Source organism: Homo sapiens, chromosome 5 (assembly GCF_000001405.40).
Source record: "Homo sapiens chromosome 5, GRCh38.p14 Primary Assembly".
Classification (NCBI taxonomy): domain Eukaryota; kingdom Metazoa; phylum Chordata; class Mammalia; order Primates; family Hominidae; genus Homo; species Homo sapiens.
Window position 1 is genome coordinate 153,172,329 of NC_000005.10, and position 144,179 is coordinate 153,316,507.

Here is a 144,179-nt window from a genome sequence, read left to right on the forward strand (position 1 = left end):
ATCTATTCATTGATTGATGGGCATTTGGGCTGGTTCCATATTTTTGCAATTGCAATTGTGCTGCTATGAATATGCATGTGCAAGTGTCTTTTTCATATGGCTTCTTTTCCTCTGAGTAGATACTTAGGAGTGAGATTGCTGGATCAAATGTTAGATCTACTTTTAGTTATTTAAGGAATCTCCACACTGTTTTCTATAGTGGTTGTCCTAGTTTACATTCCCACCAACAGTGTAAAAGTGTTCCCTTTTCACCACATCCATGCCAACATCTATTATTTTTTATTTTTTTGAGTATGGTCATTCTTGCAGGAGTAACGTGGTATTACATTGTGGTTTTGATATGCATTTCCCTGATAATCAGTGATGTTGAGCTTTTTTTTTTTAAAAAGTGTGTTTGTTGATGGCCGACATTCTGAATTGAGGAGACAGAACTGAGAAGAATTCGGGAAACAAAACAATCAGAGTTCATAGGGCTATGAGAATGGAGAGAACTGCACAGAGAGATCTACAGAGGACCCCCTTGAATGTTTAGCAGATAATTAAGGAGGAAAGGGAGAGAGGGAGAGAGAGACAAACAAGAACTACTTATGGCTACAGAGGAAACCTCTAAAGGAATTAGTGGAAACATTAACTGACTATCACACTGGCCTTGGGATAGATCTGGTTCCTACAAGTCAGAAAGGAAAACTTCATTCATGGGGCACTGGGTTGAATACTAAGGAAGACTTTGCCTCCTTAGTGGAGAATAATTAGTCCTGTTCAAGGTATATACAACATAAGGTTTTTTGCTTGCTTGTTCGTTTGTTTGTTTTTTGAGATGGAGTCTCCCTCTGTCACCAGGCTGGAGTATAGCGGTGTGATCTCGGCTCACTGCAACCTCCACCTCCTGGGTTCAAGCGATTCTTCTGCCTCAGCCTCCCAAGTAGCTGGGACTACAGGTGCATGCCACCACACCCAGCTAATTTTTGTATTTTTAGTAGAGACAGGGCTTCACCATATTGGCCAGGATGGTCTCGATCTCTTGACCTAGTGATCCACCCACCTCAGCCTCCCAAAGTGCTGGGATTACAGGGGTGAGCCACCGTGCCTGGCCAACTCGAGGTTTTTATATATGTATGGATTGTGAAATTATTACCGAGTCAAGCTAATTATTATGTCTATCACTTCATATAGTTATCGTGTGTGAGAGTGTGTGTGTATGTGTGTGTTCAGAATACTTAAGATCTACTTTCTTAGGAAATATCAAGTACACAATATATTATCATTAACTAATTAGGTCTCCAGAACTTATTCATCTTTAACTAAAATTCTATATCCTTTGGCTAACATATCTCCTTTCCCCCAATCCCCATCCTCTGGTGACTACTATTCTACTTTTTGTTTCTACAAGTCATATTTTTTAAGATTGTACATATAAGTGAGATTATGCAGTATTTCTCTTTGTGTCAGGTTTATTTTACCTAGCATAACGTCCTCCAAGTTTTATGTTGTCATAAAATGGTAGTATTGCCTTCTTTTATAATGCTGAATAATATTTCATTGTGTGGTGAAATAATATTTATACATGAAATATAATATCCCAATATCCCATATATGTATATGTATGTGTACTACATTTTCTTTATCCATTCATCTGTCAATGGATACTTAGGTTTTTTCCATATCTTGGCTGCTGTAAATGATACAGCAATAAACATGGGAGTATAGATTACTGGCTTCATTTTCTTTGGATGTATATCCAGAAGTGGCATTGATTGATCATATTGTAGTTTTATTTTTAACTTTTTGAGGAATCTTCATATTATTTTCCAAAATGGCAGTACCAATTTACATTCCCACCAATGTTCAAGGGTTCTCTTTTTTCCACATTCTTACTAACACTTGTTATCTTTTGACATTTGGTAATAGCCACCCTAACAGATATGAGGAGAGATCTCATAACAGGCTTGATTTGCCCTTCCTTCATGGTTAGTGGTGTTGAGCACCTTTTCATACACCTGTTGGCCATTGTATGTCTTATTTGGAAAAATATCTATTTAGGTTCTTTACCCTTTAAAAAATTGTGTTATTTATTTATTTATTTATTTGCTATTAAATTGTAGGTGTTCCTTATACATTTTGAATATTAGTCCCTTACTGAATGTATGGTTTACAAATATTTTCTCCCATTGTGTGGGTTGTCCTTTCATCTTGTTGATTGTTTCCTTAGCTGTGCAGAAGCTTTTTGAGTTTGGTGTAGCTATAGTCATTTATTTTTTTTCTCTTTTTGCCTGTCCAATTTCTTTCTTTTCTCTTCTTTTTTTATTTTTTTATTTTTTGCATGTAAATATCCAGCTTCCCAACACCATGTACTGAAAAGATGAAGTTTTCCGTCTTATGTATCATTGGCATCTTTGTCAGGTTGGTTGACCATATATGCATAGGTTTATTTCATGGATTTCTATTCCGTTCCATTGGTCTATGTGTCTTTTGTTATGCCAATGTCATACTATTTTCATTAGTATAGTTTTGTAAAATAAAACCAGAAAGTCTAATGCCACTTACTTATGTATTTTTGCTCAAGATAGTTGTAGCTATTTGGGGTCTTTTGTGCTTTCATATGAATTGTAGAATTGTTTTTCTATTTCTGTGGAAAATACTATTGACATTTTAATAGAAGTTTTATTGAACATGTAGCTAGCACTAGGTAGCATGGACACCTTGACAATATATTTTTTCCAATCCTTGAACACAGGGTATTTTCATATTTATTTGTGTCTTCAGTTTCTGTTATTAATGTTTTACAGTTTTAATTGAACAGATATTCACCTCCTAGGTTATATTTATTCCTAAAATATTTATTCTTTTCAATACTACTGTAAAAAGTTTTTTTAACATTAATTTTTATGGCCAGGCCCAGTGGTTCACACCTGTAATCCTAGCACTTTAGGAGGCCAAGACAGGTGGATCACTTGAGACCAGGGGTTTGAGACCAGCCTGGACAACATGGCAAAACTTTGTCTCTACTAAAAATACAAAAAAAAATTAGCTGGGTGCAGTGTCTCAAGCATGTAATCTCAGCTACTCGGGAAGCTGAGGTGGGAGAATTGCTTGAACCCAGGAGGTGGAGGTTGCAGTGAGCTGAGGTTGCACAACTACACTCTAGCCTAGGCAACAGAGCGAGATACTGCCTCAAAAATAAATAAATAAATAAATAAATACATAAATAAATAAATAAAATTTAAAAAATAAATTTTACAGATGTTTGTTGTTACTTTATACAAAAAAAGTCTGATTTTTGTATAGAGATTCTCTATCCTGCAAATTTACTGAATTCATTTTTTAATTCTAATAGTTTTTTGGGTGGAATCTTTAAGATTTTTTCTATGTAAGATCATATCATATACAAAGAGAGACAATTTTATTTTTTTCTTTCTGATCTGGGTGTCTTTTATTTCCTTCTCTTGCCTAATTGTTCTGGCTAGAACTTCCAGTACTATGTTGAATAGAAGTGGTAAAAGTGGGAATTTTTGTCTTGCTCTGGATCTTAGAGAAAAAGCATTCAGCCTTTCATCATTGTATATGATGTTAGCCAAGGGATTGTCATATATTCTTTATTGTGTTGAAGTACATCCTTTCTAAACCTAATTTATTGAGAGTTTTTATCATGAAAGGATATTGAATTTTGTCAAATGCTTTTTCTGCATTTATTTAGATGATTCCATGATTTATATCTTTCATTTTGTTAATGTCAAGTATCACATTCATTGATGTGCATATATTGAACCATCCTTGCATCCCAGGGATAAATCTCACTTAATTATGGTGTGTGATCTTTTCAATGTGTTGTTGAACTCAGTTTGCTAATATTTTGTTGAGTGTTTTTGCCTGGATATTTATCAGAGATATTGGCCTGTTTTCTTTTTTCGTACTGACTTTTCCTGACTTTCATGTCAAGGTAATGTTAGTCTCATGAGTTTGGAAGCCTTCCTTCCTGAGACTGAGAAGGATTGCTATGAAATTAAAAAAAAAAAGTTTAGTAAAATTCAGCAGTGAAGCCATCAGGTTCTGGGCTTTTCTTTCTTGAGAGGTTTTTAATAACTGATTCAATCTCCCTATTTGTTATTGGTTTGCTTAGATTTTGCATTTCTTCATGATTCAGTCTTGGTGTATTGAAAGTGTTCAGGAATTCATCCATTTGTCTAAGGTAATCAAACTTTTTGGTGCATAATTGTTCATAGTAGTCTCTTATGGTTTTTCGCATTTCTGTGGTATCTGATGTAATATCTCCTCTTTTATTTCTAATTTTATTTTGGTCATCTTTCTGTATATCTTAGTCTAGCTAAAAGTTTATTGATTTTGACATAGACCAATGAAACAGGTTAGATAAACCAGAAATAAAGCTGCACACCTACAATCATATGATCTTCAACAAAATCCACAAAAACAAGCAATGGAGAAAGGACACCCTGTTTAATAATTAGTACTGTGATTACTGGCTAGCCACATGCAGAAGATTGAAACTGAACCTCTTTCTCTCACCATATACAAAAATCTATTCAAGGGATTAAAGATTTAAATATAAAACCTAATGCTAAAAAACCCTAGAAGAAGACTTAGTAACACCATTCTAGACATTAGCTTTTGCAAACATTTCATGTTGAAGACCTCCAAAGCAACTGCAACAACAACAAAAATTTGACAAGTCAGACCTAATTAAACTAAAGAGCCTCTACACAGAAAAGGAAATTATCAACAGAGTAAACAAACAATCTACAAAATGGAAGAAAATATTTGAAAACTATGCATCTGACAAAGGTTTAATATCTAGGATCTATAAGAAACCTTAACAAGTCAACAAGAAAAAAACACCATTAAAAATGGGCAAAGGACATGAACAGACATTTCTCAAAACATTCTGACATCCAACACAAATGAAAAAATGCTCCACATCATTAGTCAGTCATTATAGAAATGTAAATCAAAACCATGATGAGATACCGTCTCAAGCCTGTCAGAATAACTATTATTAAAAAGTGAAGAAACAACAGACCCTGGTAATGGTTTAGAGAAAAGAAAATGCTTACACACTGTTGGTGGGAATGTAAATTAGTTCAGCCTCTATGGAAAGCAGTTCAGAGATTTCTCAAAGAACTTAAAACAGAACTACCATTTGACCCAGCAATCCCATTATTGGGTATACACCCAAAGAAATATAAATTGTTCTATCATAAAGACACAGGCATGCGTATGCTCATCACTGTAGCACTATTCACAATAGCAAAGGCATGGAATCAACCTACATGCCCATCAGCAGTGGACTGGATAAAGAAAATGTGGTACATATACACTATGGAATACTATGCAGCCATAAAAAAGAATTATATAATGTCCTTTGCAGCAACATGGATGGAGCTGGAGGCCATTATCCTAAGTGAATTAACATAGGAGCACAAAACCAAATACTGCATCTTCTCACTTACAAGTGGGAGCTAAACATTGAGTATACACGGGCACAAAGTGGTGAACAATAGATACTGGGGCCTACCTGAGGGTGGAGGGTAGGAGGAGGGTGAGAATTGAAAAATTACCTATCGGATACTGTACTCATTACCTAAGTGACAAAATAATCTGTACACCAAACCCCCATAGCATGCCATTTACCCATGTAACAAACCTGCACGTATACCCCAAACCTAAAATAGAAAAAAAAAATTATTGAATTTGCTTATCCTTTGAAAATTCCAACTATGAGTTTAATTGGTCTTTTTATTTTTCTATATTTCATTTATTTTTGTCCTTCTTTATTTTCATCCTTCTGTGGACTTTGAGCTTAGTTTGTTCTTTGGTTGTTTATTTGAGATCTTTCTTTTTACTTAATGTATAACTTCTGCTTTAGAATTGGTTTTGCTTCATCCTATAAGTTTTGGTATATTGTGTTTCCATTTTTGTTTAAAAGTATTTTTTTTTTTCCAATTTTCTTAGAGATTTCTCCTTTGACCCATCTGTCGTTCAGGAATATGGTGTTTAATTTCTATATATTTGTAAAGTTTTTAGTTTTTCTCCTATTATTGATTTCTAGTTTCATGCCATTGTGTCCAGAAAAGATATTTGATATTATTTTAATATTCTTAATTTTGTTAAGTTTTTTTTGTGGCCTAACATATGACCTATTTTGTAAAATGTTCTATGTGCACTTGAGAAAATGTATATTCTCAGTTGCTGTGAGATGGGATGTTCTGTATATATCTGTGAGGTCCATTGGGTATAAAACATAGTTCAAATTTAATGGTTTTTATTGATTTTTTTCTGGATGATATATCTGTTTTTAAGAGTAGGTTATTAAATCCCCCATTACTATTATATTGCTGCTACTGGGACCATTGAATTTCTCAGTGGCAAAGGCTGCCAGAGTCATCTGCCAAGCAGGCCACTGGGGACCACAGTTGTACCTGCTGCATGGCTGATACTGGTAACTGCCACCCTTCTTTGTTTTTAGTTATATCTATATGTCTGTGGTACACCAATCACCCCAAAAATCCTTTTTGTGCGGTTATTTTCCCTCCACTGTGTTGCTGTAGGTTCTGAACTGGACTCTAGAGACTGCCCAAGTCTACTTTTGCATATGGATAGCTGAATAATTTTTGTCTTTTGTGGGTGGATAAAGGTTGGTATCTACTACTCTGCCATCTGGATGTTGTTACTCTCTAAACTGATAAATTAAAAATGTAGATGATAAACCCTAAAGCAACAAATAAATAATTAAACAATAAAAGATAGCTATAGGTATAGCTAAACAAAAAGTATAGTCAATAAGGGACATGCAATAAAATAATACCTACTCAATTCTAGAAAAAAAGGAGAAAAAGAGGAAAAGAAACAAAAGAGCTAATGGGATTACTAGAAAACAAATAGTAAGACAATAGATTTAACCTAACCACATCAATAATCATATTAAATAGAAATGTACTAAACACTCCTATTAAATACTAGAGATTGTCCAATTGGATAATAAAAATGTAACATCCAAATATATGCTACCCATAAGAAACACACTTTAGATATAAAGACACATTTGGTCAAAAGTAAAAGGATGCAATAAGATATACCATGCTAATACTAATCTTTTCCAAAAGGAAGCTAGAATGGCTATAGTAATATCAAAGGAAATTTCAGAGCAAATAATATTTTCAAAGATAAAGAAAGTCATTTTATGGAGATAAACAGGTCAATTCATCAAGAATACATAGCAATCGTGAAAATTTATATACCAATAACAGAGTTTCAAAGCTGATAAAGCAAAAACTGATAATTTCAAGACAAATAGATAAATTTATAATTATAGTTGATGATTTTAATACCCTTTTCCAATAACTGAAAGATCAACAAGTCAGAAAAATTAGTCAAGATGTAAAAGTCTGAACAACACTCTCAAACAGCTTGACCTAATTGACATTTACAGAACATTCTACTCAACATCAGCCAAATATAATTATGTTCAAGTATTTATTGAGGTTGAATTTATTTTGGGCATAAAACAAGTCTCAATAAATTTAAAAGAATTCCATTTATTCAAATTTTTTTTTTATCAAATTGTGCTTTAAAATGAACTTATCAGTTGACCTAGGAAATCTACCTCTCTGAATTTATCCTAAGATAATGGAACATTGTCCAACACATATATACTGTGTTACTTTGCCATATCACCCTTTAAAGGCACTCATTTTCCCTTATGTTAATAGTGTTTCCTTGGGAGAGTGTATGTGTCCAGGAATTTATCCATTTCTTCTAGATTTTCTAATTTATTTGCATAGAGGTGTTTATAGTATTCTCTGATGGCAGTTTGTATTTCTGTGGGATTGGTGGTGATACCCCTTTGTCATTTTTTATTGCGTCTATTTGATTCTTCTCTCTTTTCTTCTTTATTAGTCTTGCTAGTGGTCTATCAATTTTGTTGATCCTTTCAAAAAACCAGCTTCTGGATTCATTGATTTTTTTAAAGGGATTTTTGTGTCTCTATTTCCTTCAGTTCTGCTCTGATTTTAGTTATTTCTTGCCTTCTGCTAGCTTTTGAATGTGTTTGCTCTTGCTTCTCTAGTTCTTTTAATTGTGATGTTAGGGTGTCAATTTTAGATCTTTCCTGCTTTCTCGTGTGGGCATTTAGTCCTGTACATTTCCCTCTAGACACTACTTTGAATGTGTCCCAGAGATTCTGGTATGTTGTGTCTTTGTTCTCGTTGGTTTCAAAGAACATCTTTATTTCTGCCTTCATTTCGTGATGTTCCCAGTAGTCATTCAGGAGCAGGTTGTTCAGTTTCCATGTATTTGAGTGGTTTTGAGTGAGTTTCTTAATCCTGAGTTCTAGTTTGATTGCACTATGGTCTGAGAGACGGTTTGTTATAAGTTCTGTTCTTTTACATTTGCTGAGGAGTGCTTTACTTCCAACTATGTGGTCAGTTTTGGAATAGGTGTGGTGTGGTGCTGAAAAGAATGTATATTCTGTTGATTTGGGGTGGAGAGTTCTGTAGATGTCTATTAGGTCCGTTTGGTGCAGAGCTGAGTTCAATTCCTGGATGTCTTTGTTAACTTTCTGTCTCGTTGATCTGTCTAATGTTGACAGTGGAGTGTTAAAGTCTCCCATTATTATTGTGTGGGAGTCTGTCTTTGTAGGTCACTAAGGACTTGCTTTATGAATCTGGGTGCTCCTGTATTGGGTGCATATATATTTAGGTTAGTTAGTTCTTCTTGTTGAGTTGATCCGTTTACCATTATGTAATGGCCTTCTTTGTCTCTTTTGATCTTTATTGGTTTAAAGTCTGTTTTATCCTCGACACATACACTCTCCCAAGACAAAACCAGGAAGTTGAATCTCTGAATAGACCAATAACAGGCTCTGAAATGGAGGCAATAATTAATAGCTTACCAACCAAAAAAAGTCCAGGACCAGATGGATTCACAGCTGACTTCTACCAGGGGTACAAGGAGGAGCTGGTACCATTCCTTCTGAAATTATTCCAATCAATAGAAAAAGAGGGAATCCTCCCTAACTCATTTTATGAGGCCAGCATCATCCTGATACCAAAGCCGGGCAGAGACACAACAAAAAAAGAGAATTTTAGACCAACATCCTTGATGAACACTGATGCAAAAACCCTCAATAAAATACTGGCAAACTGAATCCAGCAACATATCAAAAGGCTTATCCACCATGATCAAGTGGGCTTCATCCCTGGGATGCAAGGCTGGTTCAACATATGAAAATCAATAAATGTAATCCAGCATATAAACAGAACCAACGACAAAAACCACATGATTATCTCAATAGATGCAGAAAAGGCCTTTGACAAAATTCAACAGCCCTTCATGCTACAAACTCTCAATAAATTAAGTATTGATGGGACATATCTCAAAATAATAAGAGCTATCTATGACAAACCCACAGCCAATATCATACTGAATGGACAAAAGCTGGAAACATTCCCTTTGAAAACTGAAACAAGACAGGGATGCCCTCTCTCACCACTCCTATTCAACATAGTGTTGGAAGTTCTGGCCAGGGCAATTAAGCAAGAGAAGGAAATAAAGGGCATTCAATTAGGAAAAGAGGAAGTCAAATTGTCCCTGTTTGCAGATGACATGATTGTATATCTAGAAAACCCCATCATCTCAGCCCAAAATCTCCTTAAGCTGATAAGCAACTTCAGCAAAGTATCAGGATACAAAATCAATGTGCAAAAATCACAAGCATTCTTATACACCAATAACAGACAAACGGAGAGCCAAATCATGAGTGAACTCCCATTCACAATTGCTTCAAAGAGAATAAAATACCTAGGAATCCAACTTACAAAGGATGTGAAGGACCTCTTCAAGGAGAACTACAAACCACTGCTCAATGAAATAAAAGAGGATACAAAGAAATGGAAGAACATTCCATGCTCATGGGTAGGAAGGATCAATATCGTGAACATGGCCATACTGCCCAAGGTAATTTACAGATTCAATGCCATCCCCATCAAGCTACCAATGCCTTTCTTCACAGAATTGGAAAAAACTACTTTAACGTTCATATGGAACGGAAAATGAGCCCGCATCGCCAAGTCAATCCTAAGCCAAAAGAACAAAGCTGGAGGCATCATGCTACCTGACTTCAAACTATACTACAAGGCTACAGTAACCAAAACAGCATGGTACTGATACCAAAACAGAGATATAGACAAATGGAATAGAACAGAGCCCTTAGAAATAATGCCGCATTTCTACAACTATCTGATCTTTGACAAACCTGACAAAAACAAGAAATGGGGAAAGGATTCACTATTTAATAAATGGTGCTGGGAAAACTGGCTAGCCACATGTAGAAAGCTGAAACTGGATCTCTTCCTTACACCTTATACAAAAATTGATTGAAGATGGATTAAAGACTTACATGTTAGACCTAAAACCATAAAAACCCTAGAAGAAAACCTAGGCAATACCATTCAGGACATAGGCATGGGCAAGGACTTCATGTCTAAAACACCAAAAGCAATGGCAACAAAAGCCAAAATTGACAAATGGGATCTAATTAAACTAAAGAGCTTCTGCACAGCAAAAGAAACTACCATCAGAGTGAACAGGAAACCTACAGAATGGGAGAAAATTTTCACAACCTACTCATCTGACAAAGGGCTAATATCCAGAATCTACAATGAACTCAAACAAATTTACAAGAAAAAAACACAACCCCATCAAAAAGTGGGAGAAGGATATCAACAGACACTTCTCAAAAGAAGACATTTATGCAGCCAACAGACACGTGAAAAAATGCTCATCATCACTGGCCATCAGAGAAATGCAAATCAAAACCACAATGAGATATTGTCTCACACCAGTTAGAATGGTGATCATTAAAAAGTCAGGAAACAACAGGTGCTGGAGAGGATGTGGAGAAATAGGAACACTTTTACACTGTTGGTGGAACTGTAAACTAGTTCAACCATTGTGGAAGGCAGTGTGGCAATTCCTCAGGGATCTAGAACTAGAAATACCAATTGACCCAGCCATCCCATTACTGGGTATATACCCAAAGGATTATAAATCATGCTGCTATAAAGACACATGAACATGTATGTTTATTGCGGCACCATTCACAATAGCAAAGACTTGGAACCAACCCAAATGCCCAACAATGATAGACTGGATTAAGAAAACGTGGCACACATACACCATGCAATACTATGCAGTCATAAAAAAGGATGAGTTCATGTCCTTTGTAGGGACATGGATGAAGCTGGAAACCATCATTCTCAGCAAACTATCGCAAGAACAAAAAACCAAACACCGCATGTTCTCACTCATACGTGGGAATTGAACAATGAGAATACATGGACACAGGAAGGGGAACATCGCACTCTGGGGACTGTTGTGGGGTGGGGGGAGGGGGGAGGGATAGCATTAGGAGATATACCTAATGTTAAATGACGAGTTAATGGGTGCAGCACACCAACATGGCACATGTATACATATGTAACAAACCTGCACGTTGTGCACATGTACCCTAAAACTTAAAGTATAAAAATTTTTTTAAAAAATAGTGTTTCCTGCTAGCGAATTATGCTGTGCTCTTCCCCAGGAACTGCCCTCAACAAACGTGAGCTGCTTCACCCAAGTTATGTTCTTCCCCCAGGGGTATCCCATACCCAGTGACTAGTGCGTGGAGGAATACATACTCTTGGCCATCCAAGGTTCATAGGTTTTTGCAATTGGCTGAAGCCTCTGTAGTGACTGCATTAAGTTCCTCACTTCCTTACAGGTATTATTCCCAAGAGTACTCTCAATAAACCATCTGAATAAAAATCTCTCTTGGTTTTTCTCCCAGAAATAGAACCCAAGACAAATATGCAAAGATCTACATACACAAGTTTTTATTGCAATATTGTTTACAATTGCACTAAATTGAAAGCAACCTAAACCCATTAATGATTAACTAATTAAATAAAATGTTATGCAACATTTACGAGATGACAGTGATGGACTTTTTGAAATTAAAATGGTTGAAACAAAAATACCAGATAAGGAAGACAGAAAAATGAAAAAAAAAATGTAAACATGTAAACAAGGATCATAGTCATAGTGAGAAAGACATGCCCCTGCACCCCCACCCTAGTTAGAGGGCTGATACTACAAATTCCAGAGCCAGGTAGAGAGATATGGGTCTATTTTTTTTTATCAAGGTCCTAACAGTATTAGAAATATATCTGGAAAAAAGATAATGTGAGCAGTGGAGGGAATGGTGGACTTGAAGTATCTGGTTGAAACTGGGGCTACCACTGCAAGTTCTGGTAGGGGTGGAGTAAGAGTGGAGCTTGAACAGGATCAGTATGGGGGTAGCCGAGGGACTCCAAAGCTGGAGGAAGGCTAGGGCTGAAACTGAGAATAAGGAAACGTGGTGCTGAAAAGATAGGAGCAGCGGGATGGTAGGGAGGGTCTAAGTAGAAGTTCTAGTTCAGTGGGAGCATTGGGAAGTGAAGAGAAAGGGGGCTAAGAAAGTTACAGAATGAGAGATGAGTAGAGGTTGAGAAGGGTGCTGTCCCCTCACATTATAAACCAATAGACCAAGAGAGAAGAAAAAACTATGAGAAGTGACCTTAAAAAAACTTCTCTCAATTCTACATTCTAGTTTAAATGAGTTTCCAAAATGCAAAATGTTCTCAACAGCAAGAGCTGGTATAGAGCTCCTGTTCTGTCTGTAAGTGATTGCATTTCTAAAGTAGTCCACACCTATATCTACCATCCCACATGTTCTTAAAATGTGGTCTTGAGATTTCTTCATCAAGAGTTGGAAACTATTCTCTCCTCTTAAATCTGGGTGGGCTTGTGGTGCGAATGAAAGTGATGTTGCATGACTTCTGAGGCTAGCCCATAAAGGGGATTAGAGGATCCACCTAGCTCATTCTCTTAGGATATGTACCTTGGGGGCACTGAGACTACAGGTAAGAAATATGAGTGTCCTGAAGCTTCCATGACAGAGTGATCATGTGGTGAGACTACATAATACTACACAGCAATAGAGAAGCCCCAAGTGTTACAGCCCCCAAAATCGTGACTCTTCTTAGCTTAGGCACCAGATATGAGAGTGAACAAGCTTTCAGTTCCTTCCACCTTCTAAAGTTTGAACTTTCCCAGCTGACTCCCAGAGCAGTCTCCAAGTCCAGCCCATAATAATGGTTTGGGGGTGAATAAATGTTGTTTTAAGCCACTAAGTTTTATGTTGGTTTGTTAAGTAACTGCAACACTATTGCACTTGTTTTTTGTTTGGGAAAACAGCTATAGAAAAGCTCAAGGATCTTTTGCGTGTGGGAGTGATAATCAGGATGATTGGATAGCCATTGTGACATCTCCTACTTACCATCAAGACCATGGAATAAAATATATTACAAGGTCAAAACATTGTATCTTAAGTGCTTTTCAAAGGCTATTGAAATCGGTGATTCAAACTGGCCCTATGAGGCAAAAATTAAACAGAACAGAAAGTAATCCTGTCAGGCACTGTGGGAGTAAAGAAATTACTTGACCTGTTCCTGGATGCAATGGCATGGTTTTAAAGATGTGTATTATTTTTAAAATCAATAAATCATTTAAAATAAGGCAAAGGTGGAGATGATTACACGAATTTCAGTATACTTGTAGCATATTGTGATCCCATGCCTTTTCTTTCTGTGGGATAATATTACCTAAAATAAATTCATTTGCTGTCACAAGGGATCATTTACAAAGCAACTCAAAACACTTTCAGGCAAAACATTAAAGTATAAAAAGCCATGTTATCTGACATTTCATTAATTAGAAATTTCTGAAAACCAAAACTTCTTATATTCCCCCAATTCAATTTTTCAAGCTAGGAATTTTTGCCAATTTTTAGGGTTTATGTGAATAATCAGATGAGTTTCTTAGAGTTAGAAGGAGACCTAATAAGAAATTGTTATGTATTATTCCTCTCACAGTTAGAGGGAAAATAAATTAATTTTGACCTCACAGGCCTTTTGCTACAAATTTTCACTTTTGCATACACTTAGCATAATTCAGAATGGAAATAACATGGGTTAATATTTAATAGACTATCAATTAAAATCCTGACATAGACAGAAGAATTATGAATTTTTTAGCTTGGACATAAACGATGGACCATGAGAACTCTCACTCTCTAAAAGACTGTTAAGTGAAAAAGGCAGTATATATGACCTGGTATGACTGAGTATACCACGAGGACAAAGAAAGGGATGCTGTAAGAAAGCTTATTTCAGATTAATAATAACTTCTCTAATGATTACATCTATTCAACCCAGAAATGTCCTCCCCATTGCTAGCTGTATTAAAGAAAAAGCTAATTAATGGCATGTCAAGACCAAGCAGAAATTAAACAAAAGCTGTGTCCCCCATTAGAATGTAAGGACCATCAGGTCAGGGATCATGAGCAACCATTCTGTCTTGTCAAAAATCTTAACTCCACTCCCTGGCACAATGTCAGGCCCATATTAGAGCCCTCGGTATACACTTTTGTATCAAAAAATAATCATATAATGCAGAGTTGTACTAAGTGACCCATTCTAAAGGGCAAATACTCTAATTCTATCTTTCCCTTCATGAATTCCTGAGGACAAGACTATTTGAGCAAATAATCCAACTCACTCAACCACATGCAAACAGCTGATGTGATACACAAGCTGACACAGCAGAAGTTATTCTTTGGATTCCAACTTGAGACATTTTTTTTTTTTTTTGCGTACATTTTGAAGCACCAATCTAGCTGTCCAAAATGCTTTTGTTCCAATAGAATAATGGTCAATTTTTAGTTCAACAGCTGTGTGCAATGCATATGTAAAAAGAATATTTTTTAAAATTTCTCCCCATTTCCATTTTTCTGTGCTACTCAGTTTTTCAGTGTTGATGCTATTAAAACCATAGTTGAAAGAAGTGAAAATGAAAAAGAAAGCAGCAAAGTGAATACTCACTAATCTTTCAGTGGATATTGATTGGATGTGAGAGCTTTTCTCTTAAGTGTTACTAAAAGAGTTGTCTCAATTCTAGATTGTGGATCAGTAAACCTTTAATGTAAAGACCCAGATAGTAAATATTTAGGAATTGTAGACCATATGGTTTATGCTGAAACTCCTCATTTTAGCACAGAAGCAGCCATTGACAATAATTTTAAAATTGAGCATGGCTTTATTTCAATAATATTTTATTTACAACAACAAGTGGCAGACCAGATTTGGCTTCCGGGCTGTAGTTTGATGACCCCTGTCATTGACAATGTGTTTTGCTTGTATGGTATTATATCTTTACATAGGGATATGACATGTATTGTCTCTTTTGAGCCTCAATTGGCAGTTTGACATAACAGGTGTTATGAACCCAATTTCAGAAATGAAAGTGCTAAGTTTCAGAAAGGTGAAGTTTCTTAAACAGGCTCACAAGATGAAGTTGTTTGTAGAATTAGCACTAGAACTCTTGTCCCTGATCATCCTTTCCACCAGTTAGTAAGCCACAATACCTTATTTTTTTCATATCTACTTATGGACATGTATTTGGTCACATATATAATGTGATTTAAAGGACTTAAATATACTTCTCATGCTGGTATGACCTGGTGCTTAGATTTTCACCAATAGAGGTTTATTTTTCTGAGTAAGGATACAGTCTACTTTGACAGAGAAAATGTCCTTGAGATAGTTTATTATTCAGGTATTGTTAGTGGAAGGAGTGTATTAGTCCATTTTCATGCTGCTGATAAAGACATACCCAAAACTGGGCAATTTACAAAAGAAAGAGGACTTACAGTTCCACATGGCTGGGGAGGGCTCACAATCATGGAGGAAGGCAAGGAGGATTAAGTCACATCTTACGTGGATGGTAGCAGGCAAAGAGAGAGCTTGTACAGAGAAACTCCCATTTTTAAAACCATCAAATCTCATGAGACCCATTCACTATCACAAGAATAGCACAGGAAAGACACATCCCCATGATTCAATCATCTCCCACTGGGTCCCTCCCACAACACATGGGAATTATGGGAGATACAAGATGAGATTTGGGTGGGGACACAGAGCCAAGCACATCAAAGCGATAGAAACTTAAACTGGATTAAGCAAAAATAAAAAAGATGAGGTTGGTTGACATAACTGTATAGTTTATTTATTGGTTGACGTAACTGTGAAGTTAGAGATACACTGGTATCAAACATGGCTGGATCCAGGGGCTCAAAAATATACCATCAGAGTGTAGTCTTTCTTTCCACATCTTTCTGTTCTGCTTTCCGACAGGTTGGTGCCATGTTTAGGAAGACTCTCTCTATGTAGTGTTCCCCAGTATTTTTGACTTTAGATAAGTACAGCTCTAGGATAATAGAAAAGGTAGTTTCCCTTCCTCAGCAGTACCAACCAGAGTCTGAGGTTCATCTCCCATTAGCCCAAATTAGGTCACATGCCAGCTAATGTGAGAAATCAATCAACCTAATCAATCCAAGAGAAAGCCGTGTGCTGATTGACTTTTTCATGACTCACTGGTTCCTGCAGAAATGGATTAAGCCCCATGTCAACCATGTGGAATAAGGTGTGAGTGGTTTGGCTCCCCAAATAAATATTTGATTTTCTCTTGCCAGAAGAAGCAGGAATGTATTCTGGTAGCAAAATAGATAGATGTTTACTATGGAGGGGCAAAACATAAAGTCTATATTAATGACTATTGACTTAGTATAAAATCTCACAGATATTAGTCACTTAGTTATTTTGCAGACTTTGATACAGGTTAATTTTGAGGGGATACTTGGCAAAACCATCTAGCACTTATGCACAGAAAATAATGAGAATGTTTAGATTGACATATATTGGTGGTGTACCTAAAACTTTATGCAACTTTGGTTTCCAAGTTGAGCTTCCTATGGAATGAACTATGAATTGGCTATCCAATATTATCTGCAACAAACTTCTCTCTCACCTTTCTGCACTACAGAATATGGAATGCTAAAATTCTTGATTACTTGCTCTTACTTACACACACTGTTAGCCCTGTTACACATGAATAGACAATGAGATTAGGAAAAAGTCCTTTGACAGGGCTTTTTTTTTTCTGGATACAAAGATAAATCTCACTGGAAATAGACATTTACTTCCTTTTTTCTGCGTACAGGGTGGAAATGAGGCTTGGTTGTACAGCCATTTTGTAACCAAGAGACAACATACGTGAAGACAAAAAGTTATAAAACTGCTATAGTAGCCCTGGATTGCCTACCTTCTAACTTCTTGTAGAATGAGATAATTAAACTTCTATTTTTTCAAGCCATTGAAATAGCGCTTTCTGTTTCCTGCAACTGAATATACTCCTATGTGATAGAATTTCCAAATAAATCTAAGGTCATTTAGGGATGCTAGGAAACTGGGGCCTTCGACACCCAAGGTATATCCCTACATGCTAGGTGCTAACAAATCACTCATAATCTTGGAAATATTGGCTTACAGTTTTTGAAAGAGATGACTAACAAATTCTGTCTTCATCTTCAATTTTAGGAGAGCCCTCTGGGAACTCTCACAGCCATATGAACCAAGACCTAGAAGGAGATAAACCAATTCTCGGTTTATATTTACATTGGGACATAGTATTTACTCAGCCATTTTCCTTGGCAAGTGATGCTGTAAAATTGCAAAATCCTTTCTAAAAGCGATCTATTGGCTTTTCTGTTTTGGTCCAGGATTTTACCTAAATGATACTTGGGAAGTGTTGAGAGGCATAAAAGATAAACATTTTAATCTTCATGAAGTTTCTTAGCCCCCCCCAAAAAATGGATATAAAAGTTTCAAGACAACATAGGCAAGGATTTGCATACAGAAAAATTTCCATATTTTTGATAGGTATAGAGGACAAGGGAAAAATATCTTTCTAAATTGAAAGCAAACAAGACAAGGTATAACTATGTAAGAAGTTTTTACTGTAATCATAACATACCCTTCATCAGCAGGCAAGAAAAAGATCAAAATGTGCTGCTTCTTCCTGGGCAGACTATTTCACCTCTTTTTGGGCAGTCTGAATCCTTCCTCTTTTGGTCCAATCCAACACTTCTCCATATGCTATTATATATTAGAGATTTTGGTTAAAATGTGGTCCAAAATATAACTAATTATTTAAAAGAAAAGACTTACAAATTTGTTTGTTCATCTTAACTCATTATTTCACACTTCACACACTGCAATGCATTTTCTGTTATGGGGTTTTAGCTTGTGTTTTTTTGTTTCCTTTATTAAAAATTGTATTTTACATACATGACTCAGTTCCCTTTCTGTATCTATAGGGAAACAGTTTGAACTCTCTGCAGGACCTCAGATACAGTGATTTTCCCTCAATTTACTCCTCTGTTAATAAAATAAATTTGAATTGTCATTAGGTGGATTTCAAATTTTCTTTTAGTCAAGAGAACTTTATTCAAAAAATATTTCCAGGAAGACTAATATTCAATAGAAAAAACACATAGGTTGTCTTACTGAACGTGTGTCACCTGGAGAGCCTTTCCTACCTATATGATGGTCCACAGACTTTTAAGATTCCGTAGAACACAAAACACCACTGGCTTATGATTTGTAGGTTTCTTCCCAGGTCCAGCGTTTTTGATTATATGGTCCTATTACATTGCTCTGCCCTTCTCATTCTTCTTAATCTTGACAAGATTCATCGTCCTTACCAACGTAATTATTCATCTCTCAGTTGTGTTTATCTCACTATTTGGAAAACATTTTCAGAGCAGAGACAATATCTCTTATTTTTTAATCTCCCACATTCATTCAACAATCATTTTCTGACATCCCCTCCCTACTCTTACCCAAGCACTATAGTGGGGGTGAATAATAAGCTAGGAATATAAGCTAGATGACAAAATCTGGGACAGTGCCTGCAAGCCCCTCGTTTTGTGATGGTCTCATCTAATGCACTCATCAAATTATTTCAAAGATCTAAGGCATCCATCAAGTTACTTCACAAGATTTTATTTTCACCTACAAACCTCCATGTGTTTGTATTGTATTCAAATATTCATTTTTCTTCAGTGGACTTCTGGAAATTTGAGATGCATTCACCACAGAAAAATAACACAGGAACAGAAAACCAAACTCCGCATGATCTCACTCATAAGTGGGAGTTGAACAATAAGAACACATGGACAAAGGGAAGGGAACATCACCCACCGGTGCCTGTCATGGGGTGGGGCTAGGGGAGGGATAGCATTAGGAGAAATACCTAATGTAGATGCTGGGTTGATGGGTGCAGCAAACCACCATGGCTCGTGTATACTTATGTAACAAATCTGCATGTTCGGCACATGTATCCCAGAACTTAAAGTATTAAAAAAAAAGGCTGAGTATACACAGGCAGTGTTCCGTGAATGAGTTTCAGATGCAAGACTCTACTTGATCCTCATGGTAGTGCTGAAGAGACAGGTCCAGTAGCTATCACTATTGCATTGACCTGATAGGGAGAGGGAGTTCTAGAGAGATGTATAGTGTGTGGCTCCTACATGATGGTGGAATCAAGCCTCGAAGCTGGTTTCCTGGTACTGAGACACCTAGATGAGCTCTTTCTATTAAACTACACTGACATCTAGGGGGAAAATAAAAGTGTATATCACCTCGTATTCCTCCAGTCTCAATGTGTAGAAGGTCAGATTGTCAAAACCCAAATGAGAGAATATATAAAGATACATGAGTTTATTAATTTTCACACAAATTTTAGAGAATTAGTACATTGGCATCAGCAGGCTGTATTTATGGTAGTTAAGGATACAGGCTCAAAAGCCAGACTGCCTGGGCTCCAGTCAGCTCTGCCATTGACCAGCTGCATGACCTTGGCAGGTGGATTATCTGTCTGCCTTAGTTTCTTCATTATAATTTGAGGATGATAATAGTACATAGTTCAGGGTGGTTGTGAGAATCATGACTTGATACATCTAAGGTGTTCAGAAGAGTGTTTAGCCCATAGCACATGCTAAACAAATGTTTGTTTGTTTGTTTTTTATCTCTTGTGATGGCTAACATTAAGTGTCAACTTGATTGGATTGAAGGATGCAAAGTGTTGTTCCTGGGTGTATCTCTGAGGGTGTTGCCAAAGAGATTAACATTTGAATCAGTAAACTAAGAGAGGCAGACCCAACCTCAATGTGGGTGGGCACCATCTAATCAACTGTCAGAGTGGCTAGAATAAAGCATGAAGAAGGTGGGAGAAGCCGACTTGCTGAGTCTTCCAGTCACCATCTTTCTGCTGTGCTGGATGCTTCATGCCCTTGAACATCAGACTCCAAGTTCTTCAGCTTTTGGACTCTTGGACTTACACCAGTGGTTTGCCAGGGGCTCTCAGGCCTTCAACCACAGACTGAAGGCTGCACTGTCAGCTTCCCTACTTTTGAGGTTTTGGGACTCAGACTGGTTTCCTTGCTCCTCAGCTTGCAGATGGCCTATTGTAGGACTTCACCTTGTGTCATGTGAGTCAATTCTCCTAATAAACTCCCCTTCATATATACATGTCTCCTATTAGTTCTGTCCCTCTAGAGAACACTGACTAATACATCCCTCTACTCAAAAACTACAGTGCAAAACAAGAAAGCTGTACTGTCCACCTCCACTATTCACCTGTGCCCACAGGTAATTCAGTCAACTCTTTTATGCATGTCCTTCTAATACTCTTTCCTTACATTCTCATAGGTGTATATGTAAGTCTATGTGTATTTATTTACAAAAACATATCCTACATATTGAGTCTTGTGCTTTCGTTCCTATTTAGCAGTATGTTTAGAGATAGTTTAACATATAGTGTTTTGATTTTTTTCTCTTAAATGGTTGCCTTGTATTTCACAATATGAATGAAACATAATTCATTTAATCAAGTGCCTATTGATGAAACTTTAGATGATTTCTTTCTCGATTATATACAGTGTGATGAAGAACTTACTCTTAGCATTCACCATTTAAGATACAGTCTTTTATGGGTTGAATTCTGTCTCCTTTAAATTTGTATGTTGAAGCCCTAATCCTTATTAACTCAGAAAGTGACTATATTTGAAGATTTTAAATAGGTCATTAAGTTGAAATGAGGTTATTAGAATGGGCTCTAATACAACATTAATGGTGTCTTTATAAGAAGAGGAAATTAGACTGTACAGACGCCCATAAGGAAGACCATATGAAGACAGGGAGAAGGTAGCCAAATACAAGCCAAGGAAAGAGTCCTCAGAGGAAACCAACCTTATAGACACTTGGATCTTGAACTTCTAGCCTCTAATGAAATAAAACATATTTGTTTTACCACGAAAAGATAAATTTCTGCTGTTTAAGCCACCCAGTTTGTGGTACTTTGTTATGGTAGCCCTAGTAAATTTAATATAGACTTCAATAAATGAAATTTTGGGGGCAAAAGTCCACCAATTTGCTTTTCAGGTGTTTTCACCAATTTTCACTCCCACCAGCAATGTAAATGGCTGTTCATTTCACTATGTGTATATTCACCATCACTTTAACATATCACAAATGTTACTGCTGGTAATACTTTCAAACACTCAGACTTCGTTCTAGCACTCAGGATATAGTTTATTGTAAAATAATACTAAAGGGTCAATAAAAAGGTATTAGTATTTTTATTATAACTATCTTTTTGTTTTTTGTTTTTGAGACAGGGTCTCACTCTGTAGCCGAGGCTGGAGTGCAGTGGTGCGATCTCGTCTCACTGCAATCTCCACCTCCTGGATTAAAGCAATTCTGCCTCACCCTCCTGAGTAGCTGGGATTACAGGTGCTGGCCATTACCCCAGGCTAATTTGTGTATTTTTAGTACAGACAGGGTTTCACCATATTGGAGAGGCTGGTCTCGAACTCTTAACCTTAGGTGATCCTCCAGCCTTGGCCTCCCAAAGTGCTGGCATTACAGGTATGAGCCACCATGCCCAGCCTATTTTTACTATAACTATCTTATTATTCATTATTGTTATTATTTTAGTAGAGAATCTGTATTTAACAACACCTCCATTCTTCATCTTCTAAACAAACACTTATCAAGATTGTAAGTGCAAGGTGCTAGGAGGGATGTTGAATCAGATGTGCTCCTAATCCTTCATTTTATTCCCTTTCACCTGAATTCCCATAATAATCTTTTAATTAATTTCATCACCTCTGATCTCCCTCCATACCAATTCATCTGGCACATCACCATCAGATATTTTAATACTTTTGGTAGTATAACAATAAATTTCATATAGCCTAAAATCAAATGATCACACATTCAAATTAGTTGGTGCTAAGATAGTCACTTTGTCCTGAAACTGGGGACTAAATTTATTCTTTCATCAGTAACCCACAGGCTGTCCTATCTTTCATCACTTGTTTCTCAAGTCAAATTTTCTAACCAGTATGCCTAGGTCTTGATCCCTTAGCCCTAGGGTAGAAACTATCGCCTTGGGCCAATTAACTTTTTCCAATTACCTCACTATGTATATAAATATGTTCATATTTTATGTGTTACAACATGGAAGAGATTGGAGAGCACTGGCTTGAGTCATTCCCACTTGATATTTTATAAACGAGCTAAAAGTAAAATCTTACATTTGTTTTATATTCCTAGTATATTTTTCAGAAATTCAGTAGATAGTAAGAAGAAATGGTTTGAAAAGATCTGCTGATGATATGTGTGTGCTTCTTTTTAATTACCAGAATGAAAAGATTAAAAAAAATGTGCCCGTTTCTTGTAATGGTCTCAGATCTTTTTGTCAGACAGGCAACTCTAGGTGTTCTTATTCCTTATGATAGAACTCATGTTGCTTCAGGTCTTGCCATTCCATGTGTACAAATGAGGTGACACTACATTGATAAACTGATTTTCAGGCTCTTTCAAACCCATATGCCTGTGGGAACCTCCATAGTATTCATCTCTCCTCTTGAACTGACAGTGTAGATGCCATGTTCTCTTCTCCTTTCCTCTCTCTTGACCCATCACCTCCTTGTTCAGGTTTAGACGTATTCTGGTGATTCCTCATCTAAGGATGTCCACATGAAGGGTACCATCCCCTGCTGTTCCTCAAACCACCTGCCATAGAGGAGCTCATGCAGGTTGAATGGAAACAATCTCCCTTTAACCTAGAGATTGTTCCAGGTCCCCTCAGCAACACCATTTGAACTCAGAGTCTCACAAAGTTCAACTTTAAAACAATTCTTGATTTCCTCAATTCACCATCTTTGCTGAGAAGTTTACACCTGGTCTAAGAGGCCAGTATGCAGCAGCTCATACTGTATTATTTCCATATTTCTTGCTCCTTGGATCTATAGATAGATTTATACACAATACTTGTTTCACACAGAAAAGCAGAGTCTCCATATATAAGAACATCTTCAATACATATCCAAAGGTATTGGAGGCTAACTCATTCCCTAGCTAAACTCTTGCCTCCAGAAAAACACCCTGCTATATTTGCATTATTAGTTCTTGATTGGAGTTAAACACCTCTTTTGAAAGAAAATGTGTTTGAGAATCAAGGGCTCCACGGTCTCATCTCAAATTTTTCCCTGTCCACTATTGTATCTCTGGGCAAGTTGTATCATGTTTTTAGCATCAGTTTTTTCATCCATAAAGTTAGAAGGAATGATGAGATGACCACTAAGATTTCTTTCAAAGTTCATATTCTGGGATTCTTGCATGGACACCCCTTTAATCAGACAAGTATTAAATAAATATGCATGTGTGTGACAGAGAGAAAAATAGTGGCTGGGTACAAAAAAAAGTAGTAGTTAAAAGTGTTTATTTTGTCCTAGGCCAGCAATTTGCTAGAGATTTGACCTAGAGCCTATGATTTAACCTCTTTATCCTCTATTTTATATTCTCTAATATTGAGATGATAGAAGCTATTTAAAAGCGTTAGTGTCAGCATTAAACAAGATCATACATGGAAAGCAATCTGACCTCATCAGTGTTCAATAAATTAACTATTATTTCTATTATTACTTAACTGACACATATAAACTAGGAACAGATAGGTAGGATCTTCTAAACGGTGGCTTTGATAGTAAGTGCTGCAGAAGGTCAGAAGATGTAAAGATTGTGTTTGTCTTAATTTGAGTCATAGAATAGCTGTTTATGTTTGTGGGATAATCTGCCTAAAAATGTGTTGCAAATATTTATATCATCCTGGTGTATTCTGAAAGGAGCATCTAAAACTAAAGCTTAAAAGCAAGTTGTTCACTAAGAGACAAGACCATGAACAGGGAAAGGATAAACCAGTAAGAGAAAGTTATTGAGCAGGCCACCAGTGAAAGAGACTGGTTATGGGATCAGACCTTATGAACTGCTCCCAGAACCATTTGCCTGATAAATAAAAGGGAAAGCATTTATATCTACACATTGTTCCTGTACTCCCATCAATCAGAGGTGACGTCTTATGGTTATCAGCACTGTACTTCTGGGTTGCACATGTGTGTGTGGCAAGTAGGGGCCTAGGGATTCAGCGGCATCAGAGAAGCCCCAGCACAAGATGTGAGAGACACAGCACAAACTTAAGGAGCGGTGCTGTCAGCTGAAAGTGAATCAAAGCTGCATAGAACTGTTTGTGGTAGGACTGGTATCAGAGGTAAGTCAGAGAGGATGTAAGGTGTCCACCAGAGGTGTCCAATTCAACAAACAGAGTTCCTTCAGATGAGAGCAAGCCAGATTGATGAAGGCACTCTCAAAACCACATCATATGAGCAATGGAGAAGGGAATATCATAAGAACAATGACGGCCACTACATATTAAGCACTCACGATGTGCCATTCAGCTGTTTAAGTGCTTTGTTTGCATCGTCTCATCAAATCCTCCCAATAGCAAAGAGCCTGGGCTTTCAGGACCTAGAGTTATTAAGGAGATGCTCAAAGTAGATTATATCTATAAAGTGGGGTCAAACTTGGGATTATTTACATATTTGACTCTCTGAAGCTGTTAACCTCTCTGCTATACTGGAGCTTTTTAAAATGAAGAAGACCCAAAGGAGAATGATCACTCTCTTCCAATGTTTAAAGCACTGTCATTCACTATGAGTACATTTTAATTCATAATTTACAGGCTGCCTTTTATTAACCCAACTTTCCAACCATCCACAGTTTGAAGACGTATATTGACAGCTCTAAGCTAGCTTTGGAGTGCCAAATCTAGACTTCATATTTCAGACAGTGGTTGCTGTACAATGAATAACATTTCAAGCTAATGCGGTCTTTGGTGAAGCTTTTTACAAACATACTGTGTGCACACACATATACACATTTGTAAAGAAATCTGCCATTGGCCATTTGGAAAGCCACCTTGCCCTTTATTCTAGTTGATTGGGAATCAAGACTATTAAATTCATTCATTAGAGATGTAGAGGAGATGTTGAAATTATATCAACTTTAAAATTGCAGGAAAATTGAAATTTTATTAATTTTAGCTCTGAAGAATGAAATTATGCATATACCATTTGTGTGCATTATTTGATATTTAGGTACACATATTTTAAATAGTTATCAAAGTAGAAGTCTACTTAAAAGTATCAGATACACAAAATACTTTAAAGTGGATTATGATAAAAGGTACTAATAAAAGATGTTTATAAAATGGAAAATAAATTGGTAAAGACCCTATATATAAAGATATATTTCAAAAATCTTAATTAATATAGTTGTTGAGCTTCCTAGCAGCCAATGCAGAAAGGAGCACATAACATTCTTACAGAATAGAAAAAAGAAAAGTTAGTAATCCCTTCCTTTTAGCCTCTTCACTTCCTAAACTCTTTACTCCCTGTTGGCTCAACCAGTCCCTAGACTAGAAGTTACTTAATATTATTGCATAAGATTGAAAGGGATGCCTAAGTTTAAAGTGATGAGCATAAAAGGCCTACATAGCCAACTACATTCTCTCATAATCCAATTCTAATGCTTAAAATGTCCATAATTAAGAAAAACTAATGACGGTATGTTTGGGTGGATTTTTAACCGGGTAAATCACCATAATTAGAGTGTGGATTAGAGCACTGATGTCAAACAGGAAGGCATTTTCTAGTATCTGGCCGCACAGCCTTGTCCTCAATTGAGTCCCAGTAAATATTTTTACGTTTGAGTTGGATATGGGCATTGATTGTATTTGAATCAAATTTGCAGATGCTGCAAAGCTGGGATAAGCAATCAACATTTTGTATGATTATTTTAGAATCCTAAACATTCTCAATGTGTTGCAATAATGGAAATAATTCTAAAAGTTGAAATTTACTAGGAATAAATATAGAGTCCTGGGGAATTGGCTAAATAGTTACTCAGATGCATTTCAAACCTTGAAATACTATTGTTTGATTCTAAAGGGGAATGAACCTCCTCATATACAAAAGAGTTATGTTTCAGGAGGTGCTATCTATCCTACCCCAATTGTGTAGCACAGCAGCCCTTTAATATGCCAATTAATCCATATCTCTCTGTCTACACTGTTATTACCTGGTCTAGGTCACCATCAGCTCTAGCCTGGGACGTTGCAGCATAAAAGATCTTCTGACTCCAATATTGCAACTTTCTTAAGTTTATCCTCCATATTCTCCATGCATAAACCAGAATGAACTTTTAAAATACAAAAATGTGTGTATCACCCTTCTGCTTAAAACTCACTCAATGTTTTCGCAATATTACTCTCAAAAAAAAAAATTCCTGATAATAGCCCTCACAGTCTTGCAAGATCAGGCCTTGTCTTTACCTGCAGGCCCACCTAGTGGCAATCGTTCTCCTCAAACCACCCACATCCCCAGGTTCACTCCGCTCTAGCCACACTGGCCTTATTTGTTTTCCACAAATATACCAAGCTGGGTTCTAGCAAAAGGTCTTTGACTTTGCTGGTCTCTCTGAATGAAACACCCTTCTCTCATATCTTGCTATGATCAGCTTAGCCTTGTCATTTTTCTTTATTTTGTTAAAACTATACTGTTTTAATATTTCATTTATTTCATTATGTCCTTATTTTATTTCTCTCATTAGAATTTAACTTCTGGGCTGAGATGATGCAGCCATACTATGCAGCTATAAAAAGGAACAAGATCATATCTTTTGCAGGGATATGGATGGAGCTGGCAGCCATTATTCTCAGCAAACTACTACAGAAACAGAACACAAAATACTGCATATTCTCACTTATAAGTGGGAGGGAAATGATGAGAACACATGAACACGTGTGGGAAACAACACACACTGGGACCTGTCAGAGGTTGAAGTGGGTAGGAGGCAGAGCATCAAAAAGAATAGCTAATGGATGCTGGGCTTAATACCTAGGTGAAGGAATGATCTTCACAGAAAACCACCATAGCACATGTTTGCCTATGTAACAAATCTGCACATCTTGCACATGTATCCTACAACTTAAAATAAAAGTTGGAAAAAAAAAAAAAAGAATTTAACTTCTATGAGTTCTAGGAATTTGTATGTAATTCTCTCCTGAATCTCCAGGGTCTGGATAGAACAGTGTCTGGTCCAGAGTAGAGAGTCAATGTGTATTTGTAGGAAGGATGGAAGAAAGAAAAAAGAGAGAGAGGGAGGGAGGAAAGGAAAAATGAAATTGCCTGTATAGAATGTCTTTAGAACTGGCCCTATGCCTAGTTCCATAAGAATAATAATTCTATAATGTAAAACTTACAATTGTAAAGGTACACTCATTCTTCAAAAACAGAGAACAGAGAATTGAGCTATTTGTTATCTTTTATAGAACTGAACAAAAGTTGCCTTCAAATAAGGTATTTTTCAGGTGTAATTTGTCATTTAGAGCTAAAGTCCAATTAATCAAGTTCCTAGTAATGAGACTTGAATTTTCACAAGAGTGAAATTAAAGATCAGTAGAGACAATTACAAACACACACAAATGAAACTATAGTGGACTACTTCTTTGCCTCCCAGTAAATAAATAGATACATGCACACATACATACACATATTTTCTGCATACTACCCAGGGGATTTGGTATGTGGGGTGTCAGCAAATTTCAGGTAAGGGTGTTACCAATTTATCTTTGTTAAGTGGTGGCAAATTTAGTCTTGAAATAGGAAAGTTATTCAAAAGAAAGGCTAGGAATTAGTAGCAGCAAAAAAGTAAAAGTTTAAAGGAGATTTGACCTTCTCATAGAGAAAATATGGGAAGTTCTTGTTCTTTCGTTAAAAATGATATTTTAGTGGTTTGCTGCTTTGCAGGAGAATGTTCTGTACCTTGTCTGTATCTTCTCCTGTTCAAGTATAAAGAATTGTATGATACTGTCTATATTCTACATGGCTGGAAAGTTCATAATCAGCAAATAGTGCTTATTTTAACAAGCCAAGCTGAAGGGAGAGGAAAAGCTTTGTTCAGGATATTATAGCTTATAGTATGGTCCTTCAGAGATGTTCACCATTAATTATCCAAATCTTTCATCTGCCTGAATTCTTCATTTACCTAGTATTCCTTGTCCTTGGATGAGAAACTTCTGTTGTTACTCTCATTCCTACCCATGCCACACACATTTTGAGATGTGGGACCATGCCATGGGTGGGGAATTAAGCATATTTCTTGTTCTGCTCTGTGTCCTACACAGTCCAGGACTGTGTTTATTTTTTGGTTAATTCAACAAACATTTATTGAATATTTCTTGTTCTACTCTGTGTCCTACATAGTCCAGGACTGTGTTTATTTTTTGGTTAATTCAACAAATATTTATTGAGCTCCTACTAATTCCTGAGGATGGCACTGACCTAGACAGAAACAGTCACCATCTACATAAAGTTGACAGTTCATCAAGGAAGATAGATATTAATCTAATAATTACAAGTATGAGAAGCATTAGGAAGGAGAAAATACAGAGTAGTATGTTAAGACTTAGTCCTCTCTGAGGAAGTGATGTTTAAGCTGGAATCTGAAGGATCAAGAGGCATTATTAGGATGAAAAGAATGAGAAATGTAGGATGGGGCCAAAGCTAAGTTTACAGGCAAAGAAATAGGTGCTCTATAACCTAGAGGAAAAGAAGAGGAGCACTTTAAAGGAAATGAAAGACAGAGAGGAAGACAGAGGGAAAAGATTTGAGGCACAAAAGATCATGCCAGGTCCTCTAGTTCGGACAGTGGAAAGACTTTGGGGAGCTTTATGCATCAAGTGATTTGGTCAGATTTACTTTTTTTGTGAGAACTTCTCCAGCTGTTCTCCAGAAGTTCTCTAGAGCTTCCTAATGGGGACTCAACGTGGAAGAAGACAGGCCTAATGAGAGATCATTGTAATACTCCAGGTAGAAGACAAAGGCAGCTCCGTGGACTGCTGAAGTTAGATCTGGAGATGGGCAGGAAGATGAAAGATTTTTAAGGAAACACTGGAAATGGGTCAGTTTGGAGGGAATGATGAGTCTGCTTTGAGGAACTAGGTGATGGTTCACGTGAGATGTCAAGCCTGGAAGGCCACTTGGGCCTTTTCAGTCCTATAGTCAAGGACTCACTACCCAAAGAAATAAGTCCAGACTCTTCAAGCTATCTATGCTGTTTCTCAGCACTATTGATATATAGGGGCAAATAATTTTTTGTTGTGGGTTGTGCCTTGTGCATTATATAATGATGAGCAGAATCCCTGGTCTTTATCCACAAATGCCAGAAACAGCCCTTGCTCCAAGTTGTAACAACCATAAATATCTCCAGAAATTGCCATATTTCTGGGGGACAAAATTGCCCCTGGTTGAGAACCACTAACCTATGCTAACTCCATCTTACCCATCCACCCCCTTATCACTCTTCCCCCAGACCATCATATTCTTCTCATTATTTCCTATATGTTTCTAAACAGATTAGGGAGCTTTGTTTAATAACATTGGCTTTGGTATCATAGAGACCTATGTTCAAATGTGAGTTCCATAATTCATCAATTATATGGTCTCACACAAGTTACTTAACTACTTATGGTTCTTCACTTGTGAAATATGGATAATATCAGTTCCTCCTCATAAGGTCACACTGTCAAGTGATAAATACAAAGCCTAACCCACTTTAGGTGCTCAACTCATTTTAGTTACTATGAAAATATGCTTGTTAACATATGTAATGTCTTTGTCTGTATCATACCCACATTCAGAAATGACACCTACTTCCCTTGACCACTATCCACCCATACAATTCAAATTTAACTTTACCTTTCAAGACGCTCATTGACATTTGCTCCCCATGGAAGACTTCTACCATTTACTCTAATATATACTGATTAGTGCCATTTTCAAGCTCCATTAACAGTTAGAGCTCACATTACATAATTTAATGTAATTAAATTACATAGGCCAGGTGCAGTGGCTCATGCTTGTAATCCCAGCACTTTGGGAGAACGAGGAGGGTGGGTTACCTGAGATCAGGAATTCAAGACCAGACTAGCCAACATGGTGAAACCCCTCCTGTACTAAAAATACAAACAAACAAGAAATTAGCCGAGCGTGGTGGTGGGCACCTGTAGTCCCAGCTACTCGAGAGGCTGAGGCAGGAGAATCACTTGAGCCTAGGAGGTGGAGGTTGCAGTGAGCCAATATCGCACCACTGCACTCCAGCCTGGAGGACAGAATGAGACTCTGTCTAAAAAAAAAAAAAAAAGGAAAGAAAAGAAAAAAGAAAAAAATGCTTTGTTACATAGTAATAGCATCTTCCACTTATTTTGTCTGTGAACATTTTCTAACCCCCTAACAGCATATGCATTTCTCAGTGATATGGCGATGATATTCTATTGTTGTGGGCAACAATAGATGCTGAGTGGATGCCCATGGATTGAAGTCATCCACATGTGTGGGGAAAGTCAACTTATTACACCTAAGCAGCCACATGACCACCCAATGCTGGGGCAGCTGGATTAATATTACCTTATCCTTTGTAATTTTTTTTATGCAATGAATCCCAATTTGCATGAAATAGAAATGAATTTCCAGCAGAAGGAGTGAGAGAGTGAGCTCATCTAAGAAACCGACATTTTCTCCTGTGTTTGATGAGAGTGAGAGTTATAGGAATTCAAGGTACACAAACAGAGCTGCCACACACCTTCACAAGAGGCTCTGACTGTGAACTAGGACCTAACATGGCTTTGAACTCAGTTAAATTTAACTTTTAGATCCACTGTGGAAACCAAGACTTTAACCATTTATTATTATTTAGAAATGGACATGAATGAAATGGAAGACTTGGCTATTGTAAACAAAAAATGTGACTTTTTTTTCTACCTATATTAAGAGGCTTGCTATAACATTTTTGTTAGCCAAACTCATACATAATAGATGCTCAATAAATATTTACTGAAATAGATTCTCCAGCTACATGTCTGTGTGGCTTTGGATATGACACAATCTTTCTAGCTTTAGTTTTCCTATCTGTAATATGAAAAGTTGATTCAATAACCAGAAGTTTTAAACCAAATATCTAGCACTTCATAGAGGTATCTGGAGGCCTACTCTTGGGACTAGAAACTGATTAAGAGATGTTAAGTGACCAGGACTCTGGACTTCAATTAGAGAAGCAGATTTTTTTGTTGTCTTTGCTGTTTTATGATTTTATGCTCTGTTCAAAGTTTTGTTTAAATAAAGGAATCAACTTCTCAAAATAAAAAGTTTCATATCACTGACCTAGATAATCTTTAAAGTTTTTCCAACTGTATTATGTGATCTATGATCTTCATTATGGACAAACAAGAGAAAATGAGCAAAAGGCACTTTGTGAGGAATTTAGGTTACATTCAGAAAAGAATTTAACTGGAAAAACTATAACTTACTATAAAATAAGAAAATTAGGCAATTATTTCCCTTAAATAATTCAAAGATTGGCTAAAAGCTGCCTTTGTAAATACACATTCTGGGGTAACAAGATCAATTTCACTTAGCCACCAGACATTAGGACCACCTTGAGCATAGCCCTGAGTCTCTTTTGTGACTCAACCACTGTTTCTGCCCTCAAGATGCTCCCAATCTAATATGAGAGAAAATGCATCTCAAATAACTGAGACACAATTAGAAAATTATAAATGCTATACAAGATAGAGAATGTACAGAAGAGTGGTATGTGAGATCTGAGAAGGGGCAACTAATTTTTTGAGAGAAAAAATCACAAAATACTGAGAAACTGGCTTTTGAGCTTGACCCTGCAGCACTGAAGTGTTATAATTTGGAAATAGGGACATACAGGAAAGGTCATTCAGGTTGAGGAAATACAGTGAATCAATGATCTGAGGAGAGTGCTCTATTCAGAATGCAGCAGAAAGGCATTTATTAAGGAATTCATCTCTCATTTCTATTCTTTACCAAATATGTCCAATTTTCTGTTAAAGCATAAGGCAGAATCACGCTTCCTTGACTCTCAGAGATGATTATGTCATTTGTTTTCACCACAGAGATTTGAGTGGAAGCGAGATTGCATTTTTCTTACCTTGGCAACAGTGAAGTTGGCATTGGAGCCTTCCTCAAATTGGTTCTCTGCCTGATGATGCAGAGCTAAAGCCCTTCCTCAGCTAACCCATGACAGATATAAGCCGTTGTTGTTTTAGAGGGGTGTCCAGCCTTTTGGCTTTTCTGGGCCACATCGAAAGAAGAATTGTCTTGGGCCACACATAAAATACACTAACACTAACGAAAGCTGATGAGCTAAAGAAGAAAATTGCAAAAAACCTCATAATGTTTTTTTTTATTATACTTTAAGTTTTAGGGTACATGTGCACAATATGCAGGTTAGTTACATATGTATACATGTGCCATGCTGGTGCGCTGCACCCACTAACTCATCATCTAGCATTAGGTATATCTCCCAATGCTATCCCTCCCCCCTCCCCCCACCCCACAACAGTCCCCAGAGTGTGATGTTCCCCTTCCTGTGTCCATGTGTTCTCATTGTTCAATTCCCACCTATGAGTGAGAATATAAAACCTCATAATGTTTTAAGAAAGTTTACAAATTTGTGCTAGGCTGCATTCAAAGCCATCCTGGGCCAAGTGTTAGACAAGCTTGTTTTAAGGCGTGAAATTTAGGGGTTGTTTGTTACCATAGGAGGGTAGTGAGAATTCTAAGATGGCACCCATCATTCTTGCCCCGTGGCATCCACACTGTTGTGTAATTTCCTCCCCTTTAGTAACAACCTACTTGTAACCAACTGAATATGTCAAAGCTGAAATCACTACTGTGATTATATTATAGGATACAAGATTCCATCTTAACAGACTAAAGTAAGAATTCTCCTACTGGCTTTGAAAAAGTAGGCTTCCATGTTATGATAAGGCCTGCGAGTGAGCCAGAGGTAGAGGAATTGTAGGGGTCCATTGGGAGCTAAAAGCAACCTGCGGCTGATAGCCACAGAAAAGAATGTCCCTCACCTACAATGGCAAGCAATTGAATTTTGCTTACAGCCATTATGTAAGTTTGGAAGACAGCCCTGAATTTCAGAAAGGAAGGCAGTTCCCTACATCTAGATCCTAGTCTGTGAGACCCTGAACAGAGGACCCACTTAAATTATGCCCATAATCTCAACCCACAGAAGCTGCAAGATAATAAATATATGTTATTTTAAGCTGATAAGTTGGTGGTCATTTGTTACACATCAACAGAAAGCTAAGGGACTTAACATAACGTGGCCTCTCCTGATTCAGACAAAAAAGATGGGAATGAAGTCTAGAAAAGTATTCCAGATCTTTTTTTCAGAAGGCCTTAAATGCCCAGCTAGTGAGCCAGAGCTTTCTTGTGGGGAATGAGAGACTTTGAAGGTATTTGAGTAGAGAGACAGTTTGGTTGGAACAGTGCATTTAAGGGAATGATTTGCAGGCATATGAATGAAAAGATAATGTAAAAAGAGATTGCCACAGAGATATATAAGAATCAAGTAAATAGAGAATATTAACTTCTCTTATCAAATTACTCACATGTAGAAAGTAATCTATTCAGAGAAATTTTGCTGACATTCTTTTTTTTTTAATCAAATATAATGCTGTTTCTACCTGTAATTCTACTTTACATGATTAAAATACCCATGTCTGCCCCTGGAGTTAAAATGACAAATGTACCCAGTTGCACGCCTCCATGTTTTCACCAGGGGACTGTTCCATTTGTTAATAGGCATTGCTTTTTGCCAGGAATTTCGTTTTCAGCCCAGAGTAAATTGCCTTTCATCTATACCAAAATTTGAAGCATGTACAAAAGTGGTTTATGTTTTATTTACCACTTGTTCTGGCAGGGAGATGGTTTTAAGAGAGCTTAGATTCACTTTCTCATGTCACGTGGGCTGCCATATGAAACTGCACTGCAATCTTTTATTTGCCATGCTATAATGCTCATGAGAAAAAAAATATTTGGCTTGTGTGAATCTCAATACAAAAAGTACATTTAGAGATGCATCCAAAGTAGCACATTATAATGTTTCTTTGTTTCTTTCTTTCTTTCTTTCTTTCTTTTTTTCCAGGCTGGAGTACAGTGGTATGATCTCAGCTCATTGCAACCTCCGCCTCCTGGGCTCAATCTATCCTCCCACCTCAGCTTCCCAAGTAGCTGGGACTACAGGCTATTTTTTCTTTTTCTTTTTCTTTTTTGGTAGTTAGGGGATTTTGCCATGTTGGCCAGGCTGGGCTCAAACTCCTGGGCTCAAGCAATCCACCTGCTTCAGCCTTTCAAAGTGTTGGGATTACAGGCATGAGCCACAGTGCCTGGCTGAGAATTTTTCTTCTGCTGGTAAAGTTCCTTTTCACAGAAGAATAACCTGGCTTATCATAAGTTTTCTGGACTTTGAGGTCACTCTTTTCTTTTAAGCACTATAGCAGACATCTGTTGTGCTGAAGCCCATTGCTTATTCCTCCTACATCTTCATATTTCTTTTAGCAAGTCACCTTCAACCACATTTCTATCTACATAGTTTGGGTGGAACACCATTATAACGTGAAAGTGACTCTGGTGTAAGGTAATCAAAGTATTCCTTTCTCTAGGTCTACGTAAACTGGCCAAAGAGGGCCTTTTGAAGAAGCTAGTAAAACAACAGGCTCCTTCTCCCTACCTTACTTGAACTTACATGTATGTAACACCAGAGCTGCTGCCACCATCTTGCCATCATACAGATCTGAAAAAATTGCCAGTATAGGGAAGATGAGGAATACAGGTCCTGATGAAAGTGTGTGAGCCTTTAACTCCAACAAAGTCTGATAACAGTTATATCCCTATGTTCAGTTATTTTTATTTATTTGAGCCAATAAATGCTCTTTTACTATAATCAACAGCTGACTGTGTTTTCTTATACTTGCAACTAAGCCACCATTTTATTTTTCTACCAGAATCTTCCTTCTCCCAAGTGATTTCTGCCAATCTCTGAAGAATACATTCTGAGCACTTTCCCCTTCTATTGATGAACTTTATTTTTGCCTATAGTTGTTTCAGGATTGTGTGTATCAGATCTCACCCTATCAGAAGAAAATGTCTATTGCCAGTTGCCCTATCTCCATAATTCTGCTCCAAATGTGCACACAGATCTATTCCTTAATTCCCAAAGGACAATAATCCACACAAAGCAATTGCAATAGTCAATGTGTTTCCCATGGAAGAATGAATTTACAGACCACATATGGGCAATGTGTTACAGTAGGGCAGATTTCAGACTAGCATTTTATACTCTGCTTCATTGAATGAAATTACAAATTTACTGCCAGTTCACTTTGTTCTCCACTAGCACAACCTCAAGATTAAAAAAAAAAAAACCTCATTAACTGGCTGGTTTCTTTCACTAATAGGAAGCCAACCAGTTATATATAAAAGGAAAGTAAGCTAAATTAATCATTCGCCTCTATCTCTCTCTCTCTATCTACCAAATCTGTTTGTCTGTGTGTGTGTGCTAATGATGGCAAGAGGTGCTGGGGAGAAAGGTTGTTGGTAGCCTATTCCAAAACCATTCCTACTCTTTTCTTGCTGTCAGAAAACCCCCACACACAAACATACACACACACAAAGTTATAAATGCCAAGTTCCCAATTTCTCAGTCTCCTTGCAGCTTGGGCATAGTTCATAACTAACCTTCAATTAGTATATAATGGAGTAAAAAAAAATTGCCTAAAGTTGTTGAATCAAGAAATGTTGTGTTGGCATATTATTTAGATATATGAGGAACCACTGGAAAAAAGAAAAATAGAAATAGTTAAGAGAGATTTCCTTTGAGCAGTTCAATAAGGAATAGAAAAAGGCAAGCAGAGGACTGCAGCTTTTCATTATTAACTCCTGTATATTATTTGATTATTTGCCTTATACATGTACCCCTATGTATACACACACACACACACACACACACACACACACACGCACGCAGGCAGCAGCCAGCAGCCATTTCTTGTGGAAGTGACTGCAGTATATCTCTTAATCAGTCTATGCAAAAATGATAGTTGAGCTTTTGAGTGTTAGGTCCTGAATTAAAAGCTTTACACAGATAGTCTGACTTAATCCTCAGAGATACACTATGAATTAGTTACTATTATTATTCTTATATTAAAGGCTGGGAGACAGGCTCGTAAAGGTTAAATAACCTTTTCAAGGTCATGAAGCTAGTTGTTTAGGATAGAAATGAGATTCAAACTGAAAATCCATACCTTAAGTGCTGAGCAATACTGGCTTCCAGATCATTAAAGATGTCCTACCCTGTCCTCAGGAAAGGCCTTCTTTGAAGCAAGTATCACTTGAACCTCTCCAGATTCTGCCTAATGATTTTATCTGCAGTGGTGTTGCTCATTTCTTGAGCTATAATAATGAAAATAGAAGGAGTTTAAGATAGCTCACATGCACCCAAATGTCAGCACACAAACACTTTCCTGTGTTTGAATTTATACAATATGAATGAGTATTCTGGTTGAATTGAATGCCTTGCTATTTTCGATTAGTCACTGAATTTCTTGCTTTTCAGCTCTGTTACACAACTTCAGTAAGCCTGCATATATACTATTGAGTAGTTTCATGTAAGCATCAGACAACACTCTTGAAATTTTTTAATCATCGTATGTTAGTAATAGTGGCATACATACTGCAAGTTGTCCAGTTAGTACCCGTGTGTATATTAAAAAGAGAAAATGGTGTGTCAAATTGAATCCTCCTAAAAGGTTTTTTTTTTCTTTAGAAAAAAAGATAGGAATACTCTTTATACTCAAAAATAAATAAACAAATTTTATCTTTTATTTTGTACATTCATTTTCTTTTTCTTTAGCTGAGATGCCATAAAAACCATCCAGCTCAACACTGGAAATGAAAATGGATGTTAGAGTGTGATAATGGCTAAGAATAAAAAGAGACTATCCAGAAGTCACAGATATTTCTTACAAAAAACCGAAAGTAAAAAAAAAAAAATAGTAATAATGTACTGCTCCAAGAAGCCCCACGGCTGACTTAGTTGAGGCATTTTTTCACTTTGCTCAGGGGAAAATAAACAACTGATCATCTGCATATTCTCCAGCCCCCTTGCTGGGAGAATCTGGAGATGGTCCTCTTCACTACCCACTGAAAAGTAGCTCTGACCATGAGGTTCCATGGGGCAAGCCAGCGGCACTCTGCACAAGCAGCAGCAGGAACACCCATCTCAAGCAGGCAAGACACTCAGTGGTCTGGCCTTATCTTTCAGCCTCACCTCAGCTCCTACCTCTTCTCCTGTCCACTGGGTTCCAGCCAGGCACAGTCTTTCTTTTCCTCTGACCCCCAAGGTGTCTCTTTTGTAATCACTTTCTTCAACTTAGAGAGCTTCTTTCCAGGTTCTTTGCATATTCTGGTCACATCTCAAATGTCACCTCCTCAGAGAGACCTTCCAGGACCCCTCTCTGAGGTGCCAGACTTCTCCCACACACATATTCTCTATCTCATTTCTATCTCTTATTTTCTTCCCCTAATCTTTCAAAAAAAGATTAAAATAAGACTACGAGGGAAGTTTTTGTTTTCAAGGCCAAGGATGGTCCTTATTCATTTGGCTTGGGTAATAGATTCTTGGGTCATGAAATGCCAGAGGGTGGGGAATTCAGGACCTGGCTCCAGTTTATCTTCTGCCGTTCGAGGGCTGTGTGGCTTGCAGTGAGGTTTGATTTATATGTTTGGAGGTGGGGATGGGCAGATGGACTCTGAGAATCTAAACTATCTACCTTTACACAGCTTACTGACTATAGTGATATTGCCTTCACCAGCCTCCTGTCTTCGTCAGCATAGCTTCACTATTCCAGGAAATTTTGCCCAGAAAGAAAAAAAAAACACAAATAACTTTTTCACTGTAAGAATTTTCTGAAAGACCCATGAACTCTTCAGTAGAAAACATAAGCCAACTCTTTATACCCCAAGATGCTTCTAATCTCTTACCATAAAATCCTTGCCTTGCTGTGTCTACCAATTCTAAACTATTACATCATGATCCTTACCTAATCCTAATAAAAAAGACCCTAACCCATTGAAGGACACACTTTAAACCAGACTTCAGAGTCTCAATAAATATTACGAATTTGCTCTTCCCATTCTGAGATGCAATCAAAACTGTCAAGATAATGTGCTATAACAACAGTAAGTGATGAACTCAGCTTTTACTTATTAACAAGTTGTTCTAATATTTGAGGCAGCCAGCAATGAGCTATATGGCTTAGATTAAATCCTTCCTGTCTTTGGGGCTTATTTATAAATTAAGGAGGTTGGACTCAATAATTATTAAGGTACCTTCCAGCTTTGATATTAAGACCCTTTGGGAAGGTAATTCCTTTCCCTCTTGGTGGTCTCTTTCCAAGCTGACAGCTTCTTAAAGAAAAGGACAATTGCCTCCTGTCGTTATTAGAAAGTGGACACAGGTCAGGTTCCTGGGGTGACAGGGAGTTCAATGGTTGAGTTTTCAATAGCTAGCTTTATACTTTCCTGCTGCTTGTCAACTCCAGGAGAGAAAGGGTGGCCATTGTTTGTTTTGTCTTGCTACACAAAAGCTAGACCAGTATTGGAGGGAAGAAAGAGGCGCTGCCTTCTTGGCCAAGAGCCACACTGGTTACCTGAATGGAGTTTCATCTTGAGGATGCCTCTTCTTATCCCCATAGGGAGACCTTTGCCTGCAGCCACAGCAGTGAATCGCTAATTGTCTCCTGTGCTCATTTGGCTGCACAAACAGAAGCACACAGCCTCATCAAGGTGAGAGCTAAGCCGACCCCATGTCTATTTGAACAATGCTAAGATGGATGATGAATGGGTATTTTGGAAACACAGCAAATGCAATGATTTATATTCATGATGGACTAAACCCAAAGGGACTTCTGGAATGGGCACATAGCATAGTGCTTTGATCTTTCAGAGTGTGAACTAAGTGAAAAAGGATTTGGAAAGCTGTTCCTTGTGACATCCAGAGAAAAGGGGGTTGGGCTTTTTATACAGACAATTTACTTTTAAACCAAGCTGCAGATTTGGAAGGTCAAAACGGGCAAAAAAAAAAAAGTACTCGAATGTGATGAGACCAATTGGGAAATTTTTAAAACTTTGAATTTGAAAATATAAGTTTCTATTGCCATTGTTGCCATTATGATTGAAAGTTTGAATTAGGTAATCAAATATATTTTAAATTGAATAAATATTTGTTTGATTATCTTGCTTACTCATTATCAAATCTAGTTTGAGAACATAGGTACTTGGGTTCTTTGATGCTAATATGACATAATCCCATCTCCACATCCTCCATCACTATCCCCATTTCTGTTTTCTATTCTTTTTATATATCTTTATGTCCCCTTGGTATACTCCTAGCTGTGAGAATTGAGTCTTTTAACTATTCTCTCAGTTCCAGTAACAGGAGGAATCAAGTCAACGTCTCTTGTCATGAAAATGGGAGTACACATGGCTGCCCTTAGGAGTTTTCTGAAGACCCAGTCAAAGAATGAGCAAGAGAGAGACAGACACCATGTCTTACAGAGTCACACTCATTGAATATGTTTCCTATATCCCTCCCTCCTTCCTTTCTTTCTTACCCAATGGAAGACAGACCGATAAGCACCCACATGGAGGAAGTTCCTTTTGCCATATTTGTGGTGATCAGCCTCTCTATGCCTACCCAGTGATCATATACCTTTACCTATTTATAAAGAGTATGGGTTTTTAAAATGAGAGGAGAAAGGCAGTGCATCAAAATCAAATTACTCACTGTGATTATCTTTTCTCCCACTCTGAAAAAAAATAGAGTTTTCATTTAGCTTATTTTCATTCAGCCGGCATCTTATGCATCGTTGCAAATTAACACTATTCACAATAGGAAAGAAGTGTGCAGCCAAGGCTCTGAATAATCTCATTACATATCTCTCAACAATTAAGTGCATTAACTAAGTCCTTGTATCGGAGGGGATGTTGCTGAAATGGCTCACATTTAGTCACATCCTTCTGTGCTTCCTGTTCACATAAGGTTTTGTCTAATCTTCATTATACCTCAAAGGGTTTGGGATTATTACCAAAACATGACCCTGGATTATTCTGCATGAATAACTTCCAGTATCCCAAATGTTCTTCCACTTCTTTTTGTACTAAGAGAGACTACATGATAGTAGTTTGTAGTTTGATTTCAGAGATCAGAAAAACCTCAGCTCATATTTCAGATTACCTACTTATTAGCTCTATGACACCTTCATGCCTCGGTTTCTTCAACTGTCAAAAGAAAACAGTAAAAGTCCCAATCCCATTGGGTTGTTGTGAAGATTAACTTATATAATTAGAGGAGGCACATAGTACAGTTCCTGGTTTGTAGCAAATGCTCAATCAATGACAGGGGTAGTAGCAGTAGCAGCACTGCAATTGTAACAACAGAGGCCACATGGAGCTCTGGCTGTAAACAGAAAATCTGGGCTCTGGTCCTGGCTCCTATTAGCTGTTTGACCTCTTTGTCTCAAGTGTCCTTTACTGTGCAAGATTATTGTGAGAATTAACTGTGATAATCGATGTAAATGTACTTGTAAACTATAGGGATGTAAATGATTAATGTCATTATGAAGTCACTGTTGAAGGTTATTTTTTTCAAGTTTCTCAATAAGGTGATTGCAAAAGCATTTACAAAGTATAAATTTTTGCTTGGCACTATGATTGTCAGAGTCAAAGTTCTTTGATTTCAAGAAACAAAAATCAAATCAAGTTGCTCACATAAAAGTGAGGTTTGTGGAGAGAATAAGATAAAATAAGTTGTGGGAAACCATTCATTCATTAAACATGTATTTATTGAACACTATTCTAGCTCTAGAAACTGTGCTAAGTGCTCAATATGTCAAAATGAGTCAAATCATTTACTTAAGAAGTTAATAGCATATTGGAGAGAAGAAACTGAAAATCAGTGTAGGGCACAGGTATATGGTAAACAAAGAGGTTCATGCATATCTACAAAATAAGAAAATAAACTGAGGCTATGCATGTAATAAATAGAATATAATTACAGAAAGTACCTGGGAAATGTGGGATATCACAAAAGAGAAAGTTTTGGGTCCTGAGAAAGCTTTGCAGGAAGGGGGAGTGCCTATTTTCAAGTCTCTAAGACAGGAAAGTGGTTGGCAAATCAGAGAAACTGAAAGGCATCCAGTGTGGCAGGAGCTTGTAGCCACAGGGGAGTGGCTCACATCTGGGCAGGAGACACAAATTCAGTTAATTAATTAATTCATTCATTCAACATATTTATCGAATGCCTACTCTGTGTCAGGCACGGCTGTTAGCCAGAAAGATGAAGTTTTCCCAAAATGACCAACCCCCAACCCTACATTCTAATAAGTAATGAGATAATTTTTAAAAATAAAATTATATTAAAAACCTAAAGGTATGTCAGCATATAATTAGTTTTAAACTGAGATGGTCTAAGGAGTAAGTGTGAATAGAGAGGAAAAGGGAACTTAGAGTCCAGGAAACAAGTATAGGAGAAGAAGTCAACAAAGGAGACTGAGAGGAATATTCTGAGAGGTAGGAGAATAACAGGAGAGGATGATATCATATAAATAAAAAAGGTTGGGGTGGGACCAAGATGGCCTTCTAGAAGCAGGATTAATGGGAGGCTCCCATCAAAAAGAACCATAACAGCACGTGACTCCTGCACCGGCAACTGAGGTATCCAGGTTCTGTCACCAGAACTGACCAGGAAGCTGGCATGGAGAGGAAGGAAGAGCAGTGTGGTGCAGCAGCCCACCTGAGAGCCACATAGGGTAGGGGAGCCCCCACCCTCAGCCAAGGGAGGCAGTAAGTAAGCATGCTACCCAGCCTAGAAAAACATACTTTTTCCATGGAACTGTGCATTCCATGGATTGGAAGCTCCCACTTGTGAGCCCACACCACCAGGGCCTAGGGTCCCAACCACAGAGCTGTGCAGATTCTCAACAGCCACTGAGCTAGAATCTTCTTAAGCCTGCTGAGTTCCTGGGAGGAGGGGTGACCAGCACCACAGCTGTGGCTGTCTACTGTCTAAGCGCTTTGAGCTCATTGGGAGAGGGGCGACAGCCAATAACATGCTAAGCACCCAGAGTGGGGGAAGGGTGGCAGCCATCTTTATAGCTCCAGGTGGTGCTTTTCACCTGCTGGAGCCAGAGAGGCTGGAGGACTTTGTTCCAAGAGGTATCCCCCACAGCCCAACACACCGGCTGTGGCAGACTGCGGACAGAATGCCTCTTCAGGCCTGACCCTGACCCATCCTTCCTCACTAGGTGGGACCTCCCGAAACTCCAGTCAGAGGCTGAACTTCCGCAACTCTAGCCAGAGGCTCAAGGACAGAACTCTGATCCCCCGGGGTCTAAGCCCCTAAGGACTGGGGTGACTAGTCTCCATGGACCAGCAGACTTAGTCTTTCCTTCTGCTAGTTCTGAGGAATCCAAGCAGACCACATAAGTGAGTTTTCCCTCAGTGAAGCACACCCCCTCCACCAAGGGACAGTCAAAGTGCTTCATTAAATGGGTCCTGCTCCCCATGCCACCCAACTTGGTGGGACCCTCCAACAGGGGTTATCAGATACCTTGTACAAGAGTGTTCCTACTGGCATCAAGTTGCTGCCCCTTGAGGTCAGAGATCCCAGAGGAAGGAGCAGGCTCCCATCTTTGCTGTTCTCTATCCTCCTCGAGTGACATCTCCAGGCACAGAGGCAAATCAGATGAATAGGGCCTGAAGTGAACCCCAGCAAAGAGCAGCAGCTCTACAGAAGAGGGACCTGACCATTGCAAGAAAAACAAACAAACAGAAAGCAATAACATCAGCATCAACAACAAAAACGTCCCCATAAAAAACCACATCCAAGGGACAGCAGTCTCAAAGATCAATACTAGAAAAACTTATGAAGATGAGAAAGGTTCAATGAAATAACACTGAAAACCCAAAAGGCCAGAGTGCCTCTTCTCCTCCAAATGATCACTTTGCCTCTCCAGCAAGGGTGCAGAACTGGGTGGAGGGTGAGATGGACAAAGTGACAGAAGCAGGCTTCAGAAGGTGAATAACAACAAGCTCTGCTGAACTAAAGGAGCGTGTTCTAACTCAATGCAAAGAAACCTTGATAAAAGATTACAGGAGCTGATAACTAGAATAAAAAGTTTATAGAGAAACATAAATGACCTGATGGAGCTGAAAAACACAGAAAGAGAACTTTGTGAAGTATACACAAGTATCAGTAGTTGAATCAACTAAGCAGAAGAAAGGATATCAGAGTTGGAAGACGATCTTGTTGAAATAAGGCAGGCAGATAAGATTAAAGAAAAAAGAAAGAAAAGGAATGAAATGTCCGAGAAATATGGGACTATATAAAAAGACCAAACCTACAATTGATTGGAGTACCTGAAAGTGATGGGAAGAAAGGAACCAAGTTGGAAAACACATTTCAGGATATTATTCAGGAGAACTTCCCCAACCTAGCAAGAGAGACCAACGTTCAAATTCAGGAAATACAGAGAACACCACTAAGATACTACGTGAGAAGATCCACCCCAAGACACATAATTATGAGATTCTCCAAAAGTGAAATGAAGGAAAAAAAGTCAATGGCAGCCAGAGAGAAAGGCAAGGTCACCTACAAAGGGAAGCCCATGAGACTAACAGTAGACTTCTAAGCAGAAATTCTGCAAGCCAGAAGAGAGCGGGGACCAATATTCAACATTCTAAAAGAAAATATTTTTCAACCCAGAATTTCAGATCCAGCCAAACTAAGCTTCATAAGTGAAGAAGACATAAAATCCTTTCTAGACAAGCAAATGCTGAGGAGTTTCATTGCCACCAGGCCTGCCTTGAAAGAGCTCTTGAAAGAAGCACTAACTATGGAAAGGAAAAATTGGTACCAGTCACTGCAGAAACACACCAAAATATAAAGACCAATGACACTATGAAGAAACTACATCAACTAGTGTGCAAAATAATCAGACAGCATCATGATGACAGGATCAATTTCACACATAGCAATATTAACCTTAAATGTAAAATGGGCTAAATGCCCCCAATTAAAAGACACAGACTGACAAATTAGATAAAGAGTCAAGCCTGGGTGCGGTGTCTCACGCCTGTAAACCCAGCACTTTGGGAGGCGAGCAGATCACCTGAGATCAGGAGTTCAAGACCAGCCTGGCCAACATGGTGAAACCCTGTCTCTACTAAAAATACAAAAAAAAATTAGCCGTGTGTGGTGGCAGGGGCCTGTAGTCCCAGCTACTCAGGAGGCTGAGGCAGGAGACTTGCTTGAATCTGGGAGGCAGAGGTTGCAGTGAGCTGAGACTGCGGCACTGCACTCCAGCCTGGGCAACAGAGTGAGACTCTGTCTCAAAAAAAAAAAAAAAAAAAGAGTCAAGACCCATCAGGGTGCTGTATTCAGGAGAACCATCTCACATGCAAAGACACACATAGGCCAAAAGTAAAGGGATGGAGGTATATTTACCAAGCAAATGGAAAGCAAAAAAAGAGCAGGGGTTGCAATCCTACTCTCTGACAAAACAGACTTTAAACCAACAAAGATAAAAAAAGACAAAGAAGGGCATTACATAATGGTAAAGGGATCAATGCAACAAGAAGAGCTAACTATCCTAAATAAATATGCACCCAACACAGAAGCACCCAGATTCATAAAACAAGTTCTTAGAGATCTACAAAGAGGCTTAGATTCCCACACAATAATAGTGGGCAACTTTAACACCCCATTGTCAGTATTAGACAGATCAACGAGACAGAAAATTAACAAGGATATTCAGGACTTTAACTCAGCTCTGGATCAAGTCGACCTAACAGACATCTACAGAACTCTCTACCCCAAATCAACACAATATACATTCTTCTCAGTGCCACATGTCACTTATTCTAAAATCAACCACATAATTGGAAAAAAAACACTCTGCAGCAAATGCAAAAGAACTGAAATCATAACAAACAGTCTCTCAGACCACAGTGCAATCAAATTAGAGCTCAGGATTAAGAAACTCACTCAAAACCACACAACTACATGGAAATTGAGCAACCTGCTCCTGAATGACTCCTGGGTAAATAATGAAATTAAGACAGAAATCAGGAACTTCTTTGAAATCAATAAGAACAGAATCAAGAATCCAGAATCTCTGAGACACAGCTAAAGCAGTGTTGAGAGGCAAATTTATAGCACTAAATGCCCACATCTGAAAGCTAGAAATATCTCAAGTCAGCACACTAACATCACAATTAAAAGAGCTAGAGAAGCAAGAGCAAACAAATCCAAAAGGCAAGAAATTGCTAAGATCAGAGCAGAACGGAAGGAGATAGAGACATGAAAAACACTTCAAAAAAATCAATAAATTTAGTAGCTGTTTTTTTCAAAGAATTAAGTAAATAGATAGACCACTAGCTAGACTAATAACGATGAAAAGAGAGAAGAATCAAATAGACATAATAAAAAATGAAAAAGGGGATATCACCACTGACCCCACAGAAATGCAAACTACCACCAGAGAATACTGTAAACACCTCTACACAAATAAACTAGAAAATAGAGAAGAAATGGATAAATTTCTCGACAAATGCACACTCCAAAGACTAAATCAGAAAGAAGACAGATCCCTGAATAGACCAAAGACAAGTTCTGAAGTTCTGAAATCCAGGCAGTAATTAATAGCTTACCAACCAAAAAAAAAATAAATAAAAAACAGGACCAGGTGGATTCACAGCCAAATTCTACCAGAGATGCAAAGAGGAGCTGGTACCATTCCATCTGAAATTATTCCAAACAATTGAAAAGAAAGGACTCCTTTGTAACTCATTTTATGAGGGCAGCATCATCCATCCTGACACCAAAACCTGGCAGAGACACAACAAAAAAGAAAACTTCAAACCAATATCCCTGATGAACATTGATGCGAAAATCCTCAATAAAATACTGGCAAACCAAATCCAGCAGCACATCACAAAGCTTATTCACCACAATCAAGTCAGCTTCATCCCTGGGATGCAAGGCTGGTTCAACATATGCAAATCAATAAATGTAATCCATAACATAAACAGAACCAATAACAAAAACCACATGATCACCTCAATAGATGCAGAAAAGGCCGTTGATAAAATTCAACATCCCTTCAAGTTAAAAACTTTCAATATACTAGGTACTGATGGAACATATCTCAAAATAATAAGAGCTATTTATGAAGAACCCACAGCCAATATCATACTGAATGGGCAAAAGCTGGAGAAATTCCATTTGAAAACTGGCACAACACAAGGATGCCTTCTCTCCCCACTCCTATTCAACATAGTATTGGAAGTTCTGGCCAGGGCAATCAGGCAAGAGAAACAAATAAGGATATTCAAATAGGAAGAGAGACAGTCAAATTGTCTCTGTTTGCAGACAATATGATTCTATATTTAGAAAACACTATCATCTCAGCCCCAAGTCTCCTTAAGCTGATAAGCAACTTCAGCAAAGTCTCAGGATACAAAATCAATGTGCAAAAATCACAAGCATTCCTATATACCAACTATAGACAAGCAGAGAGCCAAATCATGAATGAACTCCCATTCACAATTGCAACAAAGAGAATAAAATACCTAGCAATACCGCTAACAAGGGATGTGAAGGACCTTTTCAAGGAGAACTACAAACCATTGCTCAAGGAAATAAGAGAGGGCACAAACAAATGGAAAAGCATTCCATGTTCATGGATAGGAAGAATCAATAATGTGAAAATGGCCATACTGTCCAAAGTAACTTACAGATTCAATGCTATTCCCATCAAAGTACCATTGACGTTCTTCACAGAATTAGAAAAAAAACTACTTTAAGTTTCATATGGAACCAAAGAAGAGCTTGTATAGCCAAGAGAATACTAAGCAAAAAGAACAAAGCTGGAGGCATCATGCTACCTGACTTCAAACTATACTACAAGGCTACAGTAACCAAAACAACATGGTGCCGGTACCAAAACAGGTATATAGACCAATGGAACAGAACAGAGACCCAAGAAATAACACCATACATCTACAACCATCTGATCTTCGACAAACCTGACAAAAACAAGCAATGGGGAAATTATCTCCTATTCAATAAATGGTGCTGGGAAAACTGGCTAGCCATATGCAGAAAACTGAAACTGGAGTCCTTCTTTACACCTTATACAAAAATCAACTCAAGATGGATTAAAGACTTAAATGTAGAACCCAAAACCATAAAAATCGTAGAAAAAAACCCAGGCTGTACCATTTAGGACATAGGCATGGGCAAAGACTTCATGACGAATATGCCAAAAGCAATTGCAACAAAAGCAAAAATTGACAAATTGGATGGAATTAAACTAAAGAGCTTCTGCCCAGCAAAAGAAACTATCATCAGAGTGTACAGGCAATCTCCAGAATGGGAGAAAATTTTTGCAATCTACCCGTCTGACAAAGGTCTATATCCAGAATTTACAAGGAAGTTAAACAAATTTACAAGGAAAAAAAACATCAAACAGTGGGCAAAATGTATGAATAGACACTTAAAAGAAGACATTTACATGGCCAACAAACATGAAAAAAAGCTCAACATCACTGATCATTAGAGAAATGAAAATCAAAACCACAATGAGATACCATCTCATGCCAGTCAGAATGGCAATTATTAAAAAGTCAAGAAACAATAGATGCTGTGGAGGCTGTGGAGAAACAGAAACACTTTTACACTGTTAGTGGAAATGTAAATTAGTTCAACTATTGTGGAAGACAGTGTGACAATTCCTCAAGGATCTAGAACCAGAAATACCATTTGACCCAGAAATCCCATTACTGGGTATAAAGCCAAAGGAATATAAATCATTCTACTATAAAGACACATGCACACGTATGTTTATTGCAGCACTTTTTACAATGGCAAAGACATGGAACCAAATCAAAGGCCCATCAATGATAAACTGGGTAAAGGCAATGTGGTACATATACACCATGGAATTCTATGCAGCCATAAAAAGGAATGAGATCATGTCCTTTGCAGGTACATGGATGAAGCTGGAAGCCATCATCCTCAGCAAACTAATACAGTAACAGAAAACAAAACACAGCATGTTCTCCCTCATGTGTGGGAGTTGAACAATGAGAACACATGGACACAGGGAAGGGAACAATACACACCAGGGCCTGTCAGGGGGTTGGCGGGCAAGGGGAAGGAGAGCATTAGGACAAATAGCTAATGCATGTGGGGCTTAAAACCTAGATGACGGGTTGTTAGGTGCAGCAAACCGCCATGGAACATGTATACCTATGTAACAAACCTACATGTTCTGTACTTGTATTCCAGAACTTAAAGTGAATAAAAAAACAAAAACAAAAACAAAAAACTAAAAAAGGTCAGGGAATGAGAGAGTGAAGACAGTAAAGTGCGCACAACCTGTCTGTTCAATTCCAGGGACTGGAATGTCAGAAATGAATACTATTTGTCTTTCTAGGAGGCCTCAGAGGCATTTCCACTGCTGATTTCTCCATCTGCTCTGCTTTCCTATTTCTCTTTGCACATTGACTTCTGGTGACTCCTGCCTACCATATGCTCCTCCAGAACTTTGATTTGCATGGCCTTTGGCTTTGTCTCCTGCCACCTCCTTCCAACCTCAACTCTGCCTGAGCTGTTAGCTCCAGGACTATCACCATCAGCCAGACTCAGCTTCTCATTATCCCAGTTCAGAACTACTAGAAAAGAGATTCTGATTGATTTGATTTGCCTGGGATAAGGTGTTGACTTCTGGTCCATGCACCTGTAACCAAGGTGAAGTCAGTCCCATGTAGTACCTGGTGCTGTTTAGGTAACTCCTCTCCCTTCAGCAGGGCTGCGGGTGAGAAGGGCATACAATTTTAAAGAATTGAGCATGATCTGGGCAGTTCCCCAAATGGGCTACTGAATCCTGTTACATGGCATTCTCTCAAATCATCAGTGGATGCTTCTGTGTCTAATAACATGATCATGATTACCATTGCCAGTCGAACCATAATAAAGTGTGGTGTTATATTATAGGCAACATATCAAGAGATGGCAGATTCAAGTACTGACTCAAATACAGAAGATAATGTTCATGGAGTAAAGTAGCACTACAGTAATACAGTAGAGAATGGTGTAGACTGTGGCAAAGCAAACAAAAATGATTATACAAAGGGGACAGCCCCTGCACACCATTAGCTGATAACTGTCATGCAGGAATGTGAGCTCCGTATTTGCCTGATCTTCTGATTTTACAAGAAGTTTAGAGCAGAGGTGTCAAGAAATGTAGATTGCGATGCAGAATTATAAAATTTTGATGCAAAATTGCTACCCAGACAGATGAAGCTTTCCTAAGATGACCAACCCCACATTCTAATAAGTAATAATTTTTAACATAAATATATATTAAAAACCTGAAGATTTGTCAGCATATAATTAGTTTTAAACTGAGAGAGTCTAAGGAGTGAGTGTGAATAGAGAGGCAAAGGGAACTTAGCCCATTCTAAAACGTAAGGAAGTAACAAACAGAAATAAATAAAAAGCACTTTTATCACCACTATAAAGGGCAAACAAAATAAGTCTGCAGAGAATCCAGTCCATAGGCTGTCTGTTTGACACCTCTGCTTTATTTATTTATTTATTTATTTATTTATTTTATTTATTTTTTTTTTTTTGATATTTAAAGAGGTCTTTTATTTAAATCATTGTGTCAGACACCTCTGCTTTAAACTTCACACTGGAGGACTTAAAGAAATGCCTAAAAAGCTACTCATTAGGGAAGACTTAGAATATTATTATTGTTATCCTTATTATTACAGCTAAGATGTTGTTCCAGGCATCATCCCAAGTATTTTAAATGTGAAATCCCATTTTATTTTTACAAAAACCCTAAGACAAAAGTAGTTACCCTTTTTACATTGGAGGAAAAAAGAGGATTTAAGGGGATTAGTAATTTGTCCAAATAAATGTCGACTCATTTAGTTTAGCAAATGTAGTTAGTGATGGGGCAGGAATCTGAGTTATCTTACCCAAAAACCTGCACCTTTGACCAGATTACTTAGGTGGCATTAAGCAATTTTTAGGATGCCTTCTGTCCCTAAGAATCCAGGATTTTCTTAATCTTCATTGAAGCTCATGAGATCCCCGAGTTCTTTTCTAGTTCAGAGTGGTCACATTAGGGGTCAAACCCTCTATAGAATGGCCTGCTATTTCACTTCTTTCCCAACTCTTCAGGGATCCGCTAGAATTCCTCTTGTGGGGAGGTCCCCCCTGAATAATTATGAGTACTTATGGTTTCAAAGAAATAACATTTTTCAGTATGATAATCACCACAAAATCTCCAGTTCCTTTACTTACTCTTTAAATGGTGGGGTGGGGGGGTATCTGTGAAAGAGTGGGGTTGGGGAACATAGTGTGAAATGGGAAGGAAGTGATTCATATACACATTTATGTATGATTCAGACAGAAGCTGACAGATGCTTAGAGAATCCTTTAGAAAATGGACAAAACCATAGAGCATTAAAAATGCTCTATGTTTAAAAATGTAAAGCTCTGTACAGTGGAGACCCAAGGAAATGTATGACCAGGAAAGGTAGCAGGAAGGTTTATTGGACCTATCCTCCTCAAGATGGCTGGCTCATCTGCTCTTTGCCCTGATTTGGACCTGCTAGCTCTAATTTTGCCTCTGATTTAGGCCATCAGTAATTAAATCACTGCCCCGGCTCTCTGTTGCTAAAAAAGAATTAGGTTTTAAAATAGATCACCTGCTTAGCTGATTCCTGTGGGTCTGGGCTTTTCATCCAATTCTGATAAGCTTTCTGCCACCCGTGGATCTCCTCTCCTCTATGTTCATTTAACAGGGAACGGAATCCTTGAAGCTCATTGGTGCAGCTCACAGCACTGAGTCACCAGGGGAGCTAAAACATATCCTAAGGATGTTCGGACCAGGAAGAAATGGGTTCAATCTTTCCACTGGACAGGCATGTAAACTGAGGTCCAGGAAACAGTATGACTTGGCAGCATGAGAGGAAGAATCTACGCCCTGAATCAGAGCCCAGCGCCCTTTCCAACTTTTTCCACTGCTTCTAGACGGCATTCTGTAAATATCCACCCTTGGAAGGAGGCAAAGGCTCATACTGCGGCATGATCCTTCATAAATGCTCTATTTGTTTGCCTTTATGCCAACATTAATTAATACTTATAGAGCACTTACTATGTGCCAGGCCCTTAGCTAAGAATCTTTCAAGTAATATTGTTACCTCATTCAATCTTCTCTGAAAATGCCCATGCTTCTGTTTTGCAAATAAGGAATCTGAAGCTCAGTGTAACTCAGTAATATGTTTAGTGGTGTGCAGTGAATAATGACAGGGCCAAAGTTTGAATCTAGGACTCTGACTCTCAAGCTGTCCTCTTAACCATATGTCGTGCCAAGGCTGATAAGTGCCATTTTTTAATCCCTCTGATAATTCACGTTGGCTGAGAGCCTTGACGTAAAAGTATGGTTCTTCTGACCAGCGGAATCAGCATCATGTGGGAACTTGTTAGAAATGCAAAAACCCAAGCCTCCACCCCAGGCTTACAAATCAGAATCTGCATTTTTTTTATAAGATGCCCAGAAAAGACAAAGTCAACACATTTCAAATTTGAGAATCATTGGCCTACGGGGCCTTCCACAGGGAAACATAAGGAAATGCTTTTCAAGAGCATTTAGTCAAAAATCCTGATTTCTTGAAATAGAAAAGGAGCCTTAAAGAGTGTTCACTGGGCCCAACTTCTAGATCCTTGACATCTAATGCATTTTTTGGGACAACAATACCGAGTGGATGATAAAAATAGGATATTTTTTCTGCATCCCCTCTTAGCCTCCCTACCCACAATCCCACCCCAAATACTAGGTAGTGGCAGAGAGCTGCAATTCTTGACTTCCAACCACTTTTGCCAAAGAGATCAACGGAACTGTATGCAGTTCATGGTCATCATCACACTCCATTTCTTAGATATGCTTATTAAATTCAGACCCAGCTAAGAAAATGGAAAAAAAAAACCCCACTATATTCAGAGAGTTGATATTTTTCCTCCTGTTAAATTGAGCTGTGGGAGGTATCATATGCTGAACTAGTACATTTAAAAAGACAAAAACCCTAATGTTTTAAGGAGTGTTTTTTCCCATTAACATGTTGCTAAGCAACATTTTTACAATATCAGCAGCTCTATAACTGCAAGCTGAATGAATGTCTGGAAACACAGAAAGAATTTAAAAAGCAGAGAAAGAGAATATTGCTCCTGTTAGTATATTTCCTTTGTTATTGGTGTTGGGACCATCTCAAACAAGTTAAACCACAGATGATGGAGCAACTTCTCCCAGTTTTGTTAACAATAATCATGTGATAACCACGAGAGTTGTGCCTTAATTTTAGTAATATAATTTTTATTAATATTTATATTATGAAATATTTTAAATGTATACAAAAATAGATGGTATAATGAACTCCTACATAACTATCAGCCGGCCAGCTTTAACAATTATCAACTCACAGCCAATCTTGTTTTGCCTATTTCTCCTGCTTGCTCCTGATTTGAAGCAACTCCCAGGCATCATATTATTTTATCTGAAAATATTTCAGTATTTATCTCAGACAGGTAAGCCTTTTTTTTTTTGAAGAAAAGCACAGTATCATTATCACACCTAAATCAAAAGTTAACACAATTCTTAAATGTTAGCAAATATATAGTCAATATTCCACTTTCCAATTATTTCATTTTCTCTTTTTACTATTTCAATAAGGATCCAAATAAAATCTATACCTTGGTTGATGTGTGCCTTAAATCTGTTTATATCTACAAGTTCCTCTCTATTCATCTCTCTTTTTTGCTTTCACTTCGTTTAATAAGCAACCCAAAACATTTGTCCTGTACAGGCTCCTGAAATCTAGATTTTGCAGCTTATATCCCTGGGTTTCTTGAAAAGTGGTCAGACCTAAAAGCTTTATCGGATTGAGGGCTGAAATTTTTTTTAAGCAAGATGAATTCATAAATAATATTATATTCTATCAAGAGGCATGTAAGTTCTGGTTGCCTTTTTTGTGGTGTTAGCAAACTTTTTATGATACATATATTGATCTATTAACTCATTAGAGATTGCAAAATGATGATACTCACTTATTAGCCAATATACTTCTATGAAGAAAAATTTACCTTTCCCATTTGTGTACCAAGTGCTATGATTCACATAAGAAAGACAATATAAATGCCTGATTCTTCCCGACTATTTACCAGTTTTCAAAATATTGATTTAGTAGCATCCTCCAATGGTGATAGGTCAAAGTTTGTTGTTTGTTTTTGGTATCATCATAGATTTGGACAGTTTTGATATCTTATATTTGGCCAGTGAGAGCCTCTTCAAATTGGCTTGTTTCTTTTTGTTTGTTTGTTTCTTGTTTTATTTTGTTTTTTGTATTAACTGTAACAAAACAAGCTAAGCACAATGCTTTCTTTTTTCTCTTTCAACTTTTGTTTTAGGTTCAAGGGGTGCATGTGCAGGTTTGGTATATGGATAAATTGTGTGTCACAGGGATTTGGTGTACAGATTATTTCATCATCTATATCATAGTGCCTGATAGGTAGTTTTTTTTAATCCTCACCCTCCTACCACCCTCCACCTCAATTAGACCCCAGTGTCTGTTGTTCCCTTGTGTCCATGTGTACTCAATGTTAGCTCCCAATTATAAGTGGAAACATGCAACATTTGGTTTTCTGTTCCTGTGTTAATTTGCTTAAGATAATGGCCTCCAACTTCATCTATCTTGCTGCAAAGGATATAATCTCATTCTTTTTATGGCTGCATAGTATTCCACAATGTATATGTACCATCATTTCTTTATTTAGTCCACTGTTGATGGGCACCTTGGTTAATTCCACGTCTTTCCTATTGTGCATTGTGTTATAATGAACATATACATGCATGTGTCTTTATGGTAGAACAATTTATGTTTCTTTGGTTTACACCCAGTAATGGGATTGCTAGGTCAAATGGTAGTTCAGTTTTAAGTTCTTTGAGAAATCTCTAAACTGCTTTCCACAGTGGCGGAACTAATTTACATTCCCACCAGCAGTGTGTAAATGTTCCCTTTTCTCCTCAACCTGGCCAGCATCTATTATTTTTTGACTTTTAATAATTGTCATTCTGACTGGTTGAGATGGTATCACATTGTGGTTTTGATTTGCATTTCTCTAATAATTAGTGATATTGACATGTTCCCATGTTTGTTGGTCACAATTACATCTTCTTTTGAAAAGTGTCTGATCATGTCCTTTGCCTATTATTAACAGAGTTGTTTGTTTCTTGCTTGTTGATTTCTTTAAGTTTCTTATAGATTCTTAAACATTATTAGACCTTTGTTGGACACATAGATGGCAAGTATTTTCTTACATTCTGTAGGTTTTCTGTTTATTCTGTTGATAGTTTCTTTCACTGTGAGGAAGCTCTTTAGTTTAGTTAGATCCCATTTGTCAATTTTTTTCTGATCCTTTTTTGGCTAAGATCTTCAACAATTTTTTCTATTTCATCTATATATTACTTATCACTTTAGACTTTCTATATTTATTAAGGTCAATTATGATAAGTTGTATTCTTCTTAAAAATTACCCATTTCACCTTGAAGAAGTCCTTCATATCCCTTGTAAGTTGGATTCCTAGGTATTTTATTCTCTTTGAAGCAATAGTGAATGGCAGTTCACTCATGATTTGGCTCTCTGTTTGTCTGTTATTGGTGTATAAGAATGCTTGTGATATTTGCACATTGATTTTGTATCCTGAGACTTTGCTGAAGTTGCTTATCAGCTTAAGGAGATTTGGGGCTGAGACAATGCAGTTTTCTAAATATACAATCATGTCATCTCAAACAGGGACAATTTCACTTCCTCTTTTCCTAATTGAATACTCTTTATTTATTTCTCCTGCTTGATTGCCCTGGCCAGAATTTCCAACACTACGTTGAATAGGAGTGGTGAGAGAGGGCATACCTGTCTTGTACCAGTTTTCAAAGGGAATGCTTCCAGTTTTTGCCCATTCACTATGATATTGGCGGTGGGTTTGTCATAAATAGCTCTCATTATTTTGAGATACGTCCCAAACCACTGCTCAACGAAATAAAAGAGGACACAAACAAATGGAAGAACATTCCATGCTCATAGATAGGAAGAATCAATATCGTGAAAATGGCCATACTGCCCAAGGTAATTTATAGATTCAATGCCATCCCCATCAAGCTACCAATGACTTTCTTCACAGAATTGGAAAAAACTACTTTAAAGTTCATATGGAACAAAAAAAGGACCCGCATTGCCAAGACAATCCTAAGCCAAAAGAACAAAGCTGGAGGCATCATGCTACCTGACTTCAAACTATACTACAAGGCTATAGTAACCAAAACAGCATGGTACTGGTACCAAAACAGAGATCTAGACCAATGGAACACAACAGAGCCCTCAAAAATAAAACTACACATCTACAACCATCTGATCTTTGACAAACCTGACAAAAACAAGAAATGGGGAAAGGATTCCCTATTTAATAAATGGTGATGGGAAAACTGGCTAGCCATATGTAGAAAGCTGAAACTGGATCCCTTCTTTACACCTTATACAAAAATTAATTCAAGATAGATTAAAGAATTAAATGTTGAACCTAAAACCATAAAAACCCTAGAAGAAAACCTAGGCAATAGCATTCAGGACATAGGCATGGGCAAGGACTTCATGTCTAAAACACCAAAAGCAATGGCAACAAAAGCCAAAATTGACAAATGGGATCTAATTAAACTAAAGAGCTTCTGCACAGCAAAAGAAACTACCATCAGAGTGAACAGGCAACCTACAGAATGGGAGAAAATTTTTGCAATCTACTCATCTGACAAAGGGCTAATATCCAGAGTCTACAAAGAACTCAAACAAATTTACAAGAAAAAAACAAACAACCCCATCACAAAGTAGGCGAAGGATATGAACAGATACTTCTCAAAAGAAGACATTTATGCAGGCAACAGACACATGAAAAAACGCTCATCATCACTGGCCATCAGAGAAATGCAAATCAAAACCACAATAAGATACCATCTCACACCAGTTAGAATGGCGATCATTAAAAGGTCAGGAAACAACAGGTGCTGGAGAAGATGTGGAGAAATAGGAACACTTTTACACTGTTAGTGGGACTGTAAACTAGTTCAACCATTGTGGAAGACAGTATGGCAATTCCTCAAGGATCTAGAACTAGAAATACCATTTGACCCAGCCATCCCATTACTGGGTATATACCCAAAGGATTATAAATCATGCTGCTATAAAGACACATGCACATTTATGTTTATTGTGGCACTATTCACAATAGCAAAGACTTGGAACCAACCCAGATGTCCATCAATGATAGACTGGATTAAGGAAATGTGGCACATATACACCAGGGAATACTATGCATCCATAAAAAAGGATGAGTTCATGTCCTTTGTAGGGACATGGATGAAGCTGGAAACCATCATTCTCAATAAACTATCGCAAGGACAAAAAACCAAACACCGCATGTTTTCACTCATAGGTGGGAATTGAACAATGAGAACACATGGACACAGGAAGGGGGACATAACACACCGGGGCCTGTCGTGGGGTTGAGGGAGTGGGGAGGGATAGCATTAGGAGATATACCTAATGTAAATGACGAGTTAATGGGTGCAGCACACCAACATGGCGCATGTATACATATGTAACGAAACTGCACGTTGTGCACATGTACCCTAAAACTTAAAGTATAATTTTTAAAAATTACCCATTTCATCTAGATTTTTAAATGCAATGAGAGGATTGTGCAAAATAGTCTTTAGTGACTTTAAATGTCCTCTGTTTTAAAGAGTATTTCTTCTTTGTCATTTCTAACTTTAAGTGTTTATTCTCCTTTTTATTACTTAGGTTAGCTAGTGCTTTGTATATATTTACTTTTGTTTTCAAAGAATCAGCTTTGGGTTTGCTTATTAATTCTGATCTTCTCTGTGTTTTCTTTTTAACTTTTATTTTAGGTTCAGGGATACATGTGTAAGTTTGTTATATAGATAAATTCATGTCACAGGGGTTTGTTGTACAGACGATTTCATCACCCAGGTACTAAACCTAGTACTCAATAGTTATTTTTTCTGTTTCTCTCTCTCCTCCCACCCTTCATCCTCAAGTAGATCCTAGTATCTGTTGTTCCTTTCTTTGTGTCCATGAGTTCTCATCATTTAGCTGAATTTCACTCTTCTCTGTTTTCTGATGGAATTCTGCTTTTATGAATTTCTACTGTTTTCTTTTGGTCAACTTGTTTTTTCCTTTCTAGAATTTGAATTAAGTTTCTAGTTTATTTATTTTCAGAATTTAGTTTTTAATATTATGTGTATTTAATGCTCTAAAATTTTTCTCTAATACTTTTTAGCTGCATGCCATAAATCCTGATTTTTAAATTTTGCTTTTAATACTGTTAATTTTCAAGCCAGTCTGTGAGCCAAGAGTTGTTTAGTAACATATTTTTTCTTTCTTTTAATTTTCAGGTAAAGGGCCTTTCTAATTTGGTTTTGTTATAATTTGTTTTAGCCCACTGCATCTAGAGAATGCTTTTTGTATTATTACTAGTCTTTGGTAGTCGTTAAGTTTATATGTATGACCTATGATATGATCCATTTTTATGAACATTAAATGTACACTTGAAAAGAAACTATATTCTATATTATCTGGGTTCATAGTTTGATATTTGTAAGATCTATCTCATTGACTATGTTATTTACGTCTTCTAAATTCCTACTCATTTTCAGGTCATTTGATTTATCTCAGATTAAGAGAGATGTGTTAAAATCTCTCATAATTACCATGTCTGTGTCAATTCATCTTTGTATCTTTTGTAGCTTCTGCTTTATGAAATGATTGCTGTACTACTGAGAATATAAATATTAATAACTGACACACCTTAATTGTGAATTGTAATTGCTGTCATTAGAGGCTCCATTCTTGCTAATACATATATATATATTTTTTTTTTTCCCTTGTTAGAGAAAAATGTCACAACCTCTTCTTTGTTTTTGTTTGCATTTGCCTTGTCTACTTTATATTATTCCTCTCCAAATATCTTCATTTTAGATTTGTCTATTGTATGCAGCAGCATTTTATTTTGCTAACCAGTCAGAAAATTGTGTTATTTTCTTCTCTTACTAAGTTGATAAGTCCAGTTACCTTTATTGATAAATTGACCAACTGAAGCACCTTTCCAGAACTGAGAAAAATGTCTGGGAGAAACATCCAAATTTATTATAACAGGTATAATAGGACAAAGGGAAATTTAGAAATCCAGATGAAATAAGAGAAGGGCAACAAAGGAAGATCTTAGAAAGTACAAGATCATATGTGAGTGTGTGTGTGTATGTGTGTGTGTGCATGTGTGTGTGTTGCAAAAATAGCAGAAGGAGCTGTAACTTAATAAAGATAGAAAAGGAATCCTGTTCCACTCTTCCTTCCTAAAAATCTTTTTTAAGACATGATCAGTGTCTTCTTCTGCCACTGCTTTTTCCGAAACCTTAATTAATCAAACCATTAAAATAAAAATACTTCCCAGGCGTCTACTCTCTGATTATAATACAAACACTACTCCTTTTAGTTAGCTCCCATCAAAAAGGGATCAGAGAAAGTGTTTTGTAGGTGCGGAATAGTATTTGTCTTCTAATGTTCTCTGTACTTATTTCAAAAAACATTGCTTCCACAAAATGTTTGGCTTCTGAGCAGTTCTTATACTTCAGAAATTCTTATTCATTACTCTATAAGTTTTTCAGCAACTAATCCCTTTATGCTGCTGCAACAGCCACTAACAACTATCATTTGAAAGTTTACTACATCTCTCAGCACATGTTTAAGTTCCTTAGATAAATTATCCAAATCAATAACATGTTGAATCAGATAATATTATTATCTTTATTTTACAAAAGAAGAAACTAAACGCATAGAAGTTTTAAAACTTGCCCAAGGTCATGCTCCTGGTAAGTGGTTTGAACCCCAGTCTGTCTGGTTCCAGAATCAGATCTCTTAACGTTTAAATTAAATTGATCTGTGTTTGTACTAAATAGTTGGTAGTATGTTTGAGATGGCGGAGTATTAGCCACACTTTCAGATGATAACACCGGCTCATACAATTGATGCCATTCATCCAGTATCACAGAGTACTATGGGAGGAAGTAGATTTTCAGAGTCTTAATACAACATTGCTTTCCTTAGAGTACAGCAGCTTAATAAATATTCATTTAAGGAACATGGAAGCAGATTTTTTCAGATAAGAGAGGCCCTTCTTCATCATTAGATTTTATTATATCGATTTTTAACTCCCCCACCCCTGCACTTATCCAGTGTCAGTTTGTTTATTTAATTTAGCCAAAGGGCACAACCGTTAAAACAGGAGGTTTCCAAGTAAAACACACATAAAAGACCGAATGGGAACACAAATGAGTAAAATAGCCTTAGTAACATCTTCAAACTAAACATCTAAAAGCAGGCACCTGCTATTTGGCTCTAGCCAATTGCTGCAAAGTGGAACTATAGGCCTCTGTCTTATAGAATCTTCCAGTTTTTTCATGAAAAATCACAAATCTAGATTTGATTATTAAATGTTCACACTTTCAGATGATTGACATCTAAATCAAAAACTCTGTTGTCTAATAAAAAAGCCCTGCAATCTCATGTCCTGCCAGTTCTTGGCATGTTCCTTAAAGAAATATATATGAATGCTTTTATGATCAGTAGAAGGAAAAAAATCAAGATGAGAAGAGTGGTATAACCAAAAGCTTTCATGCTTTCACTGAACTTATCATATACCTGTATTGGGGCTGGCTGATTAAATATAATGGTGAATAAACCAGAGAACATTGCTGCCCTAGTGAAACTCACAGTTTAAAGTGGAAAACAGACAAGAGAACAGAAATTACAGCATGGTGAGGCAAGTCACAGCAGCGGGTACTTCAGGGGCCTGTGGAAACTCGATGAAGGGGCAAATAACATGGGCCTAATGAGTACCAGAAGTTTTTCTGGAAAAAGTAGCATCACAGCTGAGACTTACAAGAATAAGCAGAACTATTAATAAGTATGGAGTTTGTATTATATTCTAGACATGCTGCTAATTCATTTAATTTTCCTAACACTCTATAGAGAAGTTTTTTTCTTTTCTTTTCTTTTCCTTTCTTTTCTTTTCTTTTTTTTCTTTTTTTTTTTTTTTTTTTTTGAGACAAAGTCTCGCTCTGTTGCCGGGTTGGAGCGCAGTGGCACCATCTCAGCTCACTGCAACCTCCACTTCTCAGGTTCAAGCGATTCTCGTGCCTCAACCTCCCAAGTAGCTAGGATTACAGGTGCCCGCCACCACACCCAGCTAATTTTTGTATTTTAGTAGAGACGGGGTTTCACCATGTTGGCCAGGCTGTTCTCCAACTCCTGACCTCAGGTGATCCCCCCTTCTTGGCCTCCCAAAGTGCTTGCATTACAGGCGTGAGCCACCATGCCTGGCCTACGGAGAAGTTTTATTATTGTTATGTACATTTTACAGATGAAGAAATTTAAGTAACTTGCTCATGATTACTTGAACCCAACCCAGGGCTCAAATTAGATTTGATTTGAGGGTGTCTGACTCCAAAATCCAGGCACATTATTTATAACAATAGTAGCAAGGATCATATATTTATTGAATACTTACTATGTGCTAGTCATTGTTCTAAGTATTCTACCTTGATTGATTTCTCATTTGTTTTTCATGACAATCTTATCAGGTACTGTGATTATTACTGTTTTCTGGTTGAGGAACTGAGAAAAGTTCAGCAAATTTCCCATAGTGTTACATAGCTATTAGGTGTAAGACCTGGGACGTGAACTAAGGAAGTTTGAGTACTTTTAGCCACTAGGCAAGGAGACTGTGGGCAGGATGAGGGTGTTGAGTGTTCTGAGTAAAAGGAAGCCCATATATGCAGACATGAAAGTAAGAGAAAACATGTCCTATAGACGGAATTTAAAAAATAGTATGGCTAGACCTGACAAGAAAAAGTTATGAAATATTGCTTGACATTCAACTTGGGTACAAAACTGAAAGCTTATAGTGATTGGTATGCTTTTTGTATTAAGTGCTTGGAGACCTTAACTGTCAGATGGAAACAGCTGATGGGGTACCAGTTCCAGCTTCATTCATTCCATCTGCTGATGTGCCTAGGAAAACTATCTTTCTCTTCCCAATGGGCAGGGGTATGACGTTCTCCAAAATACTTGTAAATTGGAGTCTGGTTTCTACGAGTCTAGGCTAGAAAAGGCATCATTTCCTAACAACAAGGCTCCTGATTTTTGGTTAATTCCATTTAGCCAGTGCTTCCTCCCTATCATCCCACCTCCTTCTCCAGGGAACATTTAGTTCCCCAAATTGAAAGCACCATTGTAAAAGGCAGGGTTCTCATCCAGGAAATTTTGAAACATAATGCTCCAGCTTCATTTGACAACACTAGGAGCTTGTCAGCATGTGGTCCATTTGGGGATTATTTTTTTCTTCTGTGTGCAGCATTTTAAAAATGTAAAAGAGAACAAACCCAATGGAGAAGGAGGAGGAAAATGAAAACCTATTCTTACCCCTTGCATAATAGAGGCAAGACTCAAGAAGACTTGTTAAAAGAGGATAAAGCAGATTTTCCATTCTATGTGTGGTTCTGATGTTTCAAAGATTGCATGTAATATTTCTATAAAGACGAGGAAACAGACTGGCGTTATCAATCAGGGGTCAGGTAAACAGGCATCTGCCTGGCTCTACTACTGATCTGCTTGGCACTGGTTGGAAAATAGACTCATTTTTTAATATAGCTTCTGGTTTTTAAAATTGTTATTATTTCGTATCCCATTTGCCTATACTTTGGGGGGAACTGGACTTATTTTTGATTCATCATTGCTGCCCTCTCCTCCAGTGCAAAACATTGCTGAACCAGAGTATCTCTTAGGTCAACCTCAAATATTCAGTGGCTCTATAACTTCAGCAGAGAAAAAAAAACAGGCTATAGCTGTTTGTGGAAAAGAAAGTTTGAAATAAACAAAAAAAATTGTATAAAACATCGAATTTCTGGCCATAGTACACATTGAACATTCAATTAACTTCTTATCTGGCTGCTTGGCATGGAGCCTTTATTTGTAAATCAATTTTTCCTGAAGGTGGAGTGAATTGAAGATTCAATTTTAATCATGCAAAAACCTGAGTATTCTTAGTTATAAATTCTCTACTGAACTCCGAGGGAAGCCGTCTGTCTCCCTTAGTAATATGGAGCCAAGTTGAAGGAACAGGAGGTGACAGAGCTGGGTTGGGTCTGCATAAGCAGTACTGACTGTCTATGATTAAGCAGCCTGTCTTTTTAGTCGCTACATTTTGCCTGAGGAGACCATGAATGGGGTGTCTAATGACCCAATTTCTATGATGCTATAGAGGTAGTGTCCATACACTCAAACTAACAGTAGCTAATATGTGGTGGGGCTCACTATGTGCCAGGCACTCTGTTAAGCTCCTTATTTTTATTAATTTATTTGATCTGTGTAATAACCCTATGAAAAAAGTACTGCTATATTTTATGTTTTATAGGTAAGGAAATTGAAGCTGGAATGCTAAATAATGTTCTCCAGTTGAATAATTAAGTGGTCAAGCCATTCGTTCTTTTATTCAACAACTATTTAGTGCTTACTGTGTGATCAGGCATCCTTTAAGGCAGTTGGGATAAACCAGTGAATAAAATAAACAAGGATGCCTATCCTCAAAGAGTTTACATTAGAGTGGGGATAGATAAACCATATACAATGAACACAAGAAATAAGTTTAAAAAATTGCATACTAGAAGGTGATTAGTGCTACAGAAAAAAGGAAGGATCAGGTTAAGGAGGATCTAGGAGTACTGAAAAAAGCCAGAGACTAGGTTAATTGTTGCCATTGTAAAATGACCCAAGTAGGGCGATATGGTTTGGCTTTGTGTCCCCACCAAATCTCATCTCAAATTGTCATCCTCAGGTATTGAGGATTGTGGGAAGGACCTGGTAGTAGAAGGTGATTGAATCATGGGGGCAGTTTCCCACATGCTGTTCTCATGATAGTGAGTGAGTTCCAATCAGATCTGATGGTTTTATAAGCGTTCTTCCTTTGTTGGCTCTCTCTCTGTCTCCTGCCATCTTGTGAAGAAGGTACCTGCTTCTGTTTCCGCCATGATTGTAAGTTTCCTGAGGTCTCCCCAACCATGTGAAACTGCGAGTCCATTAAGCCTTTTTTCTTTATAAATTACCGAGTCTCAGGTATTTCTTTATAGCAGTGTGAAAATGAACTAATACAGAGGGCTAAAGGGGTAAAACATAGGAGGAAGCTGCTTCTCCTCCTAGTTTTCCTGAAAGTAGAGCATGACAAGGACTGGGTAGAGATAGTTTATATTTAAGAAAGGATCTCAGGGGAGCAGGAGTGAGAAAGTGAGAAGAATGAGATGAGAAAGGGAAGAAAAGCCAAAAATTGATGCATCATGAAGGCTATTGACTGTAAGCAAAAAGGGCTTGATTTGTCTTATGAGAAGAATTCAGAATTCCTCTCAGAATGTACATCTGAAGGCCAGAAAGTTGGGGTAGTTAGCCAATTACATTGGTTGAGGATTTTCTCTAGGAGTGTTAACTCGCTTTAATTTCTGTGCTGCAGTTGAATATAGGCTAAGTGTATCCTGTGGCTTGAGAGAGAGCCCTGAAGCACAAAAGCTAAACGACAATGGCAAGCCCTCTCATGGAACACTGTCAGCATGCTGGGCTCTATCCATCACAGTGTAGCTGAAATAAAAAGTGAGTCAAGGGCGTGTGAGGCAGGGTACATAAAAGATCTATTATCTGCATCTTTTTTCTCTCTCATGACTCTATCTGGCAGAATCTAAGAGAAAGTCATTGGCAAGGGACTCTGGGATGTACAGCTTTAAGATTATTGGTATCAGCACCAGTATCAATGAGCAGAGTTTCAAAGAGTAAATTTGAAAGTGAGAGTCATTAGATGAATAAACAGCACAATATGTAAGTGGAGATGCTGAATAGCCCATTGGATGTGCACATCAAAAGAGAGGTCTTAGATGGGGTATATATCAGAATATAGATGGTATTTAAAGCCAAGATAGGATGAGAACACTAAAGAAGCAGATATAGATAGAAAGAGCAGTGTGTATAAAGAATGAGCACTCTATCATTAGGAGGATGGGAAGAAGAGAAAAAAAACAATAAAGGTTATTGAAGAATGGTCAACAAAGTAGAAGGAAGACCAAGAGAGGGTTGTGCCCTAGAGTAGGGGAAAAGTTAGATTTGACCAGGTTGCATTTTGCTAGACCATAGAAAGAGAAAAATGAATCAAGAGACTGATTGTAACAATTGATATAGGATAAGGAGGATAGTGAAGCCATCAACAGAAAGGATAGAGGTAATCTGATAGAATCCATGGATTGGAGAACATAGTAGAGTTGAAGGATTATTGGGGTCAATATTAGAAGCTGTGAGTTAAAAAGAGAGAAGATGGTCAGGGAGAGCGATGCATGAAATGAAAATAATGGAAAGTTTATTAGTCATACATTGAAATTAGAAAATCTGGCTCCAGAAACTAATTCATTGAATTGTAATGACTTTTTGGCTTGGGTTTTCTTAGTAACTGCCTCGGTTCTGACCTATGTCGACTCTGCAACTTTAGACTCAATATAAATTAGCTAAGCTAATAACACATCTATGTGAAACAATATTATACTGTAAGATACAGAAAGGAATATCATGTATTTTATCACTTCTCAAGATGGAGGAGATTTCATGCTCATTTTTACCTAAGTCCCTGTTATTACTTTTAATGACCTTGGATAATTGCCAGGGAAATTCTGTGGTTCTAGCTGAAATATAATTTTACAATGAATTCAAAATGCTTCATTTAAAAAGGAAGCCAGTTTCAAGGCTCCAAAAGAATGAACATACTGCTGCTTTTGATAATTCAGGAACTCATAGTTCTGTTGCAAACTGGTGTTAAGTGAGTTAAAGATTAAAAAACAGATTTTGCTGTTTCCCCTTTCTCTCCAGCCCCAGAGTTTATTGCAGCAGCCTCTAACTGGTTTCTCTTTCTGTAGCTTTTTACTCATTGCAGCTCATCTAGCTCTCAGTTTCTTCAGGTGCAGTTTTATCATTTCATTTTCTCTTCTGAAACTTAAATAGCTTCCAGTGGTTTAAAAATATAATTCAAATATCTTAGTTTGGTATTTGAGGCCATTCATGACCTAATCCCAGCCTAGCCTTTTTTTTTTTTTATCATGACTGACTTAATACTGTCTATATTTCATCCAAACTTAAGTTTCTGACATTCTTAATTTATGGCAAACATTTTCCTAATTTGATGACTATTCATATTTTTTCCATCTGCTAGGAAGTTCTTTTCTCTGCCTCTTCAAATACTTAATTTCAATATACTATTTGAGAACCAGTGAAAGTTCTTTTCTCCATCCTTTTACGATAATCTCAGCTGGAAGTGACCTTTTCTACCATAGATGACCCTTTGTTATGTACTCCATACTTCTTCTGTGACACATGGTTTAGGAAGAAATTCCATTATTTATAGGTCATTGAATTTCTATAAAAGAAAGTCCACTTTACATTTCTCTCAGATCTTGAGAGGGGACAGAGGTGAGTTGGTGCTGACAAAAGCTTAAAGTTCATGAATGGGAAAGATGAATAACCCAAGATATTACAAGGAAGGGTGGGACACAGACAGGACGATGATGATGGTGCATAACTTGAAGATTCGCCAGGTAAAGAATTTCTTCCCTAATTATGGAAGCAATTCATTTTTATCAGCAAATATTTCTGGAATATCCACACATTCTAGGCAGAAAACAAGCAGAAAAAGAAATACGCTCTCTGACCTTATGAAGATTAAATTACAAACAGGTTGGAGGTTTGATGTGATACCCAACCTCAGTTTTCGCGATTCCCTAGAGGGCTCTCAGGACACAGAAAGGCTGCCACAGTCATTATTACAGTTTATTATATCTAAAGAATACAGATTAAAATCAGCAAAGGTAGATGGCATGGCAAGAAACCAGGTGCAGGCTTCCAAGTGTCTCCCATGGAGGAACACAGACAGGACTTAATTTTCTGAGAAACTATGTGTGATAACATGTACAAAATATTGCCAACCAGAGAAGCTCTCCTGAGCTTTGGTGTCCAAGTTTTTTATTGGAAGTCAGTTACATAGGCATGGGGCACCTCTATGACTGACCCTTAGCTACTCATTCTTTAATGCCACCCCGTAAAAGGTCAAATTTATACAGCAAGGCACAAAGCCTCAGGTGAGTAAAAGCAGGCATTCACCATAAATCACATGAGTAGCATACACTATCAGGCCTGGGACAAATTCCCAGGAATACAGTGATACCCTTATCAGATAGAATATTCCAAGGGCTTAGAGGTTTTCTTCTAGGAGCTAGTGAAGAGTCAGTTCTGAAGACCTTTGGAGCATATAGGGTTTGGGAAACCCAGGCATGCTAAATTAAGCCTTTATTGCACATTTACATAGTCATAAGACAAAAATATTTGATAAAGTAATGGGTTCCTAAGGTTTATGAGCATGAATACAGGTAGGGTGTGAGTTTGTATATTAGAATCCCCAATGGAGTTTAAGTAAAATCTGTAATTTTTAAGAACTTCCTCTTCTGATTCTAATATTTACTCTTCGTAGGAGGACCCTGAACATAGTGAGGTATTTACAAGCCCAACTTCTGGAGTCAGATTACTCATGTGGAATCTTATCTTTGCTATTTACTAGCTGTTAAGCTTTTGACAAGTCATTTCCACTGTCTTCATTTCCTTACCTAAAAAATGAGACTAGTAATAGCATGTGTATTTTAGGGTTTTTAAGAATTAAAAGAGTAATATATATTTAGAACAGTGTCTGAGCTATATAGTAAAAGCAATGTAAATGTCTACTGTTATCTTAAAAATTTCCTACTCTAATAGTCTAGTATCTTAGTAATCAGAACTACAAGAATGGACTCTGGATAGTTAACAAGCCCGCCTTGTTTCCTTTTTTGATGGATGCCAATTATGCTTAGAATTGGATAGTTAGATAACAGGAGGAGATCCTATGGTTAAACACTTGCTTAGCAACCCTTGATTGTGACTAACACTTGAGAAGACTGCTCATCTTTGGCCATTAACATCCCACTATAGTTTAACATGTAGTAATACACTTTTGCAGAATCATCCATTTCGTAAGTTGAAAGCCAGCTAATAGCTCTGATTCAAATAAATCCCCTCTTGACCAAAAAATAGACTAATATTTTAGGATTTAATAGTTATTCAATTGCAAGTTAAATTACTGACAACATATAAAGTGATAGCTACTAGGGCTGACATGTTGCCTGGAACACTTCAGATAGATTGCTACACACACAAAAGTGTTTCAGTCTCAAATAGAACCCCCAGGATATTCTGGGCTTCTAATAGATGTTTTTTTTCTAGGGCAGGCACAGTGGCTCATGCCTGTAATCCCAGCACTTTGTGAGGCTGAGGTGGGCAGATCACTTGAGCTTAGGAGTTCCAGACCAGCCTGGGCAATATAGTGAAACCCCATCTCTACAAAAACATACAAAAATTAGTTGGACATGGTGGCAGGCACCTGTAGTCCTAGCTAAGTGAGAGACTGAGGTGGGAGGATCACTTGAGCCCAGTAGGTGGAGGTTGCAGTGAGCCAAGATGGTGCCACTGCACTCCAGCCTGGGCATAAAAATTAGTCCCTGTCTCAAAGAAAAACAAACAAACAAAAGGAACAATGGTTTTTTTCTAAACTTTTTTATAGAATGTCATATCAAAGAAAAAACTATAAATTGTATATGAACACTACTATTTTAATATACCATGTATCATAAAATATTTGAAATGTTTTAGAGGATATAATTAAACTATTGAAATAGAGATTATAGAATAAAAATGACAAATAAGATTTAACTTTATATTATGTATTATTGGTATAAAATGTGATAAAATGATGCTTTATTATTTCTTTAAAATATTTTTCTAATACTTTATGGTAAACCAATGTGAAACTTTAGTTCTAAGTTCCATATATCTATTTATGTCAATACTTAAATAGCTGAAAAAAGAGTCTCACAAAGACATGATTCTCTGTAACTTGACTGATTGAGAAAATAGCTCAAGTTATACTAATTGATTTTATTTTTAGTTATCCACACAAAGTCAGGGACTATCTTAACTAGTCTGTTTTTAATAAGAGTTTGTTTCTTACTTTCAAGAGAGTCTCTAAACATGAATACAGAAAAATACCCTCCTTGATATCAAGTACCTTCCAGCTACACTTTACATATTCTGTTACCTGCAATCCCCAGTGAACACAAATTTAGGTTCCTCCTGAAGCTCAAATTTGACTGTCACTTCTCTTCACTATGTGGTGGTCAAGTATGGGCCACACAACACTGGTCTAAGATTTATTGCATTCTATTGTGAAAAAAAGGAAATAAAACTGTAGGTGGCCACAGCACTTACAAAAGACAATATGTTCTCATATAAACAAATTAATTGTGCCAACCTGGGAAGTAGATAGAAATACTTGGCTGAAAATATTCTAGATGCATATCTTTATGTTGTATTTCAGTGATTCTCAAAGTGTTGTCTTGGGACCAGCAGCTTTAACATAACGTGGAAACTTGGTAGAAATGCAAATTCTCAGATCCCACTTTAGACCTGCTAAAACTGAAGCTCTGAAGATGGGACCCAGCCCTTTGTGTTTTTAACAAGTCCTCCAGGTGATTCTGGTACATGCTAAACTTTCAGAACCATTGCTTTAGTATGTCTTCATGATATATATGCTTATTTTTAAAATTTCTGCTAATCATGATGACTTCCCATATTGTTGGTGGTTCTCTCAAGGTACCATTTACACATAGGGCAAAGTTCATAGTTTTAGATGGAGGATAATAGTTGGGAAATTACCCCAGGTAATTTCCAACATACAGCCAAGGTTAGAGAATGATGCCACATGAAGTCACTTACTCATTCTTATTAGATAGAACCACATAAAAGGATGTAAGAAAATGGTGGCTATTCAGGCAAAGAATAAAAAATAGCATTTAAGCATCATTTCAAAGTCCACCATTTTGGCTACTATCATTTAAATTAGGGAAGTTAAACCTGAAAGTGATGATAACAAATCAGAGAATCCCTGAAAGTATCAGGATATATTTGTTGACTACTTTCTAAAATATATTCTTTGCAATGGTTATTCTGTGGGATATATTATCAAAAGAATCCACAATGTTGTTAGTTTGGGAAACACCATCAAACAGGTCTCTTCACTGTTTGTTGTAGGATTTCTTAGAGACTTCCATATTGTTAATATCCTAGAAAAGGATTATAGCATACAGTATTTCCCAAACTTTTCTCCAAGAACTTTTTTCCTAGAAACACCTATCTGTGGCTTGATGAATATTAATATTCCACATGAAAAGGTTTGGAAAATGTGGCCTTGTGAATGTCAAAAATTTATTGTGTAGTGGAGCACATATTTGCTGCTTTTTGGCTGCTCATCTCCCACTTCCTAATAGCACCCTGATTTCCTTTTGAAGAGTCATATATTCCCTTGTGAGTATAGCATTAGCAAGCTAGTAAACTAATATGCGTGCTGTACAAAATGGAACCAACCAGGTTCAAGGAAACAGTTAAGCCTTGGTGCCTAAGGCAACCATTGCATGTAATTATTTCTCTCCCATGCATGTATCATGGTACTAGTTATTTACTGTTCTTGGAGGAATTGAGAAAATTGCCACATAAATTATTCTATGATTCAGATGAGGAACCTGCTTGAGAAGCACTGCTACAGATAAAAACTTCCTTGAGGCTATTTCTGCCAGATTAATGCGTATTGCCCAGGTAAAGCTTGGAGTGGACATATGTCCTAGATTTAGGCAGTTGGTTTCTCTCTCCCAGGATTTTGAACCTTGAAAAGTGGCAGAATAATAATTAGTTCCTACATGTGTCCATGACTGATTCTTTAGCCTTCACATTGAGTCTATGTCTTGCTAATATCCTTTTAAAAATTTTATTAATGTTTAAATAGACCAGATTAGGTTTCTCTTGCTTATAATCCATGTTACCATCCTAATAGTAGTTTTCATACAACCAACAATTTGAGAGTTTTATTTAAAGGACAAGGCAGAAAAAGAAAAACAGACCCAGGTACAATGGGTATAAAAATTAAGTCTGAGAAATAGTTGGATTTTTGTACCACACTTAAATTGAACTTGATGTGCTGAATTCTAAGCTCCATTCCTTTCTCTCAGCGAACAAGTCTCTTATCTTCTCTGCTCTCTCTTAACTGATGAAAACAGGCAAATACAATGAGCTGCTAAGTTCATATTTGGGCCTTGGATGAAATAACTATGAATAAAAACACAAAACTTCATACAATTCAGATGTAGATGGCTTTAAAGAATAAAGGAGAATCAATCTTCAACAAGTGGGGGGAAAAAGGAGAAATCAAGGTGAAGGCATCTATAGAAACAGCTGTCAGGGTATTCATCATGCTAACTGAATCTTAACAGTGGCTACTTGATGCAGGAGAGAATGAGAAAGGCCTTCAGCAAAAGATGTCTAAAAATACCTAGAACATTTATTTGGATTTTTTAAGCAGACCACCTGCTGCTTTATAAGTAATTATTTGTGCTTTAGCAATGAAAGGCAGTTACACTATCAGCAGGGAGGTCTCAATTATACTGCCATCTTCATATTGAATGTGAGGTTCTCCTTGGAAGCCAAAAAAAAAAAAAAAAAAATTACAAATGTTCCAAACCAGATGTTCACTTTGAAATCAAATAGAGATCTCCCAATTATCCTTCTTTCAATAATGAAGCTGTAGAGTGTTAGCATGTGGTTTTATAAGCAGGAGGCCATGCAGGAAGTACTGAGTGCCAGGAACATTTCTGCAATGAGCATGATGTTGGAGCCATGATGGGGAGGGTGATAAGGGAACTGGGCCCTCTAGACTCATTTATGATTTCTTGAATTTTATCACCATGCTAGTCCAGGAGTTTCTACACTGGCCCAGATAAATGAGAAATTAGCCCCCAAATTACACTTGATTTGCTTTGCCATTTTCTTCACTATAAGGAGAAATATATTGATCATGTTTCTTAAAACTAGAGTGTGTTCTTTCCCTTCATAGGGTAGTCTCTGAAGATGAATATGAAAAAATTTCCCTTACAAATACTGATTATCCACATACAAAACAACACCTCATATTGATGAGGAAAAATAGTGACACAATTTAAATTAACGTTCTTAGAACAGGTTTCTCATTAAGATTTCAAAAGGTGATTTTCTTATGTTAAAAAAGCACATTAGCTGAGAAGTAACAAGCAAGTAATTTATCCAGATCTATTTTATGATGCTTAATTGAAAGTATTTTTCAGTCATCAATTATGTTTGAAAAAAACAAAAAGAAAAAGAAAATTCCATGTGGCTTAAAAAATGATGCAGATTTTAGATCAGACGTAGGAAATTCTTGCAACTTGCTGGGAGAGTATTTGGAAACTTTATTACCACTTAAACTTTTGGCTAGATGGGATCTTTGCTTGCCCAAAGTATCAAAAATAGTTGAAAAATGTTTTGTAGTTTGGACATTTCTTGTTTCACTTTGTCTTGTTTTACTCTTTTGTGGTGTGTGTGTGCGTGTGATTTATCTTGGAGTGGATGAAAGAAGCATAGTAACTATTATAAATAGTAAATATTAAAGTAACATGAATATAGTTCAGTTATATAGACTCACAGTCCTCACAAATTTGGAGGGTTGTGTACAAACTTATTTTTATTTTTATTATAAATTTTATTATTTCCATAGGTTATTGAGGAACAGGTGGTGTTTTGTTACGTAAGTTCTTTAGTGGTGATTTGTGAGATTTTGGTGCACCAGTCACCCGAGTAGTATACACTGCACCCAATTTGTGGTCTTTTACCCCTCACTCCCTTCCCACCCTTTCCCCTTGAGTCTCCAAAGTCCATTGTGTCTTACTTATGCCTTTACATCCTTATAGCTTAGCTCCCACATATGAGTGAGAACATACGATGTTTGGTTTTCCATTCCTGAGTTCCTTCACTTAGAATAATAATCTCTAACCTCATCCAGGTCACTGTGAATGCCATTAATTCATTCCTTTTCATGACTGAGTAGGATAGATAGATAGATAGATAGATAGATAGATAGATAGATAGATCACAGTTTCTTTATCCACTTGTTGATTGATGAGTATTTCAGTTGGTTCCACATTTTCATGATTGCAAATTGTGCTGCTATAAACATGAGTGTGCAAGTATCTTTTTCATATAATGACTTCTTTTCCTCTGGGTAGATGCCCAGTAGTGGGATTGCTGGATCAAACTGTAGCTCTACTTTTAGTTCTTTAAGAAATCTCCACACTGTTTTCCATAGTAGTTGTACTACTTTACATTCCCACCGGAAGTGTAGAAGTGTTCCCTGTTCCCCACATCTACATCAACATCTACTGTTTTTTGATTTTTTTTATTATGGCCATTCTTGCAGGGGTAAGGTGATATTGTATTTTGGTTTTGATTTGCATTTCACTAATTATTAGCGATGTTGAGCATTTTTTCATCTTTGTTGGCCATTTGTATATCCTCTTTTGAGAATTATCTATTCATTGCTAATTTGTTTGAATTCACTGTAGATTCTGGATATTAGTCCTTTGTCAGATATACAGATTGTGAAGATTTTCTCCCACTCTTTGTGTTGTCTGTTTACTCTTCTGACTGTTCCTTTTGACTTGCAAAAGCTCTTTAGTTTAATTAAGTCCCAGCTATTTATCATGGTTTTTGTTGCATTTGCTTTTGGGTTCTTGGTCATGAAATCCTTGCCTAAGCCAATGTCTAGAAGGGTTTTTCCAATGTTGTCTTCTAGAATTTTTATAGTTTCATATCTTAGACTTAAGTCCTTGATCCATCTTGGGTTGATTTTTGTACAATGCAAGAGATAGTGATCCAGTTTCATTCTCCTACATGTGGCTTCCCAAGTATTCCAGCATCATTTGTTGAATAGGGTGTCCTTTCCTCACTTTATGTTTTTATTTGCTTTGTCGAAGATTAGTTGGCTGTAAGCATTAGGGTTTATTTTTGGATTCTCTGTTCTGTTACATTGGTCTATGTGCCTATTTTTATGCCAGTACCATGCTATTTTGGTGACTATGGCTTTATAGTATAGTTTGAAATCATATAATATGATGCCTCCAGATTTGTTCTTTTTGCTTACTCTTGCTTTGTCTGTGTGGGCTCTTTTTTGGTTCCATATGAATTTCAGGATTGTTTTTTCTAATTCTGTGAACAATGATGGTGGTATTTTGATGGGAATTGTGTTAAATTTGTAGATTGCTTTTGGCCCTATGGTCAGTTTCAAATATTGATTCTATCCATCCATGAGCATGGGATGTGTTTCCATTTGCTTGTGCTGTCTATGATTTCTTTCAGCAGTGTTTAATAGTTTTCCTTGTAGATGTCTTTCACCTCCTTGGTTACGTATATTTGTAAATTTTTTTTTTTTCAGCTTCTGTAAAAGGGGTTGAGTTCTTGATTTCATTCTCAGCTTGGTTACTGTTGGTGTATAAAAGAGCTACTGATTTGTGTACATTGATTTTGTAACCGGAAACATTGCTGAATTCTTTTATCAGTTCAAGGAGCTTTCTGGAGGCATCTTTAGGGTTTTCTAGGTAAACAATCATATCATCAGCAAACAGCAACAGTTTGACTTCCTCCTTATGAATTCGAATGGCCTTTATTGCTTTCTCTTGTCTGCTTGCTCTGGCTAGGACTTCCAATAATATGTTGAAGAGGAGTAGTGAGCATGGGCATCCTTGTCTTGTTCCAGTTCTCAGAGGAAATGCTTTCATCTTTTCCCATTCAGTATTATGTTGGCTGTGGGTTTACCATAGATGGTTTTGATTACATTGAGGTGTGTTCTTTGTATGCCAGTTTTGCTGAGAGTTATAATCATAAAGGGATGCTGGATTTTGTCAAATGCTTTTTCTACATCAATTGTGATGATCGTGTGATTTTAGTTTTCAATTCTGTTTATGTGGTGTATCACATTTATTGACTTGAATATGTTAAACCATCCCTGGTATGAAATCCACTTCATCATGGTGGATTATCTTTTTTATATGTTGTTGGATTCGGTTAGCTAGTATTTTATTAAGGATTTTAGCATCTATGTTCATCAGGGATGTTGGTCTGTAGTTTTCTTTTTTGATTATGTCCTTTCCTGGCTTTGGTACTAGGGTAATACCGGCTTCATAGAATGATTTAGGGAGGGTTCCCTCTTTATCTTGTGGAATAGTATCAATAGGATTAGTACCAATTCTTCTTTGAATGTCTGGGAGAATTCTGCTGTGAATCTGTCTGGTCCTGGACTTTTTTTGTGTTGGTAATTTTTAAATTACCATTTCAATGTTGCTGCTTGTCATAGGTCTGTTCAGAGTATCAAATTCTTCCTGATTTAAGCTAGGAAGTTTATATCTTTCCAGCAATTTATCCCTCTCCTCTAAGTTTTCTAGTTTATGTGCATAAAGGTATTCATGGTAGCCTTGAATAATCATTTGTATTTCTGTGGTGTCAGTTGTAATATATCCCATTTTGTTTCTAATTGAGCTTATCTGGATTTCCTCTCTTCTTTTCTTGGTTAATCTTGCTAACAAGCTATCAATGTTATTTATCTTTTAAAAAAACCAGCTTTTTGCTTCATTTCTCTTTTGTATTTTTTGTTTGTTTGTTTCAATTTCATTTAGTTCTGCTCCGATCTTGGTTATTTCCCTTCTTCTGCTGGGTTTGGGTTTGGTTTGTTCTTGTTTCTCTAGTTCCTTGAGGTGCGACCTTAGATCGTCTGTTTGTATTCTTTCAAACTTTTTGATATAGGCATTTAGGGCTATGAACTTTCCTCTTAGTGCCGCCTTTGCTGTATTCCAGAGATTTTGATAGGTTGTGCCACTATTGTCATTCAGTTCAAAGAATTTTTTAATTTCAATTAATTTCCAGGTTATTTAACTTCCATGTATTTGCATGGTTTTGAAGGTTCCTTCTGGAGTTGATTTCCAGTTTTATTCCACTGTGGTCTGAGAGAATACTTGATATAATTATAATTTTCTTGAATTTATTGAGGTTAGTTTTGTGGCCTATCATATTTTCTATCTTGGAGAAAGTTCCATATGCTGTTGAATAGATGTATATTCTGTAGTTGTTGGGTAGAATGTTCTGTAAATATCTGTTAAGTCCATTTGTTCCAGGGTATAGTTTAAATCCATTGTTTGTTGGCTTTCTGTCTTGATGGCCTGTCTAGTGTTGTCAGTGGAGTATTGAAGTCCCCCACTATTATTGTGTTGCTATTTATCTCATTTCTAAGGTCTTTTAGTAATTGTTTTATAAATTTGGGAGCTCCAGTGTTAGGTGCATATATATTTAGGATTGTGGTATTTTCCTGTCGGACAAGGCCTTTTATCATTATATAATGTCCTTCTTTGTCTTTTATAACTGCTGTTGTCTTAAAGTTTTGTTTTGTCTGATCTAAGAATAACTACCCCTGATTGCTTTTGGTGTCCATTGCATGAAATGTCTTTTTTCATCCCTTTACCTTAAGTTTACGTGAGTCCTTATGTGTTAGGTGTGTCTCTTGAAGGCAGTAGGTCTTTGGTTAGTGAATTCTTATTTATTCTGCAATTCTGTATCTTTTAAGTGGAGCATTTACATCATTTACATTCAACTTTAATATTCAGATTTGAGTTACCATTCTATTCATTGTGCTATTTGTTGCCTGTATACCTTGGTTTTTTGTTGTTGTTGTTGTTGTTGTTGTTGTTGTTGTTGTATTTTTGTTTCGTAGGTTCTGTTAAATTTATGCCTTAAGGAGGTTCTGTTTTGATGTGTTTCCAGGATTTGTTTCAAGATTTAGAGCCCCCTTCAGCAGTTCTTGTACTGCTGGCTTGGTACTGGCAAGTTCTCTCAGCCTTTGTTTGCCTGAAAAAGACTATCCCTCCTTCACTTATGAAGCTTAGTTTCGCTTCCCTTCCCTTCCTTCCCTTTCTTGCAGTACCTTTTTCTAGGTTTGGTGTGAGAGTAATGCCAGCCTCATAAAATGAGTTTATAAGTGCTCCCTCCTCTTCAATTTTTTTGGCAGAATTCGGTATTGAGTTTTTAAATATTTGGTAGAATTTCCTAGTAAAGCCATCAGCGTCTGTTTTTTGTTATTTTTGTTGTTGTTGTTGGTGGTGGTGGTGGTGGTGGTAGGTTTCTGACTCGGTCTCTACTTGTTATTGGTCTCCAGATTTTTTCTTTTCTCATGATTTAGACTTGGTAGTTTATATGTGTCTAGGAATTTATCTATTTCTTCTAGGTTATCTAATTTGTTGGTGTATAATTGTTCATGGTAATCTCTTATGACCTTTTGTATTTCCGTGATATCAGCTGTGATGTTTCCTCTTTTAGTTCTGATTTTATTTACTTGAGTCTTTTCTCTTTTTTTACTTAGTCTACATAAAGTTTCATCAACTTTATCTCTTCAAAAACCAACTATTAGTTTTATTAATCTTTTCCACTGTTTTTCTAGAATTTATTTCATTTACTTCTACTCTGAGATTTGTTATTTCCTTCCTTTTACTAATTGTGTGCTTAGTTTTTTCTTCTTTCTAGTTACTTAAAGTGTAAAGTTACATTGTTCCTTGAGATCTTTTTTTTTCTTAATGAAGGCATTTGTTACTACAGACTTCTCTCTTAGAACTACTTTGGTGCATCTTGAAAGATGTTTGTTTGTTTGTTTGTTTGTTTGTTTGTTTTTTGAGACAGAGTCTCGCTCCGTTGCACAGGCTGGAGTGCAGTGGCGTGATCTCAGCTCACTGCAACCTCTGCCTCCCGGGTTCAAGAAATTCTCTGCCTCAGCCTCCCTAGTAGCTGGGATTACATGTGCCCACCACCATGCCTTTTTGTATTTTTAGTAGAGAGGGGTTTCACCATCTTGGCCAGGCTGGTTTTGAACCCGTGACCTCATGATCCACCCGCCTTGGCCTGCCAAAGTGCTGGGATTACAGGTGTAAGCCACCGTGCCCGGCCTGTCTTGAAAGTTTTGACGTTTCTGTTTGTCACAAGATTTTAAATTTTTAATTGACATATAACAAGTGTACATATTTATGGGGCACATAGTGATGTTTTGATACATATAATGTATCAAACCTGCACGTTTGTTACATAGAACTTAAAGTAAAATTTAATAATAATAATAATAAAACCCAAAAGATTTTGGTGTTTTGCTTTAGACAATAGTTCAACTTACCACTTGACGTCACAGAAAATACATTAAATAAAAATGTATACTACAACCTAACAAAAACAAAACAAAACAAAAACAAAAAAAAGAGAAATGTCTGTTCAGCTCATTTGCCCTTTAATTTTCCTTTTTTTTTTTTTTTTTTGACACATACATTGGGAAAGTATAGTTGACTACCAATGGCACATTACAAGATTAATTTCCACTATTTGTAAATTTTCAAGTTTTTCTTCTGTTATTTATTTCTAGTTATGTATCACCTGGTACATATCATAGTTTATACAATTTTGATTTTTCATATATATATATATACAAACACACACACACACACACACAAACACATATGCACGTACATACATGTATACACATGCACCCACACCCAATTGTTGTATCCTCTTGATTACTCTCTTTATCTTTATATAATGACCTTCTTTGTCTGTTCTGACAGTTTTTGACTCAGAGTCTATTTTTTTTTCTGATATAAGTATAGCCACTTTTTCTCTCTTTTAATTGCCATTTGCATGGAATACCTTTTCCCATCTCTTCACTTTTGGCCTATATATGTCCTTAAAGCTAATGTGAGCTTCTTGTTGGTACCTTATATTTGGATCTTGTTTTTTTTTTTTTTTTTTTTTTTTTTGAGACGGAGTCTCGCTGTGTCTCCCAGGTTGGAGTGCGGTGGCGCGATCTCGGCTCACTGCAAGCTCCGCCTCCCGGGTTCACGCCATTCTCCTGCCTCAGCCTCCCAAGTAGCTGGGACTACAGGCGCCCGCCAACACGCCCCGCTAATTTTTTGTATTTTTAGTAGAAACGGGGTTTCACCGTGTTAGCCAAGATGGTCTCGATCTCCTGACCTCGTGATCCGCCCGTCTCGGCCTCCCAAAGTGCTGGGATTACAGGCGTGAGCCACCGCGCCCGGCCTGGATCTTGTTTTTTTTAATCCATTCTGCTACTTTATGTCTTTCACTGGGGATAATCCATTTACATTTTACATAATTACTGACAGATGACTTTAATATTGCCACTTTGTTTGTTTGTTTTCCAGTTGTTTTATAGATTTTTTGTTCCTTTCTTCCTCTCTTGCTATCTTTCTTTGTGATTTGATTTTTTTTTTTTGTACTGGTATGCTCTGATTCCTTTTTCTTAATCTTTCTTATATCTAGTATAGGTTTTTTTTTTTTTTTTTTTTTTTTTGGTTACCATTAGGCTAAAACAAAACATCATATAGTTGTAACAGTCTATTTTAAGCTGATAACAACTTAACTTTAACTACATATAAAAACTCAACGCCTTAACTTTCCTCCCAATATTGTATGGCTTTTTTATGTGTGTTTGTTTTTAGACAGGGTCTCACTTTGTCACCTAGGTTGGAGTACAATGGCACAAACATGGCTCATTGCAGCCTGGATCTGCTGTGCTCAAGCAGTCCTCACACCTCAGCCTCCCTAGTATCTGGGACCACAGGCATGCACCACCACACCCAGCTAATTAAAAAAAAAAAGTTGTAGAGATGGGGACTCATCATGTTGCCCAAGCTGGTCTTGAACTCCTGGGTTCAAGTGATCCTCCTGCTTTGGCTTCCCAAAGTGCTGAGATTACAAGTGTGAGCCACTATGCCTGGGCCATGTTATGTTATTGATGTCACAATTTATGTTTTCTTATATTCTATATTAATTAATAATCAGTTATTTATAATTATTTTATTTTAACTTTTATACTAGAGTTAAATGTGCTTTACATACTACCATTACAGTATTAGATTATTCTAAATGAGAATATTTTTACCTTTACAGTGAGCTTTATGCTTTTGTATGTTTTTATATAGTTAGTTAATGCCCTCTCTTTTCAATTTGAAGAAGTCCCTTTAGTATTTCTTGCAAGGCAGATATAGTGGTGATAAATTTCCTCAGCTTTTGTTTGTATGGAAAAGTCTTTATTTCTTCCTCAGTTCTGAAAGACAGCTTTGCCAGATATTCTTGGTTGGTGGTCTTTTTTTTTTTTTTTCCTTTCCGTACTTGGAATATATCATCCACTCTCTCCTGGCCTGCAAGGTTTTGCTGAGAAATCTGCTGATGGTCTTATTACTCCCTGTGTCTTAGTCCATTTAGTGTTGCTATAAAGGAATTATTTAGGCTGGGTAATCCATTATTTTTTTAAAAAAATTATTCCACTCATTGTTCTGCAGGATGTACAAGAAACATGGTGCTGGCATCTGTATCTGGTGTGGCCTTTGCCTGCTTCCACTCATGGCAGAAGAAGGAGAGCTGGTGTGTGCAGAGATCAGATGGTGAGAAAGGAAGGAAAAGAGAGAGAAGGGATATGGCAGGCTCTTTTTAACAATCAGCTTTAGTGGAAACTAATAGAATGAGAACTCACTCCTTGTCATGAGGATAGCACCAAACTATTCATGAGAGCTCCACCTCCATGACTCAAATATCTCCCATTAGGCCCCACCTCCAATATTGAAAATCAAATTTCAACATGAGGTTCAGGGAGACAAGCATCCAAACTATAACACCTTATATGTGGCAAATTGCTTTTATCTTGTTGCTCTCAAAATTTGCTTTGCCTTTGATTTTTGAGAATTTGATTATGTCTCCATGAATATTTCTTTATGGTTCATCTATTTAAAGATCTCTGGGATCCAGATGTTTATTTCTCTCAAGATTTGTGAAGTTCTCTTTCATAATTTCTTTAAAAAAGTTCTCTTCCTGGCTGGGTGCAGTGGCTCACACCTGTAATCCCAGCACTTTGGGAGGCCGAGGCAGGCAGATCACGAGTTCCGGGGATCGAGACCATCCTGGCTAACACAGTGAAACCCCGTCTCTACTAAAAATACAAAAAATCAGCCGGGCGTGGTGGCGGGCGCCTGTAGTCCCAGCTACTCGGGAGGCTGAGGCAGGGGAATGGCGTGAACCCAAGGGGCGGAGCTTGCGGTGAGCCAAGATTGCGCCACTGCACTCCAGCCTGGGAGACAGAGCAAGACTCTGCCTCAAAAAAAAAGAAAAAAAAAAAGTTCTCTTCCTTTTTTCTCTTACTCCACTACCTCTGGGATTCCCATAATGCATATATCAGTTTGCTTGATGGTATTCTGTAACAATCATAGCCTATCTTCACTCTTTTTTATTCTATTTATTTATTTGATTCCTCTAAGTAATTTCAAATGACCTGTCTTCAAGCTTACTGATTCTTTCTTCTGCTTGTTCAGGTCTGCCATCAAAGCATTCTATAACATTTTTCAGTTCAGTCATTATCTTATCTTCTAGAATTTCTATTTGAGTATTTTTTACGGCTTATGTCTCTTTGTTAATCTTTTCATTTGTCTCTTGTATTGTTCTCCTGATATCATTTAGTTGTCTATCTGTGTTCTCTTGTATCTTTCTAAGCTTCTTTAAGATACTTATTTTGAAGTTTTTGTCAGGCAATTCATAGATCTTCATGACTTTAAGGTTAGGTCCTGGTACTTTATTTTGTTCCTTTGGTGGTATCATGGTTCCCTGATCATTCCTATTTCTTATGGAACTTCATTGGTGCCTGCACATTTGAAAAAGGAGACCTCTTACAGGCTTGCCTGAGCAGGGAACTCCCTATACCAGATTGGTCTCAGCAGGGAAAGAGATCTGGGTGAGCCAGCTGTTGGAGTCCATAGGTGGGCTTTATTGCTGAATTCCTTGAGTGGGCCAGCCTGTTGCTTGGGTCCACTAGGGTAAGACTGGAACTTGAGTCTGCATGTGGGCCTGATGGCTGGGTTGGTGGGGATGGGCCTGCAGCATGGTTCCATGGAAACAGGCCCAGAGCTTGTGTTTGCAGGGGCTAACCTGAAGTCCAGGTCCCTGGGAGCCAGCCTGGCACTGGAATAGGCTTGTAGCCTAAGTCCATGGGAACAGGCTTAAATCTTGGGTCTTCAGGGTCCAGCCTGGAGCCTAGAACCACATAAGCCAGTCTGGTGCCAGGGTTCACTTTAAAGTCTGTGTTAAAGTCAGGTGCTTCCTTTACTCTCCTTTCCCCAAGAAGGCATTTCTCTCCAGGCTGCACTGCATAGGCCTGATGGAGGAGTCACACCTGTAATATAAAACTATCCATGCTATCATCTTTAATGACTCAGTTCTTATTTCTGCATTCCAGGTACTGTAATCTCTTATCTGGACTCCTTAGCTCTTGTAAAGATATTTTCATGCATGGATGGTTGTTCAAATTGATGTTTCTGTGAAGGGATGAACACTACATCTTTTCTACATCTTGCTGATGTCACTCCTTTCAATACAGGCTATTTAATATTTGCTGTTAGTGTTATTTTCACTATTCTCCCTCATGGGAAAATGAGACCTTTACAAAAAAGCTAATAAAGGGCAAATCTGAATGATGCTCTAAAACTCATATCCTTCTCCATTTGATAGCTTTACAATATTGAGCTCAGCAGGTCTAGGTTATCTCCCAAGTCTTTCTCATTGCAACAGGGAACTCTTCTACCAGAAAACTTCCATTGTTGCACAGGTGCATTGGTGTGGTAATAAATGAGCCCTCAAAAAAAAAATCCCTGATTTGTGGTGTGCCAGTTCTGAGATATCCATCTTCTCGCTGTGGCCAATATCAAGCTGACAATGTAAAGTCACTGAAAGCACTGCTGGGAAGAGACAAACATAATTGGCTTCTCTGATGCAATACAAGACTGCTCCAGCAAACTATTGAAATAGTCACATACATGTTCCCTGCCCTGTACATATAACTACGTAGAGCATATGCCAACTCCTCCTCTCTCTTTTAGGTTGTTGACCATGACGTCTATAAAAAAAAAAAAAAAAGCTATATCTGGCCCATGCATTGGGAAATCAGAGTTCAAAAGATTGCATTCACTCTATTACTTCTACATTTTCCCCCAATAAATATTATGTTATATTTGCACTGCATGGTGATAATGGCATGTGACCATGAGTCCTTTGCATGACAAAAGTAATGTCAGACACAAAGAACACTGGAATTTTAAATATCAAAGTCATATATTTGAGGATGCTATAGATGAAATCCTTTAATCATAATCTTAAGAAGTAGATGAATACCTGCTTTACTTCCCAAGCATCACACTTTATAAGGTGGAAGCTTGTAAAGCATTTCTGGAGAACTTGATTTTCAGCTATAAATCACGTTGGTGTCTTGGTTTCTTATATTTAAAATGACCTCTAGTGTGATCTTTAAGGACACTGCCAGTTCTGACATTTCTGAATGCTAACCCATATTCAAGGCATTGCCCTGGTTCATTAAACCCTTTCTCCAAAGGTCCATTTTATTTTAAACATAGAAAAAGCATACCTAGGAACTGTAAAGTCTAAGGCATTGAATGAAGACTTTTTGTTGTTCTTGTTACTGATTAAATGCATTTGGGAAGAATAGTCTATCAAGAAAAATTATTAGCTTTTTGTACAAACTTGAAATGCAGAGTATTAAAAATCTGTCAAATGCAGAACTTTACTGTGCCTTAATCTATACCTTAGTCAATATTCATTAAATGGGTCTCTCACTGTCAGCAGGTGTGTTCCACCTTGGCACGCACAACTTTTAATTCATTTAACCCAACAATTCCTTTAGCTGCAAGTGATTGCCTTGGCTATAGGCATTTTTGAAAAGAGCATCAGGGCATGTTTCTTGCCTGATTTAAATTTAAACTTATTTCAAGTTCTCCCTCTCACAGGTTAAATTTCCTCTCAGCTACCTTTGAACTCTTCATATCAGCAGGTCCATTCTTGTCAATTGTATTGTCAGATGTCCTTCCAGGAATGGAAGAGGATGGAGAACTTAGGGGCAGATAGTATAGAGATCTGGCCTCTAGACAGAACATCTAGTTTCCATGATAGTTAATCAAATCATCAGGGGCCCTTCTAAGAAAAGATGGTATGGAACTGGATGGGCTCTAATGCCCTAGCCAGCTGTCACATTCTGTAAATTTCTAGAGCTCAGGCAGAGGTAATGGATACAGAAAGAATTCTGGATATCTACTTCCCTAGATAATGGTACAGGAAAGTATACTACCCTAGGTACAACTGTAAGGAAAATAATACTCAAAATAGATTGGATGTTTGATAAGTTTTGGGGATTGGAGGTATGAGCGGAGAAGTAGAATAAGAACAGGATTTGAAATCAGAGAACCAAGATTCCAATGCTAGTGAGGCCATTGTTTTCTTGTGTGTGACAGTATACATTTTTTTTCTCATCTGAAAATGGGTACAATAGCATCTATAGAGATGTGTTATCTCACTCACTCCTCATTATACCCCATGCAAAGTAATATTCCCATTTTTCTGATGAGGACACTGAGGCTAAGAGAGCTTACATATTTGTTCACATTTTTGCAGCTTACAAGTGCCAGACTTGCAAACTGAGCCTTAGTCTGAAAGCAAAGTCAGTGTTCTTAACCATTTAACCACTTAACCATAAGTCTTCATTCAGTACTCCAAACTTAGAAAAATTTGAATAGCTCTGGCAAATCAAATGGTGTTTTCCACAGCTTGACTAGAACTTTCTTGTTAGTTTAATCATTATTTGCAATTGTTCCTCAAGAAGCAACAATTGTGTTCAGTTTAAGCTTTTCAACATTCTTCATTGTCATGCCATTTTTAAAAAAGTTTTCATGCTGAGGAAGGTTTTGTTATTTTCAAGGGAAATATGTAGAAAAGTAAAAAACAACAAAAATAAAAGATGTGGAGGCATTTACAGTGCAGGTAATTGGTCCTAATTTTGTCTGCTCTCAGGTTATGTTTTTGTAGATTGAGCATATTGCTTTATGTTCCATCTGAACAATAGGCTAGAACAATGCTGAGAGTGTCACATTTTTCTGAGTGACTGACTATAACACTAGTCTTTCATTTCTAATGACAATGGAGAATGTTTACTGGATGCATTCCCACACATTATTTCATTTTACCCTTATTACAATCCTGTGGGGGTAAATGCTACTATTGCACCCATTTTCAGATGAGAAAACAAAAGTATATTGTCACATACAACAAAACAATGGCCTCACCTGCATTGGAATCTTGGTTCTCTGATTTCAAATCCTATTTTTATTCTTTACCACTCATAACTCAAAATCCAAAATATCCAAACACTTGGGACCTTGTAATAACGACTTTGTGTTAATTTGACATTTTTTTCCATTACCTTCTTTTAAGCTTCCATTTGGTTTCTCCTTGTATAGAAAAGTAGTGAAGCTAAGACATGTTAAAATTGATCAGGTTGTTCCTCCCCACCCCACAGTACTAAATTAGAAAAAAAAAATTCTTTCTACAAGAAGGTCATAAAAAGCAGGAACAGAGCTTTTCAGATTAGAACATAGTGAGTCTAGGGTTGAATCCTATTACAGTCCAATACCATGGAATAGAATGTTTTCCACAGTCAAGCTGTTTTCTCTTTTAGTGGCTTGCTGAACTACTCAGAAGTCATCAAGAGAAAGAGCAGTTCATATTTCTGATAAACTGGGGGCAAAAGTACAATTGTTGGACTTTAGACAACTTAGCTAAAGACTTAAGTTGCAAGAGTTATCTGCTAGGTAGTCATAATGTATTCTATTTTCTTTTATGTATTAAACCACATTTAGTAATATACATAATCTTTATTGAATATGAATTAATTCAAGTAGTCATCATTAAAAAAAAGAACTCTAAGTAGGTATTGTTATTATCCCCATTTCACAGACGGGAAAATTGAGACAAGTCAGTATAGACAGAGTCTTTGGGCACAGACCAGAAACCCTAAAAGAACTCACTCTGTTCTCTTACCCTCAGTGAATTTCCACATCTGAAACATGAAATTAATAACATAATCCAGTACTACATTGGGTAGCATGGGACCTGAAAAGAAATCAAATATTTCTCCAGTTTCTTTCTACAAAAGAAATCCATTATTTCAAGAAGCTAATCTAATTTTAGAGAGAAGCTTTTCACATGTAAAGAAAAAAGACAGAAAAGATAAATTTTACCATAAAATAGAAAATGAATTAAAATGCAATCAGAAATCAAAATGCATGAAAAAGACAAGAGGCACTGTGTACTATATTACCCACCTGTAGACATAAGTGTTCTGAGTCCTGCAGTAAAGAGAACTACAGACCTTTCTCAGTTTAGAGTTTCCTTAAGTATTTTATGGATTTAATTAGTATGGAGAGTTTAAAACATCACTTTTCAAACCCATCCAGGGTACTAGTACCCCAAACAAGAAATAGAAAAGAATCTACAATTAATTAAGCATTGATTCTCTTCAAAAATCACTTCTGAAGTTCAGTAGTTGAACACACAGCTTTTCATTTCTATTTCTTCCCTTGGAACATGATTTGTTCCAATTTGATTGTGCCTTTCTAATGATGCCACATCACCATGTCTTAATTAACAAACATACAGGATAATTCTGTGCCTGTCTCCTGATGAGAATCTAGAAAACAAGATAAGAAGATCCAAGACAGTAAAAGATATAAATTGCCAACTTCTAAACTGATGTTGTCAGTGTATGGCTGAGGTTGACGAAGAGTCATTATTCTCCTATTACTGGCCTCCTGGGGATCAATTAATTCAACATTTCGCAGGTATCCTAGACAAGAGATAGGAGGGAACCTGCAATTAATTAAACATCTATTCTTTTCAAAGATCACTTCTTAAGCTCAATATCTGAGCTACATAAACTAAAAGGGAATCGTAATGAAAGAAAATAAAATGTAGTTATAATAGGACTTATGATTATTAATGGATTGGAAATTGAATTCACACTGGCAAACTGAGGTAGAGGGCAAAACCTACTCAGTAAAATCAGCCCCAGTTCCTCCATCTCTGGATTAGGTGACCAAGGCAAGGGTTTTAAGCTTGGTGCTAACATTATTAATTCACTTCGGAAATTTCAAGGGTATCACTCAGTGTCATTTTAGTTATACATAGTGAATTCTGAGAGTTTCATTCCAAACTCTGTGGGCTGTTCTGAGGTTTAAATAAGATCACAAAATAAGATCATGGACATCCTTTAAAAGCTCTGATGGGTTATACTAATGCAAGTGATAAAACAACATCCTGAAAATTTCCCTGTATAGACTGAAAATGTGCTTTTTAACTGACAATTATTTTTTAAACTCTTCTTATATCATTTGGTTAGTGATTGTCTAGTGTCTACAATTAATTTGGCTATGTCTGAACATGGAAAATTAAATGGAGCTTCACAGACACTTACTACTCAGAGATAGCAAGCACATTACTGATTGATTAGCACTGTCTGTCAGGCCAGTTTATTGAGAATTTGAGGCCACATCTGGGCGTGGCATTAATTAGTATTGTCTGACAGGGGCACAGAATTGAGTTAGTAAAGCCTACCTGCTGGCTATATGCCTCCTCTGGCCCTACTTCTATTAATTTCTATAATTCAGATGATTGCATATTTCAGGTTTCAGTCTACTTAGGAGAAAGCATTTAATGTTTTCTATAAATTAAATCTCTCTTCACTTGATAGCTTAAAATTTCAATACTCTCCTTCATGTCTTTTTCTTCAAACTACTCAGATATGCTGTCCTTTACTTGCACCATGTACTTTCTTGACTGTGCCAATGCTTGAGTTTTTCTTTTATTAATATTAACATCTAACATTTCTTCAGTGGTTATTGTGTGCTAGGCACTTTCCTAAGTAGTTTACATGTATATCTCACTTAATTCTATAGGCATAATCAAAAACTATAATGATCCCCATTTTACATATGAGAAAACTGAGGGTTATACATGTTATACAATTTGTTCCAGGAGACACCAATAGTTAGTAGCAGTTTAGAATATCCCCCTGCCATTTCAGTGGTCCTATGGTATCTGCCACTTGCTTGATAAAGATTTTCTTGATGTTCCCTACCCACCCCCCACCTCCAAATTTTTCCTTCTGGTGAACACCTCAGTAATACATCTGTTCTACTTCCATAACACTTATTCACTTAACCTGGAAATATGCAGATCTGTTAATATATGTGCTTATTTTAAAAGCTCTGATGGATCATACTAATGCAGGTTAATAATATTAATAATATATGTATTTACAAATAATATGCCATGCTAGGTGCTGGGTGCTCAAAAGTGAATATGACACAGTATCTGCCACTGAGTAACTCACAGTCAGGTAAAGAGGATAGACATGCCAAAAACATGTAATACAGTGGCATAATATATACAATATTTCACACACACAATGCAACTGAAATTCCTGAAAGAAGCAGATGGGAGGATGTAACATCTGAGCTGGGTATTGACAAGAAGGAAACATAGAGGACTCCTAGTTTTTTGGCTTGAGCATTCGGTCAGAGATGGTATCACACCATTCAAAGAGATACAGTATACAGTAAGACAGAATAGGGCTGAATTATGTTTGTCTTGGGATATGTTCAGTATTTGGTATTTTTGAGACATTTAAATGTGACCATGCACTTAATATTTAGATGTACAATTCTGAAGCTCAGATAAAAAGTCTGAGGAACTTCAGGAGGTTTAGGAGTCAGCATTTGAGTTATTTGAAGCATAGAAGTAAGTAGCTTCACCCGATCACTAGTAAGAGGTGAAAAGCAGTATTATTGATTCTTGTGTAACACACACACACACACACACACAAAAAGATAAACTCCATGGCCTATCCTCTTCCACCAAGAGCTTTTTCTCTGCTTCCCTAAGGGACTTGTCTTTCTACTTGAGCATTTGCAATACAGGTGAAGACAGTGAGGCTAGCAGAACAGAGCCCTGTGAAGCATTAACATGTAAGAGTCAGGCAGAGGAAAATGAGACAACAAAGGACAGAGAAAATGGGCCAGTGAAGAACGAAGAAAATCAGAAGAGAGTTGAGTCATGGAAACAAAAGCAGACAGCAGTTCAAGAAGATGGAAGCAGTCAATGAATAAGCAATATTGCAAAGTGGTCAAGACTGGTAAGAATGTATGTGTTACCCATACATACAATATATTGTGTTATAAATATATTGTATTATATTTATACAATGGGTAATAGCCAGAAATGAGAATGAAGTCATCATTACTATACCCCAAAAAGTGAATGAACCTCACAGACATAATGCTGAGTGAAAGATGCCAGACACAAAAATGTACATTGTGTGTTTCCATTTATATAAACTTAAAGAAAGTGGGGCCATTGTGGAACAAAGAAAATTAGTTAAGTAATGGAAACAAAAGCAGAGAGTAATTCAAGAAGAAGGAAGACATCAATGAATAGGCAAGATTGCAAAGTGGTCAAGACTGGTAACAATATATATGTACATATGAATTCCTCAGGAGAAAAAAATATAATACTAGATGTAAGCATGGAAATGCAATGAGCAATGAAAATAGAAAGTAACAACAATAATAAACTATATTAATAACCATAAAATAATAAGAACATTAAGAATAATATATTGTGGAATTCAAAGGGTATATAGCATGAAAATATATACTTGTATTTTTCTTCTTTTTCTGGTAGTGTGGTAAGTTGCATTTATTGGTTTTCAAATATTTAGTCAACTTTGCTAAAGGTTCCTGTGTGAATGAGAAACAGAGAAAGAGAAAATGAGAGAAAGAAAAGTCATAGACTGATTCTAAAATAATATGAAAACTCAAAGGGATAAGAAGAGCCAGTACCATATTCTTGAAAGAAGAAAGTTGGAAGATTGACTATAAGTTTCATAATTTATTATAAAGTAACAGTAACTATAAGCATACTGTATTAGCACAAAAATAGAAATAAAGAGACAAGTGGAATAAAATAGTAAGTCCAGAAACAGGCTCTTATACATATGGTTACTTGCTCGATGACAAAGATGGAAGACACTACAGTGAAGTAGGGAAATTATGGGCTTTTCAATAAATTATGCTAGATCAATTGGATATCCATGCGGAAAAAATATATCTTAATTTCTATTTCATGCTATATGGAAAAATTAATTATAGGTAGAATGTTGATCTAAACAGAAGGTGTAAAACAATAAAGCTTTCGAAGATATCATAGAAGATTATCTTAATCACCTCAAGAGGAAAAAAGTTTTCTTATGAAGAACTATTTCAAATTTAAGAATGTCACTCATCAAAAATAAATAAATAAAACAAAACAAAATAAAATCCATGAAAAAAGAGTAAAAGTCAAGCCACAAACTTGGAGAATATCTTTGCAACACATTTATATTACAAGGACTCACAACCAGAATACATTAAACTATTTAAAATCAATGAAAAATGGAAAAATGACCAGAAAAGCACTTCACCAAAAAGGATATCCAAATTACCAGTAAGCATGAAAAGGAGCTCAATTTTATTATTTATTAAGAAAATGCAGATTAAAACCTCTGTGAGATACCATTACACATCCACCAGAAAGGCTGAAATTAAAAGGACAAAAATTGCAGGGAGGTGGAGCAGTTGGAACTCTTATGCATTGCTGAACCAATACAACTACTTTGGAGAATGCTTTGGTAATATACATTTAAATTGAAAAATGCATACCCTATTATACTTCTAAATATATGCTCAACAAAATGTTAACTATGTCCAACAAAGGGTATGCAGAATTATTCAAAGCAACAACAACCCTAGCAGCCGAAGCTGGAAACAACACAAGTGCCAAATGCCCATCAACAGCAGAATGGATAAATATATTCCATATTCTGTTCTATTCATACAATGGGTAATACCCAGAAGTGAAAATGAAGTAACCATTACTATACCCAACAGAATGAATGAATCTCTCAGACATAATATTGAGTGAAAGAAGCCAAACATGAAAATATACGTTGTGTGTTTCCATTTATATAAAGTTCAAAAACAGGTAAAACTAAATTCTTGTGAAAACCGAAATCATTGTGAAAGATAGGGAATAATACTGAGACTGGGCTTGATGGACGCTTTGGGGTTGCTTATAATATTCCATATCCTGATGTCCAGTTTTATGAGTGTATTCATCTTGTACAAATCTATGATAGTGTTGACTTATGATCTGTGTATTGTTCTGAATGTATACTTTCAATTTATTTTTTTAAAAGAAAAAAATTGAGTTTGATGAAATTGCCTATGTAGAGTCTAGAAAGTGGAAACCTTGACAGCTAGCAATATTTACAGCCTGAGCAGATGAGGGGGCATTTGGTAGAGAAATAAGGAGGAAATGTGTATCTATGGTCACTGTGTAATTCATTTCAGCTCTCAGCTAGAGAACCTAGAACAATGCTTTTATTCATTTATTCATGCAGTAATTCAACAAATACTTTTGAGCACTGACCCCATACCAACTATTATGCCAAACCCTGGGGATACAATATTGAACAAAAAAGGACGAATACTCCTTCTATGTAGCATTCTACAATGTACATTAAATTATTATGGGAGGATGAATAAACATAAAGGAATGCTTGAGACTTGGAAGTCCGTTTAATTGGTAGACACTTTCTTGTTGTTTATTATATACGGACATAGTCATAGGCTGCTTGAAACCAGACATAAATGTCTAGTTTTCTGCACTGAAATTGGACTTTGTGATTTCTGATTCTGTTATAGATAGAGCTATAAGGTGCATGTTTACCCAATTCTTCAAATTCTGTCTAGTTTTGTTCTTTGTGGTATCTTCAAAATATGAAACATTAACACTTCTCTCTGGAAGAAAATGAAAACACCATACAATTCAAACTAAATATCATACAGTAGCTCTCTGTATTCCTCTCTCACAGAAATCTCAATTTTGAGATGAAAGAGTATGAAATTGTGCTTCATGAATACAAATGTAGATAATTACAATAAATGCTCAGCCATCTATTTTTTAACAAGTTATATTTATGCCTATTCATTTTGAGAGAATCACATATTCCTGTATTTTCCAGCCTCAGTGGCTATGTAAGAGCTCCTTCCAAATCTGTTTTCTAGAGCATCCCAGAGAGTAACATGTTAGTATTTGTGCTTACATATTAATACAGGAACAATAACCAGCAAGGGCTTGCTCGGAGGTTAAAGAAATATCCAATGAGGGTTTCATAATTATCATCCTCATTATGCTTTGGGGTTTACAAATTATGATACAATCTTTCATCTTTATGGTACTTTCAACACCATTCTTTCATTTTTATATGAAGCAGCTATTTTTATACACACACACACACACACAGAGAGAGAGAGAGAGAGAGAGAGAGAGAGAGATAGGCCTATCATTGAGAGATGTGAGATGCCTAACCCAAGGTCACATAGGTAACTGACACAGACAGCACTGGAACACATAACTTTTATTCTTCAAGTCCATTATTGTTTTTTCTACCACCCCACGTGACAGATGTCTATCACCCAATAGAAATCTGTCACCGCTTGGGTTTTCTGGGAAGCAGACTCTGAAACAGTTTAATGTACAGGATATTTTACTGAGGAGTGCCCTTAGAATTAACAACTATGAAAGACAAGGAAGGAATCAGGATTAACAGAGAGATAAGTTAAGCTATGAAGCAGATTTGATGATATCCTTGGCCAACTCCATGGGGAACCCAAGAACTTCATTTGGCCCATCAGAATTACCCCACCATATCGAGAAATGGCCAGATTTTTATATACCAACCTTGATCAGACCATGGATGTAGGCCTTCAGGGAAGAACATTACTTTGGGTGAAGTGACCCTCTATAGCTGACACAATCCCAGTAGCCCAGACCACAAGTCCTTGCAGGGGAACCTAGAGAGCACATTAGCCTTCTGTTGCTAATCTTACCAATGGCCTAAGCCAATCCACATGACTCTAGCCTTTCAAACTTCTAACAAGGATGCCTTTTTTTCCCCAAATACTATGAAACTTGCCTGTACAAGTATGTCCCTGTGGCACAAATTAATTTAGAGAACCAAAAAAATACAGACCACAGTTTATAATCTTGACTCTTCTCTTTAAGCTATACAGTGTCCTGAAAGTTGTCAGAGCTAGAGAGAATCCCTCTCACTTGAGAACAGAGAATGACCTTCTCTCATCATCTCCATGGGGGCAAGCTGCCTGGCTTTAGTAGTTTGGAAGATTGAGAGTTTTTGTTCCAAAGAGTAGGGACATGAATGCATTCTGGAAAACTTATCTCCATGATCACAAGATAGAGTTGTCTCCTCTTCTAAATTATCTGTGGTAGAGTTAGTAGTCAGTCGTGAATTAATCTTCTTTCTAAAACCTTATTATAGTTTCAACCTCTAGTATCTCTTTAGCATGCATCATACATTTCCCCATTGATAGAAATGACTTTCTTTTATTTATCTTACAAAGTGTCTGAAACTTCTGCTGGAAAATACTGGCCACCATTATTACCATCAAACTTATCATTATAATAACTAACAGTTATTAAAAGCTTTCTATATTTTAAACCTTCAGACAGCCTTCACAACAACCTAAATATAGTGGAAGGACATTTATTAGAAGGGTTTGAGATCTTTGGAAGTATACTGTAGGCAATGGGAAGACCTTGGTTGACACTGGGATAGACATTAGTCACATTCCCCCGCGACACATGCACACATACTTTGCTTTTGGTATACTTGGGTAGAAACTGCTCAGTGTGTGTTATTTAATATCATGTTTTGGGTAGGTTGACAAGGTAGAAAATAAGAAATCCAGTAAGGGTTTCCTGTGGGGTTGCCCAGTGATGTCACTGGATCTGCTTCATAGCTCAATTTCCCTCTCTGGCCAATCCCATTTCCTTCCCTTCTTTTTACAGGTGCTAATTTTGAGATTATACCACCAATGAGAAACAGGAATAAAAGAAATGTCAAATTACCTACTATTAGGGAAAAAGAAAGAGCTCTAGTGATGAAATTGAAATACAATCCAAAACCCACCGATGGAATAAAACCATCTCACCAGAAATGGGCACGTGGGAGGGATCCTCAAAATATTCCTCTGAATATTGGTAAGTGTTCTTGAAGACTGAGAGATTTATCTATTACTTGATTCCTTTTCTACTGATTAGGACCTTAGGTTTTCCAGAAGTATCTGTAAATTCTAAATATCTACCTTGTCTTTTTTCTCCAAACATCTGGGCAACTGAATTTTCACAGTGGTATTGATAGTAAAACTTTTCTGCACCTGAACACTTTGTAATTTCTTATTTACGGTTCTGCTCAGCAAAAGACCATTGCTACCTTGACCAGAACATAAGAAATCCTGCACAGAAGTCAGAATCAAATTTCATCATTAACATAGAAATTTAAAAAGGGGAAAGGCCAGACTAACATTAATGGAGCACCCTGAATGTGGCAGTTATTAAGCCAATTATCTGTATACATTATCATCATAAAAACTTTACATTAGCCATCATAAAAACTCAATAATGAATGTATTATCAGGTGGGGCGCGGTGGCTCATGCCTGTAATCCCAGCCCTTTGGGAGGCCGAGGCGGGTGGATCACCTGAGGTCAGGAGAGAGACCAGCCTGGCCAACCTGGTGAAACCCCGTCTCTACTAAAAATACAAAAATTAGCTGGGCATGGTGGCGGGCGCCTGTAATCCCAGCTTCTCGGGAGGCAGAGGCAGGAGAATAAATTGAACCCAGGAAGCGGAGGTTGCAGTGAGCCAAGATCTTGCCATTGCACTCCACCCTAGGTGACAGGGTGAGACTCCGTCTCAAAAAAAAAAAAAGAAAAAAGAAAAAAAGAAAAAGGAATGCATTCTCATTCCTATTTTTAGCTGAGGCTCAGAGAAGCTGAATTAAACAATTAATCAGAAGGTCTAAATTCGTAATCTTTTGATCCTAAACCCATGACCTTCCTGTTGCCCCACATATGTGACGAAGGAAGACTTCTGAACCCAAATTTCTTTCTTTTTTCTTGGCATTTCTCATTCATTCCAACAAATTTCACATAATCAAAGGTCCACTCTGTTTTTAAAGTGCAATGTCCCTAAATGTTCATATTTTTTCAACTATTATTTCAAGATGGCTTCACATTTTTACTATCTCAATGGTCTCTTCCAGCTAAACAGTAAGTAAAAATAACCCCAAACTATAAACTTTAATTTATAATTTAGTGTCAAAATTGAAAAAAGTCCACATATACAATTATTTAGTTGGAAAAGTTCTAAATCATTGTCTCTTAAAGACCTCCTTCTTCCCTATTCTTTCTCTTCCCTCCTTCTAGGACTTCAATTATACCTAAATTAAACCTTTTTAAAAGAGCATGTCCCTTGCGTTCTTTCTGCATTTTCATTCTTTTGACTATGTTTCAAGCTGAATATTTTCTTCCGACTACTCTACTTTTGCTTTCTAACAAATATACTGTTAAACCTATCTAGTGAGTTATTAATTTGAGATATTATAGGTTTTAGTTCTGGAATTTCTATTTTATTCTTTGTTATAAATATGCATTTCCTATGAAAATTATTTGTTTCATCTTTTAATATCTTCAGCATATAGTAGTTTCATCTTGTCTGCAAGTTTAATTTCTGTAGTTTCAGTTACCTGTGGTCAACTGCAGTCTGAAATTATTAAATGGGAAATTCCAGAGATAAACAATTCATAAATTTTAAATTGCACAACATTCTGAGTAGTGCATTGAAATCTCATGCCATACTGCTCTAACCTGCCCAGGACATGAATCATCCCTTTTTCCAGCATATTTATGCTGCAGACATCACCTGCCTGTTAGTCAATTCCTAGCCATCTCAGTTATCAGATAGACTGTCACAGTATCTCAGTGCTCATGTTCAAGTAACTCCTATTTTACTCAACAATGCCCAAATCACAAGACTAGTGATTCTGGCAATTTGGATATGCCAAAGAGAAGCCAGAAAGTGCTTCCTTGAAGTGAAAGGGTGGAAGTTTTTAACTTAATAAGAATAAAAAATTATGCCAAGGTTGCTAAGATCTATGATAAGAATTAAGATCTTATCTGTGAAACTGCAAAAAAAGAAAATATTAGAGTATATTGTTATAATTGTTCTATTTTATTATTAATTATCATTGTTAATCTCTAATAGTACCTAATTTATAAATTAAACTTTATCATAAGTATGTATATATAGAAAAAAACATAGTATATGTAGGGTTGGTACTATCTGAGATTTCAGCCATCCATTGGGGCTCTTGAAACATATCTTCCATGGATAAGTGGCAACTACTGTATTAGTTATAGTTATGTTAAATTCATAGCTCCTATATCTGGATCTCTTGTAGTTCTGTTATATTCTCATAGTAATTGATCAATGCCTGGTATCCAGTAATTTTTACTCAATTTTTTATTTTTATTGTATATGGAAAAATCACAAAGGATCTTCGAGGCTTTGGATGATGTCATCTGCCTTTAGAGATTTGCTTTTGCTTATAATAGGTAGTTTGAGGAGAACCATATCATCTTAATATGATCAAGGATTAAGTTTATTTACAGAGCAACTTCAGCCTCTTTTGAGGGCTAATCTACTTCCAGTTCATTCTTACTATTAAAGTGAGGTCACAGTTAAATACCAGTGATGTTACTCTTGATGAGCTTTACAGTACAACTTGTGTCCCCCAACACCATGAAACTGCCAAAAGTTTGACTCGGCTTTTTAGTCTTTCAGCTGCAGTTTTTGAATTGGCTGATGCCTCAAAGGGAAAATGGTGCTGAATGCTACCTTTATATCTCTGAGTTTCTCTTTTCTCTGGGATCTGAGCTCCTTGATTGCTCACTGCCTTAGTAGCTCTCTAATATCTTTAAACAGATTTTTGGGGTATAGGTTTTCTGGTATTCTTAGTAGAAATCTTGGTTTCAAACAAGAACATTGCTGGAAGTAAAAACCTCACATATAAATCTGAATCTATTTCATGGAGGAATAAATCAATATAACACAGTGGGTAAAAGCTCATGCTTGAGTCAGATTGCCTGAGGTTTGCATCTTAGTGCCACCATTTCTTAACTATGTCATTGAGCAAGTAACTTAAACATTTTGAGTCTGTTACTCTAGCTGTAAAATGAGGAAATTAAGGTAGCTTTCTGAAAAAATTGTTATGAGGATGAATTGGAACAGTGCATGTAGAGTGGTCAAGGCAGTGTGTGACATATACTAAGTGCTCAATAAACATACACTGGTCTCACAATTACTTAGTTACCATTCCTACCATTTTTACTGCCATAAAAAAACATGAAAGTATACCTATATTCCCATGCAACATTCCATTTCACTCTCTAAGAAATTTGCAAGATAGAGTAGATATTATTGTACCAACTTACACCCTCTTTCAACTTGAGAAAAACTGAGCTTTAGCTCATCTACCTGACTTAGTAAAGACTAAAATGTGGCAGGTCTGACATTTATACACAAGTTCCCCTGAACCCAAATTGTGAATTGTTTTAATAAAGTAATGCATAGAATAGTGCTGATATTTTAGGTTTGTCTGGCTTAATGCTATGGTTTAAGTGATACATGTTATATTTAGATTCAAGACTTAAAGCTTATCTAATACCATAATTTGACAATTGGAGAAACCAAGGCTCAGAGGCGGAAAGGTTTTGGCTGAGTTCACACAGCTAGTTAGGAGCAGAGTTGAAGGTAGAACAAGGCCCTAGGCTTTCCTCTACTTCAGATAGCTCCTTCTATGTCAAAAATATTTGGCTAGCAATAGCTGTAATTTTGACCCTGAAATATCATTAGTAATAGCGACATACTCTCCCTTTCCAAAAAGTAGCAAAGCAGCCAAGAATTAATCTTATCCCTGATATCAATTATCTATTATTATATTATATCACTTTGAACATTTCATCATGAAATTTTAAAAATTTAAGGCAGGCAGGGCACAGCGGCTCACACCTGTAATCCCAAAGCTTTGGGAGGCTGAGGCAGAAGAATTGCTTGAGGTCCACAGCTCAAGACCAGTCTGGGTAACAGTGAGACCCATCTCTATAAGAAATAAGAATAAAACAATTAGCCAGATATGGTGGTGTGTGCCTGTAGTCCCAGCTACTCAGGAGGCTGAGGGAGGAGGATTGATTGAGCCCAGGAGGTAGAGGCTGCAGTGAGCCATGACTCTGCCACTACACTCCAGCCTGGGTGACAGAGACAGACCTTGTCTCAAAAAATAAAAATAAATAAATAAATAAATAAAATTAATGAAGAAAAGAAAAATTCAAGGCAGCATCATGTGCTTAGCAGGGAAGTAAAGTGAAAATTGCTGTGTAAGAGTCAATTACTGGTTTATTGTGTGCGATTTTGACTATTCTAAATCAATTCAAGTAATACTAACTTCTCAGTAGCTTTAGAAGGTTTCTTAGCGTTTTTTGTTTTGTTTTGTTTCCAATTCTATGGAGTATGCAGTAACTACTCACGGAGCAAATAACATCAACCTTTTTAGAACTAACAACTGAAAATATTCTTGTACACGTATCCCCTGAATCCAAAGTAAAAGTTGAAATTATTTTAAAAATCTATTCAAAGCTCCCTTTGGATACCTAGATGTTAAAAAATATTGTGGACTATTTTGAACTTGGCTTACTCAATTGGTGAGAAAAAAACTTATTAGATCCCAGAAATCCTAAGGAAGGGACTTCTTTTTACAGATTGGGCATGTTCTCACTCCTGAATAATAGCCCGGGCTGGCCAGGAAGGGTCATGTGAAAACATGGCTGCTTCTACAGGAACTTTACAAGTAGAGTTTGTGGAGAGGCTATTCCACAAAAGAATCTTCCATGTTGGGAGGGGCAGGGCAGTTGGGCAGTGGTAGATCTTCCATACAACTGTTCCCCATACCTTGTCTGGTGTGGAGTCACCTAAGCTGTTGAAGAAGGAGAACATGTAACTTCTCTGTATAAAAGGAATATATACATATATTTGAGAAGGAGTCTTGCTTTGTCTCCCAGGCCGGAGTGCAGTGGCGTGATCCCGGCTCACTTGCAACCTCCGCCTCCCGGGTTCAAGCGATTCTCCTGTCTCAGCCTCGCGGGTAGCTTGGACTACAGATGCGCGCCACCACGCCCAGCTAATTTTTGTATTTTTAGTAGAGATGGGGTTTTGCCATGTTGGCCAGACTGGTCTCCAACTCCTTACCTGAGGTTATCCGCCCGCCTCAGCCTCCCAAAGTGCTGGGATTAGAGGCGTGAAATACAGCCCCCGGCCTACAAGGAATATTTTAATCTAAGAGGTCTGGTCTTAATTCTGTTACTATTGTTTCCTTTTTTCAACCATTTCATTTTCTTTCTCCTTTTTCTTCCCTAATCTGTTCTCTTCTATTTCCAGTCCTTACTTCAATTTTCAACATCTTCAAGAATTTCAAAAGTATAAAATCACACGCATCATAATATAGGAATCAGATTTTATCAATCTATTCACCCTAAGGTGAAGATTGAAGGTATTCATTCGATGTAAGATTAGTAGCTACAAAGAGAATCAAAGACTGCAACACTTATCCCCAAAGATCAAATAACTATCTTTCCTGGGCAAAGGTAGGTATTTATGGAGGAGGTTTCTTAGTTTTCAAATCATTTCTAATTTGCATCTAGAAAATTAGAACAAATGTTCTATCAAAAAATATATACATGGTTATTTAGCTTTTCAGCTGCACAGACAGAAAGCCCACTGTGCACCCTCGCCCTGAATATCTTGTGGGAAGAATATAATTGCCTTTATTTTAGGAGAAGCATTTCTTTTCACAAAAGGCACAAATTTCTCAAGATAAAAGCTGACAAGAAGATGGGCTGAGACACTGAAGAAAGCTAGATTACAATCTCTAATACCTTTTTCTTAAAGGAAAAAACTTTATTGAGATATAATTCACATGCTATATAATTTACCCATATAAAATTTAAAATTTGATAATTTTAGTATATTCAGTTTTACATCCCCATAATCAATATTAGAATATTTTCATCATTCACATGAATTAAACCCTGTATCCATTAGCAATCATTTCACACTTCACAACCCATAAAAATTTGTCACTGATGGAAGTTCTAAGGATGATCCCTCTATATGTCAAATTTGTCCACTTATTTTTAAAAGGCCAAGGGCCTGGAAAGAGACTCTTGTGGGCACTCCAACAATGGTGAAGTTTTGCCTTCTACAGGGCTGGATTGAACACTAGTATTTGGATCTACAGGCACACTGAATTACTGAATGAAGTGTGAAGTCACTCAATGTGGCTATTCACAACCATAGTGCAGCTCAGAATCTGATCTCAGCCCAGAACCCATGTGCTCCTGATTCTCATTTGAGACTCTTTCCAGCATCACACTTCCTTTTTTGGGATAAGCTTTCAAATGTAAAGGAAATGCCTTCAATCCTAAATCCAAGTCCAAATCCCTCTCCAACATACTGAGCAATGTCTGATATTCGTTTCCCAAAAAACCTCACCTTTCTTTACACATGTATAAAAGTGGCAAAAAAAAAAAAAAAATGCATGGCAGAGTACAATGACTTACAACCTGGGCCTCTAAGGAGAAGTGAAAGGCTTATGTACAAGAAAGATAAAGGAAACAACTAGGGATCCTGGGAAGCCGTAGACTCATTTCTGCCTTTTTGCACTGACTGAGGCCGGGCCCCAAGGAAGATGTGGGTTGAATTGCTTCCAGAACTAATTGCTCTGGGCTGCAGTGATAGTCTTCAGTTCCTTGCTGACTTCAATTAAGTGGAAAAACAATCCTTAGTGGTCTTTCTTGCTAAAAATTGCTGAGTAATATCCCAAATTCTTCAGGTCTCAGACCAACATAGCATAGTTAAAAAGTATTGTACATAAGTAGAAGTCTAGGCCCCAGGGCACTAGTGCACTGGTATGGAACAGATATGGACCTACACAGAAATCGGGCAAGTGTGTCTTTTCTATTGGAATATCAGTAAGCTCTATGGTTAATTTTTGCATTAAAAAGTTATGTCTGCTTTGTCTGGATTCTTTGAAGATATCTTGCCTGAAGCAGAAGAGTATAGTAGAAAGGCATGATCTTGGATGTATTGAAACAAACAAACAAAAATCTGCTTCAAGCATTATGGCCTTGAAAAAAATATTTCATCTATATGAGTTAATTGTCTCATGAAACTGTTTTGAAGAATAGATGGTTAATGTATGTAGAGCTGTGTAACAGCACCTAGAACATCAAAGTAGGTATTACTGTGATTATTACTGAGCCCTCCTTCCCCTCATAACCTATCCTCATGTTCTCTCTCCTCCCTCCTATTCCTGAAGGGACTGAAAATTTAGTTTATGCCAATGGGATAGTGGTTAAAGAGATTTCATATGTAACCCCTCCCAATGGCATTAGATGGAGATAATGAAAGAAGTAAGTGGAGTGTTTATCAAATGAATTCCAGCTATAAGTCAACCACTGCAACAGCTGTTTAGGAAATGTGACAACCCCTAAAATCACTAAGCCAAAGAGAATGCCTCCTTATTTGATCTGGAAGAAGTATGCCAAGGAAGTATGGTTAATATGCTTGCTCTAGCAGTCAGTTCTAGTGTGGGAGACCTCATGATTGGTCTCCATAATGGTAAAGTGTCAGCACTTTTATATTAGTCCGGAGTTACAGGCAGTTTCTGGGTAAGTCATTTAACTTGTGGGCCTCAGTTCCTCTGCCTTTCAAATGGGTTTAAGTGTCTATTTTTTTTTTTCAAATGAGTGGGTATGTGTAATTTTCTGTCAAGTTTCAAGTACTAGATGCCAAGCACTAGGAATAAGGATAGAATTTTCAAGCAGCAAGATATAGAGAAAACAAAAAAACAGACAGATATCTAGGGTAAAGTCATGGTTAGAGGAAAATAAGTCTGGAGAAACTCTTCAAGGCTAGAAAGACCTTGATGGGCTAATGAGGCCCATCTTATGTTTAAGAAATGAACTGCTACGGACACTAAACTGGGACAAACTCTGTCTTTCCTATTTATCTCAAAGAATTATTCTGCAATTTAAATGAGATAATCTTTTTGATGACAATTTGAATGTCAGCAGTATAATATTGCAAATTTATGAGAACATTTTCTTTTTACACCAGGAAAAGAAATGTCCTTATCATTTAAAGGATAAACCAGATTTCACAGCTATTTGGTACATTCAGAATTTAAGTTACCATAAAGGCAAACAGATTAGTTATTATGTGGTTACTGGTTAGCAAATTTGGGAATAGAGTGAGAACACTGTGTTAATAGATGTGAGAGACGTGGCTATGCCACTTGGCAACAATGTGACCTTAGGCAAGTAGTGTAACCTCACTTAACCTTTGTTTCATCATCTTAAAAAAAAGATAATTATTTCTGTCTTAGTAATTTGATCTTGTTAGAATCAAATTATAGATTGCAATGTGAAAGCACTTTGTAAATGGAAATGTGCTGTGCAAATGTAATAACAGATAGAAATTAAAACTTAACCCTTTCTAAATTTCACCAGCCTAAAAATCCCCAGAAATTTTTGTCTTAGCATTGCATTCTTCTGATAAATCTGCCCCATGTCCACCACACACACGCACACACACACATACATACACACACACACACTTGCATCTCAATCTGTCTATAAGGTCAAATAAATCCTAAGAGAACAAGTGAATAAAGTATATGAGTGGGCTGGTCCTAATCCATTTGGTCCATTGTCATGGAGTATAAACAAAAAAATTTGTCATTCTCCTAGCAATTAATAAGCCTCTCTGAGCAGACCTGGGATGGGGCACTGTGCCCCCAAATGGCAGCAGCATTACTGGATGACTTCACCCCCTGAGGCTATGACTGCACTGAGAGCAACTTAAGTAGCATCAAGGCAATTTCAGAAGATTGCTTGCTTCTCTATTATCTTTCCTTTCTTCTTCTTCTTCTTATAAGAACAGACTCTCCTCAGCTGACATTCTGCAGTAGGAGGAAGACAAGTAACATCCAACGGCTCACAGCCAAGTGTTTGATTGGAACACTAATACTGAATATGTCTCCTTAGAGCTGCCATGCCCAAATTATCCACTCCTCCACAATTTTGGTTTATGGACATTTTGCAGGACAGACCAAGATGCCATCTTGCTTCATTCTTTATTATCTATCTATGGCTAACATTTAAAGCTATATTTGTTCCAGTATATGTCCCAAGTATATAAATAATTTAAAAATGCATAGCTGGGCATGGTAGCAGGCTCCTGTAATCCCAGCTACTTGGGAGGCTGAGGCAGGAGAATCGCTTGAACATGGGAGGTGGAGGTTGCGGTAAGCCAAGATAGCACCGTTGCACTCCAGCCTGGGCAACAAGAATGAAACTCTGTCTCAAAAAAAAAAAAAAAAAATGCAGTAAAATTTTCCCAAGTATAATCAGCTTTTATTTCCTTCAATTAGTTTTGTTGATATGGGCAAATTTAGAACCAAGCAGAATATATGTGGACATGGTCTTTTAGGAGATTGGAGCTTAATTTTTTAGATTTATTTTTTAAGTTGCACAATTAATGCATACAAATGTATAAATTCATAAAATATAAAAGAGCAAAGAAAAAAGAGGAAGCTCTCCCTAGTTTTACTCTATTTAAAAGAAGCTTATTTTTTGCAAGAAACAGGCACAAACTTATATAAAAAATGACAACTTAAGTTAGAAGCAAAAATAAAACATAATTGTAATTAGAACCAGACAGGAAAAGAACAGTCCTTAGTAGACCAGGTCAATTGCAGTAAGAGTGTGCACTCTCACCAAGTAGTATAAAAGGAGCTTTCAATCATATCACTAATTAGATTTTTTCTGAATAAGTAAAATAGGTAAAGTAGAAAGTTGCAAAAATTATAACACGATACACTTAAAGAAAGGTCTGTTATTTTTTGTCAAGCATCTATAGAAAATGCCTGGACAAAACCAAATTACGAAATATCTTATTAGACCTATTTATTTTTGTTGAGTCAGCATTGAAGTTCATTTTTTGTTTGTGTTTAGATATACATAATTTATTTTTGGCTTAATAGAAATGTGGTCCTTCCTTATAATATCTTAATGTTCAATGAGATGGAGTAAGTGTCTCTCTTCTTAATCTTTTTTAGTTTGTTTGTATCTCGAGGGTTGGGGAGGCAGGAGATATCAATCACCTTCTCAGACCTAGTCTCAGAATCCATAATTCAAGGTGAAATTTCTGTTACTTATCAATGTTTCTGAAGTGTTTGATATGTTATAAATCAATTTTTTGCCCTACGTGGAAGTGATCACATAACAGATTTTCATTTGGCTTACATGTCAAGTCCAGGGATCCTTTTCTTGTCTCTATTTATACCCCAAAACAATTATGACAGTTAATAGGAAATCCTTACTTTTGTCTGCATCCCCTTGGCTTAGACTTCATGGCAGAAGTTCAGGACCATGGACAGCATCCCGGACAGTTGGCATTCGTATGCCTACAAAACAAGAGGCATGATCCATAGTCTCAAGGAGCTTATGGTATTGTTTCTGAGACAATAATAATCTAGAAAAGCACAACAAATAAGTATGCAAATAAATAACATAACATAGTTTATAAAATAAAAAGAATCATAGGTGAAAAAGTAATAATCCGGCAGTTATGGGATTTTAGGCAAATTATTTCCTCTCTCTGAGCAGCAATTCTTCCTTTTATAATAGGAGAATTAGATTAGACCAGTGATTTCCAGATTATTATGTTCTCAATCCAGTCAAATTAAAAAAAAAAAACAAATTTAGGTGGTAAAGATAGGATGCTTAGCCCTATTTTTTGCCAAATTAAGGGCATTAAAAATTGCTTCTATTGCCATTATTTCTATTTTTAAAAAAAAAAAAAAAAAAGACATAGACTGGGCACAGTGGCTTATGCCTGTAATCCTAGCACTTTGAGAGGCCAAGGCGGGCAGATCATCTGAGCTTGGGAATTCGTGACCCGCCTGGCCAACATGGTGAAACCCCGTCTCTACTAAAAATACAAAAATTAGCCAGGCATGGTGGTGCACATCTGTAATTCCAGCTACCTGGAAGGCTGAGGCACGAGAATCGTTTGTACCTGGGAGACAGAAGTTGCAGTGAGCCGAGATCTTACCATTGCACTCCAGCCTGGGCAACAGAGTGAGACTCTGTCTCAAGAAAAAAAAAAAAAAAAAAAAAAAAATATATATATATATATATATTTCAACACCCAAAAAAGAACTTAATCACAGAATAGAAACAGCTCGTTATAAAATAGGACACTTCATTTATTTGTTTATTCTGAAAAACATGTGTTGAATGCTTGCTGTGTGCCATGCTGTATCTGGTGGTGGAAATGCTGTGGCGAAGAAGCAGACAAGTCTCAGTGGGGATCCCATCAAGGAGATCAAAGAATGGCAACTTTGACAGTATATACTCTGTGCAGATAGATTCATTCATTCTATTATAAACTAGTGAAAACATCATCCACTAATACCCATTCTTGGACTAAAATTTGGAAACCACTGTTCCACAGGATTACCAGTTTCCAGATCCTATGGTTAATAAGGTCCAGAGGCTCTATCATAAATAATAAGTGTAAACAGGGAAGTATCAGTGTTGGTTGGAATAATTTAAACCCAATAATAAAATCTAGGTAGAGATGGAAGGCATTTTATTTTGATTTAAGTTTGATGCGAAATAAAGTGGATATAAAGTTCTTATTCTTACTTGGAATTCGCTTTTTCTACTCACTGACAAAAACATTTAAGATATTATTGGTTATCATCATGATAATTAATGTATTAGCTTATCTGGCAACCCCAAATTTGGGGGGTTGTCATTCTATCTTCCATGAGATACTGATAGAAAGGAATTACATTATGTGTCCAGGAGGTAATAGCAAACCAATTATTTTAATTTGGGTAGTTGCTTTGCCTTGGAAGATGTGATTATAAAGTCACTAAATCTTAGTAGTCCAGGTTTACTCCATGTCTGAACAAGATTAGCAAGTGTACTGATTGAAATCTTCGTCTGACTCAAGTTGCCATTTGTTTGGCCATGTGATGAAATCCCTGAGAAGTTCATTTTTGGGTTCGTTGATAATTATTTACAATAGAAAAAGAGTGAGCAAACAATCTTCCACTTTGCAATGAGATAGGCAAGATGGAGTTGTATTTTGCCACAAAGTTTCCACTGAATCATATCTAATGTCCAGGATAAATGGCTTGAAAATAAATTTAAATGAGAATAACTAGAGAACATACTCAGGACCACTGGGCCAACAGGGAAGGGGAGAATATAAGTGAACTTGTAGGATAAATAAGTATAAATGAGGTACAAATTGTATCAGCATTCAGTTATGGGAGGGATGACTAAAAGACATCCAGTTGTCATGGAGAAGAACGCACAGAGAGACAAATAACGATGCTTAAATTACAGGACATGGGAACTGGAAAAGCTATTGACCTGTACACAGGAACATGGGGAATTTTATTCTAGTTCTGCTTCTTTGCTAATTTACTGCATAACACTGGTAAAACCATCAGCCTTCTTTCTGCTTCAGATATTTCTTTGCTGTATGTGCCAGATGGGTTAAACAATCCTGTTCCTTGGGATACATTAGTGTGCACTCAGGAAACAATTCAGTTGGTTTTTGAGAGTAAAGATACTGTGGTCAAACAAACCAAGGCTCAAATCATGGCTTACCAGCCACAACACTCACCAAACACATAGATCAGCCATGTTATTTAACCTATCTGCCTAATAATCTTAATCAGTAAAATGTGAGTAACAGTAATATCAACATTATATGATTCTTGTACAACTTAAATAAAATAGGTACATAAACTTCTTAGCTCAATGTCAGGAATACATGTGATTATTGTTGCTCAAGGCCAGTGCATACTGAAATTTCCAAGTCATGTCCTCATTATTCAGCAGCCATAGCAAAGATTAAGTCTCTCCAGGACTCTTTGCTTATCATCTGACTGCACAAAATAACAAAGCCAACAGCCTAATGGAATTGGTGAACTCTTAGTATTACCATCATATGTGAAGACTAGCAGCCAGCACATTTTCCCTTGTGCCCGTTGTTGCATTTATCAAAAAATGAAAACATATATTACAAAAGCATCTACAAACTAGGAATTACACTTGGACTGCCACCTTGTTCCTGTTCCCTTGTACTCCCTGGCTTCAGTAATGTGGTTGAAGCAGAGAAGATGTTAAATGCCACAGGGCTAGGGAAGACAGACAAAGACAACTTCTGTTTCTCCTAAGAAGACATCCTTTCTAGCAGAAATATGAAATATTTTTTATTTGGAAAGACAGACCTGTTTTCACTATATTAAATATTTTATAAAAATTTTCCCAGAGTAAAAGAAATTTAATTTTACAAATATTAATCATGTACCTATCACAATTCAGACACAGTGTTTGATGTATGCAAGAAGAGGCAGTTGTCAAATAAATAAGACATTTTCCTTTGCTCTCCCTTCCTCTTACCACCCTGTAGTTGCACAAACACACACACACACACACACACACACATGCACACATGATTAGGGAACTGAGAAGCAATAAAAATAAAGTGGCTCCCAAAGTTTGTTCCTTCCACTAGCGTTATCAGCATCACCTGGGAATCTGTTAGAAATGCAAATTTTCAGGCCCGACTCCTGATCTCTAAAGTCAGAAACTCTGGGGATAGTGCCCAGCAATGACTGTTTTAAAAAGCCCTCCAGGGGATTTGATGCACACTTGGGTTTCAGAAAACTTCTCTAGCAGGACTTTGAGTGTCTTTTGAGAGAGAGGCAATTCACATACAGGCAACCTCAGTCTCTATCACAGAACCAGGACGTGCCCTTGGAGACATTAATCATCATTCTATGTCTCAGTTTCTCAACTATAAAATGGAAACAAATATTTTTCTACTTTGGAAGCATAATCTGAAATATACTTGTGGCCATCGTGAGAATGTGCCTAGCTGACCTCCTGCTACAGGGAGTGTGACTTAGGGTTCCAGCTGAAGCACTTTGAAATCTATCCACACGTTTGCACTGAGACCATGCTGTTCTCAGGCTGCCAGCTAATGACTAGTTTCATAGAGGATACTAAGACAGACCCATCATGGAAGATATGGACAACTCAGTCTTGAGACTATCTGACAGATTTGCCAAACTGTCTGGTGACTGTGTGGCAGTTCAGAATGATTCCACCCAACTTCTCCCTCTCCTTCAATTAGGCTTACTGCACTGTGACTCTTCCAGCCTTCCTGATCTTCTGTTTCCTTTTACATGGGCATTTTATCTAATAAAGTCCTTGCACATTTAATCCCACTGTGGTTCCTGCTTCACAAAGGACACAGATTCACACACTTGTTTCAGCCAATTTTCCATTTAAGATAATTCTATTCAAGAAACATGCCCTCTGCCTTGGGAAAGTTGGCTGTTAAACCCATTTTATAGTAGTCAATCATAAAATATCAATTATACTTAATTAGGAGAGGATATAGAAATGAGGAATGATATACATATTTCAATCTTGGACCCCTATTTTAAGAACCAAATTTCTGCTTCATTTAGAGCCTTCATTATTGCCGCTCTTTCTGAAAATTCTGCTTCTTGTATCCATAGATCCTTCTTAGGGTGGTGACCTGACCTTTCCTGTAGTTTTCCCTTTCTATCTTTGACCTGAACCATGCAACCTGCTAACACATATCCTGGATGGTCACTCATCCGCCTGAACATGTGGACTATCCCTTTTTCTGAGATTTATCGGTGACTACAGTATACTTCACTGTGGAATTACCTGCTTCTTTATTCTACTTTGAAGAGGAATAGTTACATGTTGAAGTCCTATAGTTATATATACCTGAATTTCAATTACAGTTCATCTCCCTAGTAATTAGATGCCCTTGGACATGTTACTCACAACCTCTCTGAGCCTCAGTTTATAACCTGACTTCTAGAGTTATGAAAAATACTCAAGGAGAAACCCTCATAAAGGGATTATCACAGAAGCTGACACATAGTAAATATTCAACGCATAGCTGCTACTATTATCGTTATCATCACTACTTGATAGACCAAGTAGTAATGGATATTTTGAACACCATACATTGTCCTGAAGGAGGATTAATTTCTAACATTCTCATCCTGCTTTCAGGGAATAAGTAAGCAATACAGTTCCAGCTACTGCTTATCTCTGTGGCCCCATTTTGCTATATGCTCAGCGCTAAGGCAGGTTATACTCATATTTCACAGGGAGCTGTACAAAATAATCCCCATCAAATTAAGAATGTGAAAGGCCCCTGAATAACACATACTAAAGTCACCGGAGAGCAGAAATGATGTCTTAATTCATCTGGTTTCATCTTGTGCTTAGCACAATACCTAACAGTATAGTCAAGAGATGATGAATGAAGCAATTTGGTAAATATTTGGAAGAAGAAGATACTTCTTTCACTCTATTTTATTTATTTATTTATTTATTTTTATTTTTACTTTTGAAATGGAGTCTTGCTCTGTCACCCAGGCTAAAGTGCAGTGGTGCGATCTTGGCTCACTGCAACCTCTGTCTCCTGGGTTCAAGTGATTCTCCTGCCCCAGCCTCCCAAGTAGCTGGGGTTGCAGGCGCCAGCCACCATGCTCAGCTAATTTTTGTATTTTTAGTAGAGACGGGGTTTCACCATGTTGACTAGACTGGTCTTGAACTCGTGACTTTGTGATCCGCCTCCAAAGTGCTTGGATTACAGGCGTAAGCCACCATGCGCAGCACCTTCTTCCACTCTTGATGTGTCCTTTTATGTGGAGAAAATTTCAATATGCATGATACCCCTAAATGTTTCCTGCTTATTCACTGGTTGCACCAAGAAAGAGTAGAGTGATTTACATGATTGGTAACTTGGGGGAAGAGAAATTATGCATGTCATATTAGCCTGTTCTCACGTTGCTGATAAAGACATACTTAAGACTGGGAAGCAAAGTAGGTTTGATGGACTCACAGTTCCACATGGTTAATGAGGCCTGACAATCATGGTGGAAGGAAAAAGGCACTTCTTACCTGGCAGCAGCAAGACAGAATGAGAAAGAAGCAAAAGCAGAAACTCCTTATGAAACCATGTGATCTTGTGAGACTTAATCACCATCATGAGAGCAGTATAGGAGAAACCACTCCCATGATTCAATTACCTCCCACAGGGTTCCTCCCACAACATGTGGGAATTATGGGAGTATAATCCAAGATGAGATTTGGGTGGAGACACAGAGCCAAATCATATCACATGTCTCCTCAACTAACCTCTTTTTTTTCTCTTGGGCATGCACTCTCTACAGGAAGCAGGTATTTTCTCCCCACTGCTCCTAAATGTCCTAAGTTTCAGTTAGCACGGGTTTCAGTTAGGAGGCCCACTGAACCCTTAAGCTAAGATGTATCCTCCACTCTAATCTTAGCAATTGTGACATTTTGACCTCCATGTCCTTACTCTTTATTTTTCTCAGTTTGCTCAGGGTCCAGACAGGAAAGGGTTTCTATTTTTTAGCCTATTTTGAAAGTCCCAAAGGCAAGATATGGGGACCTTCAAAAACCTAAAAATGGGTTCACCCCTTTACTCAGATATTCTGAGTCTAAGAATTTATATTTTAAAAAAAGGGGAGGGGATCTGGCAAAATGGCCAAATAGGAACAGCTCTGATCTGCAGCTCCCAGCGAGACCAATGCAGAAGGTGGGTGATTTCTGAATTTCACTTGAGGTACCCAGTTCATCTCATTGGGACTGGTTAGACAATGGATGCAGCCCACTGAAGGCAAGCAGAAGCAGGGTGAGGCGTTGCCCCACCAGGGAAGTACAAGGGGTCAGGGAACTCCTTCCCCTAGCCAAGGGAAGCCGTGAGGGACTGTGCCATGAAGGACAGTGCTATTGGGCCCAGATACTATGCCTTTCCCATGTTTTTTGCAACCCACAGACCAGGAGATTCCATCAGATGCCTACACCACCAGGGCCCTGGGTTTCAAGCACAAAACTGGGCAGCTGTTTGGTCAGACACTGAGCTAGGTAGGAGTGTTTTTGTTTTGTTTTGTTTTGTTTTGTTTTGTTTTGTTTTGTTTTGTTTTTTTTGTACCCCAGTGGTGCCTGGAACCCCAGCGAGACAGAACCATTCACTATCCTGGAAAGGGGACTGAAGCCAGGGAGCCAAGTGGTCTTGCTCAGCGGGTCTCCCCGCAACAGAGCCCAGCAAGCTAAGATCCACTAGCTTGAAGTTCTCACTGCCAGCATAGCAGTCAGAAGTCAACCAGGGACACTCAAGCTTGGTGGGGGGAGGGGTGTCCACCATTACTGAAGCTTGAGTAGGCGATTTTCCCTGCACAGTGTAAACAAAGCCACCGGGAAGTTCATACTGGGCAAAACCTACCACAGTGTGGCAAAGCGACTGTAGTCAGACTGCCTCTCTAGATTCCTCCTCTCTGGGCAGGGCATCTAGGAAAGAAAGGCAGCAGTTGCAGTCAGAGGCTTATAGATAAAACTCCCAACTCCCAGGGACAGAGCACCTGGGGAAACGGGCGGCTGTGGCTACAGCTTCAGCAGACTTAAATGTTCCTGCCTGCCAGCTCTGAAGAGAGCAGCAGATCTCCCAGCACAGTGATAGAGCTCTGCTAAGGGACAGACTGCCACCTCAAGTGGGTCTCTGACCCCTGTGCCTCCTGACTGGGAGTCACTGCCCAGGAGGGGTCAACAAACACCTCATACGGGAGAGCTCCAGCTGGCATCTGGAGGGTGACCCCCTGGGGTGAAGCTTCTAGAGGAAGGTGCAGGCTGCAAACTTTGCTGTTCTGCAGCCTCCACTGGTGATACCCAGGCAAACAGAGTCTGGCATGGACATGCATCAAGCTCCAGCAGACCTGCAGAAGAGGGGCCTGACTCTCAGAAAAAAAAAAAAAAAAAAACAGAAAGCAATAACATCAACATCAACAAAAAGGATGCAATGCAATAACCCCATCCAAAGGTCATCAGCATCAAAGACCAAAGGTAGATAAATCCACAAAGATGAGGAAAAACTAGTGCAATAATGTTGAAAATTCCAAAAACCAGAATGCATCTTCTCCTCCAAAGGATCACAACTCCTCACCAGCAAGTGAACAAAACTGGACAGAGAATGAGTTTGATGAACTGACAGAAGTAGACTTCAGGGGTAATAACAATTTCCTCCAAGCTAAAGGAGCATGTTCTAACCCAATGCAAGGAAGCTAAGAACCTTGATAAAAGGTTACAAGAACTGCTAACTAGCATAACCAGTTTAGAGAAGAACATAAATTACCTGATGGAGTTGAAAAACACAGCATGAGAACTTTGTGAAGCATACATGAAGCATACACAAGTATCAATAGCTGAATCAATCAAGTGGAAGAAATGATATCAGAAACTGAAGATCAACATAATGAAATAGAGTGTGAACACAAGATTAGAGGAAAAAAAGAATGAAAAGGAATTAACAAAGCCTCCAAGGAATATTGACTATGTGAAAAGACCAAACCTATGATTTATTGGTGTACCTGAAAGTGATGGGGAGAATTGAACCAAGTTGGAAGAGACATTTCACGATATTATACAGGAGAACTTCCCCAACCTAGCAAGACAGGCCAACATTCAAATTCAGGAAATACAGAGAACACCACTAAGATATTCCTTGAGAAGAGCAACCCCAAGACACGTAACTGTCAGATTCACCAAGATTGAAATGAAGGAAAAAATGTTAACAGTATCCCGAGAGAAAGGTCCAATTATCCACAAAGGGAAGCCCATTAGACTAACAGCAGATATCTCTGCAGAAACCCTGCAAGCTAGAAGTGAGTGGGGGCCAATATTCAACATTCTTAAAGAAAAGAATTTTCAACCCAGAATTTCACATCCAGCCAAACTAAGCTTCATAAGAGAAGGAGAAATAAAATCCTTTACAGACAAGCAAATGCTGAGGGATTTTGTCACCACCAGGTTTGCCTTACAAGAGCTCCTGAATGAATAACTAAATATGGAAAAAAAAAAAAAAAAGAAAAAACAACTGGTACCAGCCACTGCAAAAACATAACAAAATGTAAAGACCATCGAAACTATGAAGAAATTGCATCAACCAATGTGTAAAATAACCAGCTAGCATCATGATGACAGGATCAAATTCACACATGACAATATTAACCTTAAATGTAAATGGGCTAAATGCCTCAATTGAAGGACACAGACTAGCAAATTGGATAATGAGTCAAGACCCTTCTGTGTTTTGTATTTAGGAGACCCATCCCATGTGCAAAGACACACACAGGCTAAAAATAGAAACATGGAGTTATATTTCCCAAACAAATGGAAAGAAAAAAAAAAAGCAGGGGTTGCAATCCTAGTCTCTGATAAAACAGACTTTAAATCAACAAAAATCAAAACAGACAAAGAAGGGCATCACGTAATGGTAAAGGGATTAATGCAACAAGAAGAGCTATCTATCCTAAATATATATGCACCCAATACAGGAAAACCCAGATTCATAAAGCAAGTTCTTAGAGACCTACAAAGAGACTTAGACTCCCACACAATAATAGTGGGAGACATTAACACCCCACTGTCAATATTAGACAGATCAATGAGACAGAAAATCAACAAGGATATTCAGGACTTTAACTCAGCTCTGGATCAAGTGGACCTAATAGACATCTACAGAACTCTCTATCCCAAATCAACAGAACATACATTCTTCTCAGCACCACATTGCACTTACTCTAAAATCAACCACATAATGGGAAGTAAAACACTCCTCAGCAAATACCAAAGAAAGGAAATCATAACAAACAGTCTCTCAGACCACAGTGCAACCAAATTAAAATTCAGGATTAAGAAACTCACTCAAAACTGCAAAACTACATGGAAACTGAACAACCTGCTCCTGGGTGACTACTGGGTAAATAAGGAAATTAAGACAGAAATAGATAAGTTCTTTGAAACCAGTGAGAACAAAGATACAATGTATCAGAATCTCTGTGACACAGCTAAAGAAGTGTTTAGAGGGAAATTTATAGCACTAAATGCCCACATGAGAAAGTAGGAAAGATCTAAAATCAACACCCTAAAATTACAATTAAGGAACTAGAGAAGCAAGATAAAACAAATTCAAAAGCTAACAGAAGACAAGAAATAGATCAGCTCAGAACTGAAGGAGATAGACACACACACACAAAAAAAAACCCTTCAAAAAAATCAGTGAATCCAGGAGGTGTTTTTAAAATAGATTAATAAAATAGATAGACTCCTAGCCAGACTAATAAAGAACAAAAGAGAGAATAATCAAATAGACACAATAAAAAAGGATAAAGGGGATATCACCACTGATCCCACAGAAATACAAACTACCATCACAGAATACTATAAACACCTCTATGCAAATAAACCAGAAAATCTAGAAGAAATGGATAAATTCCTGGACACATACACCCTTCCAAGACTAAACCAGGAAGAAGTGGAATCCCTAAATAGACCAATAACAAGTTCTGAAATCGAGGCAGTAATTAATAGCCTACCAATAATAAAAAAAAAAAAAAAGCCCAGGACCAGACAAATTCACAACAGATTTCTAGCAGAGGTACAAAGAGGAGGTGTTACACTTCCTTCTAAAACTATTCCAAGCAATAGAAAAAGAGGGACTCCTCCCTAATTAATTTTGTGAGGCCAGTGTCATCCTCATACCAAAAACCTGGCAGAGCCACAACAAAAAAAGAAAACTTCAGGCCAATATCCCTGATGAACATTGATGCGAAAATCCTCAATAAAATACTAGCAAATCTAATTCAGCAGCACATCTAAAAGCTTATCCACCACGATCAAGTCAACTTCATCCCTGGTATGCAATGCTGGTTCAACATATGCAAATCAATAAACATAATCCATCACATAAACAGAACCAATGACAAAAACCACATGATTATCTCAATAGATGCAGAAAAGGCCACACCCTTCATGTTAATAACACTCAATAAACTAGGTATTTATGAAACATACCTCAAAAGAGTAAGAGCTATTTATGACAAACCCACAGCCAATATCATACTGAATGGGCAAAAGCTGGAAGCATTCCCTTTGAAAACTGGAACAAGACAAGGATGCCTTCTCTCACCACTCCTATTCAACATAGTATTAGAAGTTCTGGCCAGGGCAATCAGGCAAGAGAAAGAAATAAAGGGTATTCAAATAGGAAGAGAGGAAGTCAATTTGCCTCTGTTTGCAGATGACATTGTATATTTAGAAAACCCCATCATGATAGCCCAAAATCTCCTTAAGCTGATAAGCAACTTCAGCAAAGCCTCAGGATACAAAATCAATGTGCAAAAATCACGAGCAGTCCTATACACCAATAATAGACAAACAGAGAGCTAAATCATGAGTGAACTCCCATTCACAATTGCTACAAAGAGAATAAAATACCCAGGAACACAACTTACTAGGGATGTGAAAGACCTTGTCAAGGAGAACCACAAACCACTGCTCAAGGAAATTAGAGAGGACACAAACAAATGGAAAAACATTCCATGCTCATGGATAGGAAGAATCAATATCATGAAAATGGCCATACTTCCCAAAGTAATTTAAAGAGTCAGTGCTATTCCCATCAAGCTACCACTGACTTTCTTCACAGAATTAGAAACAACTATTTTAAATTTCACATGAAACCAAAAAAGAGCCTGTATAGCCAAGACAATCCTAAGCAAAAAGAGCAAAGCTGGAGGCATCATGCTACCTAACTTCAAATTATACCACAAGGCTACAGTAACCAAAACAGCATGGTACTATTACCAAAACACATATATAGACCAATGGAACAGAACAGAGGCCTCAGAAATAACATCACACATCTACAGCCATCTGAGCTTTGACAACCCTGACAAACACAAGCAATGGGGAAATGATTCCCTACTTAATAAATGGTGTTGGGAAAACTGGCTAGCCATATGCAGAAAACTGAAACTGGACCCCTTCCTTATACCTTATACAAAAATTAACTCAAGATGGACTAAAGACTTAAGCATAAGACCTAAAACCATAAAAACCATCGAAGAAAACTTAGGCAATACCATTCAGGACATAGGTACGAGCAAATACTTCATGACTAAAACACCAAAAGCAATGGCAACAAAAGCCAAAACTGACAAGTGGGATCTAATTAAAAGTTTCTGCACAGCAAAAGAAATTATCATCAGATTGAACAGGCAACATACAGAAAGGGAGAAAATTTTTGCAATCCATCCATCAGACAAAGGGCTAATGTCCACAATCCACAAGGTACTTAAACAAATTTATAAGAAAAAAACAACCCCATCAAAAACTGGGTGAAGGATATGAACAGACACTTCTCAAAAGAAGACATTTATGCAGCCAACAAACAAATAAAAAAAAAAAGCTCATCATCACTGGTCATTAGGGAAATGCAAATCAAGTCCACAATGAGATATTATCTCACGCCAGTTAGAATGGCAATCATTAAAACATCAGGAAACAACAGATGCTGGAGAGAATGTGGAGAAATAGGAACACTTTTACACTGTTGCGAGTGTAAATTATTTCAGCCATTGTGGAATACAGTGTGGCAATTCCTCAAGGATCTAGAACTAGAAATACCATTTGACCCAGCAATCCCATTACTGGGTATATACCCAAAGGATTATAAATCATTCTACTATAATGACACATGCACACATACGTTTATTGTGGCACTGTTCACAATAGCAAAGACTTGGAACCAACCCAAATGCCGATCAATGATAGACTGGATAAAGAAAGTGTTGCACATGTACACCACAGAATACTATACAGCCATGAAAAAGAATAAGTTCATGTCCTTTGTAGGGACATGGATGAATCTGGAAACCATCATTCTCAACTAACTAACACAGGAACAGACAACCAAATACCACATGTTATCACTCATAGGTGAGAGTTGAACAATGAGAACACTTCGGTATAGGGAGAGGAACATCACACACTGGGGACTGTTGGGGAGTGTGGAGCAAGGAAAGGAATAGCATTAGGAGAAATACCTATTGTAGATGACAGGTTGATGGGTGCAGCAAACCACCATGGCACCTGTATACTATGTAACAAACCTGCACGTTCTGCACATGTATCCCAGAACTTAAAGTATAATAAAAAATAAATAAATAAATAAACAAACAGTCCAGGTGCAGCGACTCACGCCTATAATCCCATCACTTTGGGAGGCCTAGGCGGGTGGATCACCAGAGGTCAGGAGTTTGAGGCCGGCCTGACCAACATAGTCAAACTCCGTCTCTACTAAAAACACAAAATTAACTGAGCTTGGTGACGCATGCCTGTAATCCCAGCTACTTGAGAGGCTGAGGCAGGAGAACTGCTGGAACCTGAGAGTCAGAGATTGTAGTGAGCTGACATCATGCCATTGCACTCCAGCCTCCAGGTGTCCCTCACTATTAAAGATTTTAAAATACAATTAGAAATTAAAAATCCAATAAGTGGAGATTATAGTATTTCCAAGTGATGAAATGGGATACAATCCTGCCAAATCATTTTTTCCCAAGAATATTTAATGGTGTTGGGAAATTCTTAGGGAACAATGATAACTGAAAAAAAAAATGACTCAAATAATGTAAATACACACACACATAGACCCAAATAAAAAAGACATTTTAGATGTATTTTTTTTTTAATTTTTTTTTATTTTTGAGATGGACTTTCACTCTTGTTGCCCAGGCTGCAGTGTAATGGCGCGATCTCAGCTTACAGCAATCTCTGCCTACTGGGCTCAAGTGATTCTCCTGCCTCAACCTCCCTAGTAGCTGGGATTACAAGCATGCGCCACTACACCCAGCTAATTTTGTATTTTTAGTAGAGACAGGGTTTCTCCATGTTGGTCAGGCTGGTCTCAAACTCCTGAGCTCAGATGCTCCGCCCACCTTGGCCTCCCAAAGTGCTGGGATTCCAGGCATGAGCCACCACATGGGGCTTTTAAAATTTAATTTAATTTTACATTCCAGGATATATGTGCAGGATGTGTGGGTTTGTTACATAGGCAAATATGTGCCATTGTGGTTTGCTGCACTTATCAATCTTAATCTAGGAACAAATTAGCTTATTCCTTTTTTTGCAACAGAGAAATCCTGGAGAGGACAACTATTATGGCCATTGGAATATGTCTTATTCCAAAAGTGTTGGGAAAATGGCACTATACTGGGAGGGGAGGGGTAAGAAGGGTTGACTCCTGGTTCTGTTTCCTCCTACTGTTCTTGCCTCTGTCTCAGTCCTTTCCTCTGTCTCAGCTTCCATGGCTGTAAAAGATTGGACTTGGAATCAATGATCTCTAAGGACCTCTCCCACTCCAATATGTTAGAATTTCACGATCTCATCATTATAAATTTTGTGCCCAGGCATTCTAGCTAATTGGACTGGAAGGCTCACAATTCTTCAGTGAATTTGAACTCTGTGAAGTTATCTAGTTAAGTCACTGGAATACCCAAATAGATTCCGTGGTACAGTAATTACTTCTTATAAAACTTTTTCAAGTTAACAAGATGATCTTGAGAAATCATACATAACTTCATACATCTTTTATTTCTTTTGCCCTAATATTTTTCATACACCTCCTTCTGAAAATAGAGGAAATACAGTATGTTGGTCTTTAAAACAAAAAATAAAACACATCATCTTTTATTTTTTACTTTTTTGTTTGTTTTATAAAATTTTTTAAATTTAATTTTATTATTATTATACTTGAAGTTTTAGGGTATATGTGCACAATGTGCAGGTTAGTTACATATGTATACATGTGCCATGCTGGTGTGCTGCACCCATTAACTCGTCATTTAGCATTAGGTATATCTCCTAATGCTATCCCTCCCCCCTCCCCCCACCCCACAACAGTCCCCAGAGTGTGATGTTCCCCTTCCTGTGTCCATGTGTTCTCACTGTTCAATTCCCACCTATGAGTGAGAACATGCGGTGTTTGGTTTTTTGTCCTTGTGATAGTTTACTGAGAATGATGATTTCCAATTTCATCCTTGTCCTTACAAAGGACATGAACTCATCATTTTTTATGCCTGCATAGTATTCCATGGTATATATATGCCACATTTTCTTAATCCATTATATCATTGTTGGACATTTGGGTTGGTTCCAAGTCTTTGCTATTGTGAATAGTGCCACAATAAACATACGTGTGCATGTGTCTTTATAATAGCATGATTTATAATCCTTTGGGTATATACCCAGTAATGGGATGGCTGGGTCAAATGGTATTTCTAGTTCTAGATCCCTGAGGAATTGCCACACTGACTTCCACAATGGTTGAACTAGTTTACAGACCCACCAACTGTGTAAAAGTGTTGCTATTTCTCCACATCCACTCCAGCACCTGTTGTTTCCTGACTTTTTAATCATTGCCATTCTAACTGGTGTGAGATGGTATCTCATTCTGGCTTGATTTGCATTTTTCTGATGGCCAGTGATGGTGAGCATTTTTTCATGTGTTTTTTGGCTGCATAAATGTCTTCTTTTGAGAAGTGTCTGTTCATGTCCTTTGCCCACTTTTTGATGGGGTTGTTTGTTTTTTTCTTGTAAATTTGAGTTCATTGCAGATTCTGGATATTAGCCCTTTGTCAGATGAGTAGGTTGTGAAAATTTTCCCCCATTTTCTAGATTGCCTGTTCACTCTGATGGTAGTTTCTTTTGCTGTGCAGAAGCTCTTTAGTTTAATTAGATCCCATTTGTCAATTTTGTCTTTTGTTGCCATTGCTTTTGGTGTTTTAGACATGAAGCCCTTGCCCATGCCTATGTCCTGAATGGTAATGCCTAGGTTTTCTTCTAGGGTTTCTATGCTTTTAGGTCTAATGTATGAGTCTTTAATCCATCTTGAATTAATTTTTGTATAAGGTGTAAGGAAGGGATCCAGTTTCAGCTTTCTACATATGGCTAGCCAGTTTTCCCAGCACCATTTATTAAATAGGGAATCCTTTCCCCATTGCTTGTTTTTCTCAGGTTTCTCAAAGATCAGACAGTTGTAGATATGTGGTGTTATTTCTGAGGGCTCTGTTCTGTTCCATTCATCTATATCTCTGTTTTGGTACCAGTACCATGTTGTTTTGGTTACTGTAGCCTTGTAGTATAGTTTGAAGTCAGGTAGCGTGATGGCTCCAGCTTTGTTCTTTTGGCTTAGGATTGACTTGGCAATGTGAACTCTTTTTTGCTTCCATATGAACTTTAAAGTAGTTTTTTCCAATTCTGTGAAGAAAGTCATTGGTAGCTTGATGGGGATGGCATTGAATCTATAAATTACTTTGGGCAGTATGGCCATTTTCACGATATTGATTCTTCCTACCCATGAGCATGGAATGTTCTTCCATTTCTTTGTATCCTCTTTTATTTCATTGAGCAGTGGTTTGTAGTTCTCCTTGAAGAGGTCCTTCACATCCCTTGTAAGTTGGATTCCTAGGTATTTTATTCTCTTTCAAGCAATAGTGAATGGGAGTTCACTCCTGATTTGGCTCTCTGTTTGTCTGTTATTGGTGTATAAGAATGCTTGTGATTTTTTACATTGATTTTGTATCCTGAGACTTTGCTGAAGTTGCTTATCAGCTTAAGGAGATTTTGGGCTGAGACAATGGGGTTTTCTAGATATACAATCATGTCATCTACAAACAGGGACAATTTGACTTCCTCTTTTCCTAATTGAATATTCTTTATTTCCTTCTCCTGCCTAATTGCCCTGGCCAGAACTTCCAACACTATGTTGAATAGGAGTGGTGAGAGAGGGCATCCCTGTCTTGTGCCAGTTTTCAAAGGGAATGCTTCCAGTTTTTGCCCATTCAGTATGATATTGGCTGTGGGTTTGTCATAGATAGCTCTTATTATTTTGAGATACGTCCCATCAATACCTAATTTATTGAGAGTTTTTAGCATGAAGGGTTGTTGAATTTTATCAAAGGCCTTTTCTGCATCTATTGAGATAATCATGTGGTTATTGTCTTTGGTTCTGTTTATATGCTGGATTACATTTATTGATTTGCAAATATTGAACCAGCCTTACATCCCAGGGATGAAGCCCATTTGATCATGGTGGATAAGCTTTTTGATGTGCTGCTGGATTCAGTTTGCCAGTATTTTATTGAGGATTTTTGCATCAATATTCATCAAGGATATTGGTCTAAAATTCTCTTTGTTCGTTGTGTCTCTGCCCAGCTTTGGTATCAGGATGATGCTGGCCTCATAAAATGAGTTAGGGAGGATTCCCTCTTTTTCTATTGATTGGAATAGTTTCAGAAGGAATGGTACCAGTTCCTCCTTGTACCTCTGGTAGAATTTGGCTGTGAATCCATCTGATCCTGGACTCTTTTTGGTTGGTAAGATATTGATTATTGCCACCATTTCAGAGCCTGTTATTGGTCTATTCAGAGATTCAACTTCTTGCTGGTTTAGTCTTCGGAGGCTGTATGTGTCGAGGAATTTATCCGTTTCCTCTAGATTTTCTAGTTTATTTGCGTAGAGGTGTTTGTAGTATTCTCTGATAGTAGTTTGTATTTCTGTGGGATTGGTGGTGATATCCCCTTTATCATTTTTTATTGTGTGTATTTGATTCTTCTCTCTTTTCTTCTTTATTAGTCTCACTAGTGGTCTATCAATTTTGTTGATCCTTTCAAAAAACCAGTTCCTGGATTCATTAATTTTTTGAAGGGTTTTTTGTGTCTCTATTTCCTTCAGTTCTGCTCTGATTTTAGTTATTTCTTGCCTTCTGCTAGCTTTTGAATGTCTTTGCTCTTGCTTTTCTAGTTCTTTTAATTGTGATGTTAGGGTGTGAAGTTTGGATCTTTCCTGCTTTCTCTTGTGGGCATTTAGTGCTATACATTTCCCTCTACACACTGCTTTGAAAGTGTCCCAGAGATTCTGGTATGTTGTGTCTTTGTTCTCGTTGGTTTCAAAAAACATCTTTATTTCTGCCTTCATTTTGTTATGTACCCATTAGTCATTCAGGAGCAGGTTGTTCACTTTCCACGTAGTTGAGCGGTTATGAGTAAGTTTCTTAATCCTGAGTTCTAGTTTGATTGCACTGTGAGAGACAGTGCAATGTCTGAGAGACAGTTTGTTATAATTTCTGTTTTTTTACATTTGCTGAGGAGAGCTTTACTTCCAACTATGTGGTCAATTTTGGAATAGGTGTGGTGTGGTGCTGGAAAAAATGTATATTCTGTTGATTTGGGGTGGTGAGTTCTGTAGATGTCTATTAGGTCCGCTTGGTGCAGAGCTGAGTTTAATTCCTGGGTATCCTTGTTAACTTTCTGTCTCGTTGATCTGTCTAATGTTGACAGTGGGGTGTTAAAGTCTCCCATTGTTATTGTGTGGGAGTCTAAGTCTCTTTGTACGTCACTCAGGACTTGCTTTATGAATCTGGGTGCTCCTGTATGGGGTGTGTATATATTTAGGATAGTTAGCTCTTCTTGTTGAATTGATCCCTTTACCATTATGTAATGGCCTTCTTTGTCTCTTTTGATCTTTGTTGGTTTAAAGTCTGTTTTGTCAGAAACTAGGATTGCAACCCCTGCCTTTTTTTGTTTTCCATTTGCTTGGTAGATCTTCCTCCATCCTTTTATTTTGGGCCTATGTTTGTCTCTGCATGTGAGATGGGTTTCCTGAATACAGCACACTGATGGGTCTTGACTCTTTATCCAATTTGCCAGTCTGTGTCTTTTAATTGGAGCATTTAGTCCATTTACTTTTAAAGTTAATATTGTTATGTGTGAATTTGATCCTGTCATGATGATGTTAGCTGGTGATTTTGCTCGTTAGTTGATGCAGTTTCTTCCTAGCCTCGATGGTCTTTACAATTCGGCATGATTTTGCAGTGGCTGGTACAAGTTGTTCCTTTCCATGTTTAGTGCTTCCTTCAGGAGCTCTTTTAGGGCAGGCCTGGTGGTGACAAAATCTCTCAGCATTTGCTTGTCTGTAAAGTATTTTATTTCTCCTTCACTTATGAAGCTTAGTTTGGCTGGATATGAAATTCTGGGTTGAAAATTCTTTTCTTTAAGAATGTTGAATATTGGCTCCCACTCTCTTCTGGCTTATAGGGTTTCTGCTGAGAGATCCGCTGTTAGTCTGATGGGCTTCCCTTTGTGGGTAACCTGACCTTTCTCTCTGGCTGCCCTTAACATTTTTTCCTTCATTTCAACTTTGGTGAATCTGACAATTTTGTGTCTTGGAATTGCTCTTCTTGAGGAGTATCTTTGTGGCATTCTCTGTATTTCCTGAATCTGAATGTTGGCCTGCTTTGATAGATTGGGGAAGTTCTCCTGCATAATATCCTGCAGAGTGTTTTCCAACTTGGTTCCATTCTCCCCGTCACTTTCAGGTACACCAATCAGACATAGATTTGGTCTTTTCCCATAGTGCCATATTTCTTGGAGGTTTGTTCATTTCTTTTTATTCTTTTTTGTCTAAACTTCCCTAAACACCTCATCTTTTAAAACTCTCAATAACTTTCACAAAAGAAGGCTTCCTCAAATATTTTTTTTTCCTACAGATGCAGAAGCACTTAAAAAGCCATAAAAGGACACATTAATAATGAAAATTGGAATCATTTTGTATTTGTTTTTAAATGGGAAAAAATAATTATTCATATTCAGTTGCTCATTGAAATGCCATCATTTTTAATTTTTCTTTTCTTTTTTTTTATTGATCATTCTTGGGTGTTTCTCGCAGAGGGGGATTTGACAGGGTCATAGGACAATAGAAGGGAAGGTCAGCAGATAAACAAGTGAACAAAGGTATCTGGTTTTCCTAGGCAGAGTGTTTGTGTCCCTGGGTACTTGAGATTAGGGAGTGGTGATGACTCTTAAGGAGCATGCTGCCTTCAAGCATCTGTTTAACAAAGCACATCTTGCACCGCCCTTAATCCATTTAACCCTGAGTGGACACAGCACATGTTTCAGAGAGCACAGGGTTGGGGGTAAGGTCATAGATCAACAGGATCCCAAGGCAGAAGAATTTTTCTTAGTACAGAACAAAATGAAAAGTCTCCCATGTCTACTTCTTTCTACACAGACACAGCAACCATCCAATTTCTCAATCTTTTCCCCACCTTTCCCCCTTTTCTATTCCACAAATCCGCCATTGTCATCATGGCCCGTTCTCAATGAGCTGTTGGGTACACCTCCCAGACAGGGTGGTGGCTGGGCAGAGCGGCTCCTCACTTCCCAGTAGGGGCGGCCAGGCAGAGGCGCCCCTCACCTCCTGGATGGGGCGGCTGGCGGGGCGGGGGGCTGACCCCCCCACCTCCCTCCCGGACGGGGCGGCTAGCCGGGCAGGGGGCTGGCCCCCCCACCTCCCTCCCGGATGGGGCGGCTGGCCGGGCGGGGGGCTGACTCCCCCACCTCCCTCCCGGATGGGGCGGCTGGCCGGGCAGAGGGGCTCCTCACTTCCCAGTAGGGGCGGCTGGGCAGAGGCGCCCCTCACCTCCTGGACGGGGCGGCTGGCCGGGCAGGGGGCTGACCCCCCACCTCCCTCCCGGATGGGGCGGCTGGCCGGGCGGGGGGCTGACTCCCCCACCTCCGTCCCGGACGGGGCGGCTGGCCGGGCAGAGGGGCTCCTCACTTCCCAGTAGGGGCGGCTGGGCAGAGGCGCCCCTCACCTCCCGGACGGGGCGGCTGGCCGGGCAGGGGGCTGACCCCCCAACTCTCTCCCGGATGGCGCGGCTCGCCTGGCGGGGGGCTGACTCCCCCACCTCCCTCCCGGACGGGGCAGCTGGCCGGGTGGGGGGCTGACCCCCCAACCTCCCTCCCGGACGGGCCAGCTGGCCGGGCGGGGGGCTGACCACCCACCTCCCTCCCGGACGGGGCGGCTGGCCGGGCAGAGGGGCTCCTCACTTCCCAGTAGGGGCAGCCGGGCAGAGGCGCCCCTCACCTCCCGGACGGGGCGGCTGGCCGGGTAGGGGGCTGACCCCCCACCTCCCTCCCGGACAGGGGGGCTCGCCTGGTGGGGCTGACCCCCACCTCCCTCCCGGACAGGGTGGCTGCCGGGCGGAGACGCTCCTCACTTCCCAGACGGGGTGGCAGCCGGGCGGAGGGGCTCCTCACTTCTCAGACGGGGCGGTTGCCAGGCGGAGGGTCTCCTCACTTCTCAGACAGGGCGGCCGGGCAGAGATGCTCCTCACCTCCCAGACAGGGTCACGGCCGGGCAGAGATGCTCCTCACATCCCAGACGGGGCAGCGGGGCAGAGGCGCTCCCCACATCTCAGATGATGGGTGGCCGGGCAGAGACGCCCCTCACTTCCTAGATGGGATGGCGGCCAGGAAGAGGCGCTCCTCACTTCCTAGGTGGGATGGTGGCCAGGCAAAGACACTCCTCACTTTCCAGACTGGGCAGCCAGGCAAAGGGGCTCCTCACATCCCAGACGATGGGCGGCCAGGCAGAGACGCTCCTCACTTCCCAGACAGGATAGCGGCCTGGCAGAGGCTGCAATCTCGGCACTTTGGGGGGCCAAGGCAGGCGGCTGGGAGGTGGAGGTTGTAGCTAGCCGAGATCACGCCACTGCACTCCAGCCTGGGCACCATTGAGCACTGAGGTAACGAGACTCCGTCTGCAATCCCGGCACCTCGGGAGGCCGAGGCTGGCGGGTCACTCGTGGTTAGGAGCTGGAGACCAGCCCGGCCATCACAGCGAAACCCCGTCTCCACCAAAAAAATACGAAAACCAGTCAGGCGTGGCGGCGCGTGCCTGCAATCGCAGGCACTGCAGGCTGAGGCAGGAGAATCAGGCAGGGAGGTTGCAGTGAGCCGAGATGGCAGCAGCACAGTCCAGCTTCAGCTTGGCATGAGAGGGAGACCGTGGAAAGAGAGGGAGAGGGAGACCATGGGGAGAGGGAGACCGTGGGGAAAGGGGGACCTTGGGGAGAGGGAGAGGGAGAGCCATTTTTAATTTTTCAATGTTTTCTCTTTTACTGTAATTCAGCAAAATGATTTAATTATTTTTTTTTTATCTCTCTGCCTGATAATTTCATAAACTCTTTTTGTTTCAGAAGGATAATGACTCACCTCAGGTTTGGTGCCTGCTGGATCCTTTCTCCTTGAGATGGGATATTGTTCTATGATAATCTTAGTCCATGCCTTCCAGATAAAAGAGGGAGTTTAATAAAATAGACCTAACCATGACTCTCTACTTTTCCAGAAGGGAGGTCTCATATCTCATCATGTTTTAATTAAGCAATAAGTTAGATGTCAAGAGCAATTAGAGTCTTGAAGGTCAAAGCTTGCTTAATTAAAGAATTAGAGAGGCCTCTTCTTATTCGACTATTTTGAAAGTACCAAGAGGCCTCTTACATCAACCTGGGAAGTCAAAGGAAATTAAGTCATAGCCAAATAGGCTAACACTTCGCATTGGAATTCAGACTTGGGTTTCCTCCTGCTAGGCTGCATTGGACTCCACATAAGCTCGTGGTTTGATACATAAATTGAATATGTGGTCTTAGGACCCAAAGTAGCAAACAGATAATGATCTGAAAGTGCTATTAAATAGCAGAGAATTTCAGTATTTGCTAGGTTTAAGTAGGTAGGAAGCAAAAGTTACAAAATATCAGACCTTTGATGTGGTTTTTTTTTTTCTTAGTATTTTTTTTCAAGCATGGTCCTAGAAGCACCTTCATAAGAATCTTCTTAGGTACTTGATACAATGCAGATTTAAAGGCCCTACCCCAATTCATTGAATCAGAATCTCTGGGAATAAATTTCTGGAATCTGCTTTTTACTAAGGTCCCTAGATGATTCTTATGCACACTAAAGTTTCAGAAACTATAGATCTAGTCCATTTTTCTCATTTTGTCAATGCAAATCTAAGATTCGGAAAGAGTCACCTCTGCTAACCACTTTTGGGATCAAGATTATAACCCATACCTTCTTAGTTCATGTCTGTGTCCTTTTCCACCAACCAATCAGACTACAAAGGTGAACCATATAACCAAGCTTTCCTACTTCTATATTAGTAGGTATGCTTTGCATACCAACCTTGCCCGAAATAATTTTCCATACTGTTTGTCATAATGACTGATAATATTCTGATATTCAATGCATGTGCTTTTAGATTTAAAAGGTATTAGCTTCTTCTTATGTCATAATCCTGAGGACCATTTCCCTTAAAATAGTCTTATTTCTTTGCTGTCGCCTTGCAATTATATTTCTATCATTAACATTTGCTATTTCTTTGAATATTAGCAGTCTGAGATATTTCTGAATTGAGAGGCTCATTTTCTAGATATCCCCACAATTGTGCTCCTTTTGAGACTACAACCTCGATTGCCAAGATAACATCAGCAATTGAGATGTAGCTGATCTTGTAATCTAAACTCATGCAATATAAAACTGAAGAAAGAGCACAGACCTAAGAGTTAGAAGACCTGGTTTCTAATCTTTTCTCAGCCACTAACTCAATTTAAGCCTGTCATTTTCCTTTTGAGACCTTGTTTCCTCATTTGTAGAAGTCAGAACAGTTCTTAAAAATAGGCCCCTTTTCAGTTCTGACATTCTATGAAGGGAAGCTGGGAAACCAGGACCCTATGCTGTCATTAACTCACATTGTTCTTGAGAAGTGTGAAAAATTAGGAGATGCAAATATCTCTAATTATATCAAGCTGCCAAAGAAACAGTTGTCAATGTATTTTATTATTTGGCTGGTAAGGAGAGCCCTTAAGAGCTGTTGAGTTCCCTGTGGTTATACGGGAAGAAATGAATGAACTCCTACAGGGGGTATTAATGAGGTTCCAGCATTTGTGTGGGAGGGCAGAGGAGACTTTAGGGAGAAAATATCTCCAGAGGATTTAGTCCATACTCTGCTGTTTCTGCAAAGGCTGAAGAGGCTAGAGAGGAGCAGACTCTCCAAAAAGCAGGGTAGAATTTCAGCTTGCAGTGCAAGAGGTTCAGCTTAGAACAAGATGTGCCTAAACAATTTAAGACAATTAAAGCATTCTCAAGGGACTCAAGAAGATATGCACGTTTGAATTTGGTTTTTCTTCAGTAACTCTATGGTAAAAACAAAAACGAAACGACCAAACAAACACTCGGACAAAAAAAAAAAAAAAAAAAAAAAAGGAAAAAAAAGCCTGATAGAAATGTGGCCATGTGACCTGAGCACCTAATGATCAACAAGCTCTCCTGGGTGTCAAGGAAATGTGTGGACCTGCAGACAAGTGAACTGGATTTGAATTTTACCTGTCATGTCTTAGCAGTATCTTTGTATGAGTCACTTTAAGACTAATAAGTCTTCCTTTCTATCTCTTAGACAGGAGTAAATAAGGCCTTTCCTGCCTCTCTCAAGTGGTGGACAAGAAACAAAGGTGAATAGGAGAGGTAGGGATGGTGAAGTCATGTTAAACGTATTACTGCTCAAATGTAGAGACTGAGAAACAGTTTCTAGAGATAAATTAAATTGTAGTGCCTGAACGGCCACACTCCAAATGGGTGAACTTATGTGAGTCACTTGAAATTTCTGATCCTCTCTTTTCTTTTTCTTTTATTTTATGATTATTAGACTTTAAGTTTTAGGGTACATGTGCACATTGTGCAGGTTAGTTACATATGTATACATGTGACATGCTGGTGTGCTGCACCCATTGACTCGTCATTTAGCGTTAGGTATATCTCCTAAAGCTATCCCTCCCCCCTCCCCCCACCCCACAACAGTCCCCAGAGTGTGATGTTCCCCTTCCCCTATCCATGTGTTCTCATTGTTCAATTCCCATCTATGAGTGAGAACATGTGGTATTTCGTTTTTTGTTCTTGTGATAGTTTACTGAGAATGATGATTTCCAATTTCATCCATGACCCTACAAAGGACATGAACTCATCATTTTTTATGGCTGCATAGTATTCCATGGTGTATATACGCCACATTTTCTTAATCCAGTCTATCGTTGTTGGACATTTGGGTTGGTTCCAAGTCTTGGCTATTGTGAATAGTGCCACAATAAACATATGTGTGCATGTGTCTTTATAGCAGCATGATTTATAGTCCTTTGGGTATATACCCAGTAATGGGATGGCTGGGTCAAATGGTATTTCTAGTTATAGATCCCTGAGGAATCGCCACACTGACTTCCACAATGGTTGAACTAGTTTACAGTCCCACCAACAGTGTAAAAGTGTTCCTATTTCTCCACATCCTCTCCAGCACCTGTTGTTTCCTGACTTTATAATGATTGCCATTCTTACTGGTGTGAGATGGTATCTCATTGTGGTTTTGATTTGCATTTCTTTGATGGCCAGTGCTGGTGAGCATTTTTTCATGTATTTTTTGGCTGCATAAATGTCTTCTTTTGAGAAGTGTCTGTTCATGTCCTTTGCCCACTTTTTGATGGGGTTGTTTTTTTCTTGTAAATTTGTTTGAGTTCATTGTAGATTCTGGATATTAGCCCTTTGTCAGATGAGTAGGTTGCGAAAATTTTCTCCCATTTTGTAGGTTGCCTGTTCACGCTGATGGTAGTTTCTTTTGCTGTGCAGAAGCTCTTTAGTTTAATTAGATCCCATTTGTCAATTTTGTCTTTTGTTGCCATTGCTTTTGGTGTTTTAGACATGAAGTCCTTGCCCATGCCTATGTCCTGAATGGTAATGCCTAGGTTTTCTTCTAGGGTTTCTATGGTTTTAGGTCTAATGTTTAAGTCTTTAATCCATCTTGAATTAATTTTTGTATAAGGTGTAAGGAAGGGATCCAGTTTCAGCTTTCTACATATGGCTAGCCAGTTTTCCCAGCACCATTTATTAAATAGGGAATCCTTTCCCCATTGCTTGTTTTTCTCAGGTTTCTCAAAGATCAGACAGTTGTAGATATGAGGTGTTATTTCTGAGGGCTCTGTTCTGTTCCACTCATCTATATCTCTGTTTTGGCACCAGTACCATGTTGTTTTGCTTACTGTAGCCTTGTAGTATAGTTTGAAGTCAGGTAGCGTGATGGCTCCAGCTTTGTTCTTTTGGCTTAGGATTGACTTGGTGATGCAGGCTCTTTTTTGGTTCCATATGAACTTTAAAGTAGTTTTTTCCAATTCTGTGAAGAAAGTCATTGGTAGCTTGATGGGGATGGCATTGAATCTATAAATTACCTTGGGCAGTATGGCCATTTTCATGATATTGATTCTTCCTACCCATGAGCATGGAAGGTTCTTCCATTTCTTTGTATCCTCTTTTATTTCATTGAGCAGTGGTTTGTAGTTCTCCTTGAAGAGGTCCCTCACGTCCCTTGTAAGTTGGATTCCTAGGTATTTTATTTTCTTTGAAGCAATTGTGAATGGGAGTTCACCCATGATTTGGCTCTCTGTTTGTCTGTTATTGGTGTATAAGAATGCTTGTGATTTTTTACATTGATTTTGTATCCTGAGACTTTGCTGAAGTTGCTTATCAGCTTAAGGAGATTTTGGGCTGAGACAATGGGGTTTTCTAGATATACAATCATGTCATCTACAAACAGGGACAATTTGACTTCCTCTTTTCCTAATTGAATACTCTTTATTTCCTTCTCCTGCCTAATTTCCCTGGCCAGAACTTCCAACACTATGTTGAATAGGAGTGGTGAGAGAGGGCATCCCTGTCTTGTGCCAGTTTTCAAAGGGAATGCTTCCAGTTTTTGCCCATTCAGTATGATATTGGCTGTGGGTTTGTCATAGATAGCTCTTATTATTTTGAGATATGTCCCATCAATACCTTATTTAGTGAGAGTTTTTAGCATGAAGGTTGTTGAAATTTGTCAAAGCCTTTTCTGCATCTATTGAGATAATCATGTGGTTATTGTCTTTGGTTCTGTTTATATGCTGGATTACTTTTATTGATTTGCGTATATTGAACCAGCCTTGCATCCCAGAGATGAAGCCCACTTGATCATGGTGGATAAGCTTTTTGATGTGCTGCTGGATTCGCTTTGCCAGTATTTTATTAATGATTTTTGCATCAATGTTCATCAAGGATATTCGTCTAAAATTCTCTTTTTTGGTTGTGTCTCTGCCCGGCTTTGGTATCAGGATGATGCTGGCATCATAAAATGAGTTAGGGAGGATTCCCTCTTTTTCTATTGATTGGAATAGTTTCAGAAGGAATGGTACCAGTTCCTCCTTGTACCTCTGGTAGAATTTGGCTGTGATTCCATCTGGTCCCAGACTCTTTTTGGTTGGTAAGCTATTGATTATTGCCACAATTTCAGAGCCTGTTATTGATCTATTCAGAGATTCAACTTCTTCCTGGTTTAGTCTTGGGAGGGTGTATGTGTTGATGAATTTATCCATTTCTTCTAGATTTTCTAGTTTATTTGCATAGAGGTGTTTGTAGTATTCTCTGATGGTGGTTTGTATTTCTGTGGGATCGGTGGTGATATCCCCTTTATCATTTTTTATTGCATCTATTTGATTCTTCTCACTTTTTTTCTTTATTAGTCTCATTAGCGGTCTATCAATTTTGTTGATCCTTTCAAAAAACCAGTTCCTGGATTCATTAATTTTTGGAGGGTTTTTTGTGTCTCTATTTCCTTCAGTTCTGCTCTGATTTTAGTTATTTCTTGCCTTCTGCTAGCTTTTGAATGTGTTTGCTCTTGCTTTTCTAGTTCTTTTAATTGTGATGTTAGGGTGTGAAGTTTGGATCTTTCCTGCTTTCTCTTGTGGGCATTTAGTGCTATAAATTTCCCTCTACACACTGCTTTGAATGTGTCCCAGAGATTCTGGTATGGTGTGTCTTTGTTCTCATTGGTTTCAAACAACATCTTTATTTCTGCCTTCATTTTGTTATGTACCCATTAGTCATTCAGGAGCAGGTTGTTCAGTTTCCATGTAGTTGAGCAGTTTTGAGTCAGTTTCTTAATCCTGAGTTCTAGTTTGATTGCACTGTGGTCTGAGAGACAGTTTGTTATAATTTCTGTTTTTTTACATTTGCTGAGGAGAGCTTTACTTCCAACTATGTGGTCAATTTTGGAATAGGTGTGGTGTGGTGCTGAAAAAAATGTATATTCTCTTGATTTCTGGTGGTGAGTTCTGTAGATGTCTATTAGGTCTGCTTGGTGCAGAGCTGAGTTTAATTCCTGGGTATCCTTGTTAACTTTCTGTCTTGTTGATCTGTCTAATGTTGACAGTGGGGTGTTAACGTCTCCCATTGTTATTGTGTGGGAGTCTAAGTCTCTTTGTACGTCACTCAGGACTTGCTTTATGAATCTGGGTGCTCCTGTATTGGGTGCATATATATTTAGGATAGTTAGCTCTTCTTGTTGAATTGATCCCTTTACCATTATGTAATGGCCTTCTTTGTCTCTTTTGATCTTTGTTGGTTTAAAGTCTGTTTTATCAGAAATTAGGATTGCAACCCCTGCCTTTTTTTGTTTTCCATTTGCTTGGTAGATCTTCCTCCATCCTTTTATTTTGAGCCTATGTGTGTCTCTGCACGTGAGATGGGTTTCCTGAATACAGCACACTGATGGGTCTTGACTCTTTATCCAATTTGCCAGTCTGTGTCTTTTAATTGGAGCATTTAGTCCATTTACATTTAAAGTTAATATTTTTATGTGTGAATTTGATCCTGTCATGATGATGTTAGCTGGTTATTTTGCTCGTTAGTTGATGCAGTTTCTTCCTAGCCTTGATGGTCTTTACAATTCGGCATGATTTTGCAGTGGCTGGTACCAGTTGTTCCTTTCCATGTTTAGTGCTTCCTTCAGGAGCTCTTTTAGGGCAGGCCTGGTGGTGACAAAATCTCTCAGCATTTGCTTGTCTGTAAAGTATTTTATTTCTCCTTCACTTATGAAGCTTAGTTTGACTGGATATGAAATTCTGGGTTGAAAATTCTTTTCTTTAAGAATGTTGAATATTGGCCCCCACTCTCTTCTGGCATATAGGGTTTCTGCTGAGAGATCCGCTGTTAGTCTGATGGGCTTCCCTTTGTGGGTAACCTGACCTTTTTCTCTGGCTGCCCTTAACATTTTTTCCTTCGTTTCATCTTTGGTGAATCTGACAATTTTGTGTCTTGGAATTGCTCTTCTTGAGGAGTATCTTTGTGGCATTCTCTGTATTTCCTGAATCTGAATGTTGGCCTGCCTTGATAGATTGGGGAAGTTCTCCTGGATAATATCCTGCAGAGTGTTTTCCAACTTGGTTCCATTCTCCCCGTCACTTTCAGGTACACCAATCAGACATAGATTTGGTCTTTTCACATAGTCCCATATTTCTTGGAGGCTTTGTTCCTTTCTTTTTATTCTTTTTTCTCTAAACTTCCCTTCTCACTTTATTTCATTCATCTTCCATCACTGATACCCTTTATTCCAGTTGATCGCATCATCTCCTGAGGCTTCTGCATTCTTCACGTAGTTCTCGAGCCTTGGCTTTCAGCTCCATCAGCTCCTTTAAGCACTTCTCTGTATTGATTATTCTAGTTATACATTCGTCTAAATTTTTTTCAAAGTTTTTAACTTCTTTGCCTTTGGTTTGAATTTCCTCCTGTAGCTTGGAGTAGTTTGATCATCTGAAGCCTTCTTCTCTCAACTCATCAAAGTCATTCTCCATCCCACTTTGTTCTGTTGCTGGTGAGGAACTGCATTCCTTTGGAGGAGAAGAGGCGCTCTGCTTTTTAGAGTTTCGTTTTTCTGCTCTGTTTTTTCCCCATGTTTGTAGTTTTATCTACTTTTGGTCTTTGATGATGGTGATGTACAGATGGGGTTTTGGTGTGGCTGTCCTTTCTGTTTGTTAGTTTTCCTTCTAACAGAAAGGACCCTCAGCTGCAGGTCTGTTGGAGTTTGCTAGAGGTCCACTCCAGAACTTGTTTGCCTGTGTATCAGAAGCAGCGGCTGCAGAACAATGGATTTTTGTGAACCGCAAATGCTGCTGTCTGATCGGTCCTCTGGAAGTTTTGTCTCAGAGGGGTACCCGGCCGTGTGAGGTTTCAGTCTGCCCCTACTGGGGGGTGCCTCCCATTTAGGCTGCTTGGGGGTCAGGGGTCAGGGACCCACCTGGAGGAGGCAGTGTGCCCATTCTCAGATCTCCAGCTGCATGCTGGGAGAACCACTGCTCTCTTCAAAGCTGTCAGACAGGGACATTTAAGTCTGCAGAGGTTACTGCTGTCTTTTTGTTTGTTTGTGCCCTGCCCCCAGAGGTGAAGCCTACAGAGGCAGGCAGGCCTCCTTGAGCTGTGGTGGGTTCCACCCAGTTTGAGCTTCCTGGCTGCCTAAAGAAGCCTGGGCAATCGTGGGCACCCCTCCCCCAGCCTCGCTGCTGCCTTGCAGTTTGATCTCAGACTGCTGTGCTAGCAGAGAGACTCCGTGGGCATAGGACCCTCCGAGCCAGGTGCAGGATATAATCTCCTAGTGCACCATTTTTTAAGCCCGTCAGAAAAGTGCAGTATTAGGTGGGAGTGACCCAATTTTCCAGGTGCCGTCTGTCACCCCTTTCTTTGGCTAGGAAAGGGAACTCCCTGACCCCTTGCACTTCCTGAGTGAGTCAATGCCTCGCCCTGCTTTGGCTCATGCATGGTGTGCTGCACCCACTGTCCTGTGCCCACTCTCTGGCACTCCCTAGTGAGATGAACCCGGTACCTCAGATGGAAATGCAGAAATCACTTGTCTTCTGCGTTGCTTACGCTGGGAGCTATAGACCAGAGCTGTTCCTATTTGGCCATCTTGGCTGCCCCCCGCCTGATCCTCTGTTTTCTAAGCTGAAAAATGGGAAAGAAAATTGCTAGCTACTGTCAAAGAAAACCAGAGCTGTGTTGGGGCTCAGAATACGATAGCCCAAAGAACATTACTTTGGTATGCTGATTACTTTGACCTAAGGAGATTGGAAGGCCTCAAAAGCAAAGTCTGTCTGATCTTCTCCTGTTCTTCTGTCTCCCAACCATCTTTCTCCCCCTGAAGCAATTCACCAAAACCAAAATTACTCTTCTGCAAGGCAGTTCATAGAAATTAGAACCCCTCTCCCCCGAAGTCAGCCATAAAGCCAAAAAGTCGCTTCTCTCTTCTCCTTTCAAGACCCTCATTCCAGAGTAATCCTGCCCTATACCCAGAAAGAAGGAATGTTACAGAAAGAAGTCAAGAAGAATCTGAACAGGCAGGCCTTGCTGGGTTTTCCCCCTCATTCTCTCACCTTTAAATTATATCCTTTTGTCCAATCACATTTCCACCTGGCTGTCCATTCTTCACTAAACATAAGCATAAAAAAGGGCAGTTTTCTCTGGGTCCTTGGGTCTTCATTTCTGAAGGCTCTTGTATCAAGTAACACTTTGATTAAATAAAAGTGTTATGCTTTCCTCTTATTAACCTATCTTTTGTTATAGGAATGTCAGCTGTGACTCTTATTATAGGTGAGAAAACATATCACACCTTTTTACCTGTACAGCTGGATAGTAAAGTGGTAAAAATAGATTTTATTCGGGACTAATAGAGGGAAGGAGTCCTTTGTATAGAACTGGGCTCAATTCCAAATACAACATAGGCAACTGGGAATATATAGCAAAGGGTGGGGGATCAGTGGATGACAAATTACTGAGAGGAAATATGAGAGATAAAAGGGAATTTTAGCTAAACTGACCTAGTGGGATTCTTGCTAAAGACAAGCCAGGTTGATCAAACATCACTAGGGATTGAGTTTGGTAGAGGATGAGAAACCCAATTAGATCTCCTGGATAATCTGATATGAAGGACGGGGGTTCTGGCTAAACCAGACCTCCCTTCCTAGTAGTATGTGTGCGCCTGCATTTCTGATCAATTAATGGGTTTATCTCACTCATAATTTCATCATCTTTCCAATTCATTCCTTTGTATAATTTTTTAATTATATTTTTACTCTGAAGTATTACACAACTACACAAACATATTTAAAACATAAATGGACAGACTAATGTATTATTATAAAATAAGATGTGTGTAACCATCTTGACCCATCTAGGTCAAGAAATAGAAATAAACACCACTCCAGAATCATCCTCCTTTTCACATTTCTTTATCGCTAATTTAATCCCTTTTCTCTCACAGAAGAAACCACATTCTGAGTTTTATAGCATTCACTCCCTTGACTTGTTTTACAATTTCACCACCTAAGCATGCATTCCTGAACACTACTGGTTTCGTTTTTTTAAATATAGCAGTATAATAAAGATACAATGTACATATCATGCAATTTGCCAACCTAAAATATATAATTCAATAGTTTTAATAAATTCAAAGAGTTGTACAGCCATCATCATGATTGTAAAACATTTTCTTCACTTTCTTCACTGCCAAAAAAGCACTCACTTCCCATTTTTTTAATCCAACACCCCAACCCTTGAGAAAATAATCTACTTTCTGTGTCTGTAGATTTACCTTATATTTTTTAAAAGTGGAATCATACAATATAAACTCTTTCATGACTAGCTTTTCACTTAGCAAAATGTCTTCAAAGTTCTCTCATGTTTAAGCATATATCAGTACCTCATTCTGTTTTATTGCCAAACATTATTTCACTGTGTAAATACAGGTATACCTTGTTTTATTGCATTTCACTTTATTGCACTTTGCAGATATTACAGTTTTTACAAATTGCCCCACAGCATGAAGCCTCTGATCCTACTCTGCAGAGTGTAGCCTTGGTCACGTGCATAGTCACCCTGGGATGCCAGTGGCTTTAGCAAGGCTCTCTCAAGTTTCTCTTTCCATGATCTTTCTGTTAAGCCTTCTGTCACTGTTATCACTCCAAGCTATTAGGCTCCACTAATTGCCAGCTAATTGCTCTATTGTTTTAGAAAATATTCTAGAACATAAATTAATCTGCAGTCTACTCTAATTAAATTTTGGCTTCTTTACACAGGTAGCTTTGCACAGGTAGTCTTTGAGGTTTCTTCTGACACCAAGAGGGCTCTTATATCTCTCTTTCCCTGGTTCTCTCAGGTAAACTAGCTGGCCTACAGTTTATCTTGTTGCTTTCATGGACCTACCAGCCTCCTCTCAATTGCTTACCAAAATCTCCATTGCTTCTGAGAGCACACTTAGACTTAAACTTTCAAAATAAAATCAATTCCCTTGGGAAAAACTTCAAAACTGTTTATTCTTATAGCCTGTCTCTCCTCCTATACATACTCTCTTAACCACTGCTCCACAGCTGGAACAGTTATCTGCTTCTCTCAGATTGGCACTCATGCATTACCAAAAGGATGGGCATTGAGTGTGATCAGTAGCCTTCAGTCTTCTAAGCTTGCCTCTCTTGACCTTCACTGTACAATCAAGCTAGGGCACAGGCAACCAGTATTCTGACCCTATCATATCAGGTGTATGGCTTCCTTCCTATAAGTGGAGGCTAGGTGGATGAAGAGAGCATCTGACCTCTCAACAATGCCCATGTGGAATTTGTCTTCTGTCACATGGAGTTGTAGCACTGATGAGCAATGCTGGCAGGAAGCTGGAGGAAAAGAGAGCCCATATCCTTTGTAACCCCTACCTGAAGTGGAGCTTCTGTTGTGATGAGCTGAAGGAAGGAGGAAGGAGCAAGCAATGGTTGCTGTGTCATAAACTTACAGTCTTTACTCAGATTTCATATATTTTCTTGAATAAATATGTATTTATTTGCTGCATGCTCTTAGGACAATTTTCAGAGACTTTAAGTCGTTTTCTTTTTTTATATAACTGGTTTTGTCATACAAAAAGAAAGCCACTTTTCACCAGGGACCAGATCTGTAAAACTCCTCATGACCCCATTTCAGAAGTTGGATCCTTAGATTGTACCTATAGTTTTATTTTGACTCTTTTTTGAACTTAATATAAATGGAATCTTAACGCATGCATTATTTGGGGGTTGGCTTCTTTCATTCACATTAGATTTTTAAGATTTATTCAGGTTGTTACTGACAGATCTCAATTATTTATTTTTCCCTGCTGTATAGTATGCCATTCTATAAATTTTAATTTATTTAGCCAAGCTTTGGTTAATTTACATCTGCTGTGTTTTTATACTTCCATCCTGAAGCATATAAGCATGCATTTCTGTGTTATATGCCCTGAAGTATTATAGTGTTTTTCTATTATATTATTTAAGAATATTCAGTTCTACTTTAGGAAAAAAAGAAAAACAAATAAGAAGCTTAAAAGTTTGTGACACATATTAGACCTACACAAAGTAAAGAGAAATGTGTGCTAAACATATGTAGAAAAAGTTGGAAGACCAAGCTAAATATTCATAAGGTACCTGAGATCCCAAATACTCATGAAGCATATAGAGCACACAATATTTATGCTACACTAAATATTCAGGATGCACATGAGGAGCCCAATATTCATGAGGTCTTAACCCACTTCCCATTGGTGGCACCCATTAAGGTCCCACACGTGCTCCATCTTTTCTGTGCCCCAAGAAACAGATAAACTCCATGTTAGCTCATCAGGCTAATTGGGTGAGCTCCAACTGTGTAGAAGTATGTTTGCCTCAACAATTTTCCCAATGAGCAAATGTGTGTTCAATTCAGGTGCCTTCCCTCTGCTGGGCCTCCTTCTTCAAACTCAGCTCTGGTTCTTGTAATTGAACCATTAACAAGACTGGTGTGGGAAGTGGAGAGAGAGAGAGAGAGAAAAAGAGAGACAGAGACAGAGAAAGAGAGACAAAGTGAGAGTGAGGGAGACTGAGGAAGACATAAACATTGTATAATACAGGACTTAGGAAGTTCAGTACTTCCATCCCATTTGTGCCCCGTATTTCCCCTTATTACTGAGGTTAGTTTTAAACTGGGTCAATAAACCATATGGATTTAAGCATTTCAGTTTAGCCTGTGAATTATCGTGTTTCATGAGTTTTGGGATAGAATGCCTGATAGTGTACTTGGAGCCTACTATTGCAACGAGAGAGTTTCCTACATGACAAATAAGATTGTTGGGTCACAGGATATGTGTATCTTCAACTTTAATAGATGATGTCAAAATTATTTTCCAGTATTTGTTCTTGCTCACACTTTAACCTACAGGATATAAATGTTACTGTTGATCCCATTCTTGTCAACACCTGCCATCACAGAATTGTTCATTTCAGCTATGTTGGCAAAAGCAAGTGACATCTCATTATGCTTTTAAGTTGAATTTTTCAGATAACTCATGAAGTTAAGCACTTCTTTATATGTTAATATTGGCCATCTGAATTTCCTCTTCTGTGAAATGCCTATTCAAAGCCTTTGCCATTTTCTGTTGGAGTTTCTATTGCTTTGCTCTAAATATTTAAGAGTTATTTTTATATCCTGACAAATCCTTTATCAGTTAATACATTTACAATGTCCTTTTCCATTCCATTTTTCCTCTCTTAATGAAGTCATTCATGTATAGATGTTCCTAATTTCAACGTATCACATTTCAATCTTTTTTCTTTAGGATACTGCTTCTTGTGTACTCTTTAAAGAACAATTTAGTAATGACAAGAATATGAAGATTTTTTCTCTGTATCTTATAAGTTTAATTGTTTTGCCTTTTACATTTAGATCAGCAGTCTATCTGAAATTGGCATTTATGTATGGTGAGAAATTGAGATCAAGTTCGTTTCTTTGTTTTTCAATCAAATGTTTAAAATTGTTCCAGAAACATTTATTGAAGAGATCTTTTCCCTACCATTCTGCACCATAAACAAATCAAGTAGTCATTTATGGATGTAATTAACTTCTGTTACATTAGATTATCTATCTATTGCTCTATTAACATAACAGTGTCTTAGTTGCTGTAGCTTCTTAAAATGTCTTATATTTAATACACCAAATCTTTCTATCTTGTTTTATTCTTAAAAAAAACCTTGGATTATCTTAGCCATTTTCATTTTCATATACATATGTATACATGTCTAAAAACTATTTGGATTTTGATTAGGAGTTCATTGAAATTTTAAAGCATTTTGTAGATAATTCATATTTTTAACAGTCTTTCAATCCACTTTTATTGCGCATCCTTCCATTTAGCTTTTCATTAATTTTGTCATAACATTCCACAATTATTTAAGTAGAGATTTCATAACATCCCTTGTTAGATTTGACCCTAGATACTTGTTTTCATGAAAACTAGCCCAAATGGCATCTTTTTAAAAGTTGTATTTTCACGATGTTAATGCTGGTAAATAGAATAATAGAGTTTTTATATTGATTTTTAATCCAGCAATGTTGTTAAATTTTGAATTCTTTTTATTATTTCTAATAATTTATAGGTAAATTATTTGGATGGTCTACATATATGATCAAATAATTCATGAAAAATGACAGCTTCATTTGTTTATTTCTAATCCTTTTGTCTTTTACTGTTCTTTATTGCCTTAGTGCACAGGCTGGGATATCTGGTGAAATGTTAGGCAGAAGTAGTGATATTGGAATCCTTCCATTGCTCCCAATTAAAAAAAAAATTCAACATCTCACCATTAAGAATGACATATGTTGTGGTTTTTGTAGACACCTTTCATCAGATTAAGAATATCACTGTTTCTAATTTGCTATGAGTTTTCATTATGGGGTCAGATGCTAAATTTGTCAAGTATTTTCTTCTGAGCTATTAATGTGATCATATACTTTTTTCTCTAATATATTGTTAGTGTGATGAATTACACTGAATAATTTTTAAGGATAAATAATCTGGCATTACTGAAATAAAACCAACTTGATCATTATTGTATTTTTTCTACATATTGCTGGATTCAATTTGCTAAATATATGTAATTTAGAATTTTTTGTATCTATATGTTTTTACTAAAATGGATCTGTAATTTTTATTCTTCATATTCTTGCTAACCTAATATGATGTGTTGGTTACTACACCCTTTTTTGTATTCATTAAAATTGTTTATATAAGAGTAAAGTTATTTTTACCCTAAAATATTTGAAAAAAATTCTCCAGTAAAGCCATTTAGGCTTGGTGTTCACTCTATATTTCTATACCCATGAAATAATGTAATTGTTTATATAGTCAGTATTCATATAGATTTACCCACAAGTCCACAAGCTTTTACCCCAAATCCCTGGGTTTCAGAATTTCAATTATTTTGGCATTTGAAAGGTAATATTGCTGCATAAACTTTGTATTACTTATCGCCTCCAGTAGGGTCTAGACAACACCTCATACACATGCACATTAATATCTCTGCAGAGAAAGATATGACTATTTATTTAAAGTGGAATAAATAGAGACTATAAATAGCCTCAAGTCAGTTCAGGTCAGGTTTTCCATCAAGTAATTTCAGATCAGGTCTTGCTGTTATTGAAGCTTTCTAGATTTGGAATTGTGGCTGAGAGATTGGGAACAGATCTTACACAGTGACTGGTTTCCAGAAGGATCTCAACAAATGCTGTTGCTGAACTGATTTGTCAACAAGGAGATTTTTACATAACATTTCTTTCTAGTCAAATGTTGGGATTTTAAGGTACTATGACGTTAATGCTACAAGTCCATCCATCTAGCTGACAGACAACTTTATAACCAAAATGTTTATGCTGATAAATTGCAACAATGAGACTGTAGAGCTTGGTTAACACCCCACAGGTTCAGAGTGGAAGAGGCACCTGAACTCAGAATCTCAGACTTTGTGTGGTGTTACTTTAAACACATTCTGACTCTTAGAGTGGGAAGAAAATATTACAGCTGGATGTAAACAAGAGATTCAAACCAGAAAATTAAGGGCAAATGGCAGTCAAGGAGCAACAACAACAAAAAGCTTCCTCATGGATGAATGATATGGGTGAACATCTTGAAAAGGCCATTTGAAGTGGGGAAAAATCAGTGTCTACTTTTCCTGAATGAAGATGCATACAATCTGTTTCAGCCCGAAGGCTGCACAACCTCATAGATTTTATAAAGAAATAAATTATTTTCAACATGGACCTAACATTTTTTTATACCAATTATACCATTATTCACATTGCTCTCCTGAGATGATTCAACATGCATGAATTTTAAAATACAGCTTTACAGAACTTCATCTCATAAATCTCTCTGAAAAAATCCATCAGGTGTTATAACGGGAAGAGCCTTACTCTCTTAATGGTTTCAAGTTTCCAGGCACTAAAGGGAAATGGACTGAGGAGTTAAATCTATCCTTGATAAACCTACCTATACTCACAACATCAAATAATACTAGAAGGTGAAAGTGATTACAGTCTTTTAAGACAATCTCAAAAAGAGACCTAAGGGAATTTTTGCTGCCTTACTCAGGAGTTCATTAATTATATGTTAATTACTTAAGCTACTTAGAGCTGTTAAAAGCAGATACATTTGATTTTTTTTAAAAAAAGTAGATTTGAGAAAAAAAAATCAAAGGATAAAATCACCCAGTACTTAGACTGACATATGGAAATGCTGCTTTCATACATTCCATTGTCCGTGGGAGAACTGATTGTTATGATCTTTTAGGAATTTAGTCTGCCAATATCAGTAAAATTAAAAATAAAATTTGACACAGCAATACCACTTTTTGGAAATCTATCCTACAGAAACAAAAGCACCCATGCATGAGGACTTGTGTACCTGGTTTTTATTCTTTGAATATTTATTAAGTACCTATTCTGTGCCAATCACAAATGGCAAACAGGGCCCTCGTCTTACAGTACTTATATTCTAAGGGAGAAAAACTGAAAAATAAACACGTAAAGAAAAATAGTAAGCAGAGATAAGTGCTGTAGAGTGACTCTAAACGGGGCATTGTGATAACTTGTAACTTCAGAGTAGGTAGGCAAGAAAGGGCACCTCTGAGCAATAGGTGGCATTTATCCTGAGAATGTACCAGTAAGAATCCAGCCTTGGAAAAATCGCAGTGAGGTTTATACTTGCAAAAGGCTGTTAACATCCTGAATTTTAGCAACAAGTTAAATAATGTTATATTCATGTTATGGAATATGACACATTTATTAAAATAATGTCCAATTGGCATATCCAAGTTAAACATGCCTAAAATTTGACTTCTGGTCTCTCTCCTGGAAACACCTACTCATTCTGCTGTCTTATTTAAGCTACAGCGACTCTATTCCTCCAGTTTGGGGGCTAAAAGCCTTGGTATCACCCTTGGCTCTCCATTTTGGTCCCTCAGTATATTGAGGACTCAATCTTGAAAATACAACCAGAATTCCACCACTTTATACCATACCCACTTCCACCTGCCTGTACCTGCACCGTTCACCTAGATTATTACAATGGCCTTCTAACTAGCCTCCCTTTATGCACTTGACATCCTTCAGTCTATTCTCAGCAAGGCAGCCAGATGTTAGTCCTTGGATCAAAATCATTCATTCTATTTTAGAACAAAATCCAAAGTTTTTACAAAGAACTTTAAGGTCCTACAGAGACTGACACTGACACTCCTCTAATGTTCCCTCTTTCTACAATCTCCCCCATCATCTTGCTCCAGCAGAGCTGGGCAACTTGCCATTCTTTGAGCACACGAGGACCACCCTGTCTCAGGAATGTAGTACTTAACTCTTTCCTTTCTCTAAATGTGACTGACCCTTCACACAAAAATCCTCAATGGCTACACTAACTAAAATGCAACCTCCTAATATTTCTAATCACCCTTTCCTATTGTGTCCAGAGTTGGCTCCTTCCAGTGGGTTCTTGGTCTCGCTGACTTCAAGAATGAAGCCACAGACCTTGTGGTGAGTGTTACAGCTCTTAAAGGTGGCATGGACCCAAACAGTGAGCAGCAGCAAGATTTATTGTGAAGCGTGAAAGAACGAAGCTTCGAGTGGGTTGCCACTGCTGGCTAGGGTGGCCAGCTTTTATTCCCTTATTTGTCCCTGCCCACATCCTGCTGAAAGGTTCATTTTACAGAGCACTGATTGGTCCATTTTACAGAGTGCTGATTGGTTTACAATCCTTTAGCTAGACACAGAGTGCTGATTGGTGCATTTTTACAGAGTGCTGATTGGTGCATTTACAATCCTTTAGCTAGACACAGAGTGCTGATTGGTGTGTTTTTAGAGAGGGCTGATTGGTGCATTTACAATCCTTTAGCTAGACAGAAAAGTTCTCCAAGTCCCCACTTGACCCAGGAAGTCCAGCTGGCTTCACCTCTCACTATCTTGCTTTCTCACTTAATGTGTCTAATAATATCATGCATTTTACTCAATGATATTGTCTATTGTCTCTCTCCTCATCATTAGAATATAGCTTCCATGAAGGCCAGAGTTTTGTTCACTCTGTATTCCCTATGCATAGAACAGTGCCTGATGAAAGATAATCACTCCATAAGCATTTGTCTAATCCATGAATAAATATATTATTTTAAAGATACTCATAAGAGTAAGTTGATATATGTGTGTATGTGTATGAATGTATAGATTGGTATGGGAGAATACAAATCAGACAGTTCATATTGGTTCAGTCAAGAGGGTAGAATTAGAGGCACTGAGGCAGTTATTACAGCTTTTCTTTAAGCACCACTGAGTTGATTGACTGCTTACTATAAGGGATTACATTTGTGACTTTTGGAAAATATTATAGCTCAATTTTATATAAAGTATATTAATGTTAGCATGAAATGTAGTTAAAACTCTCAAATCTCAAGATTATTTTTCACATTTTTATATTACTATATTTTAATTGGAAACACATAAATATTCAGGCTTGGTAGCTGTTTATGCAATAAAAGATCTAGAAAT

At 37.8% G+C, this 144,179-nt stretch overlaps 2 annotated features.

The window, feature by feature from the left end:
• Positions 31,821 to 31,990: an enhancer, noted in NCBI's record as "experimental_83487 CRE fragment used in MPRA reporter constructs". NCBI's record gives its function as "activates a minimal promoter by MPRAs in K562 erythroleukemia cells, with activity observed for the non-introgressed 5:152583794 variant allele {active_cell/tissue: K562}" and the evidence as "EXISTENCE:reporter gene assay evidence [ECO:0000049][PMID:34662402]".
• Positions 133,530 to 134,729: an enhancer, noted in NCBI's record as "P300/CBP strongly-dependent group 1 enhancer chr5:152685418-152686617 (GRCh37/hg19 assembly coordinates)". NCBI's record gives its function as "activates an origin of replication core promoter dependent on BRD2, BRD4, P300/CBP, MED14 and CDK7 cofactors, with strong dependence on P300/CBP, by STARR-seq in HCT116 cells {active_cell/tissue: HCT116}" and the evidence as "EXISTENCE:reporter gene assay evidence [ECO:0000049][PMID:35650434]".